Source organism: Echiichthys vipera (genome assembly GCF_963691815.1).
Source record: "Echiichthys vipera genome assembly, chromosome: 9".
NCBI classification, from domain to species: domain Eukaryota; kingdom Metazoa; phylum Chordata; class Actinopteri; order Perciformes; family Trachinidae; genus Echiichthys; species Echiichthys vipera.
Genome location: NC_139834.1, coordinates 14,814,156 through 14,953,297, shown reverse-complemented (window position 1 = coordinate 14,953,297; position 139,142 = coordinate 14,814,156). Strand labels below are relative to the sequence as shown.

Below are 139,142 nucleotides of genomic sequence, written 5' to 3'. Positions count from 1 at the left end.
CAGTCCAGCATACAAGCCCTCCAGCATCATCTCCCTTTCAGCCACCCTTGGCTTCTCCTCCTCTTTGCTCTAGCCCTGGGGCTGCTAACACCATCCGAATGAGCCCCATGTCTCAAACTCCTACTAGTCAGATGAAAAGTAAACCTGCGCAGGCAGTTGCTGCTGTTCCTGGAACAGCTGACTCCCAGCAGAGTCCTTTAGAAAGGTCTGTGCAGGGGCCGACCGGGCCTGTGCCACCACAGGTCTTTCATCCTCCTGCCATCCAGGTTGAGCCACAAGCTCCCCATTCTACTGCTGCTGCTCCAAACAACATTACTTCACCTGCTGTCTCCTCTCCAGTCCCAGTTTCTTGCCAAGTGGCTGTTCCAACTCAGATTGCTACCCAGGCTCCTGTGCCTGCACCAGCTTCAGTCTCAAGCCAGGCCCCGGCTGTAACTCCTCAAGCTCCTATTGTCACTGTAGTTGGTGCTACCACAGGTGTCTCTTCCGCTACCTTGCTCTCTACGGTTGCTCCTGTACAAACTCCTCTACCATCCATTGTTCCTATTGTTGCTGGATCTGTGCCTGCTCTGGAGGTTCCCCCCACCACACCCTCTCCAGTTGCTAACCCCAGCGGAGTTTCACCAGCTCAGCCTGACCCCCCGGTTTTGGTGCCCCCCATTCCGCCAGCTGCTGCATCTGCTGAAACCACTCAGACCACCCCAGGTAAACGTACAACTATAGAGTAAACAGGATAATGTTGCAGTTTCATGCAACCTAAGAAGTAATAAACACACAGCATTCAGAGTTGGCCCCTCCTCTCCTACTTGCCCAGATGTACAGTGCTGGGATAAAGCCCGACATCTGAACCCTCTTACACCAGATGTCAGGTCCCTTCTGAAATATATACACTTTTCCCATGATGATAAGCGTGTGTAGCCACACCATACTCCACAGCATTGTGGAGATAAGTCTGGCAATGCAAGACTAACAGTAACACCCACGTGGGCCAAAACTACACCCATAAACGTCCCAGTCCACCTCAAAATAAGAAGTAAACAGAAAAGCCAGGCAGAGTGCAGGCTCTCTGCTGATAAAGACAACACCACATACTTCTAGTGGGTCGTAAGTTATGATTGAGAGAGATTACTTTTGTATTAGTTGATCGAATAATCAGTGATACATATTCCTAAATAATAATTTGTTGTACATATTCAAATGTGTTTATTCATTTTTCCCAGCACCTGTTGAACAAGAAGTCACACAGTCCCAGGAACCTATTGCCAGCGAGAAGACAGGTAAGAGTGGTCATCTTTGTTAAAAAAAAAAGAAGAGGTCCGTTTTATCTCATATGAGCCTCTTGGAACTAGGTGGCATAGAATAATTCTTGTTTTCTCCTGTTTAGGTGAAGAGGTCTCGACAGGTTCTGAGCAAGGGTAAGAGTCCTCGTAACCTTTGTATTCTTTTAACTGCTGCATTGTTGATTAGATGTGTAACTGTGTTACTGTGCTGGGGTCTAATAAGGGAGTTACTATTGATCTCTGAAAAGTTAGCCTAGTCTTAAGTCCTACGCTCTTGAAGGAGAAATGCTTAGACATTTCTAACTCTACTGAAACTCAGGGAGTTCATTTGGTTGGCCAAGGAGTTACATGGCGAAAACAATGAGCCCCGTGGCCTCAGCACTTGGTATGTATGATTGGCATGCATCAATATAAATATACTAATGCATGTCAGAAGTTTAAACAAAGAACAGCCTATCACAAATCAAATTACACCAATCCACTGACCTTTTTATAGCCACATTTCTTTTCCTGGGGTTTGTCATAATATGGTGGGGAATTGAAGCCTTGCTTGTTCAGCACAAGTTTAAAGTTTGCCGCTGTTTTTCCACTTCTATCACAGATGGGCAAAGAAAAGAAAGACGCCCATCAACTTAGTCCCAAGGTATGTATTTAAACATGTTTGCACTGCAAAGACAAGCAGTGATCATGTCGACGTAGTGGATGCTGTCGGGATGAAGATGGACAGCATCTGTGGTAGACGAGGAAAAACAGCAGAGTCCTGATTGGTATTATATCTTTCTCTGAGTAGAGCAGAGTTAACTCACACCCTTGCATCTTTAGTAACATCCTTGTGTTGTCCTTCCTTCCTTCCTTCCTTGTTGTTTTTCTATCTGGTTCTCCCAGGGCTGCCGTGGAGAAGCCCAAGGGACCGAGCAGACGCAGCTCCCGGGCAGAGAAGGAGGTGGAGGAGGAGCCAGTAGCAGACAGTGGCATTAGGAAGAGATCAGCCAGGCCTGGAACCAGTGCTGCTGTAAAAGGTGACTTACACACACAAGCAGCTTTAAAACAAAGAAATATCTATCACTACACCTAAGCTATACACGTGGCATTACTACCTTCTCCCTAATCCGATTTTTCTCTTTTTTTTTTTTTTTAAGAAACTGGAGCGAGCCCCACCCAGGCCAAACGAAGGAAGTCTAAATAGGCACAACTGTGGCAACCTGTGAACTGTACTGTAAATGTTTCCCGCTGTGAATCAGTTGAACGGTTTCTCTGTCCCAGATTATGAATTTTCAATGGAGGAAGAAACCCTGTACAGATTGTTTTAAAAAGAATTATGCTATTGTTTTGTCCATGCTATTATGTGAGATTGTAGTTAGAATGTGTGCAATACAGTATTTGTTTGTGTGAATGTGCTTTTTATATTAAATGCTGGATTAATCATGTGAAGACTGATAATGGAGCTTGTCTTGATTGTATAATTATGTTGTAAAACTGAATTAAATTTTCTACGGCTTTTTGTTCTGTGAAACTGTGTGAAATGATTCATAATTGACCTAAAGGTTATTGGAGATGATAAAGTCAGTGTCTGCTTTGCTCATCCCCACCTGAACTGCATTAAAGTACTGTATTATTGATAAGCACTATAATAAGTGACGATAATAAGCTAAAGCCCTAACAGAACATGATGCTCAAGGATATGTATCCTGTATGAATGTTATAAAATAATAATGAGCGTAATTTGAAAGGATGAAGTATCCACATTGATGTAACTTGCTTCATATTTTGGTACTGGTTCAGCAGGTAGGGAGGACCACGCTAAGTATTTTCTAGGCGTTCAGGTTCGGTGTGAGCATGCGCAGTCAGTAAACATTGGGACTCCATTCCAGTGTGTCAGTGAGGGTTCACTGAGCCTCGCATCCTGAACAGCTGTCTACTGTGATAACTTCACCTGCTTTACGCACAAAACTAACTTGACCATGAGCGGAGATCACGGACACGGAGACTCTCAGGTACGCTCTCGGTCAGTCATTCATGGCGTGTTTGGTCAGTTTGTGTGCATTCCTATGTAATTACTGATTTTTTTTAAGTATTTATCGCCATGATAGGAAATAATGCTTAGGAAACGGAGTAAGTTGCTTTGTTCTCTTCTGTAATTTTAGTGAAAACTTTGAAAAATATGTGGAGTACCCGCATTTAATTGTACCAAAACATGTAATTATACGGTGCATTTGTATGCCAATTGAAACTTGGAATAACCGGAGCTACCGGCATTTTCAAAATTGAAATGTTAAAATCATGTTTTTTTACAATTTCCAGATCAATTCTGGATCCAAAGGAAGCGGTAGGTCCCCTGGTGTGGATTTTTATTCATATTGACTCTGATTTACAGTCGGAATCGTGATGTGTCTACTGTTAGTTTTTTAAAGGACAGAAATGGCGTCCCAGAGACTAAGTCCCTTCTCCTCCACTCTCTTGCGGCTATTGTTCAAAAACAGGGTCTGAAATGTACACTTGCGACCCTCGGTTTTTTAATCTGGTGGGTTATTCCGAAAGGGTCTGGCATCGTGTTTATTTTGCATGCTTTAGTTTGATCATATGTACGTGCAATTACCACGATTTTTGGAGTCGAAAGTGGTCGAATTGGGGCTGAGGACTTAGTCTCTGCGCCATTTTCTTTTTCTGTATGTAACAGCCAGAGCGCCGATCATAGAGCCAACTGTCTCCCATGATATGGAGGCGAGAGCTGGGAGCTTTATCGCCTCTCCCTGCCCGTATCTCTCCACCAGCTGCACTCTGCCTCCATCTCTGTGCTCCAGCCCATCATCACGCACTGTCAACAGGGAATGCTTCTACATGAGTTTAAAACTTTAAGTCACAGAAAAGAAAGTTGCACTACGTTATTAAAAAGCATATGCCCTGAGCAGCATTTAATAATTGTGTCTGTTACTCCTGCAAAGTTGGTTGGGAGGACTTTTTATATTATTATGTTTTTTTTTATTCTTGGAGGCTTAATTTGCTTCCTGGTGTGATGGAAAGCAAAGCAGTCTGTGGGAATTGATTTGGTTTATAATTGGGATGTGTTACTGTTTCATATAGAATATCATACCCGTTATTAAAGTGCCATGACAACAGGGCGCCACGAGGTGATGATCAAGCCAAAACCAGGTCTACCTTGGGAGGGATTTCACTCAGCAGGAAACATTTTAATATGAACACTTGTGTAAAATAATTGTTACAGCCTAATTATTTGACTAGCTGCAGTGACAGTATGAAAATGACTTTTCCTCTCAAGTAAAATCTCATATTTCTTAATTAAAGAACAATATCAAAAGTTTGATAAAAGCCTGCTTAAAAAAGCTTTTTTTCTTTTAGATATCAGAGGAGATGAATGTATTATATATAAGGTTACGATAACTGTCGAATCCTTTTTGTTTTTTGAGGGAAATGGCATCTCTGACATTACCATAGAGGTGTGGCCTGGATGATGAGATAATATAGCCTTTATTGTCATTGCACAAGGTACAGTACATAGGGTCAGCTATAACAAATGTGTGTTGGGGGGTAATGCAGGGCAGAGGGCTAATTGGGCCGTGACATAAAGAACTATCAAGAATGCTTTTTTTCTCTTGGCTGTTTTTGTTGATACACTTTGTAGATCAAATAAATGCAAGGGACATACTATAAAGGGACAAGGGACATATCAATACTCAGATCTAAATTGGGCAAATGTATTTTTTATTCAGAGTTTTCTTATGCTGCCAAACAAGTTGATATCTCCTTTATATCATAGAAACCCACAAACATAAAGACAAGCACAAAGACAAGGAACACAGGCACAAAGACCACAAGAAAGAGAAGGAGCGAGAGAAATTCAAGCATGGCAACAGGTACCATATCAGCATCCATATCGGACAAAACTCTGTTTTTTTATGCATGTGAATTGACCAATACTGGTTTCTGCAGCTCCTGAAATTAGCATATTTCAGTGTTACCTCTACTTCCTAACATGTACATATCCTCCTGTATAATTTCTGGAATGAACAGGTGGTTTCATTTGTCATATTTGAATCTTTAATGAGGGAGATAGTGAGAAGGTCCATGCATTTGGACTTTATAAATTCTGCCAGTATGAAACATAAGTAAAGCAAGCTTTTCAATAAGAACATGAAAGAATCACCCAGGGTACTGCCAATTTAATAGAGACTAATAGAACCCTGCCACGTTAAAACAGCAAACATAAGTGATGTAAGAAGTCAACAAAAGCCACTTTTATGAATGACATCTGGAGAGCATTTGTAATTTGAACTCTTGTGGGACAGTGGTTTTCTTTCTGGCTTATTGAAATACTTATGGGCTGCAGGATGTTAGTAGAGTCACGACTTTGGCTGTTCTTATTGACATTTGTCCACAACACTGTCATTGTTTGTTAAAAGTTTTTACTGCTAATGGTTGATGACATCTTTTATGTCTGCGCATCTTGACCACGTCTGACCTCTTGCACTTGATCTCTGACCTCTGTGGCTTCTGTGCTCCAGCGAACATAAGGACCACTCTGAGAAGAAACACAGAGACAAAGACAAAGAGAAGCTGAAACACAGCGAAGGCAAATCAGACAAGCACAGGGAAAAACACAAAGAGAAAGAAAGAGAGAAGAGGAGAGAAGAGAAGGTTTGTCAAAGGCCATACAGTCCTTTAGTCTAAATATTATGCTTTGTTTTATCATCATGAAGCTCTGTGCTTTCAAGATATAAAAAAAAACGTCATATAAAACCAATGTCAACACAGATGACCTCTATTGTCTTCCATGAACTCGGAATATAAGTAAGTTTAGAGATATGCTAATAGGTGTTTCCCTCTTTCTCAGATCAAATCGTCCCACGTAGACAAGCCTAAAAAGGAAAAAGAGAATGGATATGTAAGGTAAACAGCATCACTTTGTTGTGTCAGATGTGAACTGAAAGTGTTATTATGAAGCAGTTCTGGCCAATAGTCATTTTGGAAAACATTTAATTCAAGCTGAGCCCCTGGTTGGTTATGGTTAATGAGATGTTGCTTTACTAATATGCAGTACAATGTCCTAAATGTGTGACTTAGAGATACAAGTCCGGTTGCCGTTAAGAGTGAGCCTGAAGAAGACAACGGCTTCTGCCCCTCTCCCCAACATAAAAAGACCTCCAAACGAGAGTATCATGACGAAGAGTGGGTATCATTTATACCAGATGTTTTCTTACTTTATTCTTCATGTTCTGCCACTCTCAGTCTTGTATTCTGAGATACAGTCATTCATTTGTTACTATCAATACCTGTGTTTACAGATTTGAATACAAGCCCAAAAAGGTCAAGACAGAGCATGACAAAAAAGCCAAGAAGAGGAAACATGAGTACGAAGAGGATGAGGAGGATGAGGTTCATTGCGTTTTTGTATTTTTTAAATCATTTTCGATGAAATCAGCTTCACGCCTGTCTGCTGTTTGTGTTCTCCAGAGTTATTCTATTCCCTTCGTTTGTTTTTAGGACATCAAGCCCAAAAAGAGGACAAAAGACAAGAAGGGATCAGAGGGAAAGAAAACCAAAAAAGAAGAAGAGGAGAAGTGGAAATGGTAAGATATATGTTTTGGAACAAACTGTTCTTTTCCTCAGGAAATTACACAACAAGGGTATTTAGCTGCTGTTGTTGTTATTGTCTGTGGTGATTAGGTGGGAGGAGGAAAGATCTACCGATGGCTCCAAATGGCGCTTCCTTGAGCATAAGGGGCCAGTCTTTGCACCTCCTTATGAACCGATGCCGGACAAAGTCAAGTTTTACTATGATGGCGAGTCTGTCTGTGCAAAAACTTTTTTAATAATAATTTGAATACATCTTTGGTGAAAATTACAATCTGATGTTTTTGCTTTTTTTTTTAGGTAAGCCTATGAAACTTAATGCTCCTGCTGAGGAGGTAGCTACATTTTTCGCCAAGATGTTGGATCACGAGTACACCACCAAGGACATCTTCAGGAAGAACTTCTTTAAGGACTGGAGGAAGGTGAGGAGTCTACAGAGGGTGTGAAGTTCAAGTATTTCAGTTCAGGCCTGCTTCAGATTTCTTCTCTTTTATTTCAGGAAATGACATCAGAGGAGAAGTCAAAGATCAGCGACCTGAACAAGTGCAACTTCAGTGAGATGAATGAGTACTTCAAGGCCCAGTCAGAAGCTAGGAAACAGATGTCAAAAGTGGAGAAACAGGTAGGCCTGCCTTCATGCAGCCTCTCCCAACACTGAAAATGTCATGACATCTCTCAATTTCATGTTTTCATTCAATTGTAGAAAATCAAAGAGGAGAATGAGAGACTCCTCCAGGAATATGGTTTCTGCATCATGGACAACCACAAGGAGAGGATCGGAAACTTCCGCATCGAACCGCCGGGCCTGTTTCGAGGACGAGGCGATCATCCGAAGATGGGCATGCTCAAACGACGCATCAGACCTGAAGACATCATTATTAACTGTAGCAAGTGGGTAATCTCACCACCATCATTATCACTAGGCTTGGGCCGGTGTAAAAAAATGTAAAACAGGTTTGATATTAACACCAGGCCGCTTTTGTTTACCGAATTGTATCACTAGCTGGCACACTCGATTCAGTATCTTCTTCCAAGTGGAACATAATGAGACTGAGAGACTCCATGTATATGAGTGCAACGACTCCTGCCCACTCGGTTACGGTAATGCACCAAAGGCTTTTTTCAGCTCAGCTCTTAAGTTGGCTTCAAATCTAAAATTTTGCTATATTGAAGGCACAGTTTGCTTTGAGACTAAGTCCAAAACTATATATCGTCTTGTCACCCCCCAAATAACACATGAACTGTTCAGTAAACAAACACAATGTGCGCCATACCCCCCTCCCAGTGATGCTGAAATTTGATCTCCTTCATGGCACCGCTCGTATAGCCCGTCACTCACCTGCAGCTCTGTTAGTCCAGTTATGAACAGATATAATAGTCAACCACATTGTCATATTGCTTATTTTGCATTACAGGTTGGATTTCGTACTCTGACGCCATCGGCACAATTTCCTAGTGTAGGATACTTCTTCATTTTTAGTTTTATCTTTTTGGATGCACAGGAGGAACACAAACCGGTGATGTCAATAGTATGTCCCGTTTTAACCACAAGGTGGCCCTGTCAAACCATTATTAATGAAAGTACAGTACATTGTGGGACTAGTGTGAGAAGGGTAAGGTGTGAACATGTGTGAAGAATGTAGTCTAGTGGGTGATTGTGGAAGCTATTAATCTGTCAAAAGGATGCACAAAATACCTCAAATTCTTTGTCATGCTCCTAACCCCTCTACCCCATTCAACCCCTTTGTTTTCTTTCCCCTTTATTGTCCCTTCCAACTTCTAACTGTCATGTTGTGATATCTGATATTTATTTTTGACAGTGGGAATAGTGGGAATACTTTTTTATTACTTGTCTGTCACTCCATGCCCCAGGGGCTGTTTGTGTGTGTGTGTGTGTGTGTGTGTGTGTGTGTGTGTGTGTGTGTGTGTGTGTGTGTGTGTGTGTGTGTGTGTGTGTGTGTGTGTGTGTGTGTGTGTGTGTGTGTGTGTGTGTGTGTGTGTGTGTGTGTGTGTGTGTGTGTGTGTGTGTGTGTGTGTGTAAGTGTGAGTGTGTTTTAGTATATGTGTGTGAGTGTGTGTGTGGTGTGTGTGTGTGGGTGGGTGTAAACACTAACACAACCCAGAGAGGACATGTGACCTTCCACATACTGATCTTAATGGGGTTTGTTTAGAGTGACATTTCTCTGTACACTCTCATAGCCGTAGTGTTGGCATTATAGTTTCAAATTTAGACTGCCCCATTAAGATTAAAAGCAAGCCTAAATATTATGTAAAAGGTTCATTTCAGGTCTGTAACCACCCGGAAATACTGTGGTAAACGTACGTAGGGGTCACGTTGTCAACACATTTCACACCTATTTATAGTAAACCTCTTCTCTGTAGGGACTCAAAGCACCCTAAACCTCCACCAGGGAAAAAATGGAAGGAGGTTCGCTTTGACAACAAGGTGACCTGGCTGGCATCTTGGACAGAAAATATCCAGGGCTCTATTAAGTACATCATGTTGAATCCTAGCTCCAGGATTAAGGTACCTGTGCTCCCCCACCTTCAGCTTCAACCCTAAAATCCTGACTTAATCCTAAATGTAAATACTTCACCAGTTATTCCTTGATGAAAAAACGGATCTGTTTGTTTCCCTATTGAATAAACCGTGTGTGTGTGTGTGCGCAGGGGGAGAAGGACTGGCAGAAATATGAGACTGCTCGAAGGCTGAAGAAGTGTGTGGATCGCCTTCGTACCCAGTATAGAGACGACTGGAAGTCAAAAGAGATGAGGATCAGGCAGAGAGCCGTGGCACTGTATTTTATAGACAAGGTGAGGGGAAACACTGTCAAACTGTAATGATAAAATACAAAAAACATATTATAAACATGTTACTTTTACAGTATTTACACAGCACCTTGCTCTGCTTTATAATAAAAAAAATGACATGGTATCTCACGCATTTTGTGATTTTCATGAACCACAAGGGCTCCCTTCAACCCACTTGGAGAGATACTAGCATACTTTGTGTAAACCAAGTAAAGCGAACAAATCCTGAGAAAATGTTACACTTTAATGGGTGCACTGACACTTGGCCCAGATGATCCGTCTCGTGCTTTAGCGTGATTGTCCCTCTCCCTCTTCCCCCTCACCCAGGCCCGCTCAAGTTACTTGAAATGTTCCGGGCCTTGACTAAATCGCTTCTTACTTAGAGATGTCATCACCCCTAAGAGTTTTTTTGTTGTTCAACTGTTTTTGAATATTTTCATCTTACCAAATCTGCAGTAAACACTCCACCTCCGCATCCGACCACCGCAAAACCTTAAGCTCCGTCTTTTTATATTTCTGTTGTGTGGAAAAGTTGCATATAAATAGTCTCACAACTGCCATCAATGCTCATGCTCCTGCTCGTATATGTGCAATCATGCTTTACTAAAGCCCACCTCTCTGCACCGGGCTGCAGCCTAGGCCTAGGCATGGCACACCACACTCACACTGTTCAAACGAACTACACTAGCTGTGATTTGTGTTAGGGCACGGTACGAATGTTAAGTGAGAGTAGGCCCTAAGTCTTTATAATGATGTTCGATCATGTTTCCCCCTGTAGCTTGCACTGAGGGCCGGTAACGAAAAGGAGGAAGGTGAGACAGCGGACACAGTTGGCTGCTGCTCCCTGCGGGTAGAGCACATCAAACTGTACCCCAAGATGGATGACCAGGAGTACGTGGTGGAGTTTGACTTCTTGGGAAAGGACTCCATCCGCTACTACAACAAGATCCCTGTGGAGAAGAGGGTAAGAATGGGGAGGTGAGGAGAGGAAAGTGGAGATGTAGGGAGTTAAACACAGAACTGAAAGGACTTCTGGCAGATACATTGAAGCACAAAATTGTGATTTTATTTGGTTTTATGAGGGTGGTGTTGGGTGTGGATTTGACAGATATGTGAACTTAGTGTTAATGAGATAAGACATTACTATGCGTAGGAGGATGTTTGTACAGACAGGTGGTCAGGCACTAAAAGCTTTCCGTCAGCACTGCCTCAGAGGGTAGTCTGTTTCCTGCTATTACCGGAGTGCACAGACACACACATGCACACAGACATACACTACACATGTTCTGTTTTCAATCACAAATTCTTCAGCAAGCCTGGGCACCAGCTATTTGGCTTAATTTCCTCTGTTCATCCCCACCTCCATGTATAAGTACACACAAAAAAAAAAATTAACCTGTAATAAAACACCTACCCTTGTCATCATGAACAGGAACAATATAGCACCCCCATCTGGCAGAAATGTGATTGTGCATCCTTGAACACTGCTAGTCTGAAGGGATTCCATGCTAAATAAATCTTTACTGATTTCCCATCAGGTCTTCAAGAACCTCCAGCTGTTCCTGGAGAACAAGCAGCCTGAGGATGACCTCTTTGACAGATTGAATGTAAGACACACACATGACTATCTGCCTCCAGGGCTTCAGTCTAAGCAAGTTGTTTAAATATCTGGTTGTAATGCTTATATCACTCTTTGTCCTCTCCCAACTGCCTCTGTTTCTCCCCCGCAGACCTCTATTCTGAATAAGCACTTACAGGAGCTGATGGACGGCCTGACAGCCAAGGTCTTTCGAACCTACAACGCCTCCATCACCCTGCAACAGCAGCTCAAGGAACTCGCCTGCCGTGAGTAACAGCAGCTTCATCTAGTCACACGCAGCTCACTGGAACGACAGCCACTAAGATAAAACTCATAATCAATCTTCACCTCAACCAAAACTAGACTGTTTGAAATTGTGCAGTGTCAAGTAGGAGACATACATGTAATAACAGTTTTTGCATTTTTTTATGCAAAAATAGTGAACAAATTTGACACAATTTGCTTACCAAGTGTTTTTTTCTTAAATGTTCTATGGAAGTCTTAATGATTAAGTCACAGTCTTTGAATGTTTGAGAGTTGCACAAAAATGTCTGGAAAGGTGTAACAGGAAAAAGCTTTTTGGACCAGTGCACATTGCTTTAAACCCAACAGAGGATTCCACCTGATGTGATCTAGTAACAATCTCATTGGTTTTTATCAACATACCTAAAAGTCAACACCAAAATAATTGATAAAATCCATTCAGTCATATCATTTCTATAAGGGGTTCTTACGGGTGTAAGACAGTGTGGTTTTATTGAATGATTATGCAGAGTATGTGAGAAGGATCTCTTTGGAGTTTATATCTGACAAGGAGAGATAATAAAGCAAAACCTCTATGTAAATAAAACTGCCCACTCTAGCTCTTCTCCCTCAGGGGAATAGTACAGAAGGCTTTGTAATATATTTACCATGGGACATAATCTCATGTACAATAAAATATATCTGTCAAAGAAAAATATTAAATCAGAACCTTAAAACTGTGTGGATAAAACTGCCTCATCATCTACACAAATGAAATAAATAAAATGTTAGCTTAGTTTACTGTAGCTTTAAATTCTTGTAGTGTTGAGCTGTCAAAAACAACGTTGTAAGTGCCAGTACACTGAAATATATATATAGACAAGTGAAGACAGACATTGTGTTGTTGGGGGAACATACTTTGTGTGATTACATTAACAGGTGCTGGACTTCAAATTGACCATATATGACTAAGATTTATCGTGCCTTTAAATGCATAATCATTGCAAAATTTGGGTCTGTGATTTCAAAATGTCACTCATTTTAAACTACTTCACGTGCTGTATGGTGTAATTGCTTTCTCTCCAGCTGATGACTCCCTCCCAGCTAAAGTCCTGTCGTACAACCGTGCCAACCGGGCGGTGGCTATCCTCTGTAACCACCAGAGAGCTCCCCCCAAAACATTTGAGAAGTCCATGCAAAACCTTCAGACCAAGGTAAATCCCTGTGGGAATTTGTTTGTCATCATGAAAAATAAGGATGTTCCCTCTCTTTGTGATGCAGATTATATACCTTACTCTGTGTGTGTGTGTGTGTGTGTGTGTGTGTGTGTGTGTGTGTTGTGATTGCAGATCGATGAGAAACAGAATCAACTGTCAGCAGCCAGGAAGCAGCTGAAGGCTGCCAAGGCTGATCACAAGGCTTCCCATGATGACAAGAGCAAAAAGTAAGAAAGCCTGACTGCTGCTAACCAGTGTGAGAGACTGTCATAGTTTAATCCGTTAATACTTACTTAAACCTGTTGGGATGTAAAGCCACAGCGTTTTATCTGTACAGACTCCTAAACATCGAGTTCACAATGTTTAGGACATCTGTTTTTCACTCCATCTGCATCATTTCCCTCTCTCTAGCCCTTTTTCATATGCACTGCAAACCTAAAAGTATCTGGACAATACCCAGCGGGGCTGTATCTGAGAACGCAATTGTCTGATTCAGTCGGATCAGGCATCAAACAGAGTTTATCCTCCCAGCTCCCTGGTACCAAGATCGTTTAATCTCAGAGCAAGCCCATATGTGAATAGAGCCGTTTATTCTCTGGTGTATTCACTGAGAGCGAATCGGCGTGTTGATGACATTTCTATGATGCCGCAGGCAACACAGGAAGAAAATAAACCTCTGACAGTAAGAAGGACGATTTACACAAAGACGGCAGTGAAGATGTCTTACTGGAGGAACTTGGTTGTGACCAAATTACGAACTGGCTCCTTCGTTGCGGTGTAAACGGCATCATGTCCTGCCCTTTGCGTGCTCTACCTAGCGGCTCCCTCGCCTAAACCAAACATATTATTTCCAGTAAAGTAACGCATCTGAGATGGAAAATCCCCAGTTGCGTGCTGCATGGGTAAAGAGAAACTCTGGACTATCTCTGGACTTGATTCTCCTGTCTTTTTCCAGGGTTCATATGTGAAAATGGCTTCTGTGTCTTGGTCTTCCTGCCTCTATACATCTCTGTCTTTCTCTGTATATTTCTCTTTCTGTATCTATCTTTATTCATCCCTCCGTCTGTCTTTGTGTCTCTCTCAGGGTTGTGGAGGTGAAACGCAAAGCTGTCCAGAGGATAGAGGAGCAGCTGATGAAGCTCCAGGTTCAAGCCACAGACAGGGAGGAGAACAAACAGATTGCTCTGGGTACCTCCAAGCTCAACTACCTGGATCCACGCATCTCTGTTGCATGGTATTTATGTGACTGATTATTGTGATTGCTGTGTACTTCTGTTTATTAATTACCAACTATTATTCGATCACAGTTGTCACTACGATTAAAACAAAATTAACAGTGGCAAATGAGTTAGCCGCCTATTGTTTAATATACCAGCTTTCTATTGGTAGGTGGGTGGGTGGGTGGGTGCGCAGGGTGCATATCTACCTTGGTGACAGAAAGGCAGGAAATGCTCTTGCATTGTAGGAAAAGGAGCAGCACAAGCAAAAAAGCTAACGGCTGCAGAAGGAAAGTAAGAGGAAGAAAATCGTGTGAGCGTGAGGAACAATGGGGTTTGTTTCTGAAAGCCAGGGAGCGTCCACAAACAGCACTCCTTCCTCCATGTGGGAAGTCAATGAGGAGCTGTCTGTGGCTGAATGGAGGGCCAGGCCACAGAGAAGGGGAACAGTGGTCAGCCCTCCCTAACCCGCGCCCCACAGCTATTTATGGAGAGCCTCCTCCTCAAGCACAATGGATACAGGAATGCTCCATGTTTTGCCTGATTGTAAGGTCCCCCCCTTTGTAGGGTGGTGCATGGGAATCCACATCTACACTGTAGTGGCATGTGTGAATATGTGTAACAGAGATGAAAACACATCGAGTTGAATGGGGTTGATAGCCGCTAACCGTCTGGAGTATGATTCTGTCATGCAGAGAGTGTCGTTGATTCAGACTGTAAAGAGATTTACTGAAATAATCTGTTGTCCTTGCTAGCAAAGTTAACTTGACTGTTGAGAAACCAAATCAAATGAGTTATGAAACAATTCCAACATAGTGAATACGGAGCAGTGTTGCAGCCAGTGAGTGCATGAGCTCATTCGTTTTGCCCTTCATTGGTCTACCTCCCCTCCTCTCCAGGTGCAAGAAATGGGCTGTTCCCATTGAGAAGATCTACAACAAAACCCAGAGAGAGAAGTTTGCCTGGGCGATTGACATGGCTGACGAGGACTATGAGTTTTAAACGCACTTAATGTTTCACCTTTTCTAAACATGCCTTTGATTGTAGAGATGGTTTGTAGTTGATGTCAAATGATTCCACTGTGTGGTTACCTACAGGGCTGTGAAGGAGGGAGCTTTGGTGAAGCTGTGACCACAGTTTAATAATTGTGCTGTGTATATATATATATAAATGAATTGATTGTGAATATAGGAAAACAACTCCTGAACCTTTTGACCAAGCTGCCAAAGGGCAACTAACTTAAAAAAATGACAGTAGTGTGTATGTAGCTGCAGCTATCTGCCCATGATCAAAACACCTATGAACACATTAGTATTATCTTCTGTCTGACGAGACTGTACTGAAATTTGTAAGCCATCAGACTTATTGAGACATTCTATATTCTCATAGAATAATAAATTAATAAATGTTTGTATGAGAGACTGTGAGGAGCAACATAGATAATAGGATGAATTTCAAGTTATGAAGAAGAAGTGTGTGAAAGATAGGTAAAATAAAATGAAAGACTGATGACAATGTGAAGAATAGAACCCCTAGCCCTATGCTCATATAATTATTAGCTCACAGAATGTTATCTTTTTTTTCATTTAGTTTGATTTTGCTGTTTATTTCAGGGATGTACATATTTTTTTCATTTTCAGTAACTATGATTCAGTGTTTTATAATGTGTTGTATGGATTATCATGAGATAAGCTTTTCTTTGCTCATATGCAACGTGTGTGTGTCTGTTTCCACAGTTTTACAATGGTAACATTCCTCTTGGTTACTTGAAATAGCTAAAGGACAGCATCATGTTTTGTGTACCAGAGCTAAAACAGACGTTTTCTAAGAGGGATGTGGATTTTGCCAAAAAAAGATCACAGAACTATCATTGTAGTGTGTTGTTTGTATTACTGTGATTAAGCAGAAAGTGGCCTCCTTAATTTCAAAAATGTGAATGGATATTTCAACTTTTGTCATTAATATTTCTCTCTATTCATTATTTATCACTTGACTCCGGATTGGTTGGATGCTTACTGTTTTGAGCTTTGTAGTTTTCAGAATAAAACATCAACCTTGTCCTTTTTTCCCTCACCTTCTTTCTTTATACAGTATGAGTGAGAAGGGATTGAAACAAGTTGATCCCCGAGTATACAATGATAAATAATCCTAGTTGAGATGTAATCAGCAGTAATCAGTCAGGAGTCATAGTCCAATTCCCAATGATGAGTCTCAAAAACAGCTTATTTCTCAATATTATTTACTTACTTTGATTTCATACACATTTAAATAAATGACCGAAGACAATGCCAATGTTTTTATAGGAAGAAGAAAAGTACATAAGTTTAATAATTATAGGAACACAACCAACAACTGGGGCTTTTATTGGTAATTTGGATATTGTCATAAAGTTCATTATTAGTTAACAGGTTGAATTATTACAAAGTTACCTGTTAACTTGACAAGTTGCGATACATGTAATTTTGAAGAGACAGCTAAATATGAAATGAAGCACCGGCAGAAGGTCTACTTCTTTAAGAGGCCGATAACAGGCGCTCCTACTTGAGGCACGAGCTGCGTCAAGCTAACGGGAGATACGCAAGGTAACCGGAAGTGTGGAAACTGTCCAAATAAATAAAGGTATTCGCTTTTACCTAGTGGATGTGGGATATGAGAAAACACACCACAACACTGAAGAAGCTGCTAGCAGTTACAAAGGCAAGAAAGCTAAATTAAAGCTGAAGATTGCATCGTAACAAGGCGAAATTATACCAAAAAATGAATCACTGTCTCTGTTCTGTTAGTTGCATAAATACGATAGGCTATTTATGACAGGGCTCCCATTAATACATGACTAGGCAAAAATCCCGTGATGTCAAGTAAGGAGCAGAAAACCTGGACAAAAAGATATAATCTGACAAACTGTCTCTTACCCTTTCATATTAAGTACACCTAGATGGGTTTACATTTACAAAGTAAAATTAAATCATTTTGTAATGCAATGTAATCAGTAAAAAAAATGGTTTTACATAAAAAGGTAAAAACAGGATTTACAAACCAAAAAGGATAAGAACCAATGGTTTATTGTGTTTACATTTAAGCTTATCAAATGTGTTTTATATAAGAATCTTTATCTGAAAAATAACTCCAATACACTCCAGATGTGCTTGCCAGCAGGCAGGGCAGGCAGCTGCTTGGGAGCCCCCCAAGGGCTGTCAAACTTTAAACCACAGCAGTGACGAGTTTGCAGACCTGACCTCCCTAGGGGAACAGCACCCGAGTCCACACAAGTTTTTACTGTTCTGGTTTTATTGTTCTTCATATTAGAATGTTTGAATTAAAAGTTTGTTTTAATGTTTATATTCATATTTTGAGAATAACTAACTTTGAAAAAAAAGAACACAAACGTGCAGTTTTTTAATAAAAAAGTTTACATTTCACATTTTGATTTGTTGGTGTCAGATTATTTATAACATAATGGTGATGAACGCTGGTCCAGACTCTAAAAATAAAAATAAATAAATATATATATATGTGTGTGTGTATTTTCTTTTTACTGCAGTGCATATCTATCTATCTGTAGGAATTTTACTTGTAACAGAGTATTTATTTAGGTATCACTACTTTGACTTTGACTTTTACTGAGGTAGGAGGTCCCATTTACTCATGAATTTATGCATTCTGTGTTTATTTATACATTTGTGTATGCATTTAATTATTTATTAAGACTTATTTAGTCCTCCAAACAACCCTACCCAGTAGCCAGTGCACCCAGTACCTTGACCCGACTTTTATTATGAAACCCCGCAGCGGAAGCCTGGTGGCCCGTGGTGCCGCTGGTGGTCGGCCGTGTGGGGGGGAAGGGCCTGTGCTAGCTGGATCTGAGAGCACACAAACTTGCGTAGTCTTACCACGGTTCTCGCCGTCCGCCTGCCTCTCTCTATGGACGGCCTGAGGGTAGAAGAGGAAACTGGGATTGTTGTCGTCGGGACCGCAGCGCTTTCACAGGGCCCAGCGATGATTTAATCACGGAAAACACCGGCGTGTTTGTGGGGGGAAAAGGAGAAGGAGAAAACACGACGGGAGCGCGAGAGGAGACAGGAGCAGCCTGAAGCCGTTGGAGATGTGCGGTCGGGCCGAGATTGCGGCGGTAGGTACAGCACAGCAGCACAGCAGCACAGCGGCACAACAGCGACGTGTTGTTTTTTCACTTGAGTTTTCTCCGCACGGTAAGGCGAAAAGAGAGTGTGTGGAAAGGGGCAAAATAGCTACCGCTACCTGGGCCCTTTTTAAAAAATGGGTTAACCCAACTGTGATTTTTTTCCCTTTTGGCCCAGTGAAATGCTAGCACAAACCGGGACCCCGTTTCCACGCTGTGAAAATAGCCAGACGTTTCTTGTTATCCCACTGTGCTGCCAGTTGTATTCCCAAGTAATGTGATGATGCTTCTTGTATCCAAAGGAAACTTTTGTTTTCCCGTGAGGGACTGACTGCAGCAGGTTACAGGCCTGTTGGTCGTTTTTAAATAATCAGTCTAAATCAGATTAAACCTCTCTACTGCTGGATTAAAGGTGGAAACATCAAGGTGTAGAGAAAGTTACCTGGTGTGATTATTTTACTTAATCCACACGTTTTCTACTCTCTTGTCAGACGTTTTTAGGTCGCAGCTGTCATTTATTGACATCGCTGTTAATGATACACCATAGTACTGTTCCCGTAGGGATTTAACAGTGTTCTGATGGTACTCAATACTGAGAGTAAGTAACATTACCCATATAGAAAAATCAATACCATCATATGTTGTGAAATGTTTGCCTAGATACTTTGAACACGCAACAATTGTATCTATTTTTACACGACTATGGACATAAAAAGACAGTGCACTTATTCTGTAAGTTATGTGAAGTGATGTACCATAATACACAAACATGAAACCAGTACATATTCATGTCAAACAAAATATGCAACCTTTAATTTACTTTTTGTAATGTAGTTAAAAAAATATGTGGATCATTGATTACGGTATTTAATCCACGGTAGCATTCAAATAAACGTGTAAAATGTTGCTACTGTTCACCTTATTTGTCAGAAATGTACCAGTAATAAGTAGACTGAACACTAACAAAGGATTTTGGTTAAATATGATTTTATAAATGGGCATTTTTTTAGCTTAAATATTTACAAAATGAGTATTTAAACAGGAAGCTGAGAGTAATTGAAGATATTTTGGATGCTAAAAAATACATACACATGTGCTGTATATGTATGATGAAGTTTCCAGTATTGCATGTATAACATGTGTCTCTTGACTCCTGACAGCATCGGCTTCTTGCTGCCGTATAATGTGTGTAGAGCGCCAACACACGCTAGAAGTCCCTGATGAATTGTGCTTCATGGGTTTCCCCCTCCCCTCTTCTCCTGCTGTAGGTATCCCTGTCTAGGCCTGGGCTGAGCAGATTGTTCTGAGAGGAAACGGATAACAAACAGGGGAAGTGAACATGGCTGGGACCTCTGGCTTCTTTTCCAATGGACCTGTTCCGTGGATGGACAACGACACGGAGATGAACAACCTGTACCGAGATCTGGAGCTGGGGACTGTACTGACACTGTTTTATTCTAAGAAGTCCCAGCGGCCAGAGAGACGGACATTTCAAGTCAAGCTGGAGACCAGAACTATTGTCTGGACCCGGGGCACGGATAAAATAGAAGGAGAGAGTGAGTAGTGTGCAGACACAGACACAAACATACGCACATACTTTTGGTAGCCTAATGCTCCTAAGTGCTGGCTGTGAAGGTAGTAATCCATGCCAGAACTGGTTGCTTTGCATACATTCAGAAATATGAAAACTACAAAGTGTTGTGATGTGTTTGAAGGGCTCACAAAAGACTTGGTAAGAGCCAATGACACGAGTGGTCAATGGTGTCAGTTAGGATTAAAGAAGTCACAAATTCTTTTAGATCCTAAAAATTGTAAGGTTTATATCTTGGTGAAACTCTGTAGATATTATTGACTAAATGCATGATATTGGGGAATTAAAAGATATTAACATGCAAGAAAATCTGGAGAAAGGATTAGTAATGTGGAAATGAAAGTGTATCAGGTAAATTGTTCGTTTTACACAGATTAAAACTGTCCAAAAAACAACACATTTTTTATACGAGACAGGAAACATGCAAGCTCTATGACAACATTACTAAAATACAACATGCAAGCTATATAACAGAATTACTAAATATAATTCAGAGACTTGAGTTACCTAAAAGCCCAATTATTTGGTTTATTTTCTAGTAGAGCCCGAACAATATTGGATTTTTGGGGCCGATGCTGATTTGAGACACTGCTAGACAAACTACCTAATGACACCCTTTCAAATAACCCCAAGCATCGTTTTTTAACATTATTTGTTCTGTAAAAAGAGATTTCATATAGGAACATATCCACTGATACCAATTTACAGTATGATGATATGTCTGTGATAGGCTGATAATATTATCGGCCCGCCGGTGTTTTCTGGCATGATGAAATATGTTGACAGAGCAGGTGCAAGTCTTGGTGGATATTAAAGGAACAACCATTGTTGTCCTGCAGTAGGTAATTCACATCTCGGGTACAAATCCAGGGTCGACGATAAGAAGAAAGTACCCTTCTTGGAAATCTTTTATTGCATTAATACATTCAGGTTAATCTCCAACAAAACAGCACATCTAACTGAGGACACCAGGCCTTCTGTGGGTCGTTAAGCCGTCTGTCTTTCGAGTAGCAGGATGCCTTGTGCACAGCTGCACTCTGCTCCGGATGCAGCAAAAAGAGCACAAAAAAAGATGGGAGGCTTTTTTGTTTTTTCACACAACAGTATCATCTTCTCTGCTTAAACATGAGCTCATAGCTGCCATTTGATACTCCTGGAGAGGTGAAATTGGCCACAGGGGCTCATTAATGTACAGAAATAGATATGAGGCTTTTACTGGAAGTGTGTGATCATTTGGGGGGATTTTGGCCCACTGTATTTATGCCTTATCAATGGCATTGAGAGAATGATGTCCATTTTGTTTTCCATTTTAATTTTGGAAACCGCACTCTAGTTTGTCTGCAATTTTTCTTCTAGATTGATTTTTTTAAGTGATATTTTTTTGCAGGCATGCTTGTTGCGTGCACATGAACCGTCCTATCTTGCCCTCCAATTGTATCATAATGTGGTGCAATAAGATGTAGGTCTGGCTTGACAAAGCAGGATGTGGTCTTGCCGAAGAAATGGTTTTAACAGACTAGTTAGAAGTGTATGCAGGGCATGTTATAAACATGAAAGTTACTGACATGCATAATCTGTCTTTTTAAAGTGAAATGGTTTTCCCAACCTCTGCATTACGCTGCACATGAGTGTATTGTTTGTTTTGATGCTGGAGAGACTGCAAAACATCACATATAGTACGCTCACTAATTCTCCAGTGTATCATTCTAATCATCTTGATCACTTCCTGAGTATGTCACTAATAATAAGGCAACATAAGCACAAATCAGAATCACGTTTGACTGTGACAGACATTATTTTGCTACTTTATCATCCTGCCAGAGTAAACGGAGTAAACTGGCGGCAAATGCTTTACCTTATGAGCCTTACTTACTTCTCAGAGTCTACAAGCTTTGCTCAAAAGCACTGAAGTGGGGCATTTAGGTTTTCATCTCAAACAAAGACTACAGGAGCTGTTTTTCCTGATTTAGCACTGGATATGGCAGCACCAAGCTCTGCCTTTTATTATATTTGGCAATAATGCAAACCAATGAGCAGAACAGCTGTATGGTGATATATGTCTTAACAGTAGTTTTATATGTGTAAGGATTTGCCTTAAAGTATCTTTGCTTAATTGGATTTCCAAAAAAATATACACTCACTAGAGCCAGACATTGCTTTGATTGAGCTAAAACTACTGCACAATACATATGCTAATGTCGCAGTAGCACAGTGCACATACATATTCTAACTCTGGAAGTAGTTCAGATGATTTATGTCTTCATATTGTTATTATTTGAATGAGATCAGTCATTTTTCAAACAACAGTTGTGAGTATTTGCTGCTTTTCTATGTTTTATATAATTCACCAGAATATATATATATCTTTGGGTTTGAAGCTGTCACCTTGAACTCAAGGAACCTGCCTTTGAAATTTTACCCAACTGCCGAGCATTTTATATGACTAAATGATTAACCGAGACAATAGTTGGCAGATTATGTGTCATGAAAATAATCTTTTGCTGCAGCTTTCATTTGAGTGGTGCACTGAGGCCTGGAATGTGAGGTATATTTAAGTTTAGAGGCGATTCCTGTAAACTATGTTGTTCCATGTGTCGCAGTGGAGTGTAAATAAGCGTCCCCTGTTATTAATTTAAATGTTAAATGTGGTCATCTGAATCCAGGAAATGTGTTTAGAATAAACCTAGTAAATGATGGCGAGATCCACTGGTAGTTTTTGTTGTTTTTCAGTAATGTAAATGTGAATGGAATTACCTGCACACGTCTGTCATCTCTCTGACCTTCTTTTTCCATACCTCCCGCAAAAGACACATACATGCGTTCTCACCCTAAACCTATGATGTCATTTCTAGGTGACACACCACTACTTTTTTTCAGTGACAGACTTGGCTTTCAGCCCAGTTGATTTGTGAGAAATATACCAACCAAATTAGTGGTACATTAGCCCGCAGGCCTGTATGAAAACATTGTTGTACAGATCAGGTTGTCACTGGAAAACAAGCGCAGTTCCACAGTTGACTTGCTCCATTTACAGTGTGTTGGAAAGGGGAACAGGATCCATGTAGCTGCATGACACCTATTTGTCAGGGGGAAAGTCCTCTGCTTAACTTTATCCGACGTGATATCAAAGTAGCTGATATGGCATGCACACGGAAACATTACCACGTTTTGGGCTGCGCAGTCACTAGAAATTTTTAAAATGATCATATCCCACAAAATATTTGACACTTTATTATTCGTCAACTTTGTGTTGTTCTAGTTTTTCTTTCTCTGCAACACACACCTAATGCGCTCTGTTACATGTCTGCATCTCACTAATTGAATGCGTGATGAGGGTTATTAGATCGAACTGATTGGTACGGAGGGGTATTGATCCAACCTCTTCCTTGTTTGTCTATAGCCCGATGTGTATACAATTTCCAGAAGTTGGCATGAAATGCCCATTCTGGTTTGTAATCTTGTTAACTTATTATGTGATCAGAAAGTTACGATTTTAATCAAAATGTTTTACTGTATTAGGGCTCACTCACTCACTCACTCACTCATCTTCAAAGGCTTACCTGGGGTCGGGTCACGGGGGCACCATCTCTAGCAGGGCTGAATTAGGGGGGCAACTAATCATTATTTTCATTACAGATTAACCTTATTAAACTTTGAATCAACAATTGTTTAGTCTATAGAATGTCAGAAAATCACAGCACACGTTGACATCTTTTGTTTTGTCTGCTCATTTGTCTAAAGCATATTAATTAGAACAGTTATTCATTTTTGATGTCTACTACAATACTAACCATAGAAAAGAAGCAAATCCTGAAATTTCTGGAACTGAAACATTTAACTAATTAATATCAAAATTGTAGGCAACTAATAGAAGAAGTGATTAATGGATTAAACTGTATTTTCTTAGACAAGGTTCTTGTGTGACTGCTTGTGTTTTAACATTTGAAATTATTATTATTCTTTTGTTAAATTAAATAACTGTTTTTTGGAAAAGCTCCTTAAACGAAGGTATCAAAAAATATAATTTTGCTATCAAAACTCCAGTAGTATAGAAACATTTGAAGTGAAAACCTGCCCTAGTGAGGAGTGGTAGAAATAGTTTTGAAGGCAGGACGGAGAGCTGGAGGAAGTGTGGGAGTGCGTTGCAGGATACCTCCTCTCATCTCCTTTGGTAAGGTTATACCTCTGGCTATCTCTTTATTTCCTGCATCTGTCTGAGGCAGGCTCCAAATATTTTGACTCAAATGACAAAGTGTGGTCTAACAGATCAGCCTGTTAAAGCCGCTTTGCTCACAGCAGAGGCCTCCTGGCCTGTCTGGCGGGTGAAGTAAACTAGAGATATGATGTGTGATTAGAGAACTCAGCTTGGTGAAATTCCGTGTTAGAAGACTACTTTTTTCTTTGTTATTCTTTGTGAAAAAAACGTGCACATGCTCACCTATACACGAGCACAGATGTGTGTAGGCGACAAAAGCACAGGATGTGTGGTGCAGGAAGAGATGCGTGCATGTGTGTGTGTGTGTGTTTTGCAGGAGAGTCCCTGCTGTAGGTCTTAAAGAAGCTATCTCATGTAAATAAAAGATATACAGTATATTACTGAATATAGGTTAGATTTGAATTCAGGAGGCATGGTTACGTGTCATATCCCCTTTATAATCCCTTTGTCATGACCCTTGTATTAAAATATGTGTGTGATGTGCTTAAAAACTCTGTTGTACAGACTTGACCAGTCCCACCACAAACTAGTTTGTGCTCCTGTCTCAGTCTCCTAGTTTGACAATAGTAATTGGTGGTTTTGGTTGATTTCAGTGGTGAAAGGCAAACAGAGGTTAATTTGAGGTCAGTCACTTCATCATCTTCTTCATTTGAAATCCAGCTTCACTGCTTTATGTGGTTGGTGGAAATAATGTACATCACAAACGTATCAGTGTCGGCGTTTTTTTTTTTTCTTTTAATATGCACCTATATGAAAACCTTTTTTTACAGAACCTTTGATGCAGAAAACGATGCTTGGGGTGATTTAGAAATGGTGTCATAAAGCTACTTATTCTTTATTTAAATGGTCAACAACTGACTGCACGTGATGTTTATTTTCGCAATGTTATTTTTATTTATTCTTTATATTCTTAGCATTCATTTCTAGAATTGGTTTACAATGTAATACATTAAACATATACCATTAAATATTCCTTCATGAAGTTTTTTGTTTAAAAAGCAGCCTTCTGAGTACCTTTTTGAAGAGGCATTTTGGTGCACAATCAACATGGAAAAGATCTGTTTTCATCCCAGTACAATCATTCACTGTATCAGTTGCCATATCAATAATCTGTGAATTCTTTTCCCAGTATCAGTCTCAAAAGTCCCAAACCAGCCAGGCCCTAGTTTTTGTGAATTTATGATCCTATTGTGTCATTTAAATTCTGTCATCCAAATTAATATTTTTAAGCAAATTGTGACAAACTGAACAAATAAGTTATTGATGGTTTTATCTGATGTAAAGCATAGTACAGTGTATTGAACATTATTTTGATTATTTTACATGAGGTTTTGCATATGGTGATATCAGCAAAATGATTCCTATTATCATGATTTTGATTTCAACCATATTGCCCAGCTCGACTGAGGACACATTTGTATGTACAAGGAAATCATGGTTCTGAGTGTTGCTAACTGTTTGTTTCTGCCCCTCCAGTTGATATTCGAGAGATCAAGGAGATCCGTCCTGGGCAGAAGTCACGGGACTTTGAGCGATATGTGGAGGACTCGGCAACGAGGCTGGAGCAGGCTCACTGCTTTGTCGTTCTGTACGGCACAGAGTTTCGCCTTAAATCACTCAGCCTGGCAGGTACGCACAGGCTTACATACCTTTAGATACAACTAAAGGTGCATTAGTATTTCACATAACCATCCTATACTTAACATGAATACCTCTGTTAATACGGCCATGAACTACAAAACGACAATCAGTTTAACCTTTATACCTTTTGATGTGTTGTTTTTCCAGCCCTCTTTTGTAGTTGTTGGTTGTTGTTTTTCTTGTCTTGTTAGGACTTGTGTTTATGAGTAACTACAACCTGTAGTACAGCACTGAAACAAAAATTGATGGAGGTTTAATGCCACTATCAAGTCATTCGGTACAGCATATAACTCTAGAGCTTCAAGGATTAGTTTATTTGATCGATTAGTTATTTGAAATCAATTTATTCGATCAACTTTTGATAATCAATTCATCGTTTCAGTCATTTTTCATGCAAAACACCCCATCATTTTCTGGTTCCAGTTTATAAAATGTGGCTATTTGCTGTTTTTCTTTGTCATATAGCAGTAATGTGAATATCTTAAGGTTTTCGGCTGTAAGTCGGACAAAGCAGGAGAGAGAGTAATCCCCAGATCAGTTGATTATGAAAATGATCAGTAGTTGCAGCCCTATACAACACCACATATCATTTAGAGCATTGATTCAGAGAAAGTAAATCAAATAAAATTTCATAGGAATAAAAAGAAAAGTCAGTCATGTGTTGATTTTCCACAGCGACGTCAGATGAGGAGATGACCATGTGGGTGAAGGGGTTAAACTGGCTTGTTGCTGACACACTGAAGTCTCCGACACCACTCCAAATAGAGAGGTAAACAGTGCACATGCAGCTAAACATCACATGAAAAGTCTTTTTTAGGTTAAATGCATAAAATCTCTTACTTTCCTTCTTTTAGATGGTTACGCAAACAGTTCTACGCTGTTGATCGCAACAGAGAAGACAGGTGAGTCGGCTCATTTAAAAGATTTAAACTCCAGAGTTAATCAGATCAGCCTCACAGGAATTAGGTGTAATTAAGTTTAACTCAATTGTTTGGTGCACCAGCTGTGTGTCCTTTCCCCAGTGTAATATCTTGAGCAAGTAGACACGCTACACCAGGCTGGTAGGTGTCTTTGCGATAGCTTTGTTGAGGTGTAGTGAAGGAACTAACCTCTCAGCCACACACCAGAACCTCTTCCTGCAGCAGGAAACAGACTGCAGAGGATGGAGGAGATGTACAGCAATGTTTGTCTGTTACATCCCTGGCGAAAGAGCAAGCCTTTGTTATGCTGTAAGGGTATTGTCTCCTCTGGTCAAAAATTCCAGGCTGTGTAGTAAAAATGAAGCCAAAAAGACTCTGCTGAGTATGAGGGACGTGTGTTTGCAATGTTTCAGTTTGAATGTAGATTTAAAAACGATATTACTGCACCACAACAGGATCTAGGTGTGCAAGTTATTATTGTACATACGTATTCAGGCTTGTGTTGTCTCAACGAAACCTTCTGATTTGTGTAACGTGTTTAGGATATCCTGTAAGGATCTGAAGAGCATGCTAAGCCAGGTCAACTACAGGGTGCCCAACATGAGGTTCCTCCGAGAGAAACTTCCGGTAACCCCCTTCTACTTATCACAGAGCCCCTTCCTACTTCATCTCTCTGCCCACTTCCTTTTTGATATGTTGTTAGAGGCTACAGATTTATTGTCGTTGACAGTCCTTTTTTTTTGCCTTCTTTCTCATTTCTTCGTTTTATAGGATTCAGAGTTGAGGAATGGAGATGTGTCCTTCAGCCAGTTTGCCCAGCTCTATCGCAACCTCATGTTTGATGCTCAGAAAAACGTAAGTGCAGTCATTATATATTTCCACAGATAGTTCTGTCCCAGCACTTTCATCCCCATCTAATGCCCTGCCAAGGCACCCTTCCTCCCCCATCTGTCTGATCTCAAATGGCTCAGGATCAATATGGACCAGTTAAAAACTCACCAAACCCCTCTGGTGAAGGCCATTAGGACACACTCACACAGATGAGGAGGCAGACTGGCAGGCTGGGGTCAGATTAAATGGATGACCTCAGTGCCCCCCTATCACTAACCCTACAGGTTATGACTAGTACTGTACACGCTGAAAGGACAGCACTTTCATTAATTAACCTTAATGTTCCCTTTTTTGCCTATTCTTTCAGATGGAGATCCCATTTATACAGAGGTAGGTCAAAACTTAACACATACACAGTGAGTCTCTGCAGCGTCGCACAGGTGTGTTTACTGAAGCAAACCATTACTTTCTCTGCCAGGTTCATTGACCGACCAGAACAGAGGATCTCCCTCGATGACTTCAAGGGCTTCCTCCTGGAGTCTCAAAAGGTAATGTCTCAGGGCCGCTGGTCATATACTGTAGTTCACTGCAGATTTGTTTCCTTTGCATGCTCCAATTCATCTTTGTTTCTGTGTGAATCCAGGAATTGTGGGCCACAGACAACAACAAAGTGCAGGAGTTTATGTTCGGCTACCTTAAAGACCCCCTGAGAGAAGTGGAGCAGCCTTATTTTCACCAAGACGAGGTAGGCACACTCCCACTTTCTTTTCCCCATTTTTCCTCAATTCTCTTCACGCTCATTTCTGGGTCCTTGGTCTTTAATGGAAAAAATAATGTAAACATGTTTTTGTGAGTTATGTTTTCCGATGACCCCAGTTTTGTTGCCGTGGGTGGGAGATGCTCAGAAAGTGACATGGACAGCCCATGATCTCGGCCTAAAGCACCTCCTCCCACACAGATAGAAAAGGTTATTGACTGTGGCACCGCACGAGAGTTCTTTGGAAAGCAAGGGATGCTTTTTGTGGTCACCATAAATCTGCAATTGACTAAATAGAAGAGGAAGCTGGTGAGAGCCAGCTTGCAGGAGCTTCTACTGTTTGTGTCTGCTGTAGGTTTTATTGTATTAGATAGCAGATGTACAGGCATTGGTCATATTGAGAATAACCTAAAGAAGGAAAAAGTGTTTATAAGAGGTATACATTTTTATTGTTGACCCACACTGGGAAGTCTATTAAAGGCCAAAGTGCAGGGAAAGTACAGAGCTGCTGGGGATTCAGGATTTTTGTATCCTGATAGGACAGCAAATACCACCACTTATTTGACACTGACAGGCTGGATTGAAATTTCCAGTCCTAGATATGTAAAATATCAGATCACATTTATTACTAACGTCTGATTGACTGAGGCTGTTGAAAAATACCACTAACTATGTCCACTTGTTTAAGTATGCCCATCAGACAGCTTCTCTTTCAGGCATTTAGAAATAGTATACATTTCTGGTGGAGTTAAGCACGTGTGTGTGAAATTATATTTGCAAGCGGCACTGCGATATCTCATAGTTCAGGTGGATTCACACATTGAAATGTGAAATGTAAGTGTATTGTAGTTTGATTGAGTTTTTGCCTCCATTAGCTTTTTTGAGAACAGTACGTAAGACACTTTATCACTTATTACTCAATGAACTTCCTGATCACATGCTGTATCAGATCCTGGCACAGGATTACACATCTACATTATATTACTACTATAAACAGGGCACTGCAAGCAGACTCTCTTAAAGTCCACAGAAAGTTTGCTTGAGGCTTTTGTAGACTCTATGAATTGTGAATTTGAACAGCCCTGGTCACTTGCAGACTTCATACAAACCCCAATTAAATTTATGAGCTTGCAAGTGAGGGGAAAGTTCACACATTTGGACTCAGTCTCATTCTCACTGCTCCTCTCTTCTGTGCAGTTCCTGACATACCTGTTCTCCAAAGAGAATACCATCTGGGATTCCTCCTTGGATCAGGTGTGTTCTGACAATATGAACAACCCCCTGTCCCACTACTGGATCTCCTCTTCGCACAACACGTAAGGATGGAGCCCAAAGCTTTCATGAACACATTCCATTAAGCCAAGCTTCTGTCAAGTTCAATCAGTTGTAATTAGGACTTAGAAACACTGAAGTCTGGCATCCTCTCTTGAAACCTCTAACCAAAGAGGTTTTTAAACGTCTATTATTTAACAATCCTGTTCTGGAATGAGACCCAAGTGTGTATTTTGCAGGAAAATGTACTTTTCCTCCCATTGAAAAGTGTGTGAAAGGCAGTTCAAATGATAACCTTCTGTACTAGATGTGAAACAATACTCGTTGGAGCAGCGGAATGAAAACTTCCCATGTTGTTTGATTTGGTTTGAATTGACTGACTGAATGAGTAAGAAGTCTTTACTCCAGTCAACAAAAGAAAGAGAACCTTTTTGATATGGCAATATGTGTTTGTGCTACCACCATAGAATGTGTGTGTGTGTTAATCCTGACTGGTTGGATGCAAGTGTGTTTTTGTGTGCGTACTTTGACGTTAGATGTTTATTTATAGCTACCTGACGGGAGACCAGTTTTCCAGCGAGTCCTCCCTGGAGGCGTACGCTCGCTGTCTGAGAATGGGCTGCCGCTGTATTGAACGTGGGTAAACACAAACGCATACCACAGTTTCACCCACGTACAGTAAATCACCACCACTTGACTCTCAACCTCGTAAATTGCTGTTCTACACCCGCTTCTTATCCCCCACAGTTGTACTTTTAATGTAGCCGACACACCCTTACCCACACACACACTCACAAACAAACACACACACACACACACACACACACACACACTTGCTGTTACATAACAGTGCTGTATATGGCCATTGCACAAAACCCTTGTCAAGCAGGTTTCTATGAATAGGACTGTAGTGGGTTAAAGGGTCGACGCAAATTTGTGTGCCTTTTAGGTTTTAAAGGCATAGTAAATGAATGTGTTTATTTTCAGTGGACTGCTGGGATGGTCCAGATGGAATGCCAGTCATCTACCACGGACACACCCTCACAACAAAAATCAAGTTTTGCGATGTCTTGACCACCATCAAAGAGCATGCTTTCGTCACATCTGAGTGAGTCTCCGCAAGCTCTGCCCACCCAGCTTGTTTTTTATAGCCGTCAGTGGCAGTGAGATGACAACTGGATAAGACATGACAAAGAGGATTATCTCAAAAGAAATATCAGTGGAAACAATGTGGACAGGCTACAGTGACATCACTGAAGTGTGTTATTGTGGTGTGTGTGAGAAAATCACACCTTACAGATAATTAGAGGATTTCTGTAAGTTGAACCTCTTTAAGCTCTAATTTGTGGTTCTCCTACAGCTACCCCATCATCTTGTCCATCGAGGACCACTGTAGTATTGTGCAGCAAAGGAATATGGCCACTTACTTTAAGAAGGTGTTTGGAGACATGCTGCTGACTAAAGCGGTGGATATCGCAGCGGATGGCCTGCCCTCACCAAACCAGCTCAAGAGGAAGATCCTCATCAAGGTCAGGAGTGATGAGAAATAATTTGAACGTTTTGTGCCATTTTTTTCTGCAGGAAAAAGCATACAGTCTTCTAATGATATATATTTTTTTATTTTATGTCCCTTTCTTCTTCGGTCTGTCCTACTCTCCATTCATCTGCCCTAGCATAAGAAGCTTGCAGAAGGCAGTGCTTATGAGGAGGTGTCCACCTCCACACCCTACTCTGAGAACGATATCAGCAACTCTATCAAAAATGGCATCCTGTACCTGGAAGATCCCATTAATCATGTAAGCATTTACATCATGTGTAAATGGATTCTTGGCGCTGCATCAATGCTAAGCATGAAATATGATGCACTGAAGTTGCCTCTATGCTAAGCCTGTTTTGTGTGTTGTCACTACTATTGAGTGTTTGGCCTTTAGCTTTATAAAAGCAAAGACACATCATCAATTTAGTGTTTGATGAGCTTATTTGTTTTAACATTCATTTTCATTTGGGTACCACTTGTTTTTTTCGAACCAGGCCTCAACTTTAGATGATTAAAGTCTTTGTAACAAGGGCAGCTTCCTGCCATCCTGGGCCACTTTTCAGTGCAACACATGGATCCTCTAAATATTTAATCTAAGCACTCCCCCCCCCCCCCTCCCTAGGAGTGGTACCCTCATTTCTTCGTCCTGACCAGCAGTAAGATCTACTACTCAGAGGAGACCTCCAATAACCAGGGTAACGATGATGAGGAGGAGCACAGAGAGGTTAGTAGACTTGATCTTGCTATTGATATACATAGAGATGAGAATCACTTGTCCTGGTTTTGAGCTTGTACTTGTAACAGGATCTGTGCAGCACTAGACATTGCACTTATTTTACATACAGTATGAAGAATACAGTGCTTTGGTTGTTAATATTAAATTAAAGGAAAGCGTCTCTTTTTTTGTGCAAAAATGGCAAATTGGGGATCAATTTTAGGGTGGTGCAGCTAAATGAAGGTGGAGACATGCTTGTGACTAACAGCTCCCTTTCTTCTCTAATCTTCCAGGTCTCCAACGGTATGGACCAACATGTGACAGAGAAATGGTTCCACGGGAAGCTTGGCGCTGGGCGGGACGGGCGGCAGATAGCGGAGAGGTTACTGTCAGAGTATTGCTTGGAGACCGGAGCTCCTGATGGCTCCTTCCTGGTCCGAGAAAGCGAGACCTTTGTTGGAGACTACACACTGTCTTTCTGGTATGGTACATTCAGAGTATCTGCGAACTGTCTACACATTTTACACAGGCTTGGACCTGTATGTGTTTTGCAGTAATGAATAGTATAGAAAATATAGATGAATGGCAATGATAGGAAATTGACATTGAATGCTGTTGACTGTAAATTATATATTTTCTTAGATATTTACAGTAAGTATTAAATTGGTATTTGCCATTTGTAATTTAGAATTATTATATAATTGAATACTTAATAATTGATTTGTTGCTAGTGTCTATGGCACACTGTATGTGTTAGTGTAAAGAATCTGTGTTGTTCTGCAGGGTTAACTCATACAAGTAATAGTAACACACTGGAGGATCAATCAGTGTCAATTTCTCCATCACTGATTGAATGGTTGTTTTCACAGTCTGAAGTGTCATTCACTGCATGATGATGAGGATGATGAATGCAAAGGCTCTACATGAGTGAAGTTAACATCAGAGCTAATCAATCTGCATGTGGTTAACACATACTGTATGGAAACACTGCTCAGACACTCAGAGGGCAGTATGTTCAAGGTTCACAAGGGTTTTTTTTAATTTCCATCAAGAAAGCTAACACTTGGTAGTCATATGACATATAAATAGCTGGAAAAAAATGTCTCTACATAAAAGTTTTGAAAATTGTTGATCTCTCACCCTTTTTTTGTTACCCATCTCTCACCAGGCGTTCAGGGCGGGTGCAGCACTGTCGTATCCACTCTCGTCAGGAGGCAGGTAGCCCCAAGTTCTACCTGACTGACAACCTGGTTTTCGACACACTCTTTGCCCTGATCAACCACTACCAGCAGGTGGCGCTGCGATGCAACGAGTTTGAGATGAAGCTGACAGAGCCGGTGCCTCAGACCAACGCTCACGAGAGCAAGGAGTGAGTCTCAAGTAGCGTTCATACAGATTGAAAATAATTTAAACATGAATGATTGAAGTCCCCCCCCCCCATTTTTGCCTCAACTTTAAATCACTGTTCAAATTAGCAGCTATTTTAGATTTAGTCTTCGTTTTCAGATAAAAATCATATTAATTTTAGTCATTTTTACCCTTCATCGGTCTTTGACAACTCAAAACATTTTAGTTCAGTTTTATTCAACAAGGTAAATGCTTCTTTGTCAATGTTTAGTCATCAGATTATATTGAACATTTCAGTTATTCTAGTCTAGCCAAAAGCATTTTAGTCAAACTGATTATACATAAGATTTTATCTTTTTACCATATCGGATATATGTGTATATATATATATATATATATATGTATGTAATATATAGGTTGAATAATTAATGATTACTCTGACTCTTCCTTACTGTGATCATTATGAGAGCCAATTTGCACCGCTCAACATGCAAAGATCTGCGTTAATCAACCACCCAACTTTATGCATTATTGTTGCACAATTGTCAGGACTAAGACATAGACAGAAGAGTTTTTGTTTTTTACACTTGCTTTGTCTTTTTTTTGTTGACAATATTGCATGTTGCTATCGTCAGTTAGCGTTTCCGAAATTAACACTGCTCTGAATAACTACAATTTGCATTGTAGACTAAGAGCTGATGCCCTCCTTTACATTGAACAAGAGTTGTGAAGTGAAACAGCTGTAACTATCTGCTTTCTTACTGTGTTTTGTTGTTTGTCCCAGATGGTACCATGCCAACCTCTCCAGGAGCCATGCAGAGAACATGCTGATGAGGGTACCTCGTGACGGGGCTTTCCTTGTGAGGAAGAGAGCTGAACCCAACTCCTTTGCTATTTCCTTCCGGTAACTTCCTATTATTCTAATCCTTTATTGTGTGATACTTGTTTATATATCAAGTAATTTGCCTCCAACTTTCTTTTCATGTACGAGGATGACTAAAGAGAAGAAAAATCTAAACCTAAAATAAATCTACACGAATACTCTCATGAATGGAAAGTCATTGATAACATCGCTGTGGTTTCTTCACAGGGCCGAGGGGAAGATAAAGCACTGTCGCGTGCAGCAGGAGGGTCAGACCGTGGTGCTGGGCACCTCAGAGTTTGACAGCCTAGTAGATCTCATCAGCTACTATGAGAAGCACCCTTTGTACCGCAAAATGAAACTGCGCTATCCCATCAATGAGGACACACTGGAGAAGATAGGCACTGCTGTGAGTACCACTATAGAATCAATGGCACACTTGCTAAAAACAATGGCTGTTTTATACAATATTGAATCTCAAAAAATGTGAAGAATACATGTCTGTAGTGCCTTCTGTGGTAAGAAAAAAACCAAACCCTGCAGCATAGTGAAGGAGTTTACTAACACACAGTCTGTTGTTCAATAGGAGCCAGACTACGGGTCACTGTACGAGGGCAGGAATCCAGGATTTTACGTAGAGGCCAACCAAATGCCAACATTTAAGGTGAGTGTCTAGTAGGGAGAAGTTCATGTGTAGTGGAATTCTGCATCGGTCGACGGGCATATAGTAAAGACGGTGAACATGTGTGTCAAAACCTTCTGTCTTGTCTTTTCAGTGCACGGTGAGAGCCATGTACGAGTATAAAGCCCAGAGAGACGATGAGCTCTCCTTCATTAAGAACGCCGTTATCTCTAATGTGGACAAACAGGAAGGAGGATGGTGAGTGACTTGCATAGCATTTAGTATCTATAGTATCTATAGTTTCTATATACGTATATATACGTGTATCTTATTTTTAGACATTTAGACTTATGACGGAGTGAATTATACAGGATTAGACTATGGGACAAGATAAACAATTCATAGTTATGATGGCAACCCAATGTTGGCATCATTTAAAGGTTATAAATATCCTTTTTTCCCTTTTAATTGCTGTTTTTTTGTTCCCTCTCAGGTGGAAGGGTGACTGTGGAGGTAAGAAGCAGCTGTGGTTTCCTGCTAATTACGTGGAAGAGATCAGTCCCTCAGCGGCAGAACCTGATAGAACTGTGAGGATCAAACCTATGTCTTTGAGTACTGAAAAAAAGTACTGAATTATGGCTTCAAAATTAACTTCTTTCCTAATCATCCATGTCTCTGTCAAAAAGGAGTTGACAGAAAACAGCCCTCTAGGAGATCTGCTGAGAGGAAGCGTGGATGTGTCTTCCTGTCAGATTGGTGAGTGGCCCTTCAACTTCCTGTTCGTGCAGCAGGGCTGCACAGCAGGCAGTCACCTTGCTGCAGGGCAACGTCCTTTTCTAGCTGTCCTATGCATGCACATAATCTCTGCAGTCTCTGCTTTTAATTGACAGTCACTACTTTCTTTATCATCAATTTTGTCCATTATCAGCCTCTTCTATTATTAAATTTTCTTCTATTTGGTTTTATTATTAATCTTGCCTTTCTAACAGCTTTGTATTTTATTGACATCCTCCAGTTCAGTCAATACACACCCATTAGTGTTGGTACATGCTGTCATGCATTGTTGTGGCCTCTGCTAACCACGCCTGTGTCTTTCTGCCGTTGGGTGGCAGTTTGGCTCCATCTAGTGGTAATATGGGATATTAAGTATATCTTCTTGAACACTTAGTTCCTAGGCTTCCTTCCCATGACCACCGGCAAATTTGCAGCAGTTGAAGCCATTGTTTTTCCATGGAGAAAGTGATGACACTGAAACTTGTGGCAGGGCTGTTGTTTCTGTTCCACTCTCCACTGTTATCAAAGTTCAAATGATTTGAACTTGACCCCTGTTTGCCTCTGTTTGTTACAGCTTGATGAAGCATCTATGAGTTTCCAGATAAATTCTTCTTAACAACAACTCCAGTTAATCTGTGCATGCGTCATACCCCATAGCTTCTGCTTGGTCAGAGACTGTCGCAGCCATCTTTGATAAACTTTTGGGCTGGTTTCATATAGATACTCTGATGACTTTGACTGACTCTGATTTAGATCTAACTGCTAGTCATACTTTCAATAGTTACCTGAAATTCATCTGGATATCATGGGTCTTAGTCCATAATTAGCCTGGGGGGGTTGCTAGTTTTTAGTCTTAAAATAGTCTAAAATGTTTAGACTACTCTAGCAGCAAAATAACTAAGACTGGTGTAACACTAAAAACTAGTCTAAAATATCTTTGTGAGACCAGCCCCTTGACTCCGCCTGCTCTGGGGTAATCCAAAACTGGGGGAAGAGGCAGAGCTGAGGTGGCCGGAATGAAACCCACAGACTGTTAGCCACCTGTGACAGCACCCACCTGCCTTTAATTATGTAGAACTTTGAGAGAGTTATAAAAAAAATGCACCCTCGTACAGTTGTCATAAATAGTGAAATTAGCCATAGAGACCAAAACCATTTTTGTCCCAGGCTGTACACATGTTCAGTTCTGCATTGGCTTCATATTTTTAGCCCCAGAAGTTGCAACTCGTGAAGCGCAGACCAGTCATCATGTGTAAACAATAGCATTCTCTCTCCATATCTGCCATTATTGCAATTTAATATATATATTTCTTCTTTTACTAGATGTGTGTCATTTCTATTTTACGAAACCTGATTTAATTAATTATTTTTTGTTCTTTAAATAGGAAAGGCAGCCAGTGTTTGTCATTATCATTCCTATTTTTTCTCTGTTTTCTAACTTATCTATTTTATTTTGTTTTCAGTTGTCCGTCCAGATGGGAAGGGCAGCAGGCCTCATGTCTTCTCCCTGGTGCCAAACGCCTCTATGCGGACGGGTCCAGTGCTGGACGTTGCTTCTAGCAGCCAAGAAGAACTCAAGGAATGGGTGTTCAAGATCCGTGAGGTCACAATGACCTCAGAGGCCAAGGTAAATATATTACATGGCCGATAGAAAATGCAGGCCAGGACTCATACCATTCTCATGCCATGTTGTTGGTTAAGAGAGCCAGTCATGACTCGTGTTGGACCTGAAATACCCATAACCTATATTTAAGAAGTCAGGAATGATTTTCTGCAGACTAACACGATAACACATTTAACACCTGGAAGTTGTCTGTTTTGCTTTGTGCAATCACTGGAGCTGTTGAGGGGCGAAAAAAGCTTCAGGCTAGTGTCAGGTGATGGGTGTTCGTGTTGGAGCAGCTTTGTTTAAAAGTGTATGTCCATTTGCGCAGCTGGAGGAGGGGAAGATGATGGAGAGGAGGAAGAAGATTGCACTGGAATTATCCGACCTGGTCATCTACTGTAGGCCTGTGCCGTTTGATGAAGACAGTAAGGATTATGCACACTTATTGGACTGTCAACATGCAGTTTAATAAATACAGGAGCAGAGATATGTCTGATTTCATAAAGATACTCTTCTCTCTCCGCCTCCTGTAGAGATTGGCACAGAGCGGGCCTGTTTCCGGGACATGTCATCATTCCCTGAGACAAAGGCAGAAAAGTACGTCAATAAGATCAAAGGCAAAAAATTCCTGCAGTACAATCGACTGCAGTTGTCCAGGATCTACCCCAGAGGCCAGAGACTAGACTCCTCGAACTACGACCCTCTGCCCATGTGGCTCTGTGGGTCCCAGCTGGTAGCACTCAACTTCCAGACAGCAGGTATCTACCTTCTTACTAAAGCAGATAAAAGTGCATAGAATGCTTCTTTTCTTATTCTTCCTAACACTTTTTTTTAAATTTTCCCTTCCCCACATGCAGACAAGCCCATGCAGATGAACCAAGCTCTGTTCATGCTGAACGGAAGGAGTGGCTACGTCCTAGAGCCGCCCATCATGAGGGACGACAACTTCGATCCCTTCGACAGACATACGCTACGAGGCCTTGAGCAGGTCACGCTAGAGATAGAGGTACAGTTCAGAGAAGACTGGACTGTGTGTATGTTCATGTGATTGTGCAGAGGTTTTCAAACTGAGAGGTGCTCCTCCAGCGGGGGGTGGAAGAGGTGAGGACAGGAGGCGCAATGAGACAAAATACTGCATGAGGTGAAAGGGACAAGCGCAGGCTGGTGTTCTAAAAACAACGTGAGGGTTTTTTTGCAGTTTGACCACTGATTTGGCTCATTAATCAACACGGTCAGCTCCTGTAGCAGCAGCATATGGGACACACTCATGGAGGCCAAATAAGGTACTTTAAAACTCTTGGCTCCTGATTGTCTCAATTTGTGTCAAACTCTTCTCGATAAGAACTATACAGTTATTTTACACATATTTTTAGATTTTAAGTGTGTGGTGGAGCGAGGTAGAGAGTGAATGCAGAGTGAGCAGTCGCAGCGGAGTTTAAGTTTAGTAGCGAAGATATCAAGTGAATGTACAGCAGTTTCTGAAAGCTGTAGCAGGAAAAGTTAACACTTGATGTCTGGCTCGTCTATGATGTAGATCGTGACATGCCAGGAAAAAAAGCAGAAAGATATTCTCGTCTACTGGCAATGGAAAAGGACTGTATCGCTTATTTTTTAAGTTTGCCCGGGTGTAAAAAAAACACATATACATGCTAATTCTTGTGGTAAAGGTAAAAGAGGTTTAAAAAAATGGGGCTCAAGTTGTGGCCACAGCTAACTTACCGACTCCGTAGCAAAAGGATACCTTCTGACATCCCCAAAACCACCCAGATCATGAGAACTGTAGTTCTTGTGAGTGTTCTTCCCCCAGAGAAAATAAGGGGTAATAAGGGGGGACGCAGTTGTCTCAATTTTGTCTGAGGGTGCGCTCATAGTGCCACACTTTGACAACTGCTGAACCAAGTGAGACGATCTAAAGGAGTAACCTGTATTCCTCTTCCTCTCTTCCTAAGGTCCTCGGTGCCCGTCACCTGCCCAAGCATGGACGTGGCATAGTTTGTCCTTTGATCGAGATCGAGGTGTGCGGGGCAGACTATGACAGCGCCAAGCAAAAAACTGACTCAGAAGGTGAGCGCTGCTCTAAATATAACCATGGGTGTGTCCGCCAGTAAAGTGATACTCTGCCAAAACTGAGGGAATGAGTAGTTACTGTTTACTGGATACATTACCCTTGTGTAATTTCCTGTCTGGTCCTAGAAAAACAGGAAGTTTTACAAACAACTGAGCCATGTGTGGGAATATAAAGAGAAACTTTAGGACATAGTTCTGACACAGCTCTCATCAGGTTTTAGCCAAAGAAGAAACATTGCAATTATTTTGTTGCTTCATGATATAGATTTGCTTTGCCATTTATGGCATTGTAGTGCCTTTACCCTCTTTAAAATTACAATATAATGACAATATTTAATAATTAATGTGAGTACTTTCCTCCTTATTTACACTTTCAAAAATGTGTACTAATCATTTCCTTTGTTTTAAAGATGGTAATTGTATCATAGACACTGGCAGTATTTCTGTAACGATGGAGTTTCTTTCATTGTTTTTTTTACTTTTCCTCTGCTGTTTGTACTTTTATTTATGGTTATCTCTTCTGCACTCTAGTTCTTCCAACAGAGAGTAATGAGCCAAGGCAAAATAAGTGTCCTTAATAGACTCAGGTTTTATTTCAGTGTATTGTGGTGTAATTATGCTGAAAACGTTGATGCGATACAAAGTAACAACTGTACCGTAATTGCTGAAAGTTTTTTTTACACTGCTGTTCCGGGTAAAAGTAATGTTATCTCCCTGTTATGACACAAGTGGTGCATACATATTGTACATTTCTTATCTCTCTCTCTGTGTCCATCTTCTTTTTTGTCCTCTCAGCTGATAACGGTCTGAACCCCACGTGGCCCCGAAAGTCATTCCAGTTTGCAGTATGCAACTCTGCCTTTGCCTTCCTGCGCTTTGTGGTTTATGAGATTGACATGTTCAATGACCAAAACTTCCTGGCGCAGGCCACATTCCCTATTCACAGCCTCAAGACAGGTACACACAACATTAATATGCTCTCTGAAATAATGTACAATCATGTTGTAAAGCAGTGCTGTAATAGAAGTCTCTTTGTATGACACCAGGTTACCGGTCAGTACCTCTGAAGAACAGCTACAATGAGGATCTGGAGTTGGCTTCTCTCCTAGTCCACATGGACATTGTCAGTGGCAGGGTGAGCTACTCAGCCCTTCTTAAACCTGCTCCATGATGTTTTTGCCAGCGATCGACCCGTCAGGCCTTGGCATGTAGTTAGTGATACATGTAGTAATTACAGCACATGCACATCACATCTTTTGGCCACTGGAGTCTCAACTGGCTGTTTGGCAACCTCGCAGTGACGACTAGACTACAGCCCAAAAATAGTCTGACACGTAACCACCCATACATATATTTTTTTTTTTTAAGGATTAAACAAATAAGATATAATGTGCTAATTGGTGAGTTTTACAGGTGTTGGTAGGCAAGGTTTTTCTCCCAGTTTCCACTCTTAATGCTGAGCCATGCTAACCAGTTGCTGACAGTATATGTATATTTTCTGTATGGACATGAGAGTGGTATCAGTCTTTGCATCTAACTTGTTGCAAAATAGTGAAGAGTCTTTTCCATAGGCTGTATAAAATATGGATGTAGTCTCCGTGGGTGGTGGGAAATTTGCTTTAGAGGCCAAAAGAGTTTTTTGTACCAGGCTGTAAACATGTTTATTTCTGCTGTTAACTTGGGCTCTCTTTTGGAGCCAGCCTCCAGTGGCAATTCAAGGAACTGTTCCGTGTTGGCCTTATTTATCAACCACAGTAATTGCTGCATTATATTTTTCCGACATGTCAAGCTATTCTTTTTTAAATGATTCTACAGTTAGTGTACAGGTTACAATAAGACCATGAACATTTGGAATGAGGCCATAAATCATCTCCATGTCCTTGTTGTTCTCTCAGGATGAAAACGGAGAGGTTCTGAGCCCGTTCCTTGCTGTCGGGGCCACATCAGTCACGGCATCTGCTCAAGTGGGGCGGGAACGTTTGGGGGAATCTGTTTCTTCAACTTCCTCCAACACGTCTCCTGTGCCCCAGTCGCCAGCCCAGGCCATGGCCTACAGGGGGAGGGAGGGCTCCTTTGAATCCCGCTACCAGTCCCCTCTAGAAGACTTCAGGGTGCCCCAGGAGGCACTGTTGGACCACATGGACCCACAGAACAGACAAACTAGGTAAATGTGAGGTGTTTGGGGTTTTTCATGCCTGGGCAGTGTTTGTAGGGGTAGAAGATTCCAGACATACTCCTGTCTTTGTCTTTACCTCAGGATGTTGCGGAGGACCAGAGTAGGTGGAGAGAACCGTGTCTAAAGTCCAAGCCAATCAGGACTCATTCCTGTTGCACCCCCACCCACCCCCCTCCGTACCCAGTCCCCTCTCCTCGTACTGATGATGTCACTGACTGCTGTGAACACTGTTTCCATGGAAACGCCCACCACCGCTTTGGCCTACATTTCAGGCAGCTCTCCCTCCCTCCATTCCTCTCCCCCCCTCTTTCTCTCTCTCTCTCTCTCTCTCTCTCTCTCTCTCTCTCTCTCTCTCTCTCTTCCCTCCCCTCCCCGCCGCCCATCCTCCTCACCACTCGCCTGATGAGAAGGCGGGACTCGGACACAAGAGGAGAGGGAGGGCCGCTGAGAGGAAGCTGACCGCTGCGGACAGGAAGACAAAAATGGACATTTGCAGGAGAACAAAAACAAGGCTGAAAAAGTTCCAACTCCTGACTGGTTGTTTCGCGGAGAGGCTTGTCGTCTCTCGTGTTTTAGGTGTGCACAACATTCGCTTAGTTTGGCGGTTAAGAGGAGGGAAAGAGAGTTATAAAAGGTATCAGTTTGAAACTGTTTCCCGGTGAAGTTTCTTTGCTCTTCTCTATTAGGCGTATATGAATATATGTATTTATTCCTGCTGTGCTGTTGGCTGGAGAACAGCAGCAGCTGACCTGCTCTCAGAGAGCTCCCGTCTCCATGTTTTTAATTATTATAATTATTTAAACCTTTAAACATTCATAATGTGACTTTCATTTTTTGTATGTATATGTGTAAAACACGAGGGCTCTCTACGCCTATTTTTAATGTCTAGTTCTTCTCTGCTTTGTGGAGGAAATCATGTGCCCATCCAGTCTCACTCACACCCTAAACCCGGAGGAATATTTCATTCTTTTCTTCTTTTTGAAGGCATTAGGAAGAAGTCATAGTCTTTTTTGTGTTGGAAGCAGCGAGAGAGCAGCCAGCACCATGTGCTACGCCTGCATAAACAAACACACATGCATACACGCACAGGCTTTTTTAATTTCTAACTTACATTCCAAATAACTGCACATCATTCCATTTTCCTGCATTGCAGGCGCCTTTACAAGGCAGTCTGACACACTAACGTCTTCCTCGATAGTCTTACTCCAAATGGACCCGTCTGTAGGGTATCTAACACCACACTGTGTGATACAGCAGGACCAGGGATAAATGTTGACCCAGAAGAGGTTGTAGTGTGAATGTGTGTAGTGAATAGTGAACTGTGTTCATATAGTCACAAACATTTTCTTCTCCTACCAATATTTGCTTGTGTCATCTCCCACCATGTTTATGAAGTATTATAATGGTAGCACAGTTGTCTTGTCAATCAAGAGATAGTTCATGGGGGTGCATGGTTATGGCTAAAATGATCATACTGATAATTCTGCTGGATCATTTGATTCCTTTTCATAAATAACAAAAGTGGTTTGAGGAACACAATGAACTCACATTTGAAAACATTTTCATTTACAGGGGAGATTGCAAATGTTTCACAATACTTATAATTATGGGATTAACTCTCCAGCCTTGTGTGGATTTATGATAGAATATTTCAGAAATGTTATTTTAACTGAAATTTCAAGTGTTAAGATAATTCATGGCCCCTTTATTCTGTGTTTTCTTTATTAGTTGAGCATTACCATAACTGACAGCTGTGCAACTACAGTGAATATAAAGACTCTCACTGTAGTTTTTAAGTTTTAGTTCAGACAGATGTCTTGAGTGGTTTTGAGTTTATAAGCAAAGTTTTTTTTACTGCAGCCTGCTAGTTTTTTTTAATTTTATTTTATTTGTCAACATTTGTATATTCTGAGTTCCCCGTGTTTAAAAGGACATGCAGTATTGTTGACCAAGTGAGAAGGTTTGCATTGTCGGTGTAGAGTGTAAAGAAAACATGCCATATACTCCTTGCTGGGACATTTTGTTGCACCACAAAGACATACGGGACCTTTTGTGTTCTTGCTGCCGCGGTGCTCTGGGGGAGTTTTGTCACATCACCAAGCTGCTTCCCAGAAACCTGTGAGAACTTTTAAGTTACACTGCCATAATATACGGTTAAATTGCCACTGCCCATGAGTTTATTTGTGATGAAATGTGCAGAATTTGTGTGAACAACTGGCTGACTGCTCAAAGTGAATGTCTAAAATGCTTCACGTCACAATTCATAATTCCCAGTTTAAGATTCTCATTCTGGCAATATTCATAACTGTTTGTTTGTGTAACATGGTCAGTAAGACTCCTCTTGAGTTAAATGTTGATGCGTTTTAAAGTGCAGGGGGGTTTGTCTTTCCTGCGTTTGTGGTGTGAGAGCGTGTGGAGCAGTCAACTTTAAACTTAGATGAAGCTGTATTTTAGCTCGTATATAACCAACGGTGTTATCTTTCCAGGTTCATATCAGAAAGTGTTTTCTCTGCTTGTACGTTATGACTATATGATGTAAATTCAGTATTCTCACTCAGTGTTTGACCACTGAGACACACCTAAGCCATATGGTATGATTTAAGTTAAGATAAAAGCAGGGACAGGAGTGAATACTTGAGGCCTCAACAAAAATAATTTAGCATCTTGTGTTTGCACCCCCCCCAGATTACACTTTTTGCCCCTGTGGTGGTCAATGAATGGTCTTTGTGGAGAGCTCTCCCTCTAATGCTGCATTGCTCTTAATGCTGACCTGTCTGCTAATGTCAGTGTGCCTCCATCTGTGTACACCTCATATTAAAGCCACATCATTTGCCTCCCATGCTGGGCTTAGAGCCCCTGCACAGCCACTGTACACCTACACTGGAGCTGTCATTTATTTCGACTGATCAGACCTCCTCTCAGCACTGTGGGGGCATGTATAGACCTTGTGCCTCTACTGTTCAGTTTGTTATACCTGTTATGGCAGGACAAAGTATACTCCCAACCTGTAAAGAGGTCTAATCAACCAAAATAACCAAGAGCGTCTATGTGGGTGTGCAAGGTCCATTAGTGTCTTTTGTTTTTCGCCTTTATTTTCTCCAATCTTGTCTGTTTTGACGGTCTCATTTACAATCGCCTTTCTGTAATGTGCCTAAACTATGGAGAGGAAAAGTATTCATTTTAATTTTGCCTTTCATATGAAACATATTCAAGCCTGAAAAGTAAATAAAATACTTACTACTTTATTCGATTTTGTCTTATTTCCATTGCATTAAATGTAGTTAAATATGATTATATTATACTGTGCATTTATTTTTCAGTTAAATGTTTGTTATTGCAACAGAGAATTGTTTCATCAGCTTCAGATTCTGCACCACAGGAAGAGAGGACTGAAAGTTGCGGTCTTACGTGTGTGAGCAGCTGCCTGAGAGCAGGCTGACTAAACGGTTGCAGCGCTAAAATGATTAGAGGAGAATTAATCAGCAGCCTTTTTGATGATCACCTTCAGCGTCTAGACTTAAAGTGGGGATTCTGCAATATATTGTCAACACCTCTGAACCCCTGTGCCACCGTTTTCTGATATTTCTTAGGCTAAATGATATTTGATAAAAAAAAAAAAAAGGTTAGTTGCATTCTTAAACAAGAGGCTTTTTGTTGGCTCCTGCATGACCAAATAATTATTTTCTGTATAGTCAAGGTCAGGCAGATTTTTGTAGTACCACCACCCTACTATAATTGTACACCACGAGGACTCTTGAAGCCACAAATTTATTACATTATTTTATTCTGCAAATACGATCTGTAAAAATTATACATCAAGCTAAGTATGGAACTCTGGTTAAAGTTCACAGTTCTTCTACAGTCAAATATATTTCATAGGAAAGTTCCATAAAAACAAATGTACGTACACATCAGTGACGTAAAGAAGCACTTGATGCTACAACACAAACCAGATTCCATATAGTCTACTATATTGTGTTGCTTTTTTTGTTAGAACACAACATGGTGCTTGCCCTCTTTGGATGACATAATTACAGACTTTTTTCTCTCCCAAACTGGACAATGTCCTATTTAACCAAAAATATGTACAGATAAGAAATGAAAAGTACAAAGATGTCCAAAGAAATGACATGATCAAACGGACATCAGTGCTGTGTTTCACATAAGACACTATGAACAGCCTAGCTAGCACATATAAAGTAAGCTGCAAGTATGAAGTCAAAGTGTATGAGTGCAAGTTGGTGGAAAAAGGGATTGTGAAGATTTACTTTAAGGCAAGCACCCTGTAGCCAAGAGCTGTGCAGTTTTTCGTACCCCAAAACAAACTATGAAGAGTCTGTCAACACTCCGTCCATCCTCGTCTGAGGGTTGATTTGGTCGATAACTGTCCAAACACTGAACCCCCCACACCAGATCAACATCTGCTGAGGTCCCACCACACTTTTCCCTTTTTTCCCCTCCTCCAGTTTTTTTTCTTTCTTTCTCCCATCACAGCAGGCAGGCGGAACAAACATGGCAGAAAAACGCAGTCAGCCTGGCCCCTCCTTCCACCACATCCACTCCTGCACTTCAGTCTCTACTGGAACTTCCTTCTGAGGGGAAAATGGCGGACGGGAGGATACTTGAGAAGGTCTGTGTAGCGGAGGGGTAGACACAAGGAGGGCAGGAAGTAGGTGGATGGATAGGAATGGAGGAGGGGGGGGGGTGTTAGTGGCTTTAGCATCCATCTCACGTAGTGGGGGGAGGTCATGCCTACCTCTAGGGGTGTGAGAAGGGAGAGAGATGGGTGAGGATGGTTTTCAAGGTCCATATCCATCCAGTGATCCTGTTACAACCGCATCTGCCGTCTTTTCCTCACACTACCGACACAAAGACCACCTGCGTTGTGACCCCCATCCTCAAACAAAAGAAAAGGCCCCTTCAATCGGTTCCTGTGGGAATAAAAAAATAAAAAAATATATAATAAATTCCATCACCCTGACAACATGCTCCAGAGAACAACAAGCATAAATGTTATATGATGATAAATGTGGTAAATGTGATTATACACAGTGTACAAGTGGCAGACACCACATGCCTGTTGCAGCATGTCTAATAAATGATGTTTTCATGTTTCACCTGAGAGACAATTACACATGTTATGGTTATGATTCATCTTTAATTGTCATCATTTAACAACCAGTTTTTCCCCTTTACAATCAAGAACATTATTAAATTGGATTAACTTATAGCCTAAATAGTTAGTTAACCATATTTAATTTTACTTTATCGACGATCAATTCATAAAACGATCAGTCAATCGAAAGAAAAGTAAATCTGCAACTATTCTGATAATCAATTCATGGTTTCAGTCATTTTTCAAGCAAATATTTCAAACGCTTTCTGGTTCCAGCTCCTCAGATGTGAAGAACTGCTGCTTTCCTTTGTTATTTACGACAGTAAATTTAATGAACTTTTAGACAGAAAAAAATTAGCATGAAGAAATCACCTTGGGCATGTGAATGCCCTTATTTCATTTTGTCATTATGACAATAATAGATTAATCAAGAAAATAATTGGTGGATTAATCCACAATGAAAATAACTGTTGGTTACAATGTTATTAATACTCTGCTTATTCAGTCTTATTATTGTACGTATCACACAAAAGACTACTCCAGACATGAAGACTACCTTTAGTAGAATTCACAGTCTTGTCAGCGTTGGCCTCCTCTGCTTCTGTGGCGACACCACACACTGACTGCTCCATTTTCTCCTCTGTCCCTCCTCCAGGCTGCGGCTCCAGGGGGGAGGATCCTGTTGTTTGCGGCTCATTTGCTGCGTCTGGGGAAACCGGTCTTGATTCTGTCGCAGGAGCAGCTGCCGTTTGGTCCGATAGTGGCAAAGACACCTTGGTGGAGAACCAATGCCGCACCAGGTCTGCTGTTAAACCACTAGCCTGAGCCAGTTCCTGCAACTGTGCATAAAGAATAAACTGTGTTAACACACAGCTCCACCTTAAAAGACAGGCATTGCAGAGGTTTGGCCTGTTCCATTCACCTCATTAAAGTGGCCCACTGTGACCACAAGTGAAAATTACCAGATTATGGTAAATTCTAAAAACATAGTGATACAATAGCACAATTAGAAAATGGGTAAATAAACTGCAAATATATGCTTCATAATCAAAAAGGTATGACTTTGCTTTTAAAATCAGTCAACGCTGAACTGATTTGGTTTACTATAAATAAAACTTGCATAACATAGCTACTAAAATGGCTACATTTTTTGTTTTGAACTCGAAAAAACAAAAAAACAAAAAATCAGAAAACAAATCAACCAAATTGATTTACTGAGCTGAATTATGCTGCTGCCACTGATACACACTTGTGTAATTAGGAAGTGAAAGTCAATGCCTTCCTATCAATTTGCATTTAAGTCCACAAAATAACCTAGTTAGCTAAAGTGAAAATGTGTTAAGACTCAAATCTTTCATAATAGCAGCAAAGATTTAACATTTGCATCTCAGGTTCAAGGTGTTACCCACTGAACTGCTCCAGAACATGCGTAAACACGACTTGCTTTTGTCAATACCTTTGACTCCTCCAGGCTGCCGTGGATGTCGTGGTGAGCCTGGAGAATCTGTGAGTTCCCCTTCTGGAGGTCTTCTTCCAGGGCAGTGTTCTGGTGAGCCTCCAGCCACTTCAGCTGGCTGTTCTTCTGCATGTAACGACAGTCTCCAAACCAGCGCACTACCTCGGGTCTGGGCAGTCCAGTGGCTGAGATCAGTTCATCATACTGAGTAGCGCTGGGCCACTGAGTACGGGCGTACATTTGTTTGAGCAACTGCAGCTGCTCCGCTGTCTTCTTACCTCGGATGGTTGTGGGTTTGGGGGAGTGGGATGGTTTGGGTGTCGGCGTGGAAGATTGGGATGGTTTGGGGGTGGAGGATGGAGTGGGGCCTGGGGAGGATGTGGGTGTGTTGCTGGACTGAAGCGGGCTTTCCAACCCATCACTCTCTGCTTTGCCATTGGCCTCCGTCACCTTGAGCATCTTCAGGTTTATTTTAATAGGGTTAACTTTCAGTTCGCCTGAACCGTCCTCTTTCTGTCTCTCCTCCCCATCAACTTCCATCTCCAGTCTCATTGCTCGCTCCGCCTCCTCTTTCTTTTTCTCAGCGGCCACTCTCTTCCTCCTGTCAGCGAACCAGCCATGGATCTCCCTTCTGGTCATCTTGGTCTCACATCTCAGTCTGTCCACTTCCTCTCCTGCTGGGTCAGGGTCCTGGACAAAACTGGCCTCTAGAGCCTTTAACTACACAATACAGAAACTGACAAGGTCAAAAACCTGGATGAATGCAGTAGAATCAACCAGAAAATGAATCAGCAACAATTTGGATTTTTGATTATTAATTCAAGTCAACAGTCTTTGGTTCCAGCTCTTCCAGTTTGATCATTTGTCTTATTTTCATTTAAAGATGAAGATGGGCATGTGTCACTTTATAGAATGAACAGTTTATTAATAAGGAGTACACCACTGATTCCGTACTGCACTCCACTCCATTATAGTGGACCCATGATGAGCTTTTTTTTAAACCCTAGAACACTATCGCTCAAATTCAAAATACCATCACTAACGCCAGGTGATTTTTTACCCGAGATATGTGTGTTAAGCTATCAGCGACTAATGTAGCTTGGAACAGAGAGTAGGCTACAGAGGTCCCTGGGCTAATGAGGTGAAATCCTAATTTTATTCATACAATGTTATTAATTTCAGGTTACTTTTTTATATTTAGATTAGGAGCAAAGTGTTTCTCATTTACAGAGACAAATGGCCTGTTATATATTATATAGTGTAAACCAAATTACTAATCATATCATTTTAACAAAAGACAGAGATCCTATGTGCACAGTTACACCCAAGATCCATTAGCGCGAGTGAATGAGCTAGTTGGAACTGAGAATGAGGTTAATTTTTTGTTTTACTGTCCTGTTTACAAAGACATAAGGGATGTATTTTTTTAGTCAAATGACCTCCATTTATGTTGATGTCTTTTGGCTGGATGACTATGAAAAACTTGACTGCTTCAGGAAGGGAACATATTTTGTAGCAGAGTTTATTTGCCAAGCTTGGGAGAGAAGGAAGAATATTTTGTTTAGGACCAAGCTGTAAAATAACCTGTAATTTAGTAAGGAAATTAAATGTAATAAAATGTTTAAAACGCCGCAATGGCAATTTTGGTGTCTTGTAAAGCCATGTGGGATGGTCACATGAAAATAAATCAATCAATCTCTTCAACTCCACATAAGTCTTCAGCCCCAGCCAATGCTGCATTAATCAGATTTCGTGCATCTCCCTCTGGAGCTTGAAAGACTTTATTAATGCAATTAATACTCCACCAAGACTTGTAAACAGATTTTGGTGTGCAAGTATCAGTGGAATACCCCTGTAATTGAAAAAAGTAAGAAATGACTTCATAATAACAGTCATCACATGGAAAACAATTTGTCAACCTGAACAGCCTATTCAGCATTTTATGCCCAGCGCTTATTACACACCCGGGGTACTGTCTCACCTGACGAGGTTCTCTCTCCTTGTAGCGGATAGCTGTGAAATCAGGAGACGGAGGTCTGGGGTGTCGGCGGGAAGGTGTGGTGGGAGAGGTGGGTGTCTGTGGTGTAGTTGGACTCAGGGGTGCAGAGCTGTGCTGGGGCGTTTTTGCACCAGAGTTGCTGCTGCTTTCAGACAAATCGACAGGGGTGGCACTGCCCGCTGGCGTACTTGAACCGCTCCCTGATGCCGCTGCAGTGCCAGACTTATTCTGTCCACCTGTGCTAGAGCGTGGACCTTTGAGGTTGCGAAAGTGGTACCGGCGGTCACTGAACCACTTGCGCACTTCTCTAACCGTGAGCCCAGTCAGAGTGATGAGGCGGTCCACCTCCTCCTGGTCGGGAAACTGGCTGGCCTGGAAACTGTCCTTTAGAGTGTTGAGCTGCTCCTGAGATTTCTTGCCCTTGTAAAAACTGGGGTCCAGGAACGTGTTAACGGGTGTCCGAGAGCCAGGTGTGCTGCTTGGAGGGGCTGGGGAAGAAGACTTGGAGGCAGGGGAAGATGCCTCCTCCATTTGGATGTTTGGAGAGTCACCGGTGGTGGGGTCGACATTGTCTGTGCTTATGCCAGTTGTGTCGTTTTTGTTGCTGCTACCGTTGGTATCTTTGCTCTTCTGTACATCAATGCCTGTTTTGCTGTTACTGCTCTCTGTGGTTACTTTGCTGTCACTCTTCACAATGCTGGGGTTGTTTGCTTTGCTGATATTAATGTTCTTAGCATTTACATGGCTGGTGACAGTACTATTGCTCTTGTTATTGCAGTCTGCATTAGCACTGCTATGTTTACCTTTGGCACTGCTTCCTAGACTAAGGTTGATGACACTTGCTTGACTGCTAGTGATAATGCTGCTAATGCCTCCTCTCCCACTCCTACTGCTATTACTGCTGCTAATGATGGTGCTTCCAGTGCTGCTACTGCCCACCGTCCCTACCACCATGCTGATGCCTTTGTCTGCCACAAGGGCGGCAGAAGGTCGGGCCTGCATCATGGGGCGAGCTGCCGCCTGGGGCTTAGGTGTGACAGCCAGGGCCACGGGAGTACTACTGACCTGGATACCGTTTGCCATTACAGGCTGCGTGACGATTACCCCTCCTTGGCTAACAAGAGAGCCCTGCAGGATGTGAGGAATCCCAGCAGCCCCCAGTGAGGCAGGCAGGACTGTGATTGTGTGTTGGGCTGGGCTTTGGTGACTGTGGGTCTGACTATGCGAGCTGGAAGGTGCAGTCTGGATGATAGTGTTGAACATCTTCCTCCTGGCCTCCTCGATCTCCTCGGGAGACCAGCTGATGCCTTGTTTGAGTCTCTGGGCCGTGAACCAGATCTTGATCTGCTCTTCAGGGAACTTTGTGACAACAGTCAGGTAGCAGAGCTCCGCTTTTGTAGGGTATGGGAACTTGCTGAAGGAGGTCTTTAAGAAGGAAGAGGAGTCCATGGAGGCACTGTAGGTAGGGATGCTGCTCAAAGGAATCATCACCTGGGGGGGCGGGGGAGATTATGTTATTTGATCTTTAATTACTGTTTAATAGAAACTTTGTTACATTGATTAATTAAAAATAACCTTGGGGAGACTTTTGGAGGTTGAATATGAAGCAGAAGAAATATTTGAGGAGGCTGTGGTTGGCGCAGATTGATGAAAGCCTCTGCTTTGAACCACTGAGACCACCTATAAGAAAATAAAATTCTTAATTAACTTATCTAATTTAAATAAAAATCTAAGCAAACTTCCCCAAAACAGTCAAATGAAAAGATAAAATTAACTACCACCTACCTGTGTGATGGGACTCTTGAGCACTGGTAATGCTCCAGAACCGTTGACTATCTGGATTGCTGAGGGCAGCGTGACCTTGGTCGTTCCATTGTGGACAATTGTGGGAACATGGGTGACTGTCACTGCAGCAGGCTCTTTTCTTTCAGTCTGTCTGGATGCAGAGATAGTGTGTGGGTCTGAGGAAGGCTCATCAGAGACTGGGTGAGACACCACTATCCGTTTAGACTCTGATTTTCCCTTCAGCATCCTCATAATGGGGGTTTTGGTGATGGAGATCTCGCTATCCTTTCCCGTCTCTGCCCCAATCACCAGATTCTGCTCCACCACTACTCTCCTGTCCCTCTTCCTCAGCTTCAGAGTCGTGTTCAATGTGCTGGGGTGAACCCTGGCATTATGCAAGGCCAGGCCTTCAAACTTGGGTGCTGAAACCCCGCAGCTCATGCAAAAGAAGCCAGGGTCCGCACGGAAGTCTGGGTGCCCGGAGTACACGTGGTCCAAGAACAAGTTAAGGTCGTGTGTTTCAAAGTTACAAGGCTTACAGGTGTAAGTGCCAGCATCATCTTTGACAGCATCCCCCGCCTCTGGTTTGTAAGACTCTCCTGAGTCCAGCGGGCTATGCCAGCCCCCTCCAGAAATCCTGGATTGACGGACAAGAACTGGAGAGTCCCGTTCAACCTCATCTGGTAGGTGTATGATTTTGCTGGGGATCATACAAGGAGTAGTAGACTTCCTCTTGCTGGCCATGGTGTGACTGCAGGGTGGGGAGGGTTGGTCAAATGGCAGAAAATGGGGTGTGAGTTAGAATATGAGTGGTTTCTGGTTGCCTATAGACCAGGCGTGGGGGGAGGAGGACAGCGGGACGCGTCCATAGGTCCACTTGTACCTCTCACTGCAAATGTAAAAGGGAAAACCTGAAAATGAGAGAGGGTAACACATATTAGTTCAAGTCATGGTTTGAATTTCAAGTACAAATAAGGAAAGACATGTGAGAGGGAGAACAGATTGCGAGGAGAAGAAATAAGATGGGATATCTTACACTACCCAGTATAAGCCAGTTTCCTTTCAGCTGGAAGAAAATCATGCACGGCTAGATGTTTCCAGGTAAATCATCAACAGCACAGGTGATAGTAAGACCTTGTGAAAAGATTCAACTGAAGCCTTTAAAATCTGGTGTAAATCTTTAATTTAAAAAAAAAAAAATCAAGTCTTCTCCTCACCTCCCCTGTCCCATGAAACTCATCTATTTTATGAGGGCATTCAAACAAGCTCAGTCTGCTTCTTCACTGAAGGCTCTTTTGGAGAGCTCCTGTCCTACCCCCTTCTTTCCCCTCCCCCACACAACTCTGTCTCACTTCCCCTCGTTCAGACACACCCCCACAGAGAGAGCACATTCTGTATTTTTTTTTTATAATCCAGAGGCTCTATAGCTCCACTGAACACCTTTATAAAGATTGACACAGAAATATCCATTTGTGAATGTGTTGCTTAAGATATTGTCTACATTACAGTTGTTCAAGTGGGTGGTTCAACAGATGTTCTTCGGAAAGACGGCGTTCTCGTTCAACACTGGCACAGACGGCATAGATATAGAAAAACGCAGTCCTGCATGAGGATGTGAATCTTACATTTTTTATTCTTCAAATAGATCCTTTGTCTCCATACAAAATGGCGAAGCTTCCTGTGGAGGCGTTTTGCCCTCCCTCTCACAGAGTTAGTGATGCAGCATTGGTAGGACAGCTCCAGGGTAATAACTCTCCCAATCACTCTGCACCGACATGACACCTCACGCACAGAGCAGCAAAAGCTCACAAAAAGTTAAACGGCTCAAAGAAGTTCAACAGGAAAACCCTAAAACCTTTCCTGCCCCTCCCTATGCAAAGAAACTTTACTAACAAATCCAAACCAAATGCAGCTTTTCTGGTAGGCAGCCCAAATCGAAAAATAACCTTACCCTCTTCCGATGCACAAACAGAGCAGTCCCATGCAAATGTTAAACTGATCTGGGACTAGCTTCAGGACTAAGCAGAGCAGCACCGTCTCCCCATCAGGTGAGCAGAATCAAGTCAGTGTCAACAATCAACTAACCACCCACCAATCAAATATGACTTTTTTAATGGAAAATGCTTTCTTTCTCTTGTTCCCGCAAACACACAGTCTCACTTTGCAACACAAAGGTGGTTCATGGTATATAACCTCAAAGCCCCATCAGCCCTCACCAGACTGGGGAGTGACAGATGCCCTTTTACACACTTAACTGGGCGAAGGTATACTAAGTTCACTTTCCTGCATTCAAAAGCTGGCAACCTCAGTTTCTATCAATGTAAGACTTAGGTAGTAACTTCATGAGCATTTATCAACAGTTTAATTATCTAATTTTCTTCACAACTTTTCTGGAATTTATAAACCTTGAATTTTTTCGCATCTAATTGTTTTTTTTATTTGATTTTTATCAGGGAGAAACAGAAAGTCATTTCAGCAAGTTACACACGTCCAAATTCATGATTTTGCTTAGCTCTGTATAATTGTACTTACATATTTTCCAAGCTATTACTGACCTTTTCACTTTACAATGTACTGTATAAAATAGGAACATTCGAACAAAGAAAGTCACATTTACTAATTTTTCCATCAAGATTAATAGACTGGTACTTCAAGCTGTGTAATAGAGGTACTTAATGCAGTTAAGGTCTCCGTGATCTTATATATCTGATCCATTTTGACCACCAACTCTTAAAATTCTCCGAATGCAATTTTAGAGCAAATGTCAGGGCGCACTCAAACTGTCCATCCGTACCCTCGCCCCGTGCTTTAGGGTACTTGCCCCCCTTTGTGGTTTTTCTGACCAAATCTGCAGTAAACACTCCACCTCCGCATCCCACCAACGTGAACCTTTCGCCGCCATTGTTTTAAATGTCCGTGCATGGTCTGTCCTTCTTTTTTCTATGTCCAAACAGGCGCACATAAAATGAGGTCAGAACCGGACCGTGACCGCCAAGCGTACCGCGCCTAGACGCACTCACAACGGTCAAACGAACTAGACTTTAGCCTTGCAACATACTCGGGCCCGGTACGGATGGACAGTGTGAGTGCGGACTTAGTCTCTCCATGATGTAGATTTCGTAAACAATCCCTTTCCAGTCTTCCAGTGTTGATGTGTTGGGTTGTAGCCATTTCCTTGTTATAGCTTTCTTTGCTCCAATCAATAATATCTTCCTTAGATATTTGTCTGCTATTGATTGGATATGTAATGCCATGGTACCAAAGCCTGTTCAGTCACCACTGAGAGACTCTTTGGACCTGGGTGTGAGGGGTTAACAAGCAAATGAAGTTTGTGACTGTGAGGGGAACGTGATGCCCCTTGTTCCCCCGAGAACCCCCTAAAAAGAGTAACTGCCCTAAGTTTGGGTTGTTGTGCACCCCTCCTACCCCCCTGCCATTCAGTTCTACATCAGGGGGCACCTCTCTGCCAAGGCAGGCTGGTCACATGACCAACAAAAGGCTTATGGGTGGGCAGTCTCAGCCATCCATCACGTGGTTCTAATGGGTGTGGGTGGGCAAGTGAGAGGAGAGGAGAGTAGAGGAGAAAGACAGCAAACGGGAGAGGATGGTGGGGGATGGGCAGCCGGTTTGGGGTGAGGAGGCAAGGGAAGGAGGGGTGTTAACTGTCATGGAGGAAGCACTGAGGTGTTTCAGTGAGGAATTTTCCTCCCCGATACCCCCCTCCAACCAGCCAACACCACTCCACCCTGCTAACCCCCGCTCTTCAACGCCCCCTTCTTGCTCCGAACTACAATCACAGCCCTTGCTTGCTTCCCCTTCCTCCCTCCCTCCTCACAGCAAAGCCTGGAATGTTCCAACCCGAGCTCTTCAGCCAGTGGACATAACCTAAAGTTCAGCTTCAGTGTCTGTATGTGCGCGCACACACACACACACACACACACACACACCTCAGGGTCATACAAAAAAGTGAACACGTAAAGTGTCGCAAAGTATTTAAAATGTCCACATAGCAACAGCCAGTGAGACTGAAAAGTGCTAGAATGGCGACAAAGTTCCCATCACACACTGATGTGATGCATAAGAGAAAAAAAAAAAAATCAAGAACCACAACTGTGTCTGCAGACAAAGGTTTTGCCTCTACAGGGTGAGTAACCTTCAGAGACCCACAGGCCTCAGACAGGTGAGGGCCGAAACAATGCACAATGCAAGCTGAGCTATTATCGGCGAGTCGAAAATGGGCAGCTCATGTCTCAGCAATGCCAAGCTCAGACGAGGTCTATTGACTCACTGGTATGAGCGCATCGGCCGCTAACTTTAATTTGAATGCTGCACATACGTTGGCTGACCATGTGGTGATGGTGGGTTTGTGTCTGTTATATGTGTCAGCATTTGCATGAGTGGGTTTCCTGTGAGATTTAGGAGTAGAAAGAAGGGAGGTGGGGTGGGCGCTGGGCGAGGGAGCATGTGTGCTTGCGTTTGTGTGTGTATGTGGCGTGCGGGGGTGGCTGCCTACATGCCTGTGTGTGAAGCTTGTTTACTGAGGTAGTGAGGCTGCCATTTTTTTCTGTGTGAGAGTCAGAGATCTCCCAGTGACACACAAAGACAATGTTTTTGTCCTCTTGAATCAAAACCTATATTATCTTCGCCTCGTCAATGGCTCGGCACAGCTTGATTTCCTTTCATCCCTTGGCCTGACTCTTGTCTAGGCCGGGGCTATATCCACTCAGAACAGGCCAATAATAGCACACACACACGCACGCACGCACACACACACACACACGCACGCACGCACGCACGCACGCACGCACGCACGCACACACGAAATCCTACAGCTTGGCTGCAGAGCGTAGCTGCATGCTAACTAAACTACTCCTCACCAAGCTGAGAATACAGGTGTAATGTTGATATCTACAAATTGTTCTCTAGGTGTACAACACAGGCAACCTTTTCCTCTCTTGCTCCGTTTCTTGCTTATACTCTTTTTTTCCTCCCTCTTCCCCTGCCTCTTCACCCTTACTCCCCCTCCCTCTCCAACCGTCTTTACACCCTCTGCTTCCTTCCCTCCTTCCCTCCCTCCGTTCCTTCTTCTCCTCCCTCTCCAAGCAAGTTTGGCCCAGGGAGACAGGTCGGCAGCGCCACTGGTGTGTTACTGTCCCCATGGCAACCACCTCCTACCCCCCCCCCCCCTCTCTCTCTCTCACCAGCTCATTTCTCTAAAGCACATGCGTGTGGGTAAACACACATGGTTACTCAGACCTACACGCACAAACACATCTTCTATGCCATCCAGTCCCTGGCTCTTGCTTGTTTGTTCCACACACCCCTGTGAGTGGTATTTGGAGAGTCCCTGCCCTGCTCCTATTTCAGTGCCTCCCTCACGCGGTGTTGATGTCTCCTGGCTAGGTGTGGTCGCCGTCACCAAGGCACGCTATTGGCCGGGGGTTGATGGCGTTTGTTCCTGTTACTGGGGCGGCAGTACCACAGTTTTTTGTGTGTGTGTGTGTCGGGGGTTGCCGAGTCGACTCCCTGCATGGGACCACGTAAGGAATGTGGACTGGAAAGATGCCAGTTCGCCTCCGGGCACTGCAGAGGTGCCTTTGAGCAAGACGCTGAACCACCAACTACTCAGAATGCCATCCTGTGAGGCAGCCCCCTCACTCTGACATCGCTCCATCCATAATGCGTTTGTATATGTCCTGGTCATACTCGTGTGTATTTGGGCCTGTGTGTGTGTGTGTGTGTGAAAGTAAATGACAGAAAGATTGAAAAAATGAATTTCCTCTTGCAGGGAAGTATACCTTCTTCTCAGCGCTCAACTTCCTGTCCAGACATCTACCTCGCTCTCTGCAGCTCTTGTGTTTGGCATTCAGGTCTCCTGTATTCACTGTGGGCAACACAGGCATGGATACATTTGGCAAATGTTATCTCTTTCCCCTATCTCCAAGAGTATTCAAGCTAATTATAAAGTCTACACCAAAACAGAAATCCTTCGCCTTGCTTTCTTCCGTCCCAAAACACAAACGTCTTGCCAGTAACTGAATTTCCTTTCCACTTTAAAGACAGACATGACTCCAACTAACCTCCTCCTGTCAATCAACTCCAGGGTTTCACTCACTTAAGCATCTGCTGACAAACACAGCTCACCACTCTTACACGCCATACATTTTTTGTGCATCTGAACTTTCCACTACCATTTCAGTCATTATACAACACTGGCAACAATAGTGAAACCTCAATGGCCGTGTTCCTTCAGTGTCATTCCATCTGCTCTTGAGTCCCTCTTGGGCTGCTCTCAGGTCAGGGAGCGGATGGCTGCGTGGGTTGCAAACGGCTACATAGCTATGGCCATTGCCAGTGCATGCGTTTAAACTGGGTTGCTGAGAAGGGAGGGAGAGAAAAATGGCGGAGCACCATGCTCTGTGCTGTCCAATCTAAAATGGCTGACATCACAAGCTGTTAACCAGCCAAGCAGAGCAGGAGGCTGCTACTGCTGCTGACCCAAACCTGCTCGCTCTGGACGTGTGAGTGGATCAAACAGCTCTCTCCCACCCAACCAAGATTGCGAAAATGCTCTTGAGTAGCATGCTGACTCTGTTTTTTGTGGTCATACTTGGTCAGGATCTGGAATTAAATAGTCAATACTTAGGTCAAAAACTCACTGATGAAAAGTCATTACTGAAGGACTGACACACACATAAAGGTTTGCTCAGTTTCATTCAGTCGTCATTAGATTGTTTAAAAAAGAAAACTGGAAAAGAGGAAAAAAGATTCTCAAGATCAACTGAAGCGCAAGGCCAAAATAAGATTTCACTATGTGCAACTGATTAAAGCAGCAGCTCAACCTGTGTCAGAGGCAAACCTAAAACTGAGGGAAAGAAATGGAGAAGGAGAAAGGGGGGGGGGTGGTGGTAAATGAGACTGTTCAATGAGATGCACAGCCACTGAGCTCAAGCATCACCACAGCAAAACTATGTAATACAGCAAGACGGGGCATAATAATAATAAAAATAATAATAATAATACACCTTTGTATCAATTGACAAATCCTACAAAAATTCCACAAAGCCAAATAAACAGTTGTTTTTCTCCATTTTTATCATCAACACAACCATGGAAACAGGCTGTGGGTAATAAACAGATAGGTGGATTAGGCTGCTTGCTTATGCCTGGGACTCACGTGGACATCAGACACAAACTAGCTGTCTGGGAAAGCGTTGCTCTAATCCCTGAAGTCACACACGCATGACAACACTGACAAAATAAATAACTAAGGCACATCTTGCTGACTGTTAGGCAACATGGAATAAAGCATGAACTTGCATGAGCTTATGCTGGTGATAAGTTTAGAAAAGTGAGTCCGCATTGATTTTAAATCAGTAGGTGAACACAACCATTTAATCTGACAATAAAATTATATATATGTCTAATAACATAAGGTCGTGGTTCAACCATAACAAATTATTTGCACACTTTTCATAGAGCAACTCAAAAACCTTATTAGTCATGACTGATCAACGTGATTTCTAACTTCTCCATTCATAGCACAGACTGAATCAATTCTGCCTTAAATAGCATTGGTCTGACTTTAATTCAAAGCGACATATAATTGCTTCTATTACATAAAACAAGTCATGTTTGTGAAAATGAGAGCGAATAGCGTTTTTTTTTCTCTGTGAAACGGCACAAACAGAGAGTGGCTGCTGAGCTGTAACGTGAGTCCCTGAGCGCAGCAGCGTCAAACATTTCCGAAAATGATGCGTGTTCATCTTCCGCTCAAGTTAGGCGGAGTGAGCCACAACTTATGGGCTTGTCTGCGTTATAGGTTTTAAGCATTGCAACCAATTCAGAGTGGAGAAAAAGGCAAGCCCCCAGCCCAAAACACTACTCTCTCTCCTCCCGTTGGCTGTCGCCATTTTAAGCAGGCGACATGCAGCTGGGCAGCACGGCTGAGCCAAAGCGCAGCCCGCAAAGGTAAGGCTTCACAATAGCTCGCACAAGTTTTGGGGGAAAGGTGGAACACTTTGTGTTAATGTGTATCATAAAAACCACACTCACCTCGCTTTGTCGGAGCTCAGTGTATAAAAAAGTTTACAATGATATGGGCTCAGTGGAGCTGCAGGAGGTTGACGGGAGGTTTGGGCTTCACTGATGGTAACTTATAGGTGTAAGCCCCTCTGTCCACAGGCTGGTGATAAACGTGACAATGGAGCCTGACCGGTTCGCCACCACGGCAGCCCCCTTTTGCGCTTGTTTATTTCGAGTGGCTCTCAGTGTTAAAGCAGGCAGTGAAGGGGAGGAAAATACGACCGACGTACCGGGGGAAGATACGGACACGTGACGCAGACGTCACTGACGGTGGAGTTGGCGTGAGAGCTTGAGCCCCGACGTGCAGAGAACACGAGTGAGTCAGACATCCCGTCCTGACTTTGACCCAACAATACATGGGGGTCGTGGGCAGGTGTTAGAAAGAGACAAAAGCCTCCCCGGTGTCCCGCTTAAACGTGATGTTATGACGACTCACACCTGTCCCAGGTGACCTCTTAAAGAGATAGTAGGCCTTCAAACATGTCAGAAGTCACCCTTCACCCCCAAACACCACTGTACATATAAAGATCATAGACCTATACTTATATACAGAATTATAAAAACATATATGAATGCTCATTCATTGTTCAGTATGTAATGCGCCTTTCTGTTTTGCCTCCAATTCCCATCAAGTATGCTATTAATGATGGCAGCTTCATTATATGTTGCACAGGTACACAGAACAAAACAACAGTAATATAGACTACTTGAATACGAAGGACCAACCACAGGTTTTGTGTCAGCTTGTCTGCGATAATTAGCCTATATGAAAAACAAGTATATTTTTGGAAAATGCATAGCAATAAAAACTAAAGAAACAAATGTGCTACAAGTAGATTTTGACACAGGGCAGACATTGGAATGAATAACATCTCAGTTTTCCTGCTTTGCAAAGTTATCCAGTGGGCCAGGTAGACCCCTTGGTGGGCCGGTTCTGACCCCAGGGTCATATGTTTGACACCCCTGCTCTAAAAGATTCAGGGCCACAACATTGTGTAATAATGCAGTATCTGTTGATCGTGTTAAGCTGCTTTAGTGGTCCAAATCCCCTTTCAAATTTGCACATAGTCCACCTGAGGCTCTTTTGGGGCCCCAGACTGCTGTGCTCAGTTGGTAACACATCCTTACACCGACACATTTAGTATATTTCTCAAATGGAAGTAGATATTCTTTGTTACCTTTACTTGTTTTGATAGCACAAGTAGCATATTTTTGAGGGGAATCTGCTGAAGTAAATGTAAAAGCGCCTAACAAACTACCACCTGAGTTACACCTTTCACAATAAAGTTATTCTTCACAAGTGTTGATGGAGTTTTGAGCACTTCAGAATATTTTACATATGCATGCAAGTGGGAAGGTGACGTTGTCCCTTCTCTGGCTACAGTAAATATACCCTATAAAATCCCACCCAAGTCAATGGTGCTCTGAAAATGGACCACGGGGAAATAATGGTTCTTGCTTTTCCAACAGAGAGTAGCACAATATTTCCCAAACATCTTAGAATCAACTCCTTCTGCAGAAAGGATTATGCAAAATAAAAAGTTACTCAGTTGCAGTAGCAAGAGCACATGTGGTTACTTTCCGCCGCTTCTCATAGGAATTTGAATATCACAGCAGATAAAGCTTTCCACTTTCCTGTTACTGTGAACGAACTGCCCAGTATTAAAAAAACATAATAAAAGACTATTACTGAGTTTCCATTAAACTGTTTTTAAAATGCACACATGCAATTGGACTCATTTAAAAAGGTGATACATTCTTCTTGAATGACTCAATCAGGAAGATGCTTAGTGGGTCAGTTTCAACCTTCAAACTGAAACTGAAATACACTTTATGTATCTCATATCTAGGTGGTTAAGAATGTATCCATAACTACACTGATCCCAGCAAATCGAACAGAGATCACGACAAAATACATACAGATATCCTGATAATATAATCTATAATCCTGAGAAATACATAAAGTATCATCAGAATCCATTCCGAAGTGAGAGAACACTGACATTTTGTTTCTGTTTCACAACAATGTGGGAACCACTGTTGGTTCATTATTGGCCAAATCACTCCATTTACACCTGTTTAAAAAAAAAAAATGTAATACAATTGTGGTTATCTCAAATCACAGTGTTCATCAGGCGGATGGAAGTAGGTAAGACTTTCACTGACCGGAGTGAAGCTCACCATCATGAAGGAAGCCCTCTGTTGGACAGCCGAGAGAATGACAGAAAGAAAAGTATGCAAGTGAGAAAAATGGCCACATTTAATATAATTGTTTCACACATTTGTTCCATTGTTGTTGGTTTTGTTGTTTAAATAAATGCAGCAGCTTGATCAGTTTATTCAATATATATATATATATATATATATATATATATATATATATATATATATATATATATATATATATATATATATAACCCTGCTTATTGTAAGTGTTGATATACTTTTAGGAATACTGGATGTCAGAATATCAAATATATTGGAGCATCTATGTGGATGGTTGGCTTGTGACACCTCAAAATTAAGTATTGTTTCATTTGAATAACTACTAGAGGCCTGAAGAAGCAACATTTTCCAGTATTTCACATGAAATAAGCAAACATCAGAGGGAGGTTTTCAACATTTTCAATAATCAGTAGTAATTTTTAGCCCTTTTTAAGACATACATGCTTAAATGATTTGGTCCCAGCTTCTGAAAATGTAAGCACTGGTACTATCTGTTTTTTTGTTTGTATTTGTTTTGTTTTTTGTCTTCTTTGAATAAACGAAACATCTCGGGATTTGAACTGTTTGCTTGAAAAAAGGGAATTTTACAAAACAAAATATAACGAAAATAATAATGAAAACAATCATTAGTTGCAGCCCCAAAGTAATGTAACTGATGGAGATAACGTTTCAAATTGTAATATTTCATTTATTTTTATTTCATGTGACTTAAAGTAAAAACACACCATGATTTTTTTTCTTTCATCATAGAATAATTTGCTTTCCTTTTTCATTTACATACTGAATAATTATGCTTATTATAAACTTTATACAACCCTGAGGAACTTGACTGAAGGCGTTTACAGCTCTTCACCACCGGGTGTCGCTGTAGTTTTTCATCACTTTCTGACACTTGCGGCGCAGAAACGTCGCACTCTCTCATTGGCTGCTGGTGGCTGGGGTCAAACGGTATTGCGCATGCTCAGATGTTTTTTTTTCGGTTAGAGACCGAAATCTGTCAGATCAGCGGAGCGAGCATTCCCTTAATACCATCTAATATTTCACAGTACTTTCTTCCCCTAGTCTGCGCTAGAGACTTACATCTAGCTCGAAGTATCGTAAGATTTGGATTCCAACTTTTCGACGCCTGTAGACGAAGGAAAAAGCAAAGAATGACGAGCAGTTTAAAGCGGAAAGAAGAAAGTCACCAGCTGAATGGGGGTGTAAAACAGCCCACATGGAGCAAAGCCTTCAACAGTACTGCTGTCTGGGAGGAGAAGGTCAGTCAGCTGCCCTTTAAAATGTAGCCCAGCCGTTACACTGTCGCCATTAGTTACCTCAAAGTTCTCAGTGCCCCTCATTTGTTGCCAGGTGTTCACGTAGACGGCTGCAGAGCTAGCTGCCATGCTAAGGATTAATGCCATTTGGCTGGGTTAGCTGTCAAATCTAAAGGAATGACTTATAATAATAAAAATAATGCTGGGTTTTTATCTCCTCCTACTCATTTGAACTCAAGGGATGAAGGTAATAATATGCCTTTTTAAAAGAATATGCCTTTTTAAATTTTATATTGTATTCTTTCTCACTGAAGTCGTTTGCTTTTTTAGTGGTCTAGGGTTGCAACTTCGTATTTTCATCTATAAGTTTAATTGTTTTTGATTAATCGATTAGTTGATAAGCTTAAATATTTTTTTGTAAATTACTTCAAATCATTTTTCCTCAACACTGCATAGAATATACTTCAATAAAATTGCAAGGGAAATTTGTGGAGATATCTCTCATATAAAAAAATGATGTATTTCCATTATATACCACATTATATATACTGTATATGGATATATATATATATATATATATATATATATATATATACTGTATATAAATCCACAGATAAACATGCTCAATCAAATATTTTGACTAAACAGCGAGATGTTTCACAAATATATACAGTATATTGTGGTAGGGGTATACTAATCCATCATGTTTGATATGACAGATATCTCCCCTTGCATTTTTGACTGTTGAGAAAAATATATTTTTTAAGTCATTTATAAAAACAAACAAAAGAGGGCTTGCTGTGTCTTCATTTGCTACAGTGAATATGACATTTACCCAGAAGAATGATTGCATTAATCATGTCAGAGATGGATGACTGTAAATCACCCATGTTAAAAAAAAGAAAAGAGAAATGTCAAAAGTCAGAATGTCATTAATCTTAAGTGATGTCCAATTTTCCAGAGTCATCTCAGCAGTACCAACAGGCCACCAGCCAATCACTGTTGTACATTTGACAGAGTGATATCAATATTCTGTGTCTGAGTGTCACATCACGACAACTAGTACCCCTGTTGACATCTTTTAAAGGGGGAACAGACTTTGACACAAGACAAAACATCAGATTATGTATGTTTGTGTTTGTCTGTGGGTTTTTGTTTCTGTTGAAGGAATTAGAGCTGGACAAGCCCTGATCACCTGCAGATTTGGACCTACTTTTCCGTCACATACCCTAAAATCATTTCCTAAACAGGAAACACCAGAAAATTAAGGGCATTATACAATACCAATGTTTTTAGCATGGTGGTATGCGTAAGTGAGTATTGTCATTACATCGTTTCAATCAAGTTATTTTTTATTTAAATCAAGTTTCTGTATTTTCTTTTACAGGATGAGTTTTTAGATGTGATTTACTGGCTTCGCCAAATTATCGCAGTAATCCTTGGTGTGATATGGGGAGTTGCACCGCTGAAAGGATTCCTGGGAATAGCCATGTACGTATTCTCGACAGCCTGTCTCAACCTTATATCTTTGACCCTTAGAGGTATCTTCATATCTGATTGAACCAAAGAAAAGACTGAAAATGTAACTTATTCATGTTTGTTTTGTTAGATTCTGCATCATCAACGCTGGCGTCCTGTATGTATACTTCAGCAGCTTTCAGCAGATCGATGAGGAAGAGTATGGTGGCACGTGGGAACTCACCAAAGAAGGCTTCATGACATCTTTTGCTCTGTTTCTGGTGGGGATGATATAATATTCATTGAATGATATATACATACATATATATATATATATATATATATATATATATTTATATATATTTTTTTTTTGCAAAGTATGGCGTATTCAGTTAGACTGTCTTTAAAAATGGAGGTTTTGGCTGGAGATGATTTACAATCTGTGTTGTTGTTGTTTTATGCTTACTTCAGTTTAAAATTCAACAAAACTTCATATGTTTCATGCATTTTCTTCTTGACCAGGATTTTGATGGTTTGATTTTCATAAGAAAGATTACTAAAAACCTACTTTTTTCAGGGGATTTTTTTAAAATGTTCAGTGTGTTGTCTTGTTGTAAATGAGTCTTGCATTTTTGAAACAGTTCAAACTATTGCTAGAAATGCCAAATTCAGTTGTTCTACTCTGTGTCGACTTTATCAGTTAATGGGGTAAAGGGAAACGTGCTGTAATCATTGAGTGGACATTTTTAGGATGATGATCTAAAATGTCTCACATTTCATGATTCTAACAACGCTGGCATAATGTCACCCCAGTGTTGTTAAGATAGCATGTCGGTCAGATGTGTGCGTGTTCGCGTACGGTCCCTTTTTCACAGACGGCCCTCTGACTACCGTCGCGTTTTAAGACCAGATTCTTGTTTGATTTTGGGTTTAGTCAGTTTTTTTAATTTTTCTTTATTAGGTAAGCAGATTATTAGTCAGCTGGTGTTTACCACTATGACAATTTTTTTGTGAAACGTATGATTTGATCAGTGGTGTCTAATCATGTCTGGGTTTTTTTTCTCGTTACCAGGTGGTGTGGATAATCTTTTACACAGCTCTACATTTTGACTGAGAGGAATCCATAGGACACTAAATACGAACATTCTGTTGAAGTAACATGTCAAGACAGAGGAACTCCATGGCTTGAGGGGTGTCAACACTCTGACATACAGTATGACTTTTCAGTGTGCAGTGCATCATGGGAATCCTAGTTTGAATTACGAGATCCTGCAAGACCACCGTGATGACCATGTTCAAATAATATACATCTCTAATTTGGGGGTTCCTTTTTAAGGCCCCCTCCATTTCACTTCCCATACGTTTATATTTCCTGCCACATTTTATCGTCATCATCTCTGACAAAACACTAACGAATAGTTCAGATGAGATTTGTTGCAGTTCTGTTCATGATGTAAGAGTAGCTTAATATAAATCAGAATAAAGTTTTTTAGTTTTTGTTCATTAACTACAGGGCCTTTTTTTCTGTTTCTTCTTCTGAAGAATGACATGAATGCAGATTTTTGACTGTAAAAAACACAACCAGTATGTGTATTCATCCAAGTTTACAGCTCACGAGCGAGTCACTTTAGTAACAGGAAGTGGGGAGTAAAAACAACAGTGTTGTCATAGAGTTGCTAGGGTTCAATCAGTCCATGAATGTGAAGTGTTACCTTTTCAATTTAGGGACAAAAACACCACATTGGATGTATAAAACTACCAGTAAAGGATTGTTCATGTGGCTTCACTGTTAAATCGCCACTCTGAAATTTCACTCCAAAATTATACGTTTGCCGAAATAATCAGTTTAAAAAAGTAGCATGGCAGCAAAAAATATTGTCTGTGGTTTTAAGGGTGGAGTCATCTTTTTTCACTCACTGGATATGAACATAGCCTTTTTGAATAAAATCTGTTAATTATCTCTCCTAAAGGGTCTGGTGTCCAACAAATGTGAAAAGTCGTAGCCAACCGGAGCTGAAATCTCACTTGTGCTAATTTTAACATCAAAAACAAATGCTGGTTGGTATACACATCATCTGACATCCAACCCCATGACCGTATCTGCCAATAGAATCAACGCACTGTTACTTCAGTCAGGAACTAATCTTAAATTATCTGTCCATCCAAATGATTTTCTCAAAGCAAAGAGGGAGGAACCATGCATGCTGTATTCAGATGCAAATGTTCACAGATCTAAGCTATAACTGCTCTGTGCACTGCCATGACTTGCTGTTCATAAATCTACATGTCATGTGTTAATGGCATTAGTTAGGAGGTTAGAAATAATTTAAATTTATTTTCTTCTCACATGTAGCTTCCAGATCAAAGTCTTACCTGTTGTTTTGAAATTAATTTAAACTTGTGTGTAAATTCTGTACAATGTCCCTTGTCAAACCCACCGTGTGTTACACAGATTTATTTGTACTTATGTTATATCTTATTTGATGTAACATATTTTTCAGTATTTTATAGTGAAGAACTTTTAAAGACAGTTCTTGCAACATTATTGTAATGATACTGTTATTAGATACGCAGCGGGTGTTTGAAAGGATTGTATTTTCTGATCAAATCTTTTGGGAATCATTAAACATGGGCTTTATTTGGCCTCCATTTTCAAAAAGATGTTATCAGTTTTTTATTGAACTTTAGAAGATACAGGTATTTTCGTTATTGTCAGATGATTAATTCCGTGATTGTTGAAAGATTGCCATGTGCCTTCACCTTGGACTGCAGATTTTCCTTTTACTGAAATGCATTGTGTTGAAATTCGATTTCTCCATCCCCATATTATATAAACACATTTTTGCCAGCAAAAAAACAAACAAAAAACAGATAGTAGAAGTGTCAAAATAAATAATACTCAGGGTAAGTCCAAATTCTAATATAAATTATTAAAGTGGAAGAAGTATTGAGAGTCAAAGTAGCAATACCATACAACGAAAACTAAAAAGTGAAGTGTTGCATTTGTAATTTTACTTATGCGAGTACGAAACAATTTGAAGCAAAATGTACTTAAGGTATTGAAAGTAAAACTAGAAAATGCATTTCCTGCAAGAGATTCGTGGAAATGCTTTAATGCTACGCTGGGAAAAAAAGCTTAATGTTTGCAAAAAATATAAAAAAAAGTGAATATTTGAAAAGAATAAAAAAGATCAGTCGCCCCATGTAAAGGGCTGAAGGTGCCCCCCCTGCCCCCCCCCCCCCCGAAACAATTTGAAGCAAAATGTACTTAAGGTATTGAAAGTAAAACTAGAAAATGCATTTCCTGCAAGAGATTCGTGGAAATGCTTTAATGCTACGCTGGGAAAAAAAGCTTAATGTTTGCAAAAAATATAAAAAAAAGTGAATATTTGAAAAGAATAAAAAAGATCAGTCGCCCCATGTAAAGGGCTGAAGGTGCCCCCCCCACCCCCCCCCCCCGAAACAATTTGAAGCAAAATGTACTTAAGGTATTGAAAGTAAAACTAGAAAATGCATTTCCTGCAAGAGATTCGTGGAAATGCTTTAATGCTACGCTGGGAAAAAAAGCTTAATGTTTGCAAAAAATATAAAAAAAAGTGAATATTTGAAAAGAATAAAAAAGATCAGTCGCCCCATGTAAAGGGCTGAAGGTGAAGGTTTCCCTTCTGTGTAATCTAATAAAAGGCTTGACAACTTTGAAAAAAGTAAAAATCTTTAAAGTAAAATCCATCATCAGCTGGCAGAATGCCCCCGTCAAGAGTTGGATTGCTATTTATATTATCATGTTGTTGCCAGTATTTTCATTATCTTTATCTCAATTAAGCGGCAAGTTGTTTGGTCCATCATGTCGAAAAACTGTGAAAAGTGTCCTAAAGCATAAGGCGAAATCCTCAAATGTGTTATTTTGTCCACAACTCAAAGATATGCAGTTTACTTTTAAAGAGGACTAAAGAAAACACAAACATTCCCATTCGACAAACTGAAATCACAAAAATGTGCAAATTTGAACTACTTTTACTCTCGGTGCATCATATGTTGTATGATGGTCATATTATTTGTTCTGATCGCGTTAGATAAATGTTTTAAGGTTGAAATCACAATATTTCTCTCGCGAAGAAGGTTCTAATGTAAAAAAGAAGCAAAGTACAAGCACCTCAAAATGAAACTTACTGTAAGTAACCTACTGTACTTTGGTAATGTACTTGCGGCCACTGGTTATGAGACATTTTTCACATATTTTATAACTTTGATTTCTTTGCATCTGTATTCTTTTCCTGGTAGAGATGGGCCCAAATACTCCTTTTATCCTTCTCCTTCACTTATGTTTGACCATGTTTTGCTGCTACACCTTATGAATCAGTTCCGTAGGAGTCAGTGCATTTATTAGTGTATTATTATTAATTGTATCATTTGAACTTTGTTGTCACCTGCTGGAAAAATAGCAGAAGTTCAGATAACTTGCAGCTTTTTATCAAACGCATTGACATCATTCATAAAATAAGAAGAAAGCACAAATGATGACGCCATCTACGCGGAAGGGGGGGGGGGGGGGGGGGGCATAAAGTGACGTAGAAGCCAAGATGGCGGCTCCCCTTTCCACGATGAAATTTTGGAAGCCGGGTAAGTAGGGGGAAAAGGGAATACATGAGGATTTAGTGTGATTTTTCGGGTTTAAATGTATCACCGTGCAGCGTGTTAGTAAAGCCCAGTCGGTCTCGGTTTCACTTTTACCGCGTTTACCGGAGCTGCGTGATCTCTGCAGCCGGTGGAGTTCAGCCCGGGTAACGTTAGCTCTGCGGAACAAAAAGTATAACCGGCCAAAACACACAGGCTTTGAAACTGAAAATACGACAGATACGTGAATACAAGCAGTCAAAATGGCACTAGTGAAGGGCTTCTAACGCCTTCATTTTAAGTCCGTGCATCGCATTAAAACCTTGGCTGTCATCCTCTCAAATCCTCAGTCTGCTTACATTTAAATAAAACATCTTATCTTCACTTTAACCATCTGCTCCGCTCCAGGGTCTGAGGCTCCAGGGATCTCCGAGGAGAGGCAGCTCAACACAGAGACCACCGGTTCCCCCGTCATCTTCAACCCGCACACAGCCCTCTCCATAGAGAAACAACGACAGAAACTCCCCGTTTTCAAGGTTTCACATCTATTCTGAAACACGCATGAGTGTGTAACTTATACGTGGGGAGTGATTAACGTTTTGTTCATTGTGTCCTATTCAGCACAGAAACAACATCTTATACTTGGTGGAAAGCTTCCAGACTGTCATCATAGTTGGTGAGACAGGATGTGGGAAGACAACGCAGTTACCTCAGGTTATTATCATTTAATCCATGAAATATTTTACAAAAAAACCCTGTAAAATGTCCAGCATTTGTTATTTGCCTACTCTAAAAGGTTAAAATAACCTCAACGTCACATGAATCTAACGCAACTTTACCGCAGTGGACTGATACCCTTCATGTGGCTTAACTCCCACAGTGACCTTGTCTTGATGCTTAGTAGCCTTTTTTTTTTAGCAGGGTTTGGTCCACATCAGCTAATTTGCGCAAAGTCTGCTGTTCTGTAACATCACTGTCTCTCTCACGATGCTCCTTTTTGATCTACTTTCTCTTTCCATCTGAATCCTCTCAGTACTTGCTGGAGGCTGGCTGGGCAACAGAGGGGAAGGTGATTGGAGTGACACAGCCTCGACGTGTGGCTGCTATATCTGTAAGACCTCTACTGATGTCCTTAGTCAATGTTTGCCAATGTCATTTCACTGCAAGACATTTAGGTCGCACTGAAGATCCCATATCAGATTCTATATTTCCCTCCTTTTTCCTGCTGATAGGTAGCAAACCGTGTAGCAGAGGAGCGTGGGGCCCTGGTCGGACATGAGGTGGGCTACACCATCCGATTTGATGACTGCTCTGATCCCCACGCCACAAGGATCAAGGTATTTCTCGCCAGATTCAATTCAAAGTCAGTAAATCTTTATCGTACCTGGAGGGCAATTCAGAAGTAATAGCAGACATTAAGTTTGCAAAGTGCAATGAATATAAAAGTGCAAATAGTAGAAAATCTAAAGTGGCGCAATAAAACAGGGGGACTATATAATAGTTGATGGTTGATGGCAGCAATTGTCTTAGGAATGAAGAATCCTTGAGCTCTGGAGCTCCTGAGCTGAGGGCGCTGTACCTCCGTCGAGAGGGCAAGAAGGTGGAACTCCTGGTGCCAGGGGAGGGAGGTGGAGGTGGGCTTTTTAAGGAGGATTTTTTAGGGCTTTATATTTAGTTTTTCTTAGAGCAGCTGAAGAGTGACAGGAAAGGGGGCAGAGAGAGTGCATGCACCTAGGCCACTGAGCCTATACTGGACATGCACTGTAACCAGTGAGCAGTTAAGTACTGAATAGTTGTGCCTGTGTTTCAGTTCCTTACAGATGGCATGCTGGTGCGGGAGATGATGGCTGATCCTCTTTTGAAAAAATACAGGTACGTTACTGTTATGAAGGCATTATTATATGTGTAGTTTTCACAGCAGATATTATGACTACTCATAGAAGAAAAGGCACAGGTGTGACTAATAACAGTAATGATGGTTTTATTTGTGTCCCAGTAAGCCGTGACAGTAAACCAGCATGAAGTATTTAACCAGATTAGTTTAGATTAGTTCACTGACTTTAAAGTAATTCAACACATTTCATGCCGAGGGTGCAAAATACACAAAATGGCCTTTACTGTGACATGGCAAAATTTCCTCTGTGAAAAGGCTAATTGCTTTTGGACATGTCAACTTTTTTGTGTATTTAAAACTGGGTTGTATTTCTCTTATGTATTTATTATGCTGTTATCCTCAGTGTGTTGATGCTGGATGAAGCGCATGAGAGAACCCTGTATACAGACATAGCCATTGGTCTACTAAAGAAGGTAATTGTAACTGATTCTGTCAGTAAAAAAACCCAAAAAACTTTACTATCCATGAAATAATCCTAAAAAGTTGTGATTTATTTTCTGTTGTAACCCTGTCTCTGCTTCTCTGTTCCCCACTGTGTGTTGTGTACTCCTGTTCTTCTCCAGATTCAGAAAAAGCGACGAGACCTGAGGCTGATTGTGGCCTCTGCCACTCTGGATGCCAAGGTGACTGCATCATTAAGATGAACAGATATGCTTGTTTAGCGAGAAGTAGAGAAACAAAGACAGACTGAGAGGAAAAGTTGATGTCAGGTCAGATCACATTGTACTGACATCTGCGATAAACTGATGAAAGACGGACACAATCAGGCCACGACTGTGCTCAGCATGAAACAAGTCAGCTGAAATGCCATATCAGACATCTACTGAACTTTTTTGTCTAAAAGAGTTTCATCTACACATGCACATTATTTAGTTATACTGCAGTGGTAAATTGCATACTTTTTTAAGATGTCAGAAAGAGGGCAGTAAAACATTGGGAAAATACCTGTTAGAAAGAATTTTAAAGGTCCCATATTATGCTGATTTCATTAGGTTCATACTAGTGATGTTTTCTCTATTTACTGACAAACGTCACCTTTCAAGATCTAGAGATGCCTCACTATGTTCCCTTTACTAACTGTAATATCTCTTTCATCTAAAGAAATTCCACGACTTCTTCAACCTGAACGAGTCTGGGGATCCCAACAAAGACACGTGTGGAATTCTGACAGTGGAGGGACGCACCTTTCCAGTGGATGTGTTCTACACTGTCAGGTAGTCAACACGCATAATCCAGTCTGAGGAAACGGTGTATCATTTCTAGAATTTGTCCATAACTCTGAAGTGTCTTTTGTTTGTGCTCAGTCCTGTTCCAGACTATGTGAAGGCCACAGTGGAGACAGTGATGAAAATCCATGAGACGGAGGATGACGGAGATGTCCTGGCTTTTCTTACCGGGCAGGTTAGTTGCCATATCTTTAAATCTACTCAATCTTTATTTGACATAAGGCTGTAGATTGCATATAATTACACAAGCATCCCATTTGTTGTTTTATTACTATATTGTAGCATAGTCAGTCTTTCTGCTGTGTCTTTGTTATCTTCTTATTATTGTCCCTTGTATTATTCCCTTTAGGAAGAGGTGGAGAAAGTGGTGTCCCTTCTGCAGGAGCAGGCCAGGTCCCTGTCACGATACGGCATAAAGAAACACCTGAGAATTTTGCCCATGTACTCTGGTCTACCTTACGCGGATCAGATGAAGGTCTTTGAAAGGACGCCCTCCTCAGTTCGCAAGGTAAATGTGTTGCCTTAGTGTTCAAGTTTTTATAGAGAGAAGAAATTAAATGTCATTTAACAGTCTGGGAATTTTACATTTCTACTATTTGGATTATATTCCAAAATCCAAGTAATACAAAAAGCGTTCTGGTAGTCAGACGGAATTGCCATTTAATTTCTCTTGGCATAATTCCACTTGAATTGCAAAAAAACTGAAAATGAGTTGTCATGGATACCTTTTTGCACAGCTAAGGTTGTCACGCTACTAGAATTTTAAACTTCAATTAATATAGTATAAATAAAAATACTTAACCCAGAAAAAAAAGTCCATGGCACATATTTCTCTCTTTGTTTTATTAACAACCTGCACACAGTTGCCAACACACAGTTGATTTTCTTTCCTGCTTTTTCATTTGTGCAGCCTAGGCCGGAAAATCGGATTGCAAATCTGCTTTTTAAAGCTTCTGTACTTTTGAGACTATCAAATGTGAATATCATGTTGTTTTGAAACACAAAACAAAAGTATTGATACAACCTTAATCACAGCCCATATGTGTTGCACCTTTCAAGGATCCCTTTTATTTTACATAAGCAGAGATTCTAATAAATAGCACACACAAAGACGTAAACACATGGCTTCCAGATATTGCAGGTAAATCAACCACATGTTCTTAATGAAAATTATGAGTGGAAGACCACATTGCTGTGCAGTCGTGTTATTTTCAAATCATTTGATTTATTCCTTATGTTTCTTCCAGGTTGTGGTGGCCACTAACATAGCTGAGACCTCCATCACTATAAATGGCGTTGTATTTGTCATTGACTGTGCATTTGTGAAGCTGCGAGCGTATAACCCTCGCACTGCCATTGAATCGCTGGTGGTTACTCCCATCTCCAAGGCTTCAGCCAGCCAGAGAGCTGGGAGAGCCGGACGAAATAGACCTGGGAAATGCTTTAGACTATACACAGGTATGTGTTAGTTTGCAGGAATGGAAGAATGATAAGTGTTGCAGAATATCATCTGTAAGAGGAATTTTGCTTTGTTAATATTTGTGGCAAAGTGTTAGTAGTTTTATCCTCCTCCCTCCCCCTGTCTACCTGTCACTTTGTCTTTCCCTCCCTGTGTTTCTTATTGCCTCTGCTCCTTTCATCAGAGGAGGACTTTGAAAAACTACCTGCCTCTACTGTGCCAGAGATGCAGCGCACCAATTTGGCCCCTGTCATCCTGCAGCTCAAAGCATTAGGCATTGACAATGTGCTGCGGTTCAGCTTCCTTTCTGTGAGTAGCTTCTTTGCATCCATGGGGTGGCTGTGATGTGTTCACCCACTGTGAAACGAATTATACTTTACATTTTAATTAGCGAGAATGGCCCCTGGGCTCGAGGGGGGAAATGCATGGAAACCATAAAAAGTAATGCAGTCATTGTGTGTTTGCGCTTTAAAAGATGTGATGACAAGACTTCTCAAGTATACCAGTTTCTCATTTAATTCTTTCTTTCAGAGCAAATATTGTAATTGTTGGATTTAACATGCATCTTATTTTTTTAAATAATTTGCAGCCTCCTCCAGCTCAGACCATGGTTCAGGCTCTAGAGTTGCTCTACGCTCTGGGAGGTAAGAAACAAGGCTGTCAGCAGGGCTGTACAGTAAAAAGGGAAACTGTCCTTCAACTGCAAGATTAGCGTTCAAAATTCTGTGTCGGCAAGTGTCTATACGCTAACGTGTCCTTGCACATGATGCAGAATCTTAACCAGTTCTGTGTCTTTTGGCAGGTCTGGACCATTACGGACGTTTGACCGATCCTATGGGTGTGCGGATGGCAGAGTTTCCTCTCAGCCCCATGTTTGCCAAGATGCTCCTAGAGTCAGGAAACTTCGGCTGCTCCAAAGAGATTGTTACCATTGCAGCAATGATGCAGATCCAGAATATATTTGTTGTGCCGCCCAATCAGAAGAAAGCTGCTGTAAGTGAAAACAGGCTTTCAAGAGAAGCAGATTGTATATTTGCTAGAAATGCTTTGTCAGCATAACAATTATCCAATTTCTGCTATCTCACGCTGCAGGCCCGAGAGCACAGGAAATTTGCAGTTGCTGAGGGAGACCACCTTACCATGCTGAATGTGTATGAAGCATTCATTAAGGTACAGCATGCGTTAATATACGTACAGTGACAGCGATCACAACACTTGGGGTTTGCAAACTCAGCAAAAGTCAGGGAAAAAATGGACTCTGTGCAATACTATGAAACCTTTTCCTCTGTCCTGCAGCACCAGAAGAGCTCCCAGTGGTGTCAGGAACACTTCCTTAACTATAAGGGTCTGCTGCGGGCTGTGACAGTACGAGAGCAGCTCCGGCGTCTTATGAACAAGTTTAAGGTGCCACGGACTTCAAGTGAAGGTTTGTATGTGTTATGTTTATTGAATGTAGGAGGAGTTGTATCAGCTGAGCAGACTCAGTGAGTGACACGTTCCGACAAGGTAGCGAATGTAGCTGGTGTTTTTAATGGTATAAATGTGTGCTGCTTTGAATGTACCCGTCATAACTAAAGTGAAATGGTCATCTTCATCGGTCTTTCTTTCAAACAGGTGACCCTGATGTGATCTTGAAGTGCATTGTACATGGGTTTTTCGCTAATGCAGCCCGCATTCACCATTCTGGTTCCTACAGGTGAGAGTGCTCCCAGATATTTATCACTCTTCCGTTAGATGTCTTCACTTTTCTCAGCATAGGAATTATTTCACACTCCACATGACTGTCGTATTCTTTCACTCTTTAAGGACTTTGCGAGATGATCGTGAGCTTCAGATCCACCCCAACTCTGTGCTGTTTGGAGAGAAACCTCCAAAATGGTCAGTGCATTTACTTCTGCAACAATATTACTAATGTTGTGTCTTCTTTTGCTCCCTTATTCTTGTACATTCACAATGTGTGGAGAATGTACATACATTTACAGTACATACATTTATGTGCTCCAACTTAGAGATCCTATATTATTATTATTATTAGTGTTATTATTCTAAAGCAGGTCATGGGGCTATATAAATACTGTGAAAGTATCAAAATACTCAATCCACAAGGAAATGTAACAGCTCGTATTTAGAAACTGTGACTTTAAATGAGCTGTCAGGATTTCAGTACAGTATTGGTGATTTAGCTATACTATATACAGGTAGGAAGTGCCACTACAGTGTCGACAGTTATTCCCCGGCTGCATTGATAGTGCAGGGATGCCGAGAGAAGAGATGCGACATTACGTGTAAACACTGACCAATTAGAGCAGACTGGGCTTTTACAGGAGGGGGGCTTAAAGAGACAGGCACTTAAATGGAGCATTTCACACAGAGTTTGGATACAGGTATATTCAGACAGATGGTATGAGAAAAATAATGTTTTTTATTTTACATTAAAGCTTGGGAAAGCAGTTTGTTTTTGGCGTTGTTGGGGAAAAAATCCATAATAATCATAATAAAACATTTTCAGTCGTTTTTCTGTCTGACAAACACAATAAAACCACAGACTGTATTAAACGGAATAAAACAGTGTTTCAGAGATGGATAAATATTGCTAATAGTTCTGCCCTCTTCTAACCGCCTACAAAGGCTCACGGCTGCGGATGATTCAAATTCATGTTTCTGTAGAGCCTCAACTCACAGTCTGTCATCTGAAAGAGCTTTACAGTCCCACAAGTTTGCAAATAAAACAGGACGATAATCCTCAAAGCCTCAGCTCTATAGAACAACATTGGGAAGAAATGAATGACAGTACTAAGGATCTAAGGATAGAGAGGGGAGAGGGAGAGCTGCAGGAAGAGGTCTTACTGTACTTTAAATTCTGATGTTGTTTTTGCATTCTGCCTCCCCCAGCCTTAAAGCATATAAAGATATAATACAGGTATGAACCTAACCATGTTAAAGCTACACTCAAAGTTTCTTATAATGTCTTTTTTCCAGGGTTGTTTTCAATGAAGTGGTCCAGACAGCAAAATACTACATGCGCGATGTGACTGCCGTTGAGTCGTCCTGGTTGGTTGAATTGGCCCCTCACTTTTACAAGCAGGCCAAGGTAGGTCAAAGACAGAAACTCCAGCTTGTTATTATTTGTGAATGCTCTGAAAAGATCAGTTCACCGAAGCCCCTGATATATCCTTGTTGTGATTTAACATCAACTGTTTCCTGTCCCTTTTCTCTTTTAGCATGGTTCATTGGCTAGCAAGAGGTCCCGGGTCCTGTGAATCTTACCATCTTTTCATTGTGTTAAGACAGGAAGACTCATTGAACTAAAAGGAGAAACAACCTCTGAAATTGCCACTGTGCCCCTCTCCACCTCATTGTATATAAATGTGTAATATATATTTATGGTCCATGTCCACATGCACAACCCCTCCACACTATGTGGCCATGCTGGAATGGGATTAAGTCAATACATATTTGGTGTTGACTTTAACACAAGACTTCATTTGAAAGCATCTGTCTTGCTTTTTGTCGGGAATGTTTATACATGATCTGCGAGAGTAAATGGTGATGAATGTGAGATGAAACCAGGCTGTGTCCAGTCAAGTGTGGTCATGTACTTCACTTCATTCATACTTGTACATAGTCAGAGTAGGCTCAGGTCCAGGGAAGGGCTTGTGTGCCACAGGCCCATCCACACCTGGTTCTTAGCTTCATTATTTTTTAATTGCTGTATTTTCCTGCTCCATGATAAATAATGGAAGAAAATTGTCTTTTGAGAGACTTATGGCTTAGTTTTTTCAGTTCATTTACCTCCCCCTTTAGCCTGGGTGCCTTTTATGTTTTTAACTGGTTCACTTTATCTCCGATTTATTTTTGATTTCTTAACTTTCTTAACTTTCACACGGAATGTAGTGGTATATATTTTCAGGAAGGAAACCCATGTCTTCATTTATAATTTTCATCTAACAATGATACTGTGAAAAGACCGCTATACTTTTGATCCCCCATTTTCCATTCTGTATTTGCCACTTAACTACAGTCTAGTGCCGACATAGTGGCCTTGTCACCAATCTGTGCCAGTTTTTCTTTTATCAGCCTATTTCACATTTCATTTTCAGATGGAATGTGGAAATACACCCCAGCATTGTTAATGAAAAGCTGTGAAATCAAAACTAAAAATAAAGTGCCATTTGTTCCTATGATGGCATAAAGTGCATTTAGACATGCATCAAGAGCCTCTGTAGCATTTAGCCGATTTCAGCCATCACTGTGTCCATCATAATTTACCTCTGTGTGATTAAGTTTTGAGGAAGACCTTATTGTACTTTTTGTTCTCTGATAACTTCATCTTCATCTACCAGGTGCTCAGTAAAATGGCCAATTGTTGGTGATTTCCATTCCATATTAGCTGCATGTGTTCGACATTTCCCGCTTTTGTTTTTATTTCTACTTTATGGCTTTGTTTGTCTTCAGAGATATTTGGCCCTGAATGCGTCAGTGAGCAGTATATAAAAGGTTTGTCATTTGCTTTTAAACCAGTAAGTCACCTAATTTTCACTTCTACCTGCATGGTTTTTCGTAGATCTTGTTCTTGAGGTTACTACTATACTGTAGGTAGATTCAGTCAAGCTTTAACCAGACCACAGAACAACACGCCATACCGTAGATACGTAAACCAACTCAAATTAGATGGCTATACAAATGAAGTACCTTTGCATGTTAAATGGTACTCTAATGTAGAATATACACTTAAGATCACCTTGTATGACTTATTGCAAATGAAAACACATTGACTAATCCTTGTTTGTGCTAATACTGAGTATGTATGCAGCCAAAGCAGTAATGTGTAGACCTGTCTAATTGCTCACCTCTGAGATAAAAAACTGTCACCTGCCATTTCTTCCTCACATCTCCAAATAAAGCCTTATTGTCATGTACCAAGTGTTGGCTTTTAATTTATTTATTTTTTCTCACCAATTTTACTGCTTTTGTACATCAAATGCAGTGTGCAAGTTTACCAGGAGGTGTCAATGTTGTACCACAAACTGTGCCTACTTCAAACGATTCAGAAGATCATCAGTAAGTAAGAGGGCATTTATGAGTGTTTAAGAACAGCCTTAGTTCCCCCTGTGATAAGCATGTAACTTCAGAATGATCGTTATGATTTAGGTTTATGAGCTATTAATGGATTTAGAGGTGCAGTATGGTGAACATGAACTTGGCCCTAACTGCAGTGATCTGTAGCACAACAAATACTTATACATATTATTTGCACAAATGTGAGAACATGTTAACCGTAGGGTTAGCCACTGAAAGTTACGCAAGATCCACTTTGTATTTATGAAGGGTTCCTGTTTCATGTGCTGTTGCAGCTCAACAAAACACAATATTAACTGATAAGTTTTGTGCTCCAAGGTTGCATTTTTTTTTTCTAAATTAATGTTTTTAATCAAATTATCACAGAGCAAAGCTGGAGCTATTTAGTATTCTAGCATAGACAGGCCACAAAAGCACAATTAAAAGCTTAAATGGTTAAGCAGCAGGGGCAGGCTCATCTGATCTTTAACCCCTAATCCGGGGTCGGGTCGCGGGGGCAGCAGCTTTAGCAGGGGACCCCAAACTTCCCTTTCCCGGGCCACATTAACCAGCTCTAACTGGGCCAGTGTGGAGATATAATCTCTCCTCCTAGTCCTGGTTCTCCCCGAGGCCTCCTCCCAGGCGCCCAGGGTTCATCCTTACTAGATGCCCGAACCACCTCAACTGGCTCCTTTCAACGCAAAGGAGCAGCGGCTCTACTCCGAGTTCCTCAAGGATGGCTGAACTTCTCACCCTATCTCTAAGGGAGACTCCAGCCACCCTCCTGAGAAAACCCATTTCGGCCGCTTGTACCCGCGACCTCGTTCTTTCGGTCATGAAGGGGCAGGCTGCAGCACTTTAATATAAATATAAATGAGTGAACATTGCAATGATACACATAAAAAAGTTTTACTTAAATTTAAAACTGATACACAAGTTGTAAATATACATAAAAGCCAATGACAGGACGCAATACACCTTTCGGCCATCAGTGGGAAGCACTGAGTACGTCAGTTGCTAAGCAGCAGAGTACTGATGAAATAAAAGAAAAACGTGCCACATTTTCGTGTTGTGTTATTTCTTCTGCTTGACTGACTTGAGGAGTCCATCTGCTTATACGTATGTATGTCCATTTTTTTTAAAAGTGCGTCAGTGTGTGCAAGGTGTGTACAATTTGTTAAACTGACAGTTTTTTTGTCTTGAGGTGCACTTAAGTAAGCTAGCTAGCTACTATCCCTGTAGTTATGTTACCTAGCCAAAATGTAGGCCTATATGGTCAGCCAAACTCTGTTGCTGCTGTTTATTTGCATTAACCTAACCTTTATTTAACCAGGTAAGTTGCATTGAGAATTTAAAATCTTTTTTTAGCAGCAGTACAAAGGAATTTCAAACATACACTAAAATAAAACAACAGATAAAACAAGCATATAGTAACAAATCACAATTCATGGTTTATAAACTACATACATGCAAACCTTAAAACAAATGCGACAAACAGACCGTAGCCATATATGAGAGAAAATGAGTTGTCCAAAACAAACTAAAACATGAAGACATTTTCATGTTAGCGGGTTGTACCGGCCTTCACACAGCACTGGGTCAGATTTCATCGTTAATAAACATGTTTATTTGCTCTATGGCTCTAAACAAGAAGACTGTTCAGACATCAAATACATTTTTTAGGTACCGTCATTTACAGGAGGTGTAAGGAGTGAGAGGTCAGTAAAGAAGTCACTTCAGTCATGTTGAGGCTTCTCTCTCCATAACCAATGGAGGGTAGTTCGCCAAAAAGTAAATGTCATGACTCCATCATGCTTTTGACTCCATAGTTGACTCTCTAAGAAAACTTGGAGGGAAAAATTGGCTCCAGGTATGATTTCACTTTGCCAGTCAAGTTATGCTTGTTTTAGTGTGTTTCAAAATGTATCTATATTTAATATTTTGTAGAGGCAGTTGTTGTTCATCAGTTCCAGCACAAACGTATGTTTTCAGCTTGCACTTAGGGCTGCTTTTTTGTGCCAGCTGATATTTTGGGCATAATTTAGGTTTAGTATTGAACGTCGTTGGTAAGTGATGTTTCTCAGATACTAGAATGGATTAATAAGATTATTCAGAAAGATGTGGAGTTTTCATAGATGAATGAACTAGTGAGGGAGATAAAGGCAGGGCGAAGTCCTTAACTACATGCAAAAAAACGGTGTCACCAGTGTCAGCTGGATTATGCACACAACACATAACATGCAGCTAGTCACACAAAAATGTTACCATTGTCTAAGTTTATTTCTGCATACTGTGTTGAGTATATATGGTAGCTGTGTGTCGGTGAATGACAGACAAATTAGGAAGTGCTTTGGATAAAAGTGCTATTATATGCAGCCATTTACCATTTGAGATAAGTGGGCATTTCAGGAGATGTGTATCTCTGCTCTTCCAGCTTACGGTTAATCGCTTTAAACGCCAGTCTCTAGTGTCAGCGGTACGGCTTTTTCTTACCCCACTGACCTACACATTTAACACAGCCAGCCCTTAAAAAGAAGGTTTGGTGATTTCTGCTCCCACAGAGATAGCTAGAGGCATTCAGGAAAATCAGAGTTGCATTTTTCTGTCTGGCCAGTGGCATAAGATACTTGTTAACACTGACAAATAACAAGTAAAGCCTCACTAATAAATCAGTTTGGATCTTGTCACTGCGTATTCTGCAGTTGTTTTCCTTCGCAAAGTGAATGCATTCCCATAGTCTTTTAGTAGAAATCAGTGTAACATGTTTTATAGGTGAATCCCTGAGTCTGTGTTGTTGGTTGAAGGAAGATGCAGCGTTCCTCGGGGATAGAAGAAACAATCACACACAGTGTAGGGAAAGAAAAGGGGTGCTTATCATCATAGTGCAGTGAATGATGCTATCTCTATAGGTGACATATCTAAAAATGTGCAAAATATGGAATACACATTTATTCTCCCAGGGCTTGACAGGTTACCTCAGGTAACCAGGTTTGTGTTACCATCAACTAGAGATGCACCAATCCATTTTTTTTACGATCCAATCCGATACAGATACCTGGGCTGAGGGTATCGGCCAGTACCCGGTACCGATCCAATACTACCCTTGAATAAATGAACCGTATAACTTAAGGCATCAGGCTTGACATAAACATTTAGCCTTGTTAAAACAAGGTTACAAATTTACACAGATATAAATGGACTTAATATTATTTATTCACAAATAACAAAGTGTACATTGCCCGCGACCCCGACCCCGGGATAAGCGGAGGAAGATGAATGAATGAATGAATGAACAAAGTGTACATTAGCGGCAAAAATAAATAAATAACACTTCCATGTAAAGTGCTCTGCAAACAGATATTTTAAAATGTAATAAAATAATAGCAGCTGTGTGAAACCCAACAAACAATGGCTAACTTAACTTGCTGTGTATAAAAAAAAGAAATGACCCGATCGACCTCATTAATCCGATATCCAATCCAGCTAATTAGTCAATACCGGAGCCGACATCCAATCCAGGTATCGGATCGGTGCATCTTTACCATCAACCAGTGTATCTGGTCAAGTTGTGATCAGTGTTTTCCTTTTTTTTTAACTGTATAATTGGTCCTTGGTGATCTGTTGCCTGGGTAAATTAGAGTTGTCAAGCTAGGGCTTAACACTAACTTTTAAAAGTGGTTGCCGAAACAGAAAATATGTTTGCCTTTTTAAGTCAGTTATATGTTAGCGATTAAGCCCCTATGCAGGTGTACATAAGCTTAATAATGAAAATATAACATTAAAAAAATTAAAACTTTGAGCAAAATTCTAGTTTGTATAACATATATACTGTAGTATAAATTAGATATAGGTTGGAGATCAAAATTAAACTCAACTCATAAATACTTGAATAATTCTGAAATACTGTTATTTTTTATCGTCCATAATTTGATAGAATATCCACTGTGGCTATACTTCTTCTGTCCTACCATGTTTTTTTTTTAAATAACCGAGGCACTTAAACAAAAACCTTAATTATGTGAAAAAAGCAGTGAACAAAATTAGAGAACAGTAACCATTGTGTCAGAGGAGAAGATATTAAACAATGTTTGGATTAAAAAAAATGAATAGGAAGTGTAGAGGCCACAGCTTTAAATGACTTCAGGACATCACAAGATCCTCACACTGCTCTGGTTTGATCTTGGTCCATTCTTCTTGCAGTCTCTTCCACAGTTCAGTAACTGTAGGGGGTTTCTTAGCCAATAAATTGTCACCAAGGATTTTCCAGAGGTTCTCTATGGGGTTTAGATCTGGACTCTGGGCCGGCCATTTCATTGTTTCAATATTCTTAGCTTCAAGGAACTGCTTCACCTGTTTTTCAGTGTGACAGGGGCATTGTCTTGCATGAAAATTGCAGGCTGATTGGGAAACATTTGCAATGAATGTATTGCATGTTGCCGAAGGAGGTTCATGTAAACATTTGCATTCACCCTGCCATGTAGCGGTACAAGAGGCCCAACTCCTGCTGCAAAAAACATCCCCCAAACCATGACAACTCCTCCTCCAAATTTAACTGACCTCTTTACACACTTTGGGTTCAGTCTTTCCCCAGTCCTACGCTGAACATAATGTTTCCCATCAGACCCAGATTAAATTAATGTACTCTCATCACTGAAGTGCACTCTGGACCAGTTCTCCTCTGTCCACACGACATGCTCATCTGCAAAGGCAAGTCTCGCCTTTTTTTTCTTTCTGCTGATGAGAGGTTTGGTCACTGAAGAATGGGCTTCCAGTCCAAATTGTCTTAAATGATGACACTATGTGCCGAGACAGATCCTTGCCCTGTTTAGCACTGAACTGGTGAGTAACTCCAGCTGCAGCGTATCCAACGAATGCCCATTGTGAGAGTCTTCGCATAATCCTGTCCTTTCGTGCACTTGTTTTACGTGGATGACCGACCTTTTTGACTTAAATTAATCTGTGCCCCTGTAAAGTATCAGATAAACCAGATAAATAGGGTGTGTCCAACAATTAAGTAAATTGTCACCAGGTGCCAGATTAACACCAATAACTGGGAGGTATCGGAAAGTGAAAATTTTGCTCCCAGCTTTTTTCACAATATAAAGGTTTTTGTTGAAGTGCCTTGGTTATTTAAAAAAACAGGCTAGGGCAGCAGAGGTATAGCCACAGCGGATATTCTATCAAGTTCTGGACAGTAAAAAATAACAGTATTTCAGAGTTAATCAAGTATTTATGAGTTGTTCTCTAATTTTGATTTCCACTGTAGAAACTTCCTCAATAGAAAGATAGATGGATGGATGGATGGATAGATTGATAGATAGATATGATAGATAGATACACAGCCTCACATGAATACATTATAAACCACAACATTATTACATATGGATGCAGTTACACCGTGTAAAGCACATCTTCACCAGTGAGGTTGCACGTTTTGCATGTTCAGACAAGCACGTCGTGCAGTGACACTGTACTAAACAAACAGCTAACTATTTACACCTTTTATCCATTACTTTTAGCTCAACTGTTTAGCCATTACTTTTTGCTAATATTTTGAACTGATCAGTCATTACTTTAAGATATTTATTCCTACACTTTATTAATTACTTTTAACTATCTGTTTAAATTTCTGAACTCTTGCATAACTGCAAAATGAAGCGTTCAAATGTTATAGATGATATTCAAATCATAATTTAAACTTCTTCATAGTAGTTGAACTGCTCCACAATGTTTCCCCCTGTAGCCCCTGGCAACAGCAGAAGTACCCCTGTTTGGGAATCACTGCCGTAAGCAAGTGATGCAAACTGAGTTACAAGAACTGTTGATTATCTTAAAAGAAACCAATTAACTTTTCTTTTTATTAAACATGAATCTGTCTGTTATTCACAGTGTTTCAGTATGTGATTTTTCTTATGGGTCTTGCCTGTCCTGTATTTTAGGTGGCTCGGAAGCACATAAAACAATGCTCAATCTGTCTCTGTGTCGTCTGATGGGATGGAGGCTTTTCCCAACCCGATGTCTTAAAGGAGGACAAAAACAAGTAAGAGAAGAAAGGCTTATTATCTTCATGTGTTTTTCAGTTCCACTCAGTTGCCCATTAGTGTTGTGCAACCACATACAGTACATGCGAGGTGACAGCCGGAGGTATCAGTGATTAATCACTTGCATGAGACTCGGACGTGGCAGCAGTTTGAACAGGTTGTATGTATGTGGTTGAGTGTTCCTCACCATATTTCAGTGCTGTCAAAAAATCATTGACATGTTCTATCCAATTCAAAGAATGTTTAACAGTTTTAAAGGGTTTGATGGGAAAGTAACTCATGTGTGACTTATAATTACCCCCTGTTCAAAGTTTGTACATGTTTTGAAAGAAAACAGCGGGTTAATATTTCTCCCCTCAATGAACAACTAGTAATAAGTGCTTTTACCCCTGTTTTTTTTCCGTTAGAGGTCTGTTGAAGGGGTTCACAGTGTGTAGACTTCATCACACATGATGTTGGTGTAAAATTGTGCGATAGGACGTTATAGTGACCAAAATGATCACAGTATTGTTAAAATGTGCTGAAAAATGTTTAAAAAGTACTTATAGACACATAAGTAGGAAATCACAGGAAATCATTACAGCAAGTCTTATATTGCAAATTATGACCGAAGTTTGGTAAAATGTAAACACTGATAAAATGTGTCTGTAACTTCAAACTCAAAGTATTTTTACCTCCACACTGTACTCAGCTGAAGTACTTAAGTATATTTATTTACTGTAAATTTGTTGTGTTTTCACATTAAAGTGCAGTTCACTGTTTCGCTGTTTGATGCCTCATGTTCTCCTCTGTGGGTCATACAGATTTGCTGTACTTTTATCTAAACAATTATTAAATATTTAAACAGGTCAGGAAATTTTAGGAGGGCATTTGGATAGCTAGCACGGTTTTCACAAAATCACAGTTTACGTTTTTTTTATTGCAATTTTCAGACATTTTCAGATTTTATAATGGCTGTAAATGGGATGCGATGTTCAGAGTCTCTAAATCTCTAAAAAAAATTGTTCTATCTTTAACAATTTTTACTTCATAGTTTTCAGTTTTTTTGACTGGGAAGCAGGAGTTTGAGAGGTTAACGAGTTAGCAGTTACTGTCACTCACCATGGCAACCTTTTGATTGCAGCTGGTTGAGACACAGGTGATTGAGATGAGCTAATTAGTACAGTTTGACAGACACACAGAGCGTAGTTTTTGATTTTCAAAATAAAAGCACAAGATGGTAACTTTATCATAACAGGAAAGTCAGCATGATCCAGGCTTTTAAGAATAAAGCCCCAGAATGTAACAGTTTTTTATCAGGAAACTCTTGAAGAGGCTATTTAAAAAACAACTCTCACTATATGTTAAGAGAAAACTAGGGATGGTTTTTTCTTTTAATTAAAGCCCCAGCAGGTGACTATATCTTCATCTGACTACTGAATGTAGTCAACACAGACAAATAAAGTAAGTAATCTTCTTTCATTGCTTACTCTACATTTTGCATCTTTCATCCCGGGGCCGTTTTGTTTTGTCCTTTAAGGTAGCTAAGCACTGGTGGCATTTGCGATATTAACAATGCCTTGCTGCCTGTTGTGACAATTGCCTTTGCTCAACCTTTAAACTTAATTACTGACTTAGTACTGGTTATATAAGCAGTGTGATGCAAACCAAGTATCAGCATGGGTATTAATCAGGCACACAGTCAAATTTACTTGTGATATTTTCTAATTAATTATTTCATTAATTTACATTATTTTACAAATCCCCGTTTTGCCTCATTAACACACAATCACATAATGCTCCGTACATGTTTTGTGGATGTGATTATCTCTTGGAACATTTTTTCATAGCATGAATGAGAGGTTCTATTTCCAAGTAGCTGTGTGCATGAAAAAAAATCTAGGAGATTTCAAGCATGGGAGGAATTTTTACATTTGGGAGGGAGGAGGCAATCAGTAGCATGGGACTTGCAGAGGCCTCCTCGGGTGACAAATTGAAAGTGTCTCGGTCTAGTTTATAGCCCTGATCAGGTCAAACGAAAAATATTGGAGGTCTGGGTGAGGAGACAGGCCCGCCTGGTGCAGATAAATGGACTGATCATTTCTTATTGAGAAACAATTCCTAAAAGGTAGTTTACTGTGTGACTGGGGAAGCGGCGAGCGGAGAGCAGAACACGCACCCACTGCTCCCTCCCTGACCCTTCCTCCACTGCCGGAATTAAATGGATAGAGAGAACGCGTGTTTCTGATGGCACTCCTCCGCCAGAGAGACACTCCATTTGTTATGAAGTAGGGGTTCTGATGAAGTGTAGGGAGCTCCTCTTTCTTTTTCCCCCCTTTTTTTCATCCTTCCTTTCTCAGGCACTACAAGGCCGGCCTTCAGTCTGCTTCACATGAAATGGATGGAAGGAGCCGATTGAATTTTACACTCCCCTGGTCATGATTAATGTGTTTGGTGTGGGGCGTCTTGGCAGTGAAACTCGGCTACCACTAGCTGGTGCTCAAGCTCTCCCATGGCTGTAGCCTGATAACGTTGCAGAGAGGCAGGGGGGTGGCTGTTAAAGCTGAGCAGTTTTGTTCAAGAAACCGGTCCTTTCATAGCCCACAACCCCTTCAACTCCACTCCCCTTGTGTTAATAGAAAATCTCTGCTCTTGCCCACTCGCTCGTTATTACTTCACGGTCAGTTTCTCAGTGTGCTCTGTACCCAGTGTTACTTGGCAGGCTGTGCTGTAAATGTCAATTTATCATTTAACCCATTGTTAAAGGGTGAGAAGACTAATAAAAGATGCCAGGTCATGTTATTGAATTCCTTAACAGAAGCTCATGGTGTCGGTTTACTTATTCAGACTTCTTGTGTGGAGCTGAAATTACACTGGATTACTGGATTTGTTTTATTAGTCTCTTACAGCAGGTTAAAAATGTTAACAGCAAAGTCGATAGTAATGTGTAGAGTACGGAACAACACAACACAGAGAATTACAATAACTTATGATTCTATAAGACATGAACACAGGAGTTTCCCAGCGATAAGATAATTGTATCATCCTGTGAATTAGAAAATTAAGTCACTTTCGGAACCTGGACCCATCCAGCCACGGCTTATCTAGACATCTTCATGGTATCTGGTGATAAGGGAGCCATATTTAATGGCAGTAATGGCAGTAAGGTGGGAGGAACATCCTGGATTTACAGAAGTGCCTTAGATGAGAGCTCAATTAAGAGGTAACTGAGTGGATGAGCCAGACTAAGCAGGAATAGGAGCAGGTTTAATTTTGCATAAATAATGTAGGTCTGAGAAGAGAAAAGGAGATAGAGCTAGTGAAGCCAGATACCGGTATCGATCCTTCTTTGCTGCAATTTGTTTTTTTCAGACAGTTTATTTCATTTTATCCATTTTGTTTCCTTTGTAATCTTGTTTCATCGCTGCTGTTCAGCTATTTCCACGTTAATTTTGCCATCTACTGTACACATATCAACTGTGTTTATGCAGTCAATAGAAGCCCTGTAAGTGGATTGTATGTTGCCCTGCTGGAACTCCCAATGCATCCTCCTCCATAGTCCAAACCTTGCTTTGATCATCAGGACTTCAGCGGATGATGGATGGAGCTGTCTCCCTCCAGGTTGTCATAGCATCTGTTGCATGGTGCTCACAGTATCCTGCTCTGTCAATGCTTGTATGTGCACAGATAGGTTTCCACCACTGTTTGTGTGTAGGCCGTAAAAACATTAACCTACCTTTCAGCACAAACCTCCTGAGGTTTGAATGTATGTCTGCCTTACTTGCTGGGTAACAAGGTGAACTGGTAGTTGTTTTTTAGGTAATATTTCTCAAGCTCTCATTAAAAGAGGTGATCCAGGCTCTCTTTCTCATGATTTAAGCTTAACAGAATGGGTGTCTGTGGTTGAAATGGTTTAGAGAAGGCTGGCAGGTCCATCCTGTCCTTTAGTTGGGTGGGGTGAAGGTATAGAGGGAGGAGAGGAGATAACTGGAGATAAAAACAATGGGAGAGTGACGAAGGGAGGGATGGCTGAATGAGGGAGAAATCAATAGGAAATCAGTGTTTGGGGAGGGCCTGTCGTTTATCAGGTGACACGGTTAAACAGCGTTAAGGCACTAAAAGTGAGAAAAATACGGGCCTTCCCCATGCTGGTATTGATCACAGCAGAATGGGGCGGCAGAAGGCCGAAGCCACTAATAAAATAAGACGTATCTGAGTGGGAATCAGCCAGGGATCGATGGGTACGGTGATCAAGGCCAAAAACATCTTCACTGGGATTTAAGCTTGTTCTGCTGTCCTGTGCCCCCTTACACACCTAACTGTGAACAAGGGTTGGTGTGATGGAAGTGGTGGGGTCACTTAGAGGCCCCTCAGGCTGAGCTTACCTACTATAAAGATTTGTGGAATAGAGAGTGGGGTAAAAGCATGGATGAGAGAACTTGAGGGATGATATGAGATAGAGAAACTTTGCTCGTTACCTCCTACATGCGTTGATTTATATAAAATGTAAGTACTTTTTTCCCCAATCTATACTGTAAGTTTTTTTTTTTTCTGGCACAGTGATGAAATTACTTGTTTATAGTGGCATTTAGATCCTTTATTCATTATTTGGGAAGCTTTAGGTCTTTATCAGATACACCAGCTCCATGTTACACACACGGATTTATATGGATTATCTATTTTTTTCCTTGTACCTTTCTTAATCTTTGCCAGATTGGATGGGTAGTTTTATTGGATGGCATTCTTCAGAGGTTCTTATAACTCTGGTTAAAGTCTGGTTCTTGGCTAAATGACTTGTCCCAAAGGTTTTGTATTGAACAGCTGTTGTACAGCACCATAATCTGAAGCTGTATCTTTGCTCTTTCTTTGCCAAGAGTGGACCTCTCTGTAATTGGGTCTGTGTGTCTTTACCTGTATCCAGACGAGCCTCCCTAGTCCCTGCTAGACCATGTTCTCTTTGTTTTGACCTTCCATTCAGACCTAGCTGGTACATTTCAAACCAAAAGTCTGTGCTTTTCAAAAAAAGTAGACAAAAATAATAATCCATATTATTTTGGTCAATAGCGAGATCATGATTATTTAACATGATTACTCACTGACTTGTTTAAAAAAAAAGAGATGAATAAATATATATTTTTGTTATATCCATTTATTACACAAGTGTTTGGGCATACAGACCTAAAGTAGTACAGTACCTAGAGTATACATGACTGCAGTGCATGGTAGTTTGAGTGTCATAATTTATCTTTGTTTTTTAGCAAATGGAAATGTGTCCTTTAAGCAATTAATGTGGATGCGCCGCATGACTTTCACAACCAAGTAATGCCTGTGAGTAGCAGGATTAGTTTTTTTTTGTTTAATGACGGAGTTAGCAAAAAAATAGAAGCAAATGCTAGTAGTTTTATCGGCAGCCGGAAGGCGTACAGGTAGGCAGAGAAGAAAACATACATTTAACTAATAGATACATAAATAGTCAGGACAAGTGCATAATGAAGTATTTCTTTCTGTTTTTATTTGTATTATTTGAATTTAGGAAATAACCTGTCTTAATACATCTGTTAAACATAATGCAAATTGTTAAGATAAAACATGTTTTTAATCTGTTTATCTGGGTATTGTGTTAATAACAAAATAGTTTGAATTAAATATGAAACAACAAAACTTAATGAAAAAGACAGGGAGATGAAAGGTTTCAGGTTTGCCTCATCAACCGTTAATGGTGCTCTGCTGTCAATAACAATAAGAATCCTGCGTCATCTCTCACTTTCCTTCCTTCTTTGTCTTCATCCACCCTCATTTAAAAGCTGCTGTGTTGGTGTCATCATGCTAGAGGTTTTGTCTCAAAATGGGCCATAACAAAGAGAAAAAAAGAGGAAAATCAGTTGTTGTGGCTGATTAACATCTGGCAATCTGCATTTAACGCGTGCATCAAAGCATAGAAAAGGAGGGTTTTAGTATTATTCCAGCTTCTTGCTTGTGTTTTGGCTTTGGAGCAGTGGTGTAAATGCACAGGATAGTTCTATACAGACCACAGTTTTCTAACTCTTTTTCCAATTCCTCTCCCGTTTTCTCCTCATTTATTGCACACCAGATGGTGCAAGAAGTATTTTTCTGGAACAGATATGATAGCAGAGGTGCTAACGGAGAAGTTGAGGCCTGGGGTCCAGGGGGATATTCATTCCAGTAATTTGAAAATCCTCTCCATTGTTCTTGTATGCATTTTCTTCTTCATAAACAGATGTCAGCGGGCTAACTGTCCCCAAGTGTGAATGAGGATGTTGGATGTTCTTTGTCTTTTAACCCCCTCTAGACTGTGTCTGCTTTCTGTACTCAGTATATCTCTCAACATCACAAAGATAACACTACAAAAACATTGACATATGTACTAACCACTGGTCAGCTGCTGTAGTTCTTGGAAAGTTCTGGTCGCTTCTGGACGCTCAATCTTTCAGCATGTTGATGTGTGAGCAGCTATGCTATTCACAGGATTTAGAAGGACGTTTCCTGTGTTGAGCAAAAATACCAACTGGCTAGTGTTCAGAGGCAGTGTCACTGGATAGAAAAGGTCAGGATGAAAAAATCTTGGTTCAGAGTTTTTGTCCAGGACAGGGAGGTCCTAAAAATCCAATGACCAAAATCAGTGTCAGTAAGGGATAAGTATTTTTTCTTTTATCTCCACATTTTTCTGCACCTTGTACTGCAGTATGTTTAACAAGTACTACAATTGAGAGGCGACTGGGGAGAGAGCAGAAGTGTGACAAATAGCAGCACATCATGCAGAAAATGTGCAATGCTAAACATCAGTTACTGCACAAGGGAGAAATAGTGTGTTTGTGCAGTGTTTGCTGTCCAAGGAGTTCTGGTGAGGAAGTTTATAAAAAAAAAATTAAAAAGAGGGTCGCTCTCACAGCTGGGGAGTTGGAATTGAATACATGGCTTCCTTTTCACAGTTTAAAAAAATTATGTTGAGGAGGGCAGAAAATGTTGCTGGGGTTTTGAGTTTCTTTTTGATGTGTCGTGATGACGATTATGAAATCCAATAAAAACTAATTAGGAAATTAGGAGGCAAATCAATAAAGTTTGCTCTGGTGGAGCATGGTATGTGTGTGTGTGTGTATGTGTGTATGTGTGTATGTGTGTGTGTGTGTGTGTGTGTATGTGTGTGTGTGTGTGTGTGTGTGTGTGTGTGTGTGTATGTGTGTGTGTGTGTGTGTGTGTGTGTGTGTGTGTGTGTGTGTGTGTGTATGTGTGTGTGTGTGTGTGTGTGTATGTGTGTGTGTGTGTGTGTGTGTGTATGTGTGTGTGTGTGTGTGTGTGTGTGTGTGTGTGTGTGTGTGTGTGTGTGTGTGTGTGTGGTCACTTTCTTGTCAACCTCCTTCTGCCCAGGGAGTGTGTTGCAGCTCTGACCTGGCCAAAGCAATTGTTACTGATACTCCTCTGTGGATTCAGTCTGCTCTACCCTCATATGGCTGTAATTTATATTTTGTTGACTGGCGGTTTCTTCGTCCATGTGTAATCTGATTCCATGGGTTCTCATTTTTGCTAATTCCATCTAATGTTACACCTAATGTACCCTGAACCCTCTTTATTGCTCCAGCTTTGCTTAACTTACTTAATTTATTTATTTAGAGTTGATTTGACCGCCACAAAAACAAGTGACGTAGTGGTGTTGCATTGACAGGAATGTGATGGAGAGTTGTATGAGGTTTCTGTCTCGCCCTTGTGTTGATGAATGGCTGTGTTCAGGTTCTGTATTGAAAACCACACTATCTTGAATTTTACACGTTCAGCAGTTTGACAAAAATAAGGAAAAAAGTTTGATATTCATGAAATTAATATCTTTGTTTACAATAGCCTTCCTGGCAGCTAGACATAGGCCTTTTCATTTCAAACTATAGTGTGAGAAAGAAGGGGAACTAAAACCGGTCTGGACATGAATACTGTACATCCAGGTTCCCACTGGGAATGGGGTTGAGGGCTATGGTGGTGCTTGAGTATGGGTGAGAGGTGGGTTCAAGCCATGGGCCTGTGGGATAATAAATGAGTGGCCAGGCTAGGCCAGGCCAGGCCAAGAGGATCGCAGGGTGTATTGGACGGTACCAACCCCTCCCCACTTCTCTCTCCTACAACCCAGTCCCCTCCTTGGCCTTACTTGCCGCCCACTGGTCGGTATGGAAACAGGGCCTTATTTAGCGGCCGGACTCGTCCGTGTCCGTGGCTGCCGATTTGTCCTTGTCTAATTACGGCTGCTGGCTGCTGCCCGCGTGCACATGACTAATGGAGGGGCCGGTGCCGGGGAGGGGCGAGGTTGGGTGCAGGGGGGAGGCAGCGGGGGAGGAAGAAACAGTGGACGAGCAGACCGGCCGCTGGTGATTTGTGGACCAGGCACTCTGTCATTGCCCTGGACCCATTTGTCTTCAAGAGGAGTCGAGAAGAAGAGGGGCGGAGATGGAGGGGATGGTGGTGGTGGCGGAGGGGGCTCCAGGGCAGAAAATGGTTTACAATGACTCCCATTTTCCACCACTTTCATCCTTGGACACATCAGTGTGCATGGTTTGCCAGCGACGGGATGGAATGGGCGGCTGATGTGATGTAGGATATGACAGAAACCTTGACAGCTCGCCGCTGCTATTTCTTTTTAGGGGGTTGGCTTGATGGCAACTCTCCCTCTCCCCTGAGAGCAAGCCTTATCTTTTTTCTCCCTGTCATGTGGCGGGAGCAGAGGCTCTGTAGATTCAGTGCTCTGCTGTTTGGACTCTAACTTGGAGACCAATTATATCTCACATGTCTCCAAGTATGCACATATATCACCTACAGCTTAACTTGGCTGTTATGTTTTTATTTTTATTTCACCACTCAACACTCAACATGTCTAATTCATCCAGAGATGGTAGTAGTTATAGACAGCCAGTTGAATTTGGTTGTACTAGCAAAGTCCTATTTGGTAGTCAAAGATTAGATGTGTAGAGTACGTACAGTAAGTAAGTACATTTTAGTTGGATTTTGTACTAGCTCCTCAGTCTTTACTGGCCATTTCCCCCACATTTCTCTCCGGTTATGTTCAGCTTTCTGAAGCCACCTGCGTCCCTTTTCCACCTGCGGTCCTTATTAGACTCAAGCTTAAATTTCTTCAGCTGCAGACAGGAAAGAGCAGCAGTAGGGCAGGAGCTACTAACTCTGTATTGATTTTGCACAGTTTTTATCTGCCCCCCTTTGCTCTTTTTCCAGGTCTTTTTAAGTAAATAAACACCAGATTTGTCATGTTTGTCCAGGGAGAGGAGGGGGTAGCTCGAAGGGATAGGGGGTGGTAGAGAGGCCAGGTTCAGGCCTTGCACTGGGTCAACCATGATTCATTCTGCCATCTCATGGATGGAGGGATTCGTGTAAGATTGTTGAAGGGTGCCTGTGGAGCCTCTCTCTGACCTCCCTCGCTCCTGTCCCTCCCCTAACGCTCCTGGGCAGCCCCGGTCCTAAATCACCGGCTGTCATCGTGTTGGCAGAACAATGGTGCAGGGTCCTCTGCTCCATCTCAGGCTCCAGCCGGCTGGACACGGTTTCCTCCATCGTTAGTGTGAGCTTGTACCCTCTCTGGTCCTTCCTGGCCCCTGAGCCCCACAAGGCCCAAAGGAGGCTTGAGGTTAGGCTTAGTCTGACGCTCTGATGAGTTGCTGGGCCTAAGGACTGTCGGGGGCAGGGAGTAAGAAATGGTGCCTCGTGGATATTATGTCTTGTCTTTTTGATTTTTGTATATGCAGATAGTTATTCTGATCATGAGATGTGTCTGAGGTTATAGCAGTAGTAGGCTGTTTGTTTAGAGTTAATGTTATCCTGTACATAACTTGAGGAGTGATGAACAGTCTTGATTAATTTAGAAATGATGTGATCAATAATAGTTGCAGCTCTAAATTAAACATAATTTACTGGATGATCTCAGTCAATGGTAGCTCTCTTTTACCCTTTTGTCTCGATTGTTTCCTCTGACTTCCCGCATTTCCCTCCTCCTTTTACTGTTTAAAGTCAAGAGTCTGAGGTCAATCTATCAAATCTCCTAACTGAGGGTGGATCAATATGTCAGCAGCCCAACACTCCCTCAGCAGTTATGATGATGTTCGTGGTCCTGCACCTGCCTTGGTTGCTGTTACTGCCGCTACAGCGCGCTGAGCAGGGGATCGAACCCAGCCTGTCAGGGGGCCTGACGGAAAGCATGAATCACTATTACTGGAGCTGCTGTTTGCTCCCCGGTACTCGGCAGACATGTTCAAACTCTGATGCACAGAAAGTATACCAGCCTGGACCACACATATACAGACACATCTAGCTTATTTATGACAAAAATTACTTCTTCAATACTAGAGTGTAAAGATGGAACAACCACACACACACACACACACACACACACACACACACACACACACACACACACACACACACACACACACACACACACACCCTAAATGTGCATACGTTATCACTCAATTAAGTGTCAGTTGGTATTTGACCCATTAGTTCCTGGAATCTGATCCAGCCTCTGTCCACCACCTCTGTACTTGTTAGCCTGGTGTGAGCTCAGTTCAGTGGGTCTGGGAGGGCTCCGGTTACCCCTCTAATCTTATTGGAGCGCTTTATCCACGGCTAGCGGATGCCTGCATGTCCGACAAACAGCCCACACACTAATAGCCCAATGCTTTGTGTTTATGGTTTGTGTATGTGTGTGTTCATGCACATGCACAAAACAATACTGGTATGGATTTGTTACTAGTGAGCACAGGGCAAGGGAATATGATGTTGAAAAATGGTGTGTGTGCGCAAGCAGTGTGTTTGTGTGTAGAAATAATATTCTAGTTTACAGGATGCAATTTCCCCTTAATATGCCCATCCTAATGTAATTTGGCGTCTATGGAGTGTCTGTGCGCTGGGCCGGGCTGGTGTGTGTTTCTGCTGACTGCTTCTGTTTTGTGTTTATATGGATGAGTGGCTCTTTGGAAGAGCATTATGCATCCTTTTCAGCATTTAAAGATTATGTGCACGGTGGCGACAGAAGCATTAGACAAACAAGGAAATATGTCTTTGATTAAAATATATTTTATCTCTTTATTGATTAAAAGGTTTAGTTTGGTAATAGAATGTCTCTGCCCCTCCCCATTGGGTTTTTCTTTGCTTTCTTGTTCTTTCTATTTTTTTAGTTTCCCCTCTATAGCTAAGGATAAAAGGAAGTGGATGTTTCACTGTTAGTAGGGATGCACCGATTTTCAGTCCCGATACGATACGTGACCTATATCAGTTGATACTGAGTACTGAGCAGATAACAGTGTTTAATTTATAAAGCTGTATGCCTCACTGCGTCTTTTTTGTGTTAAGCAACATCAGGCTTGACTTGCTATCGTAACTATAAAACAAAATAACAAATGAATGCATAGATATAAATTCACTGAATTGTTATATAATATATTGTGCATTAGCAACTTAAAATTAAACTGAACAGAAATTACAGTGTAAACCTTTGAAATGCAGTAAAAAAAGGGGTCAAAAAGTAAACAGGAATTTAAATTCCAGTACATAATGTATATGGTATACAAACATAGAATGGAATTGTACCCGGTTATGCTATTTGAGTCAGTATTGGCTCCATATCCGACATAAGTATCTAATCGGTGTATCCTTGACCGTAAGTATTTCAACTGTACAGCTAAGATTACATAAGTGTGTAAGCAGCGGTAGTACGTGAAAGTATAACTAGAAGGGCACTCTGAGAGTGCAGACCTCAGGCCAGGGCAAGGCCATGACTCGCAATGTTAACAGAAGTGAAAAATAATTTGTGTATCTGTCATGTGATTTGGATCCATTCCATGTGTTTCATCACAGTACAGTCATTTAGTTTACTGCTCAAGAAAACACATTTAATTGTGCAGTACATCTTCAAATTCAAACTAGGGACCATCAAATCATCAAATTGAAAGGCCAATTTCCTGTCGTATGTTCTAGCATATTTATCATAGTCTGGAATAATTATTTTGTCTGTCTATCTGCCCTGCTTTCTAAAAATAAAGAAATCTTAACATGGCGCTGAGCAAATTTAGGACGAGCAGCAGTTATTTGAATAGCTGGTCGTTCACCTTGAGTTTGGATTGAAGTTGTTGCTAACGGGGCTCCCTTCACTTCAATCCTCAGATAGCAAGCAAGACTTGAGGAGTTGTTACATTTATTCAGTTCCAAATAAATTGTACACACACTGCTTTGCTACGTCCACAACGTTACTGCTAACTTCATACTCTCTGTCACTCAAACATTCACTCTCGTTGCTGACTGCGAGCATGTGAAACAGAGTGAGTAATTACAGCGAAACATCTCAGCATAGTCTCTCTCTCTCTCTCTCTCTCTCTCTCTCTCTCTCTCTCTCTCTCTCTCTCTATGTCTCTCTCCCTCTCTCTCTCTACTACTTCCAATAAAACATGAAGTATTTACTAATTAATTGAGTTGCTTTGTAAGTGGAAAAAGTTAGTCCAGAATACTTTTTGACCCTTGACTTCCCTAAAGGGTCACACATGACAGCCGACTGACAGTGAACGCCTCGCCTACAATGGCTTGATATTCTCTGATGGCGCCCTGTCTGTACCTCATTAGTCAGGACAAGTTGGGGGAGAGGTCAGGACTTGTCCTTAAGTCAGAGCATGTTTATCTGTCCCTGTGAACAACTTACTGACAAGTTTGTTTGACTCTCCTCTGATGACAAAGAGCGACAAAGGAAGAAGAGCAAGTGTGATTCTCTCTCTGTGTGTGTGTGTGTGTGTGTGTGTGTGTGTGTGTGTGTGTGTGTGTGTGTGTGTGTGTGTGTCATCTTGTGTGCTTGAGAGGGAGACACTGAGCTGAGGCTGAATGAGAACAGATGGAGATGTGCTCTTTAATTAACCCTGCAGAATCACAGGGCTGAAAACAGGCCTCGGTCCGTGAATAACATCCAGCACATCCAGGGTGTGTAAAGTGCAATGTTAGTGTATATGACTTGTGTGTGTGTGTGTGTGTGTGTGTGTGTGTGTGTGTGTGTGTATGTAGTCTACTGTGGAGTAGCCGGAGCATCGACCCATTCCCCCATCCCCCTTCCCTAGAGCGGGGCGTTTTATTTCTCATTAGCGGGCAGCAAACTGCTGGGGGATGAAATTTGCTAACAGGAATTAAAAGTGCATTAACACATCTGAGAGATTCATTTCTGCTAATAGTTTTATTAGTGCTCTGACCTTTCAGTTCATTAGAGGACTGTGGGAGAAGGGAGGGGTGGAGAGAGGGAGGAAAGGGTGGATAAGAGGGTCTCGGGGCTTACTGTACTTGGGTAGACCTTTGAAAGTAGATACAGTCACAAAACCGTCATAATGTCAGTAAATGTCTGTATTTGTTGACTGCAATTGACTACAAACAGTTGTCTACATCCTTCTTGCTACGGCGTGCCCTCGCTCTTCTTTCATGAGGTGATAATGATGCAAAAGTGCAGACCACCCGATCCTCCAACAACCGCTTTATGATTGTGCCTACTCAGTTTCAGTGGCCTGATGCTCACCTCCCTCCTCTCAATTACCAGAATTTATAACACAATGTTTTCAGGTCTGTTAGCGCTTGAGTGTATCACTTATCCAGCCAGTTAATTGTTTATGAACTGTGCCCTCCCCCTCTCTCAAATGAAGTGAGAGAACCAAGAAAAGAGCAGTGATTGTGACAAGAATGGCATTTGATGGAGGGGAATGGGTCAGAATAGTCAACAGCGTTTTAAATATAAAGTCGACCAATCAATTCCAGCATTCGCTAACTGTGTCCCTCCTAGATGCCATAGATAGACAGTGAGATAGTGTTTGGATTTACTTTACCAAAGAGGACAGCTAAAAGGGAATTAATGTTGTTTTCTTGCTGTTTTATTGGAAAGCAAGTGAGACAAGTTACAGTGCAATTTGCTTTTCCCTGTTCCCTATAATTAGCACCTTACAGAAATGAAATAACATTGACGAGAAGGTCAATAATCCTGATCTATAGTGAAATTAATCCTGCTATCGACATAACAAGCAAACAATACAATTAAGAGCACAGGGAGGAGAGAGCGGAAAAAGAAAGTAGAAGGAAAGGAACAGGTCTGAGGAATAGGATGTGTTTTATCTCCTGGGTTCACAGTGCAGAAATCCTTTTGAGGTTTCTAATTAATTCATCCATTGTTAATGAAGGCAAAGCGAGGAACCAGGGATTATACATGAGGAGAGAAGGCAACACAATTAGAGATACCAGCCCAATGATTGCTTTTTAAACTTGCTGTTGTTTCTCCCTTGTACTTAGTTGACTTGCCAGTGTACATTTATTGGCCATTTTAAAAGAAGCTTAACCTCTTCTGTGTGCCACAACAGTGAAAAACATCTACTGTAGATGGGAGGTCAAGTTTAGTTTTAAGTAACTTTTATCATGAAATATTAGCCTATAGTGCTTAAGATTTCTATTCAAGTATACATTAGTTCGTTATTAGTTGCAAATGATACAGCAAGTTCCTACAGTACTATAACTCTTAAATCAACTACTTTTTGAGTTGTGGTAATAGAAATGCAAGCAGAGCTACCTAGGAATCCTGTCAGCTCCTCAGGCAGTCTGCTCACCCAGTCTGTCCTGGATCTACTCCGATCTTCCAAGTTTGTACACATCTATTGAATCTCCAGGAGGAGACATCAGGATGGTATTTCAGGTTTCTGAATCACCTTAAATGATCATCTCATAGCCAGTTGCAAAAAGAAAAGGTAATGCTGAACTGCTCCCAAGCAGCTTCAGGCTGCCCTCCACTGTTGCTAAGCTAAATCCTAACTGAGGGAAACTGCCGACTTTTCAACTAGCCACAAGTCATCCGGTGGACTTGGAGCTCTGATCGCTGGTGCCGTTCACTGCGGGGACACAGAGCTGGTTGAAAATTGACAGTTTCCCCTAGGGTCACCAGTTAATGCTAGTGCTAGCTAGCTAAAGTAAGCAAGATGCAGCTGAACGCTGAACAAGACATTTTCAGGTGACCAAAATGTTAGCTTACTTGAATGAAGTGAAAATACACTGTGAGAAGGTCAAAGGTTATTAATGGCAATTTTATTGTACACAGCACCAGGGATATGTATCACTTATCATTTATCCTGTTGTCAGCATGGTGACCTGTCAGTCACAAGATAGCCACAGCCTATAGCATACCCTGCTTTATTGTCTATTTTACTCTAAATGGACTTATACAATTAATAATACTTAATAACTTACAAAATGAACAGCATGCTGTATTGAAAAAGACTTAAATCTAGCAACTGAGACCAGAAACTCATTAGGAAAATATTTACTGAGGCAATCAATAATTTCCCCAGACTTCTTTTTTGCAAACAGGGGAGTCGACTCCTGCTGGAAATGACAGAAAGCACAGTTTTAAGTCATTTGTGTATTGGCTTTACTTTTCTGACTCCAAAGCTACGTCCATTTCTATTATACAGTCTGTGAGTGTATAAGTACAATAATGACAATCCATAGGTCAACTTTTCAAGCCTGTACTGACACGTCTGCCACATTACTGCTGCTGCTGCATCTAAGTGACAGTCAGCCTTATAATCTTATTTCAAAGTTTTAGCCTCTGCATCCACATAGCGTCTGTGTGAGTCCATGTGAGGTGCCTCCCCAATAATAATCAAATTGGCCAGTCTGTAGATAGGCTGTTGATTGATATCATTTTCATCAATCTTGCAAACTGAAGAGAATACAAGACAACCTTAGAACATGACATACATGTTTAAACAACATCTTTCTGTTTCTAATCATGGAACGGACCTAAGAGTATACCTGACTCTCAGTAGAATTACATCTACAAAAACTGTAACAGGATGCTCTATCCTGTCAGCCCATAGCAGAAAATCCAATGCCAATGACAGAGGGGGCATGATGCCGTTTCCAGCTGAGTAGTTTTAACTGCCGTTTGGACTGGCCTGCGGATCCAGAGGGGAGCAGAGGCCGAGTGTGGTGGGCTGGCGGAAGGATGGTGTCTCTGAGCGTCGGAGGGTGAAGAAGGATTGCCTTTCAAGAATTACGAGCCATTAAATCAGAGCCTGGAAATCTCAAGGTTCCCCAAGACTGCTGCACAAGGAATCTGGGCTGGAGAAATATTGTTTATGGTTTAAAAAGCCTGGCGATGGATTTATAAAAGAAACATTCATCATTGCAGGAAAACGGAACAAAACATTCCGGAAATAAATACTCACTCTATAGGTATACTTGTCACCCAGACAGCACAATAACAAGTGAATTGGGAGGGACATCCTTCATTTGCTGGCAGCTGGCCCCCAAACATACTCTTTGTGAGTCTGCATGTGTGTGGGCACAGTGGTTTGTGACAGTGTCTGTAAAAATGTCTTATTGTGTAATGGAGCAGATTAGTATTTTTGATATAAATGTCCCAGTTTGTTTAATTTGCATGTTAAAGAATATTATGAAAAAGTATTTTAATAAATGGATGTTTACACCACAAATTCTTATCCTGAATGATTAGAAACAATTTTCCCCATTTGACGTGCCAATATAAGTAAGCCCTCCGGTAAACATAATTAACAGTATTGATTATCTCCGTCCGGCCCGTCCTTGGAATAGAAAAATATGGCTTTAGTGGAGTAGCATTTTACTGGAAGGTGATGGGTTTTGGTCAGTGATGCGACCTTGAGACAGTGTGAAAAATCTATGCTGTGGTCTTAGTGCCGTCTGGTACAAGAGGTGCACTGAACTGTGTAAATACACTGTTGTACAGCAGTAATTTGATATTAGTGTTTACGCTGTTGTTGATTTGATCTTGTTGCATTATAGATCATGCAGTATTAGGTAATCCACCCTATGCTCATTGTTGTTTTCTTGATTAAACTTCGGTCTTGAAAAGTCAGAAAATAGTCAACAAGACTCCTCGTCTAGAACGCAAACAACATCACGCTCACGTGTCGACAGCATTCACGCAGCACTAAAGCGTCTATAACAGTTACTTCTGGTCCAAGCATTTTAAACCGTCAAGTAGCAAAGGAGCAGCCAAACTTTCTGTGTGGTGTGCAGTTTTCCTTTGACACTAAACAATGTTTCCCCCATCATAATCCTATAGGCTCCGATAAAGTATAGGAGAGAGGGCGAGAAAATAATTTCAAAACTCTGTGAGATAAAGATTACACAATACACAATACATCAATAAATACAAAGCAATGAAGGACAAAACATGCCACCAGAACAATAAAATCGAAGAACAAGGTCTGTTAATAAGAATATAAAGATAATATGACAAAAGTTGAATAATCAGAATGATAAAAAATAATGATAAAACCATAAAATATGTAATAAAGTAGTAGAGTTTTTTTAACTGGGCATCTATCATGTCTGCTTGCGTAATGTCATAAAAATAAGCTTAAAGCGCAGGTAAATGCTTTGCGAATATGGCTGTGTGACACAGTTGGGATGCATGCAAGCCTGCACGGGGCAGAGAGCTACATACAAATGAGATTGTATCAGTTGTGTGAGACATGCGAGTAAATATGGCTTCTGGCATGCTTGCAGTGTAGATATGCAGTTTACAGCCATACTATCAGCTGTGTGAGGCTTTACTTAAGCACAATAGTGGTTTGAGTTAAATGCTACTGTAGTGTGCGCAGGCTTATACACACAGTGACAACGCTGCTGATGGTTAACAGTTATAATGTTAACTATGTTCACTATTTAAGTAATTAGCAATATAAATATTAGACACATTAAGATCTTAGTTTGTATAAAATTAGTATAAAAATGTATTTAAAATTCATTGCCAATCTATTCAGAAGGCATTTTACTTAACGTCCACTGGTTTGACCAGAAGTAACTTTCCAATGTTATATTTAAATGTTTTGAAAAGCATGCTTAAGTGTTACTATGTTTGGTATGAGAAATAGATGTGTTTCCTATTTTATCTGCTTATTTGACACACTGTTTTCTCCTCCTCTGTACTATGTTGGTATGTTCACAGACCCCCTGAGGAATGACATGGCTTGTGGCCGGGCATTCATGAAAGTATTGATTGATGAATCTATAAGATTATGCATATTGACTGATATTGATGATATTGATTTGATCAATGCCAGGCTCTTATACACACTTTTCCTCATGGGGATTTGTGACTGCAGGAAAGTGTCTATAGCATGAAAATGAGAGTACAGGAACAAATAGAGCTAAAGAACAGATGACAGTGATGGAGTGGCGTGACGGTAAAAAGAAGCGTGGGAGAATTCACCATTTGAACTAAATGTGTAAGTGTATGTTTTAAGGGCAGCATACGTGGGCGCACAGATAAGTGTGTGAGGGCTCATGCAAATGGAAAGCCGTATGTACTGTATGCATGTATGTGTCTCAATGTCCAGGAAGGCAAGGTGCTGACTGTCAGCGGGCAGACGTGTGTGTATATGCAAGCCTGAGTGTGTATGTGTGTGTTTGATGGATGGGCTGGCAGGGCAAGGCCGCGGATAAGAGTGCAAACAAACTGGGTAATAAATGAGAGCGACAGTGGAACAGTGATGGGGCCCACTCCCAAGCCTCTGATGCATGCCGACCAGCACTGGCAGCCATTTGTATTAGAGAAATGAGGAGGCTGTCACTGGGATGAAGAGACAATGTTCATCCTGAAGTGGAGAAAGGTCTCTCTCTCTTTCGTTTTCCCTCCTTCTGTCTCTCTTCCTGGCTCTCTCGGCCTCCCACACACAGAAACACACTTGCACTGTGGATTTCAGCTCAGCGGGGGACTAATCAGGGCGAGGTAGGGTGCTAATGTAGGCCATAATGAGTGGAGCTCTCTGTGACACATCACACACCACAAGCTCTGTTATCGGAACACACAGTGGTGCTTCTTGAACCAACCACACACACACACACACACACACACACACACACACACACACACACACACACACACACACACACACACACACACACACACACACACACACACACACACACACACACACACACACACACACACACACACACACACACACACACACACACACACACACACATACAGATACAAAAACAGATACAATAACAGGTGTAACTCCCAGCCTGGTGTCACCTGGGGACAGTTACTTACAGGAAAGTAAGAGGGGAGAGGAGAGTGAAAGTTTTGGTGGATGAAGTTGAAGTGTGCAGAACTGGCTAGTTACAGTACTAAGTACATTTACTGGTGTACTGTATAATTTTGCTGATTTCATAGAGGAATGCCATACTTTTACTCAATTCCAACTATCCAACTGCTGTAATTGTTACTTACTTTTCAGATTTTACATTCAAAACATGAAACAAAATAACAAAACAAAATATTAAAATACTACTTATGTAATAGAAAGCCATTCATTTATATATTTAGTAGAAAGTTATGTCGTTTCAGAATGGCACATTGTAGTAATTAAATCCAAATCGAATGCTCTAAATTTACTTGTACTTAATTCAATCTTTAAATGCAGGACTTTTATGTGCAATAGAGTATTCTTCCATTGTGACATGGCTACTTAAGTGAAAGGTTTATTCATTGGTGGGGTGAGAGGGAGAAAAAGAGAAGGAGAAGCAGGAAAACCAGGGCTGCATGAGAGGACACTCCAGGACAAACTATGTGAGTGTGCATGTATTTGTGTTTGCTTTTGGTTTGTTATTTGCGTTTGTGCTAAATCTGGGTGTGCAATACTTCACCGCTGTGACGGTCAGCGTTCTCTTTGCCACCCAGACTCTATAAGTACAGCCTGGCAAGGCAATGGGGGCAGGCTGTATGTGCTTGCTTTATTTTGTGTGTGTTTGTATCACAGCATAGACAGGGGGGGAAGAAGAATTTGGGCTTGCACCTGTGCAGGGATAATTAATGTGGAAGGAGTGGTACCTAAATAAATCAGTGCCTCTCGCAGCCTCAACAGGACTTTCCTGTTTACGGTCAAAATCTTCCCTCTCTGCACTGGATTAATCATGCCTGCAAGCAGAGATGAGGCACAGGCAGCAGGGACGCAAGCTGTATTTGTGTGTGTATGTTTGTTGTTGTGCGAGTCGCTGCACCTTTGTGTGCCCCCTCACAGAGAAGCTGCAAAGCTATTTTTTCCCTCTCTACAACTCCATCCTCAGCATTGCAATCTCTTAGAGGACAAATAAAACAACAAAGTCATAATTTTCACAGTTGTAAATTTAGCCCCGCCCTCTTCGCTACAGTGATGAATAGGTGAACCTTTTGTTTGCATTTGTCATGCTGCGGTGGCATTGTCACAGATGTGAGAACGTGTGTGCAGAGGTGCAGGGGGTCAATGCATGCATGGATGGGTGTGAATGCAAGTTTATGATGAGATGTTTCTGTGTGTGTTTTTAGGCCTCTAGCAGTTTCCTTTCCTTCTCATTTTTCTCTGCACATACATTATTTGCACTAAGGCCTCTCTGGTCGAGCTGTCCCCGGTCTATAGAGTGCTTATCTCCACCTCTCGCTGCAATCACTGACAGCTGGTCTGCTGTTCTAGTCCAATGCAGAGCTACATCCTACTCTGTCCACTCCTATCTCCCAGACTGATAGCCTCTGATTGATCTCATCACCTCCCTCATTTATTATTCATGCTACCTTTTGTGTCCTGATGGAGGAAGGGCAAAAATGTATAGGAGACAGTACCTGTTTGCTGGGACCTCTGTTTGCTTGTTGGTAGAGAAACAAGTCTACTTACAATTAGGAAGTAGTTTTTTTTGCCTCCTGACTCATCCAGCCCCAAACATGTGTTCATAGATCTCAACCTGATTGATCTTTATAATGGAATGGAATAGCTTTGGAACTGCCGCCCCATGGGGGTACACAGAGATGGGCACAGGGACAGAGAGACATGTACTTACGGCTGTTTGGGGAGGAAATTAATGGTGCATTTTTTGTTTTTATAATGTGATTTAATGATGCAATTCGTCTAATAAAAAGAACATTTTTTAACATTTACACGTTCATTTACACATTCCCTCCTTCACAGAGGGAAACCCAGTGGGCCAATACAAACATCTCACTCCTCACCCACTCAGAGCGCTGCAGGCCTTTTTATTGCATTGTGATGGATGATTTCAGTTTGGCATTTTTCACCACTGCGTAATACCCAAATACACCCCCTCCCCATTTGAGCACATAAGGAGGCCATCCTATATTCACAAAGCCGACATCTAATGCATATTGAGTGTGTTTTGTAAAGGATCATTTGATTGTCTTGTAAATGAAGCTTTGCCTCTCAGCTGCTAATTTAGCCACATTCCATCTCATTAGAGAGGAGGAGAACAGACGATAAAGGCATTCTCTGAGAAATTAACCCTTCTTTGATTTCAAACAACCATCACTGCTGTTCAAATGCCAACAGTTTGAATGATCTCAGATTATAGGGAGGTATAGAAAAATGCAAACTTCCCTTAGAGTGGCTTTTTCTCTACCTTTCTTTTACTCTTTTCCTCCCATCCCTCATGTTTCCCCCATCGTCCTACCTTGTCCCTCTATCTCTTTAGAGGATGTGCAAGTGTATCTGGTTTCCTGAAGCGTTTAGCACCTTGGCCACAAAACCCGGACAGGAAGCCCACTCTATTTGCAATGTATCAATTGCTCTGAACAACACTCCCCTTACCTCCACCTCCCTTCAATCTGAAGCTGGCTCAGCATACACCTCTCACAAACGTTCACATACAAGCAGTCAATCAAATTCGTAAAATGTGCAGAAAGATTTTTCCTATAACGTTTGATACTGTGAATATACCGTAACCAAGCATGCAGACTTCAAATGTACACACACTCTCTTTCTCTCTCTCTCACACACACACACACACACACACACACACACACACACACACACACACACACACACACACACACACACACACACACACACACACACACACACACACACACACACACACACACACACACAAACACACACACACACACACACACACACACAAACACACACACCCAGATTTGACCTTGGCTCCAGTTAGTCCCGGGGTTCATCCTCCGGCCAAGCTGGCAAGTCAAATGGGTCCGGCAGCCAAGGAATCGGCCCTAGCCACTGCAAGGCTGCTGTCATCTGTTACACAAAAAGACACACAGAGGGACAAAGGCGCAATGTAGAGAACAAGAGAAATGCTTTAGAATATAACAACACAGTGAGGCAATGGATATAGGAGAGTATAGGCTTTGTGTTTGTGTTATTTGTTGTATGTGTAAGTGTAAATGCAGGTGGATGGGCAACTGCATTTCTTGCCTGTTAGCACAAATGTATGCATCTGTGTGTGTGTAAAGTGTGTATATGACTTTACCCCCATGTATACATGCAAATGTGTGTGTGCGTGTGTGAGAGAGCAGGAATAAAGCGCCTGCGGAGATGCCTTTTGAAAGGCACTTTAGAAATTAAAGCAGTGCCACTGTTCTGTAATGGGGCTTAAATGATCCAGAAAACACAAGATATATTGAGCATTTAATGAAACACACAGCACACTCCTTAATTTTGCTCTCAGCTTCACTAAAGTGTCTGCCAAACCAGCTTCATGCCTAACACACACAGACACAGAAACATTCACACAATTTTCCTACATTTGTTTAATTATTTATTCCCTTTTATCTTGTTTTATTTAATGCCAACATTTTTTTCTTATTTATCTTTTGATAAATAAATTGAATAAATAGCTCCATTGCCTCATTGTTTCCACAAATGTGTGATCACAAGAATCAAAACAATAGGTTATCGTTTGAAATGATACCATATTAGTGCCAATATGATACCAGCACTAATACAGAAACACTACTTTTTTAATTAGAATTTTATAGGTGTTAAACATTTTGCATCAAATGGAGTCAGTCAATCAGCGCACAGACAAAAATGAATAAAGCAATATATTACAAGTAGTACAAAATGAATAAAATAGCACGAATGAAGAATTACATTAAAAATAAATAAATAGTGCATCCATCCATTCTCAACAGAGACATCTCCCAAATGAGCTGACATATTGGTCCAAAAAAGTATTCATTTTCCTTTCTCTTCAGCGGTGGTCTTGCGTGGTCAGTCTGGGTGCACACCACATAGATTAATTCAGAAACCTTCCCTATACGTTTCACTGCAGAGAGCAGAGAAGCAGTCACTCTCTTCCTCATTGTCTGTGAATGTCCTTTGTGGTTTGGCCATACATTAATAATGTAAAGGTAATGATCTCTAGACTAAAGGCCCTGTCCTGTCTTGTCTCCCCCCTCTCCCTCTCCCTCTCCATCCCTGCCCCGTCTGTCTGCAGACCAGGTCGTGCATAAAAGAGGATGTTGGCCAAAGAGGGTGAGTCAAAGAAACAGAGGAATTCCTGGCTGTGCTGTAGCAACAACGCAGGCACCGTTTTGCCTCATTGATTACTTGAGGAAAAGGGGAAGGAAGCAAAGAATCATTCTGAGAAAACATCTCTTCCCTGCCTTTCCCCTCTCCCTTTCCTTTGCTTCTGAAGTTTGGTCTTACAGAATGATGGATGAGGAACTTGCACTGTGGCCTCCGATGTCCTCTCCTCTTCCTCTCTCCTTATCCTCCTCCTCCTCTTCCTCCTCCTCCACACACACACACGCACGCACACACGCACAGAGGCACAGTGTTAGCAAGTGATGGATGGGGAGCTGGCAGTGTGGCAGTAATAGCAGACACCCAGAACTACACTGCCACTTATTCATTTGTCTCCGTATTCACATCTTTATTTATGTCTGTCCCCATACCAACATCTAAATATAGATACATTATGAAAAAAAAACAAGCTTTGCTTACAGAACATGTGAAACTCAAAGCTGTTTACCTCAACTAAAAGTGTACATGGACCTTGTCATGTTCAATATACACAAATACAGAAGTATATATAAAGTATGTACCGTATATATACCGTATATATGATTACATATAATTGTTAGACGTTCATATTTTACTGATATTTAATCATAAACCTAGATCAGAGCTGTGTTCTGAGTTTTACACATTACCTGAACAGAAGTATTTGGAGCTCACATCTCTGTCCTTCAAGTTCAGATTTAAAAAAATGTCAGGAATGATGGACAGCAGATCGCTCACACAACATTACACATTATTAATCATGTTCACATTGTCGGGGGGGGGCAACAGCAGCACAAAGATGAGACAGAGCAAAAGAGGAGGAGGATGAATAAAGAGGAGTAAGACAGGGGAGTTGAGGTAGAAGAGGGGGGTTACAAAGCCACAAACAACTACCATCAATCATCAAGCAGTCAACATTTTCACATGTTAGGATGGCCCATTATTGGCAGCAGCCTGGGATCTTTGTGCGTCGGGTGTAGTTTGTGTGTGTTTGCTCTGTCTTGCCCAGCCCGGACTTCTCTCTCCCTTTCTGACTGTCTTTGCCTCTCCTTAAACTGACGGCACAAACAACAACAGTTGAGAAATCACCCTCGTCAGCAGGAAGCTGGCAGGTGTGTTAACTCCCCCAGCACCAAATTAGGATGTGCAAGATTGCAGAAACACCTCGACTCTCATATCTTCCTTTGTAATCACAAACATTTACATGAGCCTGGGTGGAAACACACATTAGTCTTCAGCCAAGGGTTTGCTTTGGACACCAGGCAAGGCTTCGGATCACACTTAACCCTCCAGAACCTTACTTGGATCTGTGCCTGGTAGCCTGAGAGGAAAACCCCAATTCAGCCATTGTCTGGGGTGCTGTAACCTACAGATTTATTTACATATTATTGCCCAAAAATAAGTAAATCATCCAAATCTGATCTCCAAGGATCAAACCAAGGAAAATTTGCATAAAAATAAAAAGCACAAACTTTTGTTACTGTATATAATCATTTGTTGCATAGTTGATACAAAAATGTTAGTCATGCCCCTGTGCTCCATAGTGAAAACAAGAAGTGGTCCAGATTTCTCTGAAGAAAGTTGTGTTCTTATAGTCTTAATGTAGGCGTAAAACCATATTTATGTATGACCTGCATCCTTTTGGTGTGTGTTTTAGCCAAAACCAATTTTTTTCTTTTCATCATTATGGCCCTGTGGATTATAGAAAGACAACACCAGGGGGTGCTCTAGGTTTGTCCAGCCAACTGTTGATGTTTCATGCTGCTCACAGCTCCAGGTGAGTGTGTGTATTAGTGTGTTTGTGTGCATGTAGATGTGAAAGTGTTGTGCAGTTGCTGTCCAGAGAGCGACTCAATTTGAAGCCAAGAGTCAGTCTCCCTTTTCTCCCATTACAATCACACCACATCCTGCCACGAGACCTCTTAATCATTAACTCTGTCTCTCCGGTTATGTCACTGAATGGGCAGAGGTTAAGTTTCTTAGTTACAAAGTATTGATAATAGAGTTAATAGATGAGGGTTTTTCAGAAGTTGGGTGCATCACTCACCTTACTCTTGAAAACAAATCATATTTAGTTACTTAATGCCATAGAATATGAACAGACATGCTGAGTGGACACAAGTGAATGCACTAATTGGATGGTTGAGTGATATCATTTTAGTCTTGCTTAGGCACTTTCAGAACTAGCAAGATGCACTAATTCTGTCTTTATTGATGCACATTTTGCCCTCTCTGCTTTTGTCCCTTGTACGCACACACACACACACAGGCACTCACATACTATTACAAAAGGTTTGAGATAGATTTTCTCAGTTTCAACACAGTAAATGCACCGTATAAAAGATCCTGGTTCCAAACCTATGTGTTTTCCGTGTTGGTTTCATTAGCAAGATTAGGTTACCGTCAATCATTCAATCAAGCAGCCTTTAGCAGTAATGGACTATGATTTAGCTGTCCTCATAGACACACAACACTCATGTGGAAGTTCATGTGCACATTCCTGTGTTGTTGCACGTCATTCAGACGCACTGGTTTTTGTTGTGGAATTTTCCATCTTTGTGGAATCTGATGCTTTATTATATGGACACAGTACAAGCCCTCTGATTGACCTCCAGCTGTATTGCTGTGGGATTCACTTGCTCAACGCTGAAAATATATCATATTAGGATGATCGACATAAATTGGATACATATTTTTTCAAAGAAAGAGCTACAAAATGGCTACATATTGAGAACAGCGTCTGCTGTGTTGTGAGGTCTTGGTGAACTGCAGTTGCATGTTTGTCTGTGTGTTTGTGGCCAGACTCTGCGGCTGGAAGAAACAGCGCCCAGGGCTCTGTCGGGGGGAAAGGACAGTGGCATTGTACGGCCACTCTTTCAACACTCGGAATAATTGTATCACACTCTCAAGTTTGTGGTACTTGTCCACAATATATTTTTATTGCCATGGAACATTTGCTCTTTATTATTAAAGACAAATTCCTCCATCAATCTTATTCCACTAAATCATGTCTTGTTTTCCACGTAATAGTTATGTGTGAGGAAACATTGGAAATAATCCCAGACCCAGAATGTTAAACTATGGAATATACAACATTTCATGTGTCTTTCTTATGTAGATTTTAATGTAAATTAATTTAGTTTAGTTGCTTTTTTCTAAATCCATAACAATAGAACATTAGGGAAAGGAGAAAATATGATCATGCAAGGTTTCTTTTTATTTTTGCAATACATTTTATAGAATGCCCTGTATTCTTCACATTTTCCTTGGACCTGCCTCTCATTGTCAATTGAGAAATTGTTTAATCATTGAACAAGTCATTCCCAGCCCTCCAGATGTGTAGCTGTGAGAGAGCGCTGTGAGAGAGCGCTGTGAGAGAGCGCTGTGAGAGAGCGCTGTGAGAGAGCGCTGTGAGAGAGCGCTGTGAGAGAGCGCTGTGAGAGAGCGCTGTGAGAGAGCGCTGTGAGAGAGCGCTGTGAGAGACGGCACTGATGTTCAGATGTTGAGAGAGACAAGTAATCCTAAACATGGATGTGTTGTAGAAATGCATGCATCTGTTCATTGTCAACCTGTAGGGATGTTGACTGATGATGCACCTCACTCCTCTCCTCTCTTCTCCTCTCTTCTCTTCTCTCCTCCTCCTCCTCCACAGTCACTTTCAGACTCCGACAGACCCCCCTCCACAGAACATGGGGGAAAATCACGGAAACAACACAGCCAGATTATTCACCGCGCACCGTTATTGAATATGTGACTAACACACTGAGATTCGCTCTGGGAAATCAGATTAAAAAATGAATTATTTATAAGGACATGGAATGCTGGTCCGATAGTATGGATGGAGTGGAAGAATACACCTACAATATACCCCAAACAACATTACAAGTTGGATCATGACACTTTCCACTGTAGTTATTCATTTTTATAATGCCCGCAAATGTTCCCCTTTTATATTCTGATATTGAAATATGACTCATGGTAAAATTACATGGTAAAAGTGTTTTATTATTTTTGTTTAAATGATATTACCTACATTTTCTCTGCTTTCCACCCCCCACACACTCTAAAAGACAGTTTGATATATTTTCATGGAAGCTATAAAGGCTGATATTGAATCAGTGAAACCACTTCTGTTGCTATTTCTGTGTAAACTCTCTCTTGTGCATGAGTAACACTTGAATGAAATTGAAATACAATATATGAAATGTATATTAAAATGATTCATGGGTTAAAAGAATACGAACATTATAATACCTTATTATGAATTGGCTAATATCTGAGGTAGGAATTAGAAACAAGTATCAGTTCTTCTAATTCAAGATTTTATTCTTTACAGTAAATCTAATTTGTTTTCTAAAGGACCTTCTTTTGAAACCATTTAATTAAAACATTTTAAAAGAAAGAATAAGATCAAAAGTGTTTCATGGGATGCTAAGAAGGATGACATTCTTGCTCTTTGCTCTCCATTTTAGTTATAGAAAAGCAGTAAAAAAACAACAACATTACGAGCAATAATTTATTATCTCTCAAAACTACACTGGCATTTACTGTGTCAGTTCTCAAGTACAGAGGCCAGGAAGTGCATCAGTCTGTGTGTGTGTGTGTGTGTGTGTGTGTGTGTGTGTGTGTGTGTCAAGCTGCTCGTCTTCCTCTCTTTCTGCTAAATATTTTACCTGGATTCTTCTCATTTTTAATTGATGTAAAGGCAAGGCCTTTTTCGAGTTTTCTCTCTAAACCTTACATTTTCTTATGCAAGTGTCTGCTGGCTGTTTGTGCTTATTAAGTTAAGTGTCACTCACCTGTATCAACATGTAGCTTGCGGATTAACAGTTGCACCATCAACATCACCAGCACTCCAGCGTCGTCACCCTCTTACATTGCGTCTTTTCCTGCACAGATGTAGATTCCCTCCTTCTCTTGGTTGGTCTGTCTCTGTCGCTCTGTCGCTCTTTCTTTCTGTTCTTTGACAAGCAGCCAATGTGCTGACATGGGGAAGCATGCATGCAGAGATGTGCGAGAGTAGTCCCTGCTAAAGAGTGATCACTTTTTTATCTGATCCTACGGTCAAATGTTTTTCCATTCATTTGCCTCGCTCTTTCCCTTACTCTCGGTCTGTCTCTCTCTCTGTCTCTCTCTGTCTCTCTCCATCTCTCTCTGTCTCTCTCTCTCTCTCTCTCTCTCTCTCTCTCGTCGTTTTATATCCTCCTCTTTTTCACTTTGTTCGACATTTGTTCACCTCAAATTTCTTACATTTTCACGCATACACATGCTCCTGGCCTCCAGTGACAGGTGTGGTGCTTTAGTCATGCCTGCTTTCACAGGTGAATGTGGTTTAGGCAGCTTATGCCCCTCTTCCCTCTGTCTCTCATTGGCCAAAGCACACATTTGGCAGCCCCTAGGGAAATGCCTGGGAGTTTCCACTATGAACACACAGAGGTGAGGTAGAGAAATAATTCACATCTGGAAATAACCCTCTCCCCTTTTTCCTCACCAGTTCTTCACTGCTTCCCCATTGCCTTTTCGCCTTTCTCAAAGGGCCATTTTAGTTGCTATCGTGTCCCTTAAAAAAGATATGTGGTCAGCTGGACAGGAAATTTATAAAAAAATTATAAAAAGTTTAAAAATCCTTGAATTTGATGTTTAAGAGGGTGTGGGAACCCTGACTTATTCATCATTGCAAATGTGTTTGTTGTACATTTCCTTAATTCATACTTTTTGATTATTTTTCATCAAGCCGTACTCTTGTGCATCATTTATGTGTTATTACTTTGAACTGGTGGACAAGCCGGATGCAGTTGGTTTTAAATGAAACAGACTTGTGAGAGCATGTTTGCCTTGTGGACTTTTTCCCCACAGGGGGCATCAGGATCACACCGCTCTCAGATATAACGTCTGCATCAGAGCTCAGGGCTCACGTTCAGCCATGCTCCCAATAACCATAGGTGTGTGATGGGAGTGGGAGTAAGAGGGGAAAGATGGGAAGGATGAAGGAGTAGTCGTATCAGCAGAAAGTTGTTTTTCTGTGGCCTGGAGATTCTATTTAAAGTGGGGTGGGAAGGGGGTGCAGAGGGGAAATGGGGAGGCAGACTTGGAGTGGTCCACAGCCTGGAGAAACGGAGGCAGGATGGAGGGAATCTGGGTGGTGGGAGGGTAGGATGCGCCTATTCCCTCTGTTTTTGGTTTTGATTGAGGTTGTAATATGTGTGTGTGTCTCTGTGTGTGTGTGTTTGTTTGCATGCATTTGAAGAGGATCCATGAGAGTACCTTGCTGCGTGGGCGCAAATGTGTGTGAGTATGCCCATACTTGTGTGTGTGCATGTGTGTGTGTGTGTGTGTGTGTGTGTGTGTGTGGCTGAGGTATTAATCTTCTTTGTCAGTGGAGCCCAGATGCAGGGGCCTTCCAGCAGCACAAGCCCGGACTCAGCAGTCTGCATTGGGCTCTGGGAAGAAGGCATGGGGTGTAAGTGGGGGTTTTGTAGGGGGGGGGGGTATGCCGCTGGTTGTGCTACTTGAGTGGGGCGCTCTGGCGAGGAGGGCAAGGGGGACAACACACAGCAGATTAGCTAATGATATTAGCCTGAGAAGACCCTCAGGTAAAACCCAGTAGTCGCAATTAGTGGAGTTTCTCCAAGGTTGCCCTGTGGCCCCTACACACACACTCACACACACACACACACACACGCACGCACACACACACACACACACACACACACACACACACACACACACACACACACACACACACACACACACACACACACACACACACACACACACACACACACACACACGCATTAATGTATACCCACTTCTGCTTGTGACACACATAAACACCATCAAACACCTGCATTAAGTACTGATGCAAATCGTGCTCCACATTAAATTATAACCCTTATCCCCTCTCTCACCTCCTGTACCGTCTCCCCAATCTACCCTTTACCCTGCTCCTTCTTCTCCCCATTAACATCGCTCATGAGCCCCCTTCACTGTTTGCTCACTGTGAGAACAGACGAACTAACATGTTTGCTCTGCTGGAAACGCACACACACAGTCACTCACTGGGAGCGAAACTGGGACTGCAAGAGAATCTATTCAAGTATGCTGATCCTCACAAACTAACACACACACACACACACACACTACACACACATACATAAGCTAAAAAACTCAGAGCAGGGGGTAGCAGAGATTGACATAACAAGCTGATAAACCTCTTTCTCCGGTTAAGTTGCCAGGATGGCGCTGAGAGGAAAGGTGTTGGGATCTGTTGGTGATGAAAGATATTAATGTTTTAACAAAACAGAGTTGATTTCAAGCATATTTAGTAATGATGATGCTGGGCAGAGCACCCATTGATGTTGAGGCTTGTAATCAATCATATATCCATCTGAAAAGCATCTGACTCCACTGATTTAGCTTAATCCAATTAGACGTTGTTCATTTGTAACTGCTTAAGATTGTGTTGAAATTTTAAATATTTTGTATAGCATTTACAAAACATTTAGCCTGGATGCATGTAGCACAGTGTTAATATACTGTATGTTTTGCTGCAATGATTTTCTTAGTTATTTATTAGTTTTTATGTTTTTCCCCTGATACTTAATAGACCAGATCATTAATTAACAAAATAATTGATAATGAAAAAAACAGTTACAACAACATACATTTTCACGCTTGTGTATGTTGTCTGTGAGCACCTCAAAGAGTGTAAATACTTGCTCACATACCAGCAGCACATTTATGTGCTTTCCAACCATGGCTGCTGGTCGTCTTTCTTTTCATCTGAGCAGATCCTCTCTGGCAGTTTATGGTATCTGAAATAAATCTTCCACAAAGTTGACAAACATACTGTTATTGAGCAGTGTGAAATGTTACTTTATCTCCCTCTACACCTCCTCTGTGGAGTTGTGATCACCACTTAGAATTACGTACACAACCTGGCTTTCCTGTGACAAGGTGATGAATTACAAGAGCTTTCAAAAACATCTCTTTTGCCCCGACTCTTTCCTGTCTCTGTGGCTCCAAGAAGTATCCCTTTGTTGTCCTTTGCCTATAATTCTTTCGCTGTGTATCCGTCTATTTTTTTGTTTATTTGTCCCTTCTGTCTTCACACACACAAACTGCCCAACGATGGGGTAAAATGATTTCACTGGAATAATAAAGAAGGTTAAATGACTAATCATTACAGTGTATGTGTGTATGAGACAGATAGAGACACATTGAATAGTCTTCCTTAGCTTGTCAGCTCCGTCTGGTCTTTTATATGGCCTTCCTTATTATAATGCTACTTATCTTATCCAAAGGCCATCAGGCCGGACGATTAATTTAGGTACTGTATCCCTGGAAACGCTGGGTTCCCTCCTCTCTCTGCTGTCCCTCCCTCACAACCTCTATCTGCAGGAGATTAAACTGAGACCAGCTCTACTTTTTTCCCTAGTTCTGTCCATCATAGTGAAAAATTACCTTTTAGTCTTCTTCCTTAATCGCATTGGCCGCAGAGCAATCAGACAGGAAATAATGGCTTGGCGTCTGGCTGTGCAGACTCTCCACTACAATGCCTCAAGACTGGATTGAGGTGAGAATGGGGAAGCCTCCCATTAATGATTCCTTGTGTCATCTTTCTAGAAATACAGATAGTGTAAAACTATCAGGGTGTCAAATCTTTGTGGAAATACATTTATAAATGTTCGGCTGCTTCACAGGACGCCCTCTCAAGTCAATTTCCTCTTACTTTTGCACTCCAGTTCCCCGTCCTGCCTTACTCATTCATCATTTATTCACCTCTCTGTGAGCTTTTGTTGAAAGTTTATCCCAGTTTAAAACAAGATTGAATTCCAGGAGTGACTCTGAAAGCAAAACTAAAAGCAGCATTTATTTTTCAGTGTGTTTTGATCCCAGTGAAAATGCATCAAACTACACAAACTTCTCCTCTCTCTTTCACCCCACTCTTTTCTTTCCCATCACTCAATCTCCTCTACTTTTTCCACTTCTCACTCTGTTCTCTTGCAGTTTGATTCGGTGTGAATTAATTGCTCCTCATATGGGAGACGGCACACGATTAGTCTCAATCCTGATAATGGCGTGTGGCTTGGCCACGGGGAATACACTGCCAATTTGCTCCCAGCGCATCTGCCAAATGATTGGTGTTTACACGCCACATCCCCCGAGGAGTGTTTGTCACAACGCCACTTCTTACATCTCAATTACACACTGGATCCCAAGGCAGACTTCACGGAACACAAATGTATCGGCATTGATAAAAACTCTGTAATGTACAACATGCTAGATACGGTTGATTGTGCATTTGGAGGCAACTGTCTTAATTCGTATGTTTGAAATTTTTATACCTGATCACCGATTCCCCCCTTTCCCAAACAGTTTACCTCTGCACCCCCACCTGCCTTCTCCCCTCAACCCCTCCCACCTTCCTTCATCTCTCCTCCCTAACACAGTGCTCCTTCTCTGCTGTCCCATTAATCACACCTCTCTAATTAACAGGCCCACTGTTCCCAATCTTCCCACTGCTCCCACTCCACACCTGGCCCAGCCCTGCTGCCCAGCAGGCATGCAGCACACGCCAACACACACACACACACACACACACACACACACACACACACACACACACACACACACACACACACACACACACACACACACACACACACACACACACACACACACACACACACACACACACACACACACACACACACATACACACACACACACACACACACATACACACACACACACACACACACACACACATATATATATACACACAGCACAGACCGGAGCCCAGCTGGCGACACTGACCACTATAGAATTGCACTTGGAAGAGAAAAATTATGAGAATGGAATAATATGAGTATAATATTTTCAAAAGTTTAGTTGGTTGCTTGGTGGGACTTCTACTCTGTCCTCTTCTCAACCTTATGCATTCATTCACCACCTCATCAACCCTATCTTCCTTGTAATAACTCATGCGTTCAACTCCTCATCCACTGCTTACTCCCCCTTTTACAGATTTCATTTTCACAACCATCCCCACCCATCCCTCTCTTTGACTCACATCCCATCTCCTCCTCCTTTCTCGCTTTCTCCCTGTCCTCCCCCTGTTAGCCAGGGTGGCCCGGCAATGCAGCAATGCCATCTGGCAGCGCAGCATGCCCAAAGCCTCATGTCCACACATGCCCACACACACACACACACAAAAACTTGCACAGATTGGCAAGGACACCATCCAGCGCAGGATATTCCGATATCCACGCTTCCGCCACCCGATTACCATAGTCCCACGCAATACACACACACACACACACACACACGCAAACACTCAAACACACACACACACACACACACACACACACACACACACACACACAGAGCCCTGTTGAGTCACATGCTTCATCCGTCTCCCAACAGGGGGAGCCGGGGAGCATCTGCTGGAGCTGAGACAGGAGCCGAAAGATGAGAGGCTGATCTTACAGTAAGAGAACGAATCATTTCACCAGTCAAATACTGCCTAATCATAGACAAACAGGAAAGATGACCACATGGGTGAGTGCTCCACACTGACTACAAATGAAGTAGAATAAGGAAAAGAAAACCTGCAATTACATGCAAATGCACATTTTTGTGGTAACAATCTGCTTTTTTGCGGCCTGTTGAAACATTGCAATACCATACCATTTCAGAAGTTTGCACTGCAATAACTTTAGTGGCTACGACTGAGATATATTGACACATAAATATGAGAGCAAAACAATGTAGCTATATTTTAGAATGTGAGCTACAGAAAGTATGTATAGACAGAGTTTTCCAGCCAAAGGTTGGGGCACTGTGCAGTGTTGACACAATTTAAAACCCAGAAGACATAGCATGCTATAGCATGAGAGTAAAAAAATATGGTGCAAAAAGACATGGAAGGAAGTAATGTAACATGTTTGCCCATTGGTTATTTATATAATTAATTAATTAATTTAAATCCTCTCACTCCTGTTGACATTGAACAAGACAGAAACAGAATTGATGGGAATTGCTGCAATTAGCAAATGAGCTCTAGGATGTGTTGCTGTTCGAGCTGTGTTTGGTGCTGCATTGGGGTGCTAGGGGTGGCAATGTGTGTGTGTGTGTGTGTGTGTGTTTGTGTGTTGGAGGGGGGGGGGGTATGATGTGCATGTGTGTGAACGTGGTGCGCTGCCAGGTGCGAGTGGGGGTCTGTGGCAGTATATTTATTAGCGGCTGTCAGGGAGGTGACACTTTGATGAATGGTGCAGAGTAATCAGGGCTGGGCTATGACAGGCTGCACTCACAGCCTTCTACCTGCCAAATGACACACACCCATACACACACACACATGAATGCATATACATAGACACATGAACAAGCTACTGTATATGCACATGTACAAACACAACCTCTTGTAAATATCCCCCGCTACCAGATCAACTACGTCATCAAAGTCCTCTCATCCTCTCCTCCTATAACCTCTCTTCCTCATCTCCTCAAGTCCTATACGAGTCTCTCACATCCCTCTGCCATGGCACTAGGATTTTCATAACCTTTAATGACATAAAAATGATGGAACATGTTTTTCCAGAGATGAATGAAAAGGATAAATTGGGTCGAGATAGTCTGACGAGAAGAGACAGAGAGATTTGGGGTGAAAATTTGTCGAGCTTTGTTGTTTTTTAATTGCTGGTGAGAGACAAGGTAGCCTTAATTAGTCTTTGTCTCTCTTCTATTGTTCTGCAAGGTCATAATTCTGTGACTTTTGTCTAATTAGTCAACTGCTGCCGACTAACTCAGGTTTTCCCCATAGGATCAGAGTCATGCTTAGTCTGGTGAGCGGGGAATTTAGGCGGTTTTGTAAATAATTACACAAGTTTTCCATTCTTGTTTAACAGTGGCTCGAATCTCTTTTTTTTCACCCATTAAATTCTGTCTGTTTTTCCATGTAGACAATGTCAATTTAGAAATGTCCAAACAACCAAGAAATCGAGCAACTGTTACTTGGAAAGAAACCACAGCAAATATTGTATTACAACTCAAACACAAAATGGAAATCATTACTTCTCAGCGAGCTTATAATGCCTCCAAACCAGCAAGTAATGGGAGGTTGTAATCAAATAATTTCACTGAGGTTTGGGTTTGCAAACAGTTTTCCACTGATTCTATCGACAGACCACAGTCTGGCTCTTTAGAAAGGACAGGAGGGGGGAGGGGACAGAAAAAGGAGCGAGGGAAACTCAGGGGGAAAGAAAATTACTACAGGAGAAACTTGGACAACAGAGAGGAGAGGGAGCGAGGGGATCTGATAGAAAAATAGAGAGGACAGGAGTGGTGGAGTGTGTGTGGATAGTTTTTTTTTCTTTTTCACAGCGCGCCTTGGCCAAGGCGGTGGGACCTGCTCACACTCACTTACTTTATGATAGCCTGTCTGAGAACATTCTGTAAACCTCAGAGAAGGCATTAGCCTGCCTTGATAGCACCATGCCTCCTCTCCATCCTCCATCGTCCTAAAATTGCATTTTGCCAGTGCCAAAATGAGGGTATAATTTAAAAAGTTTCCAATACAAGTCCACTTTTCTAGAATCAAGTGTAATTTACTTAATAGTGCAATGATCAGTTTTATGTGCCTGGTTTCAGGATATTTACACTAATGTATAAAACAAAAACAAAAACGAATTGTGGGAAATGTCAGGCATGTCATCATCGCAACCCATTAACAGATTTAGGAGAATGTCCTAAATGAGGCTAAATGACATGTTAGGACTGTCCTTTGTCAGCTGTGGTTTCAGGCTTATTGGTCCACAGCTTGCTTTGCTGAGTAAAGTCCAGCTGAAGTGAGAGATGCATCCAAATACTGCTAAAAGAAGAGCTTATTATACATTTATAGAATGTGTTTATATTCCAGTCCAGATATTTTAGGTTTATTATCATTTGTGCTGCAACTTGAATAAATTAATACACAAATAAACATATGAAATAAATGAACATTCTAATTAATGAATGACTGAATGAAAGGACTGATAGAGGGATTTGCTCTTTCTCTCCCTCCTCTCTTCCTCTCATTCTCAGAGGAGGATTCACTGCCAGGTTGAGTGAACATTGACGGAGTAACACTTATTCTTTCCGTCACACCAATGGAAATCAATTGGGCGGTAATTGCAGTATTTGACCCCTCTCCTGTCTCCACCACATCCCATCTCTTCTCAGTCCATACATCCTCCACACTCTGACCATAAAGATGAGCCTGGAGACAGTCAATTCATTTTATACACCAGGCATTTTCCCCCCTAAACTTAACAAGACTATAGTGATATATTTCATCAGTCCTGATAAAAATCAGAGAAGCCGACGCAAGAGAACGGGAAAAGGAGAGGAGGGTGTGGACAAAATAAACAAAAGCAGGAAAGGGGGACAGAGAATTAAGACGGAGACATGTTTACAGAAGTTCTTGGTGCAGCTGCTGTGTGTGTGTGTGTGTCTGCGTGTGTGCGTGTGTGTGTGTGTGTTTTCTTTTATATGTTTAGTTCGGAGATGGCTGGTCAGATGGGTAATGAGTGAACCTTCCTCCCTGGCATGGTTTTGCTGTCACACCAGTATTAATCTTCCTACATCACTCCCTCTCTGAACAGACAGTCGGGCTCTTGGGGCCACACACACACACACACACACACACACACACACACACACACACACACACACACACACACACACACACACACACACACACACACACACACACACACACACACACACACACACACACACATACACACACGCACACGCACACACACACACACACACACACAGAAGCATTGATGCATGAGCGAGCTGGCAATGATGAATGGAGATGTTCTTAAGATCTGTTTAATAAGTGTTAGGCAGGGCCCCTGTGAGAGCAATGGGGAAAGAGAAGACATATACATATCTGCAAATGGAGCCCAACTCACTGGGGCCTGAATTATAGCCCATTTGACTGCATTTACACTCCTCACCAAGAGAAGGAGATCACAGAAAAGAACAGAGAGAGGAGTGCAGTGTTTTGATGTGGTAGAGGGTGAGGAGAATTTGTGTTTTTTTTTTGTCTTTTAATTTCCACCATGTGTCAGCTAATAAGAATTTCTGTACCATCTGAAAGGTTTTAGTTCGGTCCCACCTGTTGAATCTGTGTGTGAGTATGTGATGGAGCTGGGAGGGGTTGAAGGTGTCAGCGGTGTGAACATTAGGAGTCAACCTGACAGTCTCTCAAAATTACCCAGACAGAGGTGACATTTCTAACAACCTGCTAATAACCGTCGTACATATGGCATTAACACATTCATGTCAGTCAGTGCAAATACATGAACTCCAGTCATTGGATTTTAACTTGATTAATGTTGCACTCTGATTATCGCAGATGTCATGTGAGCATCTCTATGTTCCATAAATTGCTATGAAAGTTGAGTAAGCATTACACTATTAAAAGACCCGGATTACTCCGGATTAAACTGCTGCATTTTGCTCTTGCACTTTAGAAAGAAATGTGACAAAGTTGAATGGCTGCACAGTGATGGCGAGTGGTGGTAGATTGGCTGATTTTATTTTACATCTAGCATTTCAGATAACATCACATGCTGTGGTGCTCTGTAAATGTCAAAGGAAATAATATTTAACACTTTTAACATTTTTGGTCCCTTTTTTAAGCTCACACGAATTCTTCTATCTAGACATTAACCCGATGAAACAATCCTTATGAAGTATTTGGGAACTGCTACAGCACCTTATCTATTTTAGACAACTGCATTCAGGCTACTTTGTGCATGTAAATGTACTGGTTATAGAGAACTGTGGCTGTGACTGAGGGAAAATGAAATGTTGGGGGCCCCTCTCTGTCATGTACCCAATGTAATCTAATCTCTCTATCTGCCTAGCAGTTTGTATTTGCATGTCTTTATCCTCTCATCCATTTGAGTCCTCTCCTACCTGTCAGCTTAGGCCTCACCTCTCTGAAGTCCCTCTTTTATTTTTTCTCCCTGTTTCTCTCTCTGTTAAGAGCTTGGTCATGGAAGCTTGGGCTCTGTGTTGTCTGACAGCTGCTGCTGCATGCCTTTTTTTCTCTACCCCCCCCCCCCCCCCCCCTTCTCTCTTCTTTTTTAAACACGCGTCCTCATTTCTAAACTATCTATCATGCTGGCAGGGCCAGTGGGGCCTTTAAACTGTGGGATTGGCACTTTCTCAGCTGCTGAGCTGGAAAAGGTGGCTGCTTGCAGACGGAGACACAAGCAGTGGGCCAGCCTGCTGCAGGCAGCAGGAACAGGAGGTAGCCTGTCTGAACGCAGGTGGACTGACGATACTCCTCCACCCTCTGAGTGCGTGAATGTGTGTGTTTCTTGTTGTGCGTATATATCTCCTGCGGTGATCCAAAGCATCCTCTTTTTAAGGTTGTTGAGATTTTGACATAGGTTGTTGCAAACCCTCTCTCTTTAACAAGAAAAGTTGAACAGAGTGAAGAGTCATTTTAAGAAACTAATTAAAAGGAAGTCTTTGGTTTTGGAAATGGGACTGTGAAACAGTGTGTGGATTGCAGGCGGGTCGTCTGCAACGAGATGACAAACTCTGTCTCACTTGGGAGTGAGAGGTGTCTGAAAAGATGGGAAATGCTGACAACATCTGGGTGTGTGTGTTTGTGTGTGTGTGTATAAGTGTGTATGTGTGTGTGTGTGTGTGTGTGTGTGTGTGTGTGACAAACATGAAAAAATAACAATGCTGTGCTGTCAGCGGGTCTTGTCCCTGGCAGGGGGTTGGAAGCGAGCATGAGGTGTGATTTTCTCAGACGAGCAGAGAACCTGTGATGACGCCTCATGTCGATTTGCACACGCTTAAATATGACACATGCATGCCTACACACACAGACACACACACTTGCACATGTGCTCACAAGGGCCCTGGTATCTGTGCATTTACCAGTGGTGGCAGTATCCCCAATAAGGCAGGAAGTGTAAACAAAACAAAATGTGAAAAGGTGAATGTGAAAAGGTGTTTCCAGGCACACTCGCAAAAGTCCTAATGTTAGAGGCCTCTTTCAGTATTAACTTATCGGATGAGGCCTGTTTCTCACCCACATATAATTTCCCTCGCCTCTCTCAGTATGCTTTTCCACTCAAGACCTCACCCGACCTAAAGCAACCCATTTCACCAACAACACTCCCAACTAACCCTGCTTTCTGGCACCCAAGCGGTCACACTATTGCCTCATCATCACAAGCAGAGGTGTGAGGGGATGCAGAAATATGTCCAGGAAGAACACACACATCCGTCCTCCCTCGGTCTCACTCTCACAGTCAATAGTTGGCAGTCTGAGCCACTTGGCTGTCCCTGCCGTGTCCCACGATGAGGTTATTTTTTATTATTATTTTTTTTTATTTTGGCAATTTTCAAGCCATCTAAAAAGAGGGGAAGACATATAGCAAAGGGCCACAGGTCGCTGCCTCGAGGACCTTCAGCCTCTTTACATAGGGGCCACTGCTCTAACCACTGTGTTGTGTTATTGGACAATAAAAATAATTGACACAAGAGCTTTGCGCGTGGAAAATAGATATGGTGATGATAAAAAATACTGTGCATCTCATTGTGGAATAAATTGTAAAGACTGTATGTTAGATTAACCCAATTCAATTTTCCTAAATAAATTAACTATTTAAGAGTTAAATGACTATTCATTACAGGTCATGAGCATTTCCATTCATCCGCAGTCCAGAGTAGAGAAGTGCACTAAAATCAGGGAAATTATTTTTAAGACATTTTTGTCACTGGTGGTTGTGTTTAGACAGTAACACTTGAAAAAAAACATTTTCAGCCTCTTCTGTTTTTGGGATGTCGGAGTTGAACGCTCTGCAGACTTGCTGCTGACCTTTTCTGGTCCGTCAGTAGAGGGCGGTCTATCCTCAGTGGTCCAACTGCTGTGTGTGTGTGTGTGTGTGTGTGTGTGTGCGTGTTCCCACCACAGTGGTTGTTTTCTTGTGCTCTAATTACACCAAGGAACACAGGTTACCTCTTTCTTTCTCTATCATACTTCTTACTCTGCATTACACTCTATCAATTGTATATTTGAAAGACTGAAGTGATCACTCAGGATAGGTACTTGTTTGGGCATGATTGTGGCCTTCACTGCCTCTTCAGGTGCTGAAAATGTACCCAGTAAACAATAGAAACGTCCCTAGTAATTCTAGCTTTAATTAAATGTTGGAAAATCCAAGTAGACAAATACTTGAAAGCTCGGCCTTGAGCATACATATGGATGAATGCAAGGTCTTATGTGTGAGTCACTTTTTTTGGTCAGAAAACGTAAGATAACGCTTGCTATTTCCTGTAAATTAACATTTTAGACAAGTTTTCCTCATTGTAGTAGTACTGTATTAAGTGCAGTAAAGGTATAGAACTATAAATGCATTTTTATTTGCAGACAGATAATATCTCACTTTTGTAAGGTCTAGTTTCATCGAGCAGCACTTCTGTTTGCCGGGATAATTATTGCAGTGAGGTAGTTGTTGGATATAAAAAGAGATTGATACGAATAGGGCAGACAATTTGCTTCTTATTAGTAGTATAGTCTTTTACAGTTTCATCTTTAAGTGGTTTTATCTGAAATTGCTCCATGAAAGATGGACTACACCATAATTGTATAGGCATTTGTCTATAATGTTTCTGTCAATAATTATTCCTTAAAATAACAGGCAAAAGAAACTCTATTTTTATCCCCAGGAGATATAATGTTAAATTCAGGTATTTAACTTCCTAAACTTCTTGATATGTAAATTCTATTTTTTGTCTCCATCTTTTATTGATGTCATGTTTCCAGGTGTTCACGTACCTAGTTACACCTCTAATTACATGATGTCCTGTTGTTACCGCTGTGTATTTATCTGTGAAACACTTAGTTTGATGATAAAAGGAAAGGTTGTGTTTGTGGGTAAGTGTGACACACAGTGTATATGTTTATAGTTATCAAGTTGCCAGAACTCCAGGTATTACTTGTTATGTTAGACCAATTTGTGTGCATTCTTCTAGAAGATTGAGGTTCAGGGAACTGTGCGTGACATTTTGTGAGTCACCCTTTCCCATCCTTCAGTGGAGTTCACTCACCGTGACGCTGAATCGAACAATTGTACTGTGTATGCAAAGCAGGTTTTTCTGCAGACTCTGTTAGACATCAGTCATTATTCTCAGACTTTGATAATATAACCCTTATTTTGAGCTCACCACACCTCTATTATGCCTTTATGGCAGTGTATTAACTAACCCCTATGGGTCTCCAGACACTGGTGTTTATATTAAATATGGTAAACTGATATATCTTCATAAGATGCTGGTCTTTAGAGTGGGTGAACACCCTTGTATCTATATATAGCTATATATTGTAGGACGTATTGGGATGGTGATGTATGTTTGCAGGTGCCATTTTCTTTTAATAGCAAAACCTAAAATGCTGTGATGATGAGGGGGACAATTGAATATAGATTGGCACTCCACTGGACAACAAAAGATGCCACTAGATGGGCATTGTGTGAAGGAGGGAAAGCGATGTTAATGACAGTCAAGACAGGTAATCCCTCTCCCTCTCTCGCTTCCCCTTTCTCTATGGGTATAATCAGTTTCCTCGCACTTCTCCCAGTAGTCATGATAACTATTGCAACAATTAGCTTCCATCTCTCTGCCACAGTGAACTGTCCCACCACTGTCTGGACTACAAGTATAACACATATAGGAGTTTTCATGAACCTTTAGTGTGTGGTGCCCACTTGCTCAAAGTGTTCACTTAGATGTGAAAAAAATTTGATCATGGAGGTGTGTACTCCTTCCCAGGTTAAATCAAAAGTTCTTCAATTTGGGAAAATATGCTTCTTTAGGTATCAATTCTAGAAGATTGATACCACTCTCATGTGTACTGTAAATATTTCTTGATTCTGAACAGATGCCAGGCCAGGACATAGTCTGGCACATAAACCTTTTTTTTTTTTTTTTTTACTATTACACTTAATACACATTAAGCAAATGAGATATCACATGGTAATTCTCCCTGTTTTCCCTAAGATGAGATAGCTGGCTGCTAGCTCTATCTTTATATTTACCATACAGACAGTAGACTGGTATGGATCTTCTTATCTAAGTCTTTGCCAAAAAGCAAACAAACATGTCTCTCCAAATTTTGAACTTCTCCTTTAGGAAAAGGAAATTCAAGAACTGTATTGGGATAAAAAAAATGTGCATGGGACTAGTATTACCATGGGACCTCACGTCCACCGGTTAATAACATCGGCAGTTTCCCTCTTTAGTGTTTAGCTTAGTAACATATAACCCACAGCGGCTTAGCGCTCCTCCCCAGATCCGCCCTATTGTCTAAATATGTTGGCTTCCATTTAAAAAAAACAAACAAAAAAAAACAAGATAGCAATGCAGCCAATCCGACCCAAATCACTGAGATGATGATTCACACAGGACTAATATAATCACCTGACACCTGAAAATATGGTCGGTAATTTGCGATGAAATTTTTACTTGACAAATTACAAAGATGACAGATTTGCACAGGATTAAGGTCACAGACGACCTCCACAATTACTACAAATGACTTGAGGTCCCCTGGTAATACGAATCCTCTGTGAATAGGGCTCTAGACATACCAAATGCTCCTTCCTTATTATTCTTTGTGTCTTCTTGACGCTGGATTGTGAGAAAGCAGTTTTTCGTCACAGAGCAAAAGGGTCAGAATTTTTTACAAACTGACAAATGTTCAGTGGTGGAAACAACTTTTTTTAGAGTTTTAGAGGTGATTTAGTATGAGTTTTGTTTGAATGGTGAATGTAGTAATGTATGTAATAATCCTTTCCTTTCATCCTGGTAACTGTAGTGGTATTTGTCATGCATACAAAAAGTCAAATGGAAACTGGTTTCATGTATACATGATAATGAAGAACTTGGTGCTCTTCAGATACAATGCAGTTGGGCAGTCCAGACTAGTTGAAAATATGGACAACTTTTTTTTATGATAACAAAATACATCATTTGCCAAGCTTGACTGTTAGCTGTGGTTTTGGGGATGACAGTATCTGCTGTTCTATGGCCTGCTTTGTGTGTCCCTTCCTTCCTGTCCGCAGGTATCTCAGTGGGCGGGGCTTGAAACTAGGAGCACATGGCCAGTCTCCTGGAAGTTTTAAGAGCAGGCTATCTCAGTCGTTCTCTCTCTCTCTCTCACCAGAAGGACCTGGTTTTTCCTCCGACGCCATTGTCTTGTTTTGTTGGCTGTGGCCTGGTTTTTACACTTTACAACACTTCACACTCATCACTCACAAGCACTCAGACACACTGATAACCATACATTCACACCTCATAGCATTATTATGATTTATGTACTTTATTTAAATAAATATTGTTAATGGTTGCGCTTATCCCCGTCTCACTATCTTTTGTCATGGCTTTTTGAGCCGGTCATGACACTGTCTGTCAGGTGATTTGGCCACTTTGGCTCAAACTGAAATTCAACAAAAAACCCTGGATGATTTGCCATGAACTTTTGTAGACATTCATGGGCCTAAGAGGAGTAAGCCTGCCGACTTTGGTGATCCATGTCTTGACAACTGTTGAATGGATTAGCATGCAATTTAGTGCAGACTTTCATGGTCTTTGATAATCTCCTGAATTCAGCACCGTCAAAATTCAATTTCCACAATACATTATCTAGCAATTCATTTTTCTTTACAATGAGCCTCACTGCCTCAAAGAGCCACTTGCTTGGCTGTATACTTAGTCTTGTTTCACTATGTAAATAATAAAAATGAGTCGATATTATTGGGGCAGTCAGTCCCAGGTTATAACTGATTCATTATCTGAGACACTCTAGATGTTCAGTCAACGTAGAGTTATCTGCATGCATATCCTTTTAACTCTGCATTCTGTTTCTCCCTTTGTTTTTATACCATCACTGTCCACCATTCATGTAGCAAAAACAGATATGAGTTGAAAGAATGTCCTGCGCGGTAAATTTCCACCAAATATTGGGAATAAGCAGAAATCTCAGGTTCTGTCTGTTTTTGTTCATGTGTTAGTGTGCACGTGTGTGTCCAGCGCTTTAGTGTGTAACCATGCCTGTTAGGTTGAAGCCCAGTGCCGTCAATCATGCATGGTTGTGGGGGAAGATTGGAGGGTGGTATGCAGATACTACTAGCTGTCAACAGACCACAGGAAAATGGATGCCCGAGAAAGCCATAACTATGATAAATTTACTCCTTCAATTCTCCCAGTAGCCCCCTCCTCTCTCTCTGTCTCTGTCTCTCTCTTTCTCTCTCTCTCTCTCTCTCTCTCTCTCTCTCTCTCTCTCTCTCTCTCTCTCTCTTTCTCTCTCTCTCTCTCTCTCTCTCTCTCTTACTAACACATTCTGATAGACATGCATATAGTTCACACACAGAATGCCCCCACCTCTCTCCAAACCCCCATACACTATCTCTCCTAGGCCCCCTCTCTTCTACCAGCAGCCTGCGAGCGTGTGACTAATGTATGCGGTAAAGCTGCTCGCTACCATGCCGCTCACCAGCCCACCACCACCCCGATCGGCCCATCCATCTTTGCGTCGGCGCTGGAGACCGCATTCAAATAAATTTGTCACTGTACGTTTATGAAATATTGATGGCGGGAGAGAGGGAGATGGTGTGTGAAAGGGTTGGTTCAGGACAGATCAAAAGGTTTGGCCGGTAAAGAAAGGAAGAGCCAAGTGTGAATAGGAGGGGTGTCATTTTTGAACGGGGTCCAGGTGAGGCTTAAATAAAGACATGAAGTCTCAGGACTGCTCAGAGACATATAAGGGAGTTCAGTTCTATCAATGGGGTTCACATTTATCAGAAGTTCAGACATCCAGGAAACATGAAGATGCAAGCCAAACTAGCGGTCAATGGAAAAGTGAAGCGCATACTTAAAACGGATGAATCTCAACAGTTTATTGATGCTCAAATCCTGTTATTATCTTCTCTGAACATTTCACTCATTATCTTGTCATCCAAATGACAAACATCTTTTCTCACTTACTCTGAAGCCCCATTCATACATGCAGCGCAAACCTGAAATTATGTAGACATTGATGTAAAAACGCAAATGTCCAAATCAATTGGTTTGGACATGAAACAGTCTTTACCTGCCAGCTCCCGAGTGCAAAGTCTGTATGTAATCTCAAAGAGCAACACAAGGTGTGGGAATTCACAGCGAGCGAGTGGGTGTGTTGATCATGTTGATCATGTGTTTGTTTGAAACTGGAAGGAAACAAACATCTATGGTTGAAGATGAAGGGTGATTTACATAAAGACTTGTAAACTTGGCGATACTCAAATTTCAGGGCTGTTTTCCCTTCAGCTAATGATTATATCTGCAGTGTCCTAGCAGCACACGACACCAATGATCATCAACTGTAAAATTAGTTTGGGTACATTGTTTTTGATTGGAGGTTGATAGAATTTCATTTGCAGTGCTCAATACTTTTCTAATTAATTTATTAATAGCATATTCTTTGAAATGACGAAAAATATCTTCCAAAGGTCAAGGTGACAGAAAAACCTATAAATTGTCAGGATGCCATCCTGGCAGCCCTTCTCTTTCCTTTTGTTCCTGTGTTTTGTCTCCCTCTGTCTGTGTTTCCCTGTATGTGTCTCCCCTCTCTATGTTTGTTTGTTGGAAGCTGGAGGCGTGGTTTTCTGGGCAAGCTGTTCCAGGTGGAACAAATTATCACTAATCTCCGTGAATATATGTGTAATTGCTCCTGTGTTCTTTTGCTTCAGTTACCCGGGATCCTGTCTACCTGTCTGTCTCCCGGCCTGCCTGCCTACCACCCGCTTGTGTTCTCCCTGTGACCATCTCGCAGTTGTTTGCAACCTCACCGACCCTGGACACAGTCAGGAGAGCACCACCCTCAGTTGGACCTCACACCTTTTCCCCTTGTGATATGGACACTTTTGTATATAGTATTGCCACTCCTTAAAAACTCTTAAACCTGACTCTGTTTTCCGTGTCTGCATTTGGGTCCCAGTCCCCCGGTTTTTCCAGTTCTGTTCATGACATAAATATTCAATTAATAATGATATAAAACAGAGAAAAGCAGCAAATTCTTACATTTCAGAGGTAAGAATTAGCTTAGTTTAGTATTTTTGATATTTCCATTTGATAAATGACATGAGTTTCGAAATCACAATTTTTCGTTTTCTGTTGATCTGTTGAGTTTCTAAATAAATTAATTGTTCCTGTTGCTCTGTTACAATTGTTCCTGTTGTTCCTGTTGCACAGATCTCACTGTGACAGTGTTGATTGCAACTTCTGTCTATGGAAGAAACGGCCACATGAAAACTGTTGGCAGTGTATTTTATGTATTATCCAGTGCAACACGGACAACGTTTCTGGAAAGAGATGTTACTGTTGAATGTTCAGAAAATTGAAATGCCCTGGGCACTACCAAAGAAATCCCATTGCCTTCATCCCATATTGGGTTGGTGGCAAAAACCTCAGGTTATAATATTTCAAAACCTGTAAATAAAAACAAAACTTTCTGCATGGCTGGATACCACTAGAGGTAAACAGTTTTGTAATTTGGGTCAACTGACCCTGTTAAGTGTAATTTGCAAATCAGTGACTATGCAAACCTCCAGTATAAATGAGAATGTTTTGTACTATCTGAGCAACCTTGACTTTGTCCCAATTAAAACTGTAATAATCGGAAGTGGTCAGGGAAGAGACATTTTATTCCACAGAGGGAGCCGATTCGAGAGAACAAGCTGAATGTGACTCATACCAACACTGAGCAACCAGAGTCATGTCCATTGTGTGTGAAGTTGTGTATGTTGGCAAGTTTGTGGGTGTTTGTGTGGTACATACCAGAACACAAAGGTCACAAATATTTCATATGGGCAGAGGAATGGATTTTTGGACAGTGAACTAATGTACTGTAATGGCAATCTTTTCACAACTCCTTCTCAGATACAAATTACTCATTGCAGCACAGGGTAACTTGTATCACGGCAAAACCCAAAATATTGGCTCCACTATTCTGTATGTCAAGATAAGAGACAGTTTACTGCATGCAGAGTTATTGACTACTGTGATTATGTGTGATTACCGTGTAGTGCCAGTATGATAAGCTGTTCATTGTCTGGTGCTTGGCCATAATGGAAAGAGGAGAATGAGGAGGCTGTCAGCAATATTGACTCATCTCGAGAGATGCATTCCTTCTTTGTCCAGCCTCTCTGGTAAACACATGATCCTTGTTTTCTCTTCCTCCCTTCCACCAAAACCTACAGTATCTATCGCACAACAACCCGCCACCCCCCTCTTGACGTTTTCCATCCATCTGTCTTTTCCTCTGTCCCTGGGCCTATCAACAAGATGAGTCACAGGCATGCCCGTGGCAGGGGCTAAATGTTTAGTTCACTGCTTTTAGCCCTCCAAGCACAAATACACAATGCAAAGCGATCCAAACTGGCCAAACATGATGAGGGTGGAACTTTCCACCCTCATCATCGTGAGCAGTCCCATGCTGTATTTGGTCAGAGATAAACACAGTGTCAACAACACAGTGGAGACATTTTGTGCTTATTGTGGATGATGATGATGATCCTCAAGGCCAAATGAAGAGATAAGAGAAGTGAAGTAACATTTAGCAGGATGCAGAGATGGTTATCTGTTGACCATGTGCTTGACAATTTCAAAGATTAGGTTGTGATTCTTCAAGTCCCCCTCCACTCAAAAATGTTTAGGTTTATAGCCTCTAAAGTGTCTGACATTGACTATAGTGACTTGTATCTGTGCAAAGTTTGTCAATTTTACCTGAAAGAGGTTGTGTCTGTGCACTTCGCTAAAATTTGAGATTCAAACATATCCCAGTCAAGCTGAGTATTAGCATTTAATTGGGTCACAATGTCAACAAGACATGTTGTCATCCATCGTCCTGTGAGTGAAGATTAATGAAAAGACTCGCTGCAGAAATGGTTTAGTTTTAGGCTTCTGTGAGGTTTCTTCAGATGGTTGAGTGTTGAGCCTCTGATTTATCTCCAGCCCACACATACACACACACACACACACACACACACACACACACACACACACACACACACACACACACACACACACACACACACACACACACACACACACACACACACACACACACACACACACACACACACACACACACACACACACATTGGGACCATCTGACTGGATCATGAAGCTACGCACTTTTTTATAGTATCTAAAATTTCCTTTTCTATTTTTTTATTCCCTTTAGTGACATATTTCGAAGTTTGGTGTATCTTCCAGTTTGTGCGTCGCTCTTTCAAGTGATGTCATTGTTGAACTGATCGGTGTCAAAAGGTGACAGATCAGGGTGACTGGCTGGTTAAAGTAGGCTCCCTGCATATTTCATCTGTATGTGAGTCTGTATGTGTTCTTCTGGATGTGCTGGGCATTTTATTCCATCATCTTTTTTTAACTGTGGATACTTGTGTGTGTGTTATCGAAAAGGCTATACTCCTGAGGCGCAGGTATGAATGTGTGTGTTTCTAGTCCTCCTGAGAGACAGATGTAGCGATACTGTGGACACTCGTAGGTCACCGCTCTCTATTATCTAGACAAGGACTCTCTGTCACAAACTCAGTCTTTCTTTCCACTTCTTTATTTATCCCTTCTTCCCTTCTTATTTATCCATCTCTCCCTCCTCCCTCAGCTGACGCACACGCAGACGTCCCATAGTACTCCCTAAATCACTCTTGGACAGAAAGAGGGAAAGAAAGGGGAGATAGAGAGAGAGAGATAAAGGGGGTAGAGAGATAGATAGGGGAAAAAGAGAGGGATGAGGGTTTGAGCATACATGGAATGAACCTATCAATCCAGGGTGCCTATTATCCTGTGTGAAATGCCTCTCGCTAGCAGACGCCTAGTTAGTGTGCCTGTTCAAAATTAATAAAACGGCAGCCGAGTCTGGGCTGAGACTGCGACAGGCCTGGTTATTGATTAAGTCATGTCACAGGAATGGAAGGCTTTGCCATTAAAAGTACAAATTATGCAGGACGTTTAGCCATGCCTCTTATTCATGTACGAGACAGGCAAGAGTCACTGGAAGAATGGAAGCCTGCTCCATTTTCGTACGCTGTCCAATGCGTCTCTCTCTCCCTATTGTGTGGGCCTTTTGTTGTATTTAGGATCCTAATAACGTGAGCCTGTGTGAAAGGAGAAGGTTAGACTGCCAGTGTCTGAAAATGGCCTGAGACAAGACAGTCAAGAACGAGACAAAGAAGAGGGAGACAAAGAGCGATCGCTTTAGCGTGTACAGGAGGACAAAGAAAAACTCATAGTGTAGTGTAGAAAACAAGTTGAACAGACGATACACAGAGCATGGAAGTGCTTTTTAGGAGTGAGAGCTTCCCCGCGAAAAGAAGCCATTTAATCATGTAACAAATTAAACGATATTATTTTGACACCCGGCCAGATGGCTCAGCTCCTCTCGTCTTCAGCGTGAAGAGTGATGGAGAGAGGGGGTGAAACAGGGAGAGGTTGATGGAGATGGAGCCTCTGAGAGAGGTAAAATTAATTTGTCTGTAGTATGTATGTGTCTTCCTGTGTTCAGTGCTTGGAGTCAGCACTGTGATGTGCAGGGATAGTAACAAGACAGGAGCAACGTCTAAGGCTTCAATCAGCAGGCCTGTTTCTCTGCCTCACACATGGCTCTGTGGAGGGAAACATACCGTAGGTTGATTTCCTCCTTTTAAGTGTTTGTGTGTTGAGGAGGTGGAGGGGTTGAGTGTGCGGGGCAGAGAGAGATAGATAGAAGAGAAATGAGAAGATAGGTGGGGGTGTGTCAATAATTTATAGCAATTGCCAGAAAGGGCAAAAAAAGCTCTACCCCGGAATCCTCAAGCCACCGTGATGCTTGGAGCGCAGGCTCTTGTTAACACAAAAATGCACACACACACACTCACACACGCACGCACGCACACACGCGGTACAGACATAGACAACCAAAGGCATATGTAAATGAGCATTTTCACACACACACACATTCATATTCTTACCCGTGTGCACAGCTGTACAGACACACAGACACAAACATGCACACCACAAAAAAACAGCCTCACTTCAGTCAACTGGCAGGTCATTAATTTCATGATGCAAAACCAGAACACTGAAGATGAAGATGGAGAGAGAAAAAAATAGCGGCGGTGTGTAACCGTGTGTGTCCTGATCCATCCAGGAAGAATCCACCAAGACCCTTAAGAAATCCATGTTTATGCATTTTAAAGTCTTTTTGTTGTTGTGGTTGTTATTGTTGTTGTTTCCAAAGTGCTGAAAACCCTTCTGACGACCTTTCAGATCTCAGATGGAAGAGGAAGAGAGATTTCCGAGTGGCAGCTTCTTTGTTGTATGATTTATTACCAATCAAAAGTCAGTACTGAGGCCATGCTCTTCTGTGACTCTCAGGTGGACAAATGCTGTCATTTTTCTGTCAGAGAGGTTTGGTTTCTGAACTGTGACACGTGTATGTGTAGGCACCTGAAACCGTCATAAAGATCGAGATCACTGCTGGGCCAGAAGAGTTAGTCAATGGCAAAATGATAATCCCTAATGTTTTTTAGCTCCTTGTGAGTATAGGTGCAATGGCGGCAGGGAGGGAGGGTAACAGAGGAATGTGAGTCCAATTAATCTGTTAATTGGGGCTATTATAGAACAGCTGCTGGGGAATAAAAGGAAAATCTCCTGTCTGTCTCTTTGTTTATTTCTACTTTCCCATCTCCCTCTTCTAAAGTACCTTTTGGCAATCAGTGCCTGTTTTCCCTTTTCCTCTTGGCTAAAGAGCCAGCCGTGGCTAATGGCACCATGTACGGCAGGCAGACTGCCCCCTTGGCACTGCCCGCTGGAGGAGCAGAGGGCTTTAAGATGGCACAGAGCAGTAAAAAATTGTTAGCTGAGTAAAGAGGCACTGCAGGGAGGGATAGACCGAGTTTATGGCCCTCTGCGCATACCCGGGTGTTTAACTTATTCTAGCTTAAGTGGCAAACTATGAAATGTCTTGTGATTAAAATCCTAGAAATTGTCAATTTTTTGCACACAATGTTTCCTTAATGTGTGCCAGTTTGTGTGTGCATGTACAGTGTGTACAGTACATTTCTCCTTGTGACTTTGGGCTGAATGGTCATACAGTCCCTCAGACGAGAGGAGGACGAGTAGTAGAGTTGGAATGAGGCAGCGACAGAGGGGTAGAGAAGAGGGAAAGGGGGTGGAGGGTGGGGGTGTGAGAGCTGAATCAGCGGGAAGCTTCGCTAATCGCCGCGGCTCATCTGTTAATGGAGTTAATGAAGAATGGGAGCAAACCAAATGCGCTGAGATGAGAGAAGTTCCACCACACTGCATAGGCCGCTGCTCTCAATGTGTCTCCTCCACACAGTCACATAGACACAAACACGACCATGCACACACACCAGCTTTCTTTTCTTTCACATGTACCCTTGCTATCCCACTCTGTTCACCACATTTTCAGCACCTATTGACACAAAACACTTTCTTTTTTGCACCGCCTCGCACCTATATGCACATTCTGCTGCTTTCGCACTCGCCCTTCCACACTCCCACCCTCACACACTTTCCTCGCCTGTCCTCTTCCCATATGTTTCTTTATTTCGCCTCATAAAGTGTGCAGCACCCTCTTTAGCCCCTCCACCCTCCCCTGGGGAGGAGACACGCTGTGACACACCACTGTGTTTGCGTAGGAGGTGAAGAAATATTCAGCGACGCCATGCAGACCTCTCACCCAGCTGATAAGGCTGATGGGTTGACAAGTCCCCATGGAGACGCACACACAGCCGCTGCTCACTTGTTACAGGCTCAGTAGCACTTATTAGCAATCTATCAAACACTTGTTATTGACACAGCAGTAATCGCTCAATCAAGATACAATTTTGGAGCTCATTCCCATCAATCAAACATTTAATGCATAATTCAGATATTACCAGAGAGCCCTTATATCTGATTGTTTATGTGCTCAGAGGAAAGTTATTTAATGGCTAACTGGACCTAGCTTGGACTTGGAGAAAAAGTAAAATGTATACACTCAAAACACTGTGGGACGGTTATTTGCCATTATCCCTTCACCCAGTCCTGTCAATGCCTCTGAAAATAAATTAATCAAAGCACAGATTTCATTTAGATTTTTAGATTGATACCAATATTAAGAGAGTAAAACTAGAACAATAGAAACTTGTCTAAATATATATACTGGTATCAGTGTATATGTCAGCTGATAAGCAACAATAAATTGCAGTATAGAAGCATGGACTGTATATAAAGATGAATGGCTTGACAGCTCTCCAACAGTGAATCCAACAACATGATTGGCAGCTGTGACTGACTCGTGATTGGTAAGGCAGGTGTATGGGCAGGTCTTTGATAATGCCCTCACTACAGCACAGACTTTGGTTGCAAAATTACAATATGGCAGCGACCATATCTGGGATATTTTGTCTTCACGTTTGTACAGTAGAGCTTTCAAAATTAGTATTTGAATATTTGTTCTGAAATAACACAGGTTTGAATCAAACCAGTACAACTGGAGACATATATCCTTATACAGGTACATTTATTTTACCTGTTTTACCTAGCCCCTAGTAGAGTATTAGAGTCATTTTCATATTTGAATATTTGTATTGTTTAAATATTGGAATAAACACTTGAATTTAGAATATTTGTTGACAAATGGGTTGTCCATCTTTATATAGTCTATGTATAGAAGTGTCAAGCTAGGTTTGAGGTCATATTTTTTCTGTAATTTTAAAATATAGGGTTATGTCATAATGTCAATATGCCAAGCTATTGGAACATTTTACAGTTTAACAGTGTTCTCTGTTTGACAAACTACAGAATGTAATGTTGTTTTCTACATTACTGCAAACATAACTTTGGCATTTCTGTGCTGTAATCTGGTACTTATCGACTGACACATACAGCGATATCAATAAATATGTGATAAGCTAATATGGGCCGATAATATTAACTGGACAGGTTTTTGGCTCCAGAGGCAACTCTGCAGAAGCAACAACAATAGCCCTGTGTGAGGGCTGCATTACCAATCAACATATACAATACATTTGGCAGTTACCACACGCTGACAAATGTGTTGATCTACGTATTCATGTCCACAAGCAGATTCAGTGTTCAATTATTGTTTTGTTGTGTGTTCATGACAAAAATGCAAACATGGTTAGCTTAATGAGCTTGGAGTGAAAGATTCTTACAAGATTACACGCACACACACACACACGCACGCAAGCACACACACACACACACACACACACACACACACACACACACACACACACACACACACACACACACACACACACACACACACACACACACACACACACACACACACACACACACACACACAGTCTGCTGGTTAATCAGCTGTGTAAAGTACCATATCTATCTTTCAATTTCCCCCCATTAGGGCAGACGCTGGCTTGATTAGGCCCTTAATCTCTGGAGATTGAGACATTAAAGCCTGGGAGTGATGTATCCACACATGCTCACACAGTGTCACACCGAGCCAAAGTAAAATCATCTGCCACAGTGGTGCCAAGTTTGTTGCAAAACAGCCATAACACACACTTACTATGTTTAATAAAGAAATTATTTTTCATTGCTCGTCATTGTTATACCCTCTTTCTATCCTGAATCACTTCTGCGGTAAACCAAGTCTTATAGTACAGATGTGTTTCCCATAATTCCTGCTTACATAAATGTCATTAAATAGAAGCTGGTTGGAGCACTGGGCAACAGAGGAAGCTAGGGATGGGCCTTCCTCTAATCTGTACGTCAAATACAGACGTGGGAAATTGGGCCTGTTTTGGAGGTGGAAATTCATCCCTGTTATCCATTGAACCTGTGTAGACCGTCTTCCTCTTCCTTCCTGCCTTAAGTTGGCAAACGTGGCAGCTTCTACAACTGCTTTCTTTTTTCTGTATCACCTTAAAAGAGTAAAAAAAAGAAAAAAGTATGTGCCTTTTTGTGGTTTTAAAAACAGTCCCATCTTTGTGGAGCAGCAAAGTT

The 139,142-nt window shown here is 41.4% G+C and overlaps 6 protein-coding genes across 9 annotated transcripts in view; 5 read left to right on the top strand and 1 right to left on the bottom strand.

The window, feature by feature from the left end:
* The window catches only part of ncoa6 (nuclear receptor coactivator 6), a 13,563-nt gene extending 10,776 nt beyond the window's left edge, over positions 1–2,787 (top strand). For 2 of the 4 annotated variants that reach the window (XM_083919849.1, XM_083919848.1), the window contains exons 12-17: positions 1–705; positions 1,221–1,277; positions 1,385–1,415; positions 1,882–1,923; positions 2,166–2,299; positions 2,420–2,787. The exon at positions 1–705 is cut by the window's left edge and continues 2,326 nt beyond it. In XM_083919849.1, coding sequence (XP_083775975.1) covers positions 1–705; positions 1,221–1,277; positions 1,385–1,415; positions 1,882–1,923; positions 2,166–2,299; positions 2,420–2,466 — 1,016 coding nt within the window. In that variant the 3' untranslated portion in view covers positions 2,467–2,787. Of the gene's footprint in view, positions 706–1,220; positions 1,278–1,384; positions 1,416–1,599; positions 1,666–1,881; positions 2,048–2,165; positions 2,300–2,419 lie in introns of those variants that run through there. The other 2 variants (XM_083919851.1, XM_083919850.1) reach the window with 2 other exon arrangements.
* Positions 2,788–3,241: 454 nt separating this feature from the next.
* top1b (DNA topoisomerase Ib) lies at positions 3,242–14,938 on the top strand (the record flags this gene model as incomplete). The annotated part of the gene is made up of 21 exons (XM_083919633.1): positions 3,242–3,274; positions 3,582–3,606; positions 5,056–5,152; positions 5,801–5,933; positions 6,130–6,185; positions 6,360–6,464; positions 6,581–6,671; positions 6,780–6,865; positions 6,963–7,090; positions 7,170–7,291; positions 7,369–7,491; positions 7,573–7,760; positions 9,252–9,396; positions 9,540–9,683; positions 10,459–10,644; positions 11,219–11,287; positions 11,411–11,525; positions 12,589–12,716; positions 12,852–12,946; positions 13,804–13,953; positions 14,836–14,938. The coding sequence occupies 21 exons, from the start codon at positions 3,242–3,244 to the stop codon at positions 14,936–14,938; spliced, it is 2,322 nt and encodes a 773-aa protein (XP_083775759.1).
* A 2,938-nt stretch (positions 14,939–17,876) lies between these two features.
* Positions 17,877–44,217, top strand: plcg1 (phospholipase C, gamma 1). Its single transcript, XM_083920108.1, has 33 exons — positions 17,877–18,065; positions 19,343–19,630; positions 25,358–25,510; positions 26,198–26,291; positions 26,377–26,424; positions 26,985–27,069; positions 27,214–27,297; positions 27,641–27,663; positions 27,752–27,821; positions 27,917–28,018; positions 29,228–29,346; positions 29,853–29,938; positions 30,290–30,410; positions 30,663–30,831; positions 30,976–31,098; positions 31,462–31,563; positions 31,848–32,035; positions 32,723–32,923; positions 33,686–33,805; positions 33,992–34,172; positions 34,350–34,427; positions 34,540–34,643; positions 34,879–34,972; positions 35,072–35,141; positions 36,623–36,786; positions 37,094–37,190; positions 37,299–37,523; positions 37,623–37,771; positions 38,715–38,829; positions 39,628–39,789; positions 39,879–39,967; positions 40,728–40,996; positions 41,090–44,217. The coding sequence occupies exons 2-33, from the start codon at positions 19,414–19,416 to the stop codon at positions 41,130–41,132; spliced, it is 3,945 nt and encodes a 1,314-aa protein (XP_083776234.1). The 5' UTR covers positions 17,877–18,065; positions 19,343–19,413; the 3' UTR covers positions 41,133–44,217.
* A 564-nt stretch (positions 44,218–44,781) lies between these two features.
* Positions 44,782–59,619, bottom strand: zhx3b (zinc fingers and homeoboxes 3b). Its single transcript, XM_083919488.1, has 7 exons — positions 59,420–59,619; positions 51,365–52,275; positions 51,155–51,259; positions 49,562–51,070; positions 47,581–48,300; positions 46,681–46,963; positions 44,782–45,939 (listed from the first exon to the last, which is right to left on the bottom strand). Exons 2-7 carry the CDS (start codon positions 52,106–52,108, stop codon positions 45,929–45,931), a joined length of 3,372 nt encoding a protein of 1,123 aa, XP_083775614.1. The 5' UTR covers positions 52,109–52,275; positions 59,420–59,619; the 3' UTR covers positions 44,782–45,928.
* A 3,049-nt stretch (positions 59,620–62,668) lies between these two features.
* On the top strand, positions 62,669–67,015 carry rab5if (RAB5 interacting factor). The gene is made up of 4 exons (XM_083920266.1): positions 62,669–62,934; positions 64,319–64,422; positions 64,541–64,670; positions 65,462–67,015. The coding sequence occupies exons 1-4, from the start codon at positions 62,827–62,829 to the stop codon at positions 65,501–65,503; spliced, it is 384 nt and encodes a 127-aa protein (XP_083776392.1). The 5' UTR covers positions 62,669–62,826; the 3' UTR covers positions 65,504–67,015.
* A 1,945-nt stretch (positions 67,016–68,960) lies between these two features.
* Positions 68,961–78,427, top strand: dhx35 (DEAH-box helicase 35). The gene is made up of 21 exons (XM_083920186.1): positions 68,961–69,009; positions 69,412–69,539; positions 69,625–69,717; positions 70,037–70,114; positions 70,236–70,340; positions 70,814–70,875; positions 71,241–71,310; positions 71,461–71,520; positions 71,999–72,111; positions 72,202–72,298; positions 72,473–72,631; positions 73,371–73,581; positions 73,767–73,891; positions 74,172–74,226; positions 74,385–74,575; positions 74,675–74,752; positions 74,879–75,008; positions 75,197–75,278; positions 75,389–75,460; positions 76,562–76,673; positions 76,804–78,427. The coding sequence occupies exons 1-21, from the start codon at positions 68,970–68,972 to the stop codon at positions 76,840–76,842; spliced, it is 2,100 nt and encodes a 699-aa protein (XP_083776312.1). The 5' UTR covers positions 68,961–68,969; the 3' UTR covers positions 76,843–78,427.
* The last annotated feature ends 60,715 nt before the right edge of the window (positions 78,428–139,142 follow it).

Coding starts and splice junctions, on each gene's coding strand:
- plcg1 (XM_083920108.1), top strand. CDS start 19,414: ATGGCTGGGACCTCTGGCTTCTTTTCCAATGGACCTGTTCCGTGGATG. Junction 36,787..37,093: donor CAATGACCTCAGAGGCCAAG/GTAAATATATTA, acceptor CCATTTGCGCAG/CTGGAGGAGGGGAAGATGAT. Junction 37,772..38,714: donor AGGTCACGCTAGAGATAGAG/GTACAGTTCAGA, acceptor TCTCTTCCTAAG/GTCCTCGGTGCCCGTCACCT.
- zhx3b (XM_083919488.1), bottom strand. CDS start 52,108: ATGGCCAGCAAGAGGAAGTCTACTACTCCTTGTATGATCCCCAGCAAA. Junction 48,301..49,561: donor AGGAGAGAGAACCTCGTCAG/GTGAGACAGTAC, acceptor TGTATTGTGTAG/TTAAAGGCTCTAGAGGCCAG. Junction 46,964..47,580: donor GCAGCCTGGAGGAGTCAAAG/GTATTGACAAAA, acceptor CTTTATGCACAG/TTGCAGGAACTGGCTCAGGC.
- rab5if (XM_083920266.1), top strand. CDS start 62,827: ATGACGAGCAGTTTAAAGCGGAAAGAAGAAAGTCACCAGCTGAATGGG. Junction 62,935..64,318: donor CTGCTGTCTGGGAGGAGAAG/GTCAGTCAGCTG, acceptor TTTCTTTTACAG/GATGAGTTTTTAGATGTGAT. Junction 64,423..64,540: donor GGATTCCTGGGAATAGCCAT/GTACGTATTCTC, acceptor TTGTTTTGTTAG/ATTCTGCATCATCAACGCTG.
- dhx35 (XM_083920186.1), top strand. CDS start 68,970: ATGGCGGCTCCCCTTTCCACGATGAAATTTTGGAAGCCGG. Junction 71,521..71,998: donor CTGCCACTCTGGATGCCAAG/GTGACTGCATCA, acceptor TTTCATCTAAAG/AAATTCCACGACTTCTTCAA. Junction 72,632..73,370: donor CGCCCTCCTCAGTTCGCAAG/GTAAATGTGTTG, acceptor TGTTTCTTCCAG/GTTGTGGTGGCCACTAACAT.